This window comes from Podarcis bocagei (genome assembly GCF_964188305.1).
Source record: "Podarcis bocagei genome assembly, chromosome: 13".
NCBI lineage: Eukaryota > Metazoa > Chordata > Lepidosauria > Squamata > Lacertidae > Podarcis > Podarcis bocagei.
The window spans coordinates 13,692,492-13,809,753 of record NC_138138.1 but is presented as its reverse complement, the minus strand read 5'-3'; the positions used below and the strand labels follow the sequence as shown (position 1 = coordinate 13,809,753).

At 47.0% G+C, this 117,262-nt stretch overlaps 6 protein-coding genes across 9 annotated transcripts; 4 read left to right on the top strand and 2 right to left on the bottom strand.

The window, feature by feature from the left end:
- Positions 1–217: 217 nt before the first annotated feature.
- COA3 (cytochrome c oxidase assembly factor 3) lies at positions 218–4,004 on the bottom strand. Its single transcript, XM_081166997.1, has 2 exons — positions 3,672–4,004; positions 218–561 (listed from the first exon to the last, which is right to left on the bottom strand). Exons 1-2 carry the CDS (start codon positions 3,880–3,882, stop codon positions 458–460), a joined length of 315 nt encoding a protein of 104 aa, XP_081023123.1. The 5' UTR covers positions 3,883–4,004; the 3' UTR covers positions 218–457.
- A 48-nt stretch (positions 4,005–4,052) lies between these two features.
- On the top strand, positions 4,053–15,656 carry CNTD1 (cyclin N-terminal domain containing 1). The gene is made up of 8 exons (XM_081166804.1): positions 4,053–4,205; positions 6,502–6,683; positions 6,790–6,865; positions 7,899–8,055; positions 9,024–9,186; positions 9,871–10,015; positions 14,833–14,929; positions 15,099–15,656. Exons 2-8 carry the CDS (start codon positions 6,512–6,514, stop codon positions 15,192–15,194), a joined length of 906 nt encoding a protein of 301 aa, XP_081022930.1. The 5' UTR covers positions 4,053–4,205; positions 6,502–6,511; the 3' UTR covers positions 15,195–15,656.
- BECN1 (beclin 1) lies at positions 15,627–34,933 on the bottom strand. 3 transcript variants are annotated; one of them, XM_081166609.1, is made up of 12 exons: positions 34,654–34,932; positions 32,261–32,389; positions 30,626–30,693; positions 29,625–29,680; positions 25,911–26,001; positions 24,769–24,905; positions 22,762–22,956; positions 21,811–21,957; positions 19,010–19,159; positions 18,455–18,515; positions 17,436–17,556; positions 15,627–16,225 (listed from the first exon to the last, which is right to left on the bottom strand). In XM_081166609.1, the coding sequence occupies exons 2-12, from the start codon at positions 32,385–32,387 to the stop codon at positions 16,164–16,166; spliced, it is 1,215 nt and encodes a 404-aa protein (XP_081022735.1). In that variant the 5' UTR covers positions 32,388–32,389; positions 34,654–34,932; the 3' UTR covers positions 15,627–16,163. The 3 variants fall into 3 exon arrangements, 2 of the variants coding, with proteins under 2 accessions (XP_081022735.1, XP_081022734.1); XM_081166608.1 differs by having other exon boundaries at positions 17,436–17,578; positions 34,654–34,927; XR_014001284.1 differs by having other exon boundaries at positions 16,088–16,225; positions 17,436–17,594; positions 34,654–34,933.
- Positions 34,934–38,152: 3,219 nt separating this feature from the next.
- PSME3 (proteasome activator subunit 3) lies at positions 38,153–55,203 on the top strand. The gene is made up of 11 exons (XM_081166873.1): positions 38,153–38,373; positions 44,445–44,477; positions 44,787–44,849; positions 45,100–45,204; positions 45,865–45,913; positions 48,455–48,567; positions 51,385–51,453; positions 52,544–52,611; positions 52,751–52,805; positions 53,768–53,854; positions 54,972–55,203. The coding sequence occupies exons 1-11, from the start codon at positions 38,332–38,334 to the stop codon at positions 55,050–55,052; spliced, it is 765 nt and encodes a 254-aa protein (XP_081022999.1). The 5' UTR covers positions 38,153–38,331; the 3' UTR covers positions 55,053–55,203.
- A 19,915-nt stretch (positions 55,204–75,118) lies between these two features.
- Positions 75,119–101,923, top strand: LOC308571025 (amine oxidase [copper-containing] 3-like). 2 transcript variants are annotated; one of them, XM_081166258.1, is made up of 4 exons: positions 75,119–77,289; positions 90,116–90,401; positions 91,834–91,963; positions 100,163–101,923. In XM_081166258.1, exons 1-4 carry the CDS (start codon positions 75,516–75,518, stop codon positions 100,445–100,447), a joined length of 2,475 nt encoding a protein of 824 aa, XP_081022384.1. In that variant the 5' UTR covers positions 75,119–75,515; the 3' UTR covers positions 100,448–101,923. The 2 variants fall into 2 exon arrangements, with proteins under 2 accessions (XP_081022384.1, XP_081022385.1); XM_081166259.1 differs by lacking the exon at positions 75,119–77,289 and adding an exon at positions 86,360–88,577.
- A 976-nt stretch (positions 101,924–102,899) lies between these two features.
- On the top strand, positions 102,900–116,888 carry AOC3 (amine oxidase copper containing 3). The gene is made up of 4 exons (XM_081166326.1): positions 102,900–104,787; positions 110,455–110,740; positions 113,960–114,089; positions 116,479–116,888. The coding sequence occupies exons 1-4, from the start codon at positions 103,212–103,214 to the stop codon at positions 116,761–116,763; spliced, it is 2,277 nt and encodes a 758-aa protein (XP_081022452.1). The 5' UTR covers positions 102,900–103,211; the 3' UTR covers positions 116,764–116,888.
- The last annotated feature ends 374 nt before the right edge of the window (positions 116,889–117,262 follow it).

Sequence of the window (117,262 nt, the reverse complement as noted above, 5' to 3'; positions counted from 1 at the left end):
TTGGTGATTTGAAGACAGTGGTGCTTCGCAAGACGAAAAAACTCGCAAGACGAAAAAACTCACAGAACGAATTAATTTCGTCTTGCGAGGCACCACTGTACTTAACCCGAGGTACCACTGTACTCACCTATCAAATCTTTTAAACTGCGTATTTCATCCTATGTAACAGTACATAATCCTGTCTGTGCTACCCTGAAAAAAAGAAATAAGCAGCTGCTTATAAGCATAATCCACATAACAGATTTATTGTTCTTTCACATTAAATACAGTATCTGAAATTGTTAGGCTTTGACATATTACGCATGGCAAAGAGTTTATAAACAGATGAAGAAGCCAGTTCTCTATGAGCAGCAGGGGGGCTTCGATGCCCCAGCTCACTGTGCCAACGCATCCTCAGCTGGCAGCACAGATGGCATCCTGTCCCTGTGCTTCTTAAAGGGGAAGTACTCCGCCATCCTCATTCCGCTGAAGCCTTTGCTCTTCGGGCCTGCATGACTTCGGCATCGCGTTCCAGCTCATCCAAGAAGCGTTCTTGGGAGATGGAATGAATGGTGTAGGCATCTGTGCGCAGACAGCTCAGGAAAACAATTTACAAATTGGTTGACCACAAACTTGACATGAGCCAACAGTGTGACGCGGCAGCTAAAAAAGCCAATGCAATTCTGGGCTGCATCAATAGGAGTATAGCATCTAGATCAAGGGAAGTAATAGTGCCACTGTATTCTGCTCTGGTCAGACCTCACCTGGAGTACTGTGTCCAGTTCTGGGCACCACAGTTCAAGAAGGACACTGACAAACTGGAACGTGTCCAGAGGAGGGCAACCAAAATGGTCAAAGGCCTGGAAACGATGCCTTATGAGGAACGGCTAAGGGAGCTGGGCATGTTTAGCCTGGAGAAGAGGAGGTTAAGGGGTGATATGATAGCCATGTTCAAATATATAAAAGGATGTCACATAGAGGAGGGAGAAAGGTTGTTTTCTGCTGCTCCAGAGAAGCGGACACGGAGCAATGGATCCAAACTACAAGAAAGAAGATTCCACCTAAACATTAGGAAGAACTTCCTGACAGGAAGAGCTGTTCGACAGTGGAATTTGCTGCCAAGGAGTGTGGTGGAGTCTCCTACTTTGGAGGTCTTTAAGCAGAGGCTTGACAACCATATGTCAGGAGTGCTCTGATGGTGTTTCCTGTTTGGCAGGGGGTTGGACTCGATGGCCCTTGTGGTCTCTTCCAACTCTATGATTCTATGATTCTATGAAATACTGTTTGTGACAACCAGGTAAGTCGCTGCACACTGCCACCCTGCTCTTGGGACACTCAGCTCCCTTCCAGCCCTGAACCCGATACCAAGGGCGAGGAAAGAGAAAGGGCATTTGCCCTTCAACTGAGCCAAACCTTACAAGTCAGAAGACGTGCTTTCACAGCACAGGGCGGCGCTGGTCTCAATGAGGCAAGAACGGATCCAAAATGGTTGGAGCGAGTCACTTCCACTAGCACTAAAACTAGTCTCCTTTATGCAAACATGCTGGCAGGGAAAATGGGTTTGGGAGGGGGGGTCCCCCAAGATATTGAGGAAGAGAGGAGTTTTGCAGTATGCAGCAAAATCTGCTTCTGCTACCAAGAAGGTTGCCGGTGCATAAGGCAGCCTCGGCTGGAAGGAAGGCTGAAGGAAAGCATCAAATCAATCTTTACTATGGTCCAGAGACCCAACAAATCGTTACAAAGCAATGCACAATTCATACAGCCTACCTGCAGGTTAAACAAGCATTTTGTTCAAAAGATAGGGATCATTGGTTCTTGCAACCACCAATAAAAACTTTGCCACTGCTAATGTTCTAGCGTTTGTCCGGTCTTCCAATAGGAACCTGACATAGTGAGCCTCTGATTTTCCCAGGAAAGGTACCAGCAAGGGTGATATCACTTCAGCCCTGGCTTGCTCATATTTTGCACAGTGCAACAAAATATGTTTTATGGAATCGATGTCTTGAGCACACCCGAGCAGAGTCTGTCCTGATAGGGAACTACTCTCAACCTGCCAGAAGGAAAGCAAGCAACCTACACCTTGCTTGGGGGAGGTGGGAATTGGCCTACTAGGAGGAGGCATGGCCTTTCCAAAGTGCTCAGTCTCTTCCGCATCGGAAGCAATTGTGGAGGTTTGCACCAGGTTGGAAATTGGTGTCAGAAGTCAAGCTGCACACATGCACACCCCACATCAGAGGGTTCTCTGGGGCCAAATCGTCCTGCCTTCCAAATGAGTCTTTCAGCCCAAACACAGCCCCCTCAGATCTCAACCCTTCTCTGCCCCAAATAGATGGGGCAGGGTGGGGTGGTGAGAGCCACCCAGATTTCGAGGAAAGACCCTCACCTGGACCCAAGAGGGGGAAAGCAGGGCCAAATGTCTCCACCATGCCCTGTGTTCTCCCTTCTCCTCCCTACACTTTCTTCAACGGTATGATGATGATTTGTGTGAGTTCTGCATTGAACCCTGGGTGTACTGGTTTGTTTTATAGAATCAAAGAATTTTAGAGTCAGAAGGAACTCTTCTTTGCTTTTATTTTGTATTTTTATGCCGTGAATCACCCCGACCTCTTCGGATGAAGGGCGGTATACAAATTCAATACATAAATAAAGTAATTTGTGTGTTTTTTGTCTAAAAAGCCTTTTTAGGACATGTGCATAGCTAAGCAGGGTCCCGTATGGTTCCAAATTGGATAGGGGGTGGCTTGTTGAGATTCCTGCATCGCAGGGGCTTTGACTAAATAACCTTTGGGGGGTGTCCCATTCCATCTTTTCATTTTTATGATTCTGTAAAGCAAACTGATACACCCCCTATCAGGGATGTGGGTGGCGCTGTGGGTTAAACCACAGAGCCTAGGACCTGCCGATCAGAAGGTCGGCTGTTCGAATCCCCGTGACGGGCTGAGCTCCCGTTGCTCGGTCCCTGCTCCTGCCAACCTAGCAGTTCAAAAGCACATCAAAGTGCAAGTAGATAAATAGGTACCACTCTGGCGGGAAGGTAAACGGTGTTTCCGTGCGCTGCTCTGGTTCGCCAGAAGCGGCTTAGTCATGCTGGCCACATGACCCGGAAGCTGTACACCGGCTCCCTCGGCCAGTAAAGCAAGATGAGCACCGCAACCCCAGAGTCGGCCACAACTGGACCTAATGGTCAGCAGTCCCTTGACCTTTACCTTACACCCCCTATCATCGTCCAAGGCTCAACGCAGAACCCACACAAACTAACAACAACTTCTCCTTCAGGTTTGGCTGGGATGCTCCAAGCCAGGGGTCAGCAATTTTTTTCAGCAGAGGTCCACTGTCCCTCAGACCTTGTGGGGGGCCGGACTATATTTTGAATAAAAGAACAAATTCCTATGCCCCACAAATAACCCAACACAAAGATTCACAAAATGTTTAGGGGTGTGCGTCCCCCCCATAAAAAAAGGACTGGCAATAAATATCCCCTTTCACAGACTTCATTTAAAAGGTGCAATGAAGGCGCCAGGCGAGCGACTCCCCTTTTCTCTCTCTCCACTGGAACCCGCATCCAGACGGGCGGGATGAAAAGAGCGCACCTGAGCATGTGCAGAGTTGCTTCCCCCCCCCCCAGCCCCGCTCTGAAAACAGACTCGCAAGGCCGCCCACCCTCCGCTCCCCTTCCGTCCAGAGAGGGATACAAATTCCTACGACCACCGCGCCGATGCCGAGCGCCGTGAGGGCGTTGCGGGCCCTCAGGCCGCGCCGGGTCGCGTCCACCGCGGGGCTCGAGGCCAACCCGCCAGGGGCCCCGGCGCGGTGCAACTCCCACTGCCGCCGGACGCTCGAGGTTGGGCCGCGCGGGGGTCCCGCTCCTCCAGGCCCCGACGGAGACGGCGACGGCGACGACATCTTCCCCGCCCGCTCCGGATCAATGGGAAGGGCCTGCTGGGCGCGCCCTCACGGGGACGGCTGAGGCGGGGCGGCCATCTTTGTTGAGGGCCCACGGCGCGCCACAAGGAAAGCGGCGGCCATCTTAAGGGGGGAACTGAGCGGCGGTCCCGCTCCCGCCATCTTTGACGAGGGCGGGCGCGGGCTCTGGGCGGCTTTGGACACGCGTGTGCGCGCGTGTGTGTATTAGTGTGCGTGTCTGGGGACGGTTAATTTCGGAGGAGCAACTGTGTGGTGTTGCGGGGGGGGAACCTATTCCTGAGAAACGAAATAGGAGAGATTATGTATATAATTACATTAGTACAGTACTATATTATATTATTATTATTATTGTTGTTGTTGTTGTTGTTGTTGTTGTTGTTGTTGTTGTTGCATTTATATGCCACCTTTATCTTCCTAGGAAGCTCAAGGTGGCGTACATGGTTCTCCTCCTCCCCGTTTCATCCTCACAACAACCTTGAGGAGGAGGAGAAAAGGGGGATTATTGGCTTTTAATTTTTTTTTATTACTATATTTAGTGTGTGTGTGTGTGTGTGTGTGTGTGTGTGCATAGTGAATTTTATGTTGCAAACCACCCTGAGACTTCCGGGTATGGGGCAGTATACAAATTTAAGGAACAATAACATAATATTTATGTTATTTAATTTATTTATTTAATTTAAATTTAAGGAATAACAACATACATGTAATGGTTACAGATAGGTAGCCGTGTTGGTCTGCCATAGTCAAAATAAAAAAATTCCTTCCAGTAGCACCTTAAAGACCAACTAAGTTAGTTCTTGGTATGAGCTTGGTATGAGCTTTCGTGTGCATGTGTATCTGAAGAAGTGTGCATGCACACAAAAGCTCATACCAAGAACTAACTTAGTTGGTCTTTGAGGTGCTACTGGAAGGAATTTTTTTTTTATACATGTAATAGATTAGGCTAAGAGACGGTGACATGGGCATAGCCAGGGTCTTTGTTAGGGGTGGGGCATGCTTTTGTTGTGGGCCAGGCTTTTGTTAGAGGGGGCAGAACCTCAGGTTTTTATTGATTGGGGGCGATGGCTGCCCCTCTGTCCCCCCTGGTTACACCCATGAATGGTGACTGGCTCAAGGTCACCCAGTGAGTGTGGATTCGAACCCTTGTCTCCCAGGCCATAGTCCAACACTTAACACCTACGCCACATTGGGTCTCTGGAGATGGCAGCTGGGCAGCACGTGGCGGCAACCCCAACCCCCCCAGTCCTATATCTAGGTGTGTTCATTCAGAAGGGAGTCCCCAAGGGCCCATTGGCCTTTGGGGTGGTGGCTCAGTGGACTTGTGTCAGTAGGATTAAAACAGATCCTCTAGAATTGGCATTTTTTTTTTACGTAAGCCACCTTTCTCACACACACACTCGCACACCATCCGGTTCATTCATTGATTTTGTTGATTTTGTTAGTCGCTTTTGTCTTGCCTGAGGTAACCCAAAGCCTGTTTTGCAAACAGACAAAAAAAAAAAACAAACAAAGCAAAACCCTGCACGTAGATACATTAAAACCAAGAGGAAAGAAAACAAAATACATTACAAATGTCCCAATGTATTTTGTGGCTACAAATAGTTAAAGACCTGGTTATAGAGGAATGTTTTCGCTTAATGCCTAAATGCAGTGCTTTTTTTGGGGGGGGGGGAGGATGCATGAACTATAAAATGGTGATTTTCTTGAGTCAAAATGAGAGTACCCCTAACCTTTTTTTTAAAGAAAAAAAACACTGCCTAAAAGTATATAATACCTGAAGAGAGTATTCCACAAATTGGGGAGCCACCGCAAAAAGGCCCCGTTCTCATGCTGCCACCCTCCGGATCTTGTGTGGAGGGGTGGGCCATTAACCTGTTCAAGCAGGATATTCCTATGTTTGTGTCTTGGACCATGAGAGTGCTAGAAAGCAGGGTTTTTTATGGTTCAGTCAACAGAAGCATGTATTTTATGGCTAGGTGGTGGTGAAACTCCCAGATTATTCCCTTTCACCTCTTAGTTGCTTCACTTTCTGCTCTGCTACTCGGGTGCAGATCTGAGCGCTGAAAATCACATAGAGCTGAAAGAGGAAGTGGGGAAAGGCAGTTCTCTTCCAACTTCTTCCTTCAACTTTCCAGAGGAGAAACGCCACCAAAGTCAGCACCTGATGAAGGGAAACTGTGATGGGTGGGTCAGAGGTTTTGTGGGCATCAGGGGGAAGGCCGCCTGGGTTCCATTGTGCCCATAAGCACCACATTGGCAAACTTCAGCCAACATGCGTATAGCATTGGGTCCCACTGAACAGTGGGCCGTAACATCTGAGTAAATATGCATAGGGTTGTGTTTTTAGTGTGGAAGACAATTCAAGATTTCCTCTCCTGGTTTCATAGCAAAATGTAGCTGCTTGCCCTATATTGTTTTCAGTCCTAAGTATTTAACTAGTAGATTGCAACACGAAGTTCCAGAACCCTTCATTTCGAGAGAGGCAATAAAAAGGCATGGGCAGAGAAGGGAGAGGGGAAATACAACAATTCTAGAGAAAGGAAGGAAATTATACAAATTAAAATGGTGGGTGTTGAACTGCTCTTTCCTCCTTGACAGAACTCTTCCAATGGGCTCACCCACAAAGGTGGCGTCCAGGTACCATTCTTCGGAGCCTGTCTTTGGAGCAGTGGCCGGCGGAGTTCTCCAAGATGCTTTGCTCCACATGGCCAGGGAGAATGAGCAGTACCTGAGCAAGCTGTGCGAAGAGGCAGGTTGCTTTAAAGAGACACAGATCGTGGGTGAGAACTGAGCTTGGCAAATTCAGTAGGCTGACATGCCAAAAGACCCTGCAGCTATGATTCTGGGGATTCCCCACCTCTCACCCTTTATTTATTTTTTTGACAGAATTTGTGTTTCTTCTATCCGAAAAATGGAGCCTGACTGAATCTGCAAGATACCAAGCCATAGAAATATTTGAAAGGTAGTGATTTGTTCTGCCCACCTTGAGAGAAGATAACATTTTACATATTCTTCACCTTTGAGGTGTAGCTTTAGGGCAACCATGTTATCATCTCCGAGTGATAACTTGACCTTTACATGCTACCCTTATATATATATTTTTAAAAATGGCTACCACAGGTATTAATTTAGAGCAGGAGTGAGGAGCCTCAAGCCCAGGGTTCAAATACTCCCCCTTTTTTCTCAGGACTCTGCCCAAGGCTTTACACCCCTGCCCAGCCACACTCCTTTTGCCCAGGCTCTGTCTTGCAGCACAGCAAGGCCAAGCAGGCTGTACAGACTCTGCTTGCAAATAATAATGTAAGAAACACCTTCCATTAGTCATAAATGCAAGCGTTTAAGGGGAAGGCAATTGCAATATGTCACAACCTCCTTCCTCGGTGTGCTGCTGGCTAGTCGCATCAGGCCCACCAAGCCTCTGCACTTTTTTTTTCTGCTTGTAGTGACTGCCAAGGGGCCCATCCTGGTGGGCAAACACTTTCTGTTTAGAGGACGTGTTTGTGGGGCAATTCACCGCTCCTGGGACAGTAGAGCAAGAGTACAGTGGTACCTCTGGTTACATACTTAATTCATTCTGGAGGTCCGTTCTTAACCTGAAACTGTTCTTAACCTGAAGCACCACTTTAGCCAATGGGGCCTCCCACTGCCGCCACGCCGCCGGAGCACGATTTGTGTTCTCATCCTGAAGCAAAGTTCTTAATCCAAGGTACTATTTCTGGGTTACTGGAGTGTGTAACCTGAAGCGTATGTAACCCGAGGTACCACTGTAGAGGGCTTTTCACGCCACTTCACACATAGTCCGTCACTGCCAGGTATCTGCATCAAGCAAGCACCTTGCAGTTTCCCTTTCAGGACTCCTCAAGCTGCTTTAACTCCGTGACAGATCTAAGCAAGCACTTTTGATTCTAGGGTGTTGTAGAGAGCAAGGTTTACAGGTACTGCCAGCCTTGCTTCATCTTTGTATAACCATATTTTTTATCCTTGTACTTTCTTAGGTTCATGCTTACACTCATTAAAGAGGCTTCTCATCTCACCAGAGCAAAGGAGGAAGACAGCAAGTGGGTCTCAGTGAAACAGCAGATTGAGAGCACATATGTGCTGCGTCTGGTCTCTTGCATCCAACTTGCCAGCAAGCTCTCCTTCCATTATAGTGTAAGAAGATTCAAGAAGTGCCCTTACATATTTTGACATAATCTTTGCTCTCTTTATGCACCATCCCAGAGCCATTATCTGTGGGAGGGAATGTTAAGACCAGTATTTTTTATTTATTTTTTTGGAGCAATGTTACAGTAATGTCTGCCCAATAAATGAAAATGGGAGCTATTGCTTGCAAAGCCAGATGTACTCTGCAAGTAAAGGTAAAGGTGAAGGGACCCTTGACCATTAGGTCCAGTCGTGACCGACTCTGGGATTGCGGCGCTCATCTCGCTTTACTGGCTGAGGGAGCCGGCATACAGCTTCCGGGTCGTGGCCAGCATGACTAAGCCGCTTCTGGTGAACCAGAGCAGCACACGGAAACACCGTTTACCTTTCCGCTGGAGTGGTACCTATTTATCTACTTGCACTTTGACGTGCTTTTGAACTGCTAGGTTGGCAGGAGCAGGGACCGAACAACGGGAGCTCACCCTGGCGCGGGGATTCGAACCGCCGACCTTCTGATCGGCAAGTCCTAGGCTCTGTGGTTTAACCCACAGCGCCACCCGCGTCTGCAAGTAGCTATATTAAAAATGGCTAATAGCTATATAGCATTATGAGGTTTTCACAATTATCAACTTGTAGCTGAAGTGGGCGGGACACCTTTTATATTATTGGAAAAAAACAATATGAACAGAGGGGAAGGTTTTCTTTACATGTTTATAGAGAGTTGCATGTATTTTTAAAACATGGGGTCTTGTTTTAAGAACTGCAACCAAAGTTCTGCTCATAGAACAATCTCTCCTGCCTCCCCCGCCCCTCTGCAGCTCCCTTTGCAGCCCCTATAGCTTGAAATGTCAATTTAATGCAAAGTGTGTGTTGCAATAAATAGACAACAGAACTCCTTTAGCACCCGATCGTGGTAGACAGAAGCAAAACAAAGTTGGCATTTTGAGAGTAATGGTCACATTTCTGTCTTCGTACAGATAGTGAATAACAACGTGGTTCTGAGGTTTCTGAAGTCTTTGGGCTTCTCCTATACCACAGAAGAACTACTGGAATCTGAACTGGCCATTTTGAAGGCTCTGCATTTCCAAATCAATTTTCCAGCCCCTTTTGCTTATGTTGAAATGCTGCTGGAGGTTTTAGGTAAGGGTCAAGAACAAGACATAACATTGGGCAAGCTTTAGCTAAAGAGGTAAAAATAAGTCACAGCCCCCCTCGTCTTCTTTGAGCAGCAAGCACCTCAAGGGAACCCTTAACAGGGCATTTTTTCTGGTGTACAGAGCAGTGGAAGAATAAGGGTATGTCTCGAAATCTATTCGCTTTAGCTTCTTCTGGCATATTGGGCTCCTTGTTTCAGGGAAATGAATACTTGGATCAACTTGCAGTGTTCCCATTCTGCAGCAAGTCCCATTCTGAACATCTCTGCTTTAAAGGAGATTCTGTTAATCAGAAGGAGGGGAAAAGACAATTTTTTGCTGCAACAGAATAACTGTACCTTGTGAATTTGTTGCTAGATTTAGCCTGAACACACATTCAGTTTGTTCCCCTTGCTACCTTTCTCTTGTAAACTGTTCCAGAGAGAGCAGTACCTTTTTGGCTTTAGGTTTTTGGGGAAAGTGTACAAAAATTAAGGCGCTGAAACCAAGGCAACAAATCATACAATAGTTTGGCCACATAAGGAAGAAGGGTGTGGTGAACTAGAAGGGAGGTCCACTTATCTACCCTAAATTGCCCAAAGGGATAGTCAAGACATATGTTTGTAGATTCTGGTTCCAGACAGAAACCTAACTGCAGCTTCTGCTGCCTTCTGTTATTCCTCATGATTAGGGTACAATGGCTACATGCTGCCCACAAAACAGCTGCTTGAAATGTGCAGACATTTGCTGGCTTTAACGTACCTCTTGCGGAGCAGCGTTTATGACACCTTGCTGAAGACCTCGATTAAAAACTCCTCTCCGAATGAGCTCCAGCTGTAAGTTCTGGGAAGTGACAAGCTAGAAATGAATTCATTCTGGTAAGGGGGGAGCTTTTGTGGGGGGGGGGCAGAACCTCAGATTTTTATTGATGGGGGGGACAGCTGCCCCCCTTGGCTACACCAATGGCTGGTGACTGGCCCAAGGCACTTCCAGACTCCACTGTGTCTGTTGAAACAGCACAAAGAGCAGAGAGCGCTTTGGAGACCAAGAAAGTCTGAGTCACTTTTCCAGGCAACACACCTTAACAGAGGCCTGTTTGTAAGCAATGCACATGGGATGGAGCCTGACTTCACAAAATTTGGCAACAGCACAGCATGCACAGCTCTCGATGTCTATTGTAAGGTATCCTTTAAATACAGTGTGGGAATTAGCAGGGATGGGAAGGCTGGTATTTTCTAACCCAGGCTAAAAATGTCCTATTTGGATATGTTGCTGAAAGGAGACATAATTCAGCTGTAGACAGCGGATGAGCAATGTTCTATTCTTATAGCTCCAGAAGTAGAAAAAAGCCTTGTGAAAGTGCCACACATACAAACGGACGCACAAAGGTTAAAGGGAAACACAGAACACCACTCGGTTCAGCTGTGGCTTAAAAAAAAGGAAAAAATCTGCATCACCGTTAAGGGCAGCTTGCACAATAAAAAGTATCAATGTGGTTGAAATGGACCATCAGGCAATAGCAGCTAAAGCCCCAGCATTACACAAGTCCCTTAGAATGACTGGAGAATTGTATCATATTTTTTTACAGAAACCTTTCAAAAGAGTTATTCCAGAGCGAGTTTCAAACTACTTCATACAAGGAATTAGTCTGAAAACGGCATGTGATGGTCCTCTGTTGCAAGAGATACTGCACTCTGGATCTTTTATTGTCTCCCTTTATATTACAAAGGTGTATTTTTAGGGCCTTTTCTACATAATTGGTTCTAAAAATGTCTCGTTGGATATAAGTGTTTTTCCCCAACAGAAACACTTTTGTTGCAAGGATAATGCATTTTCATAGCACCTGTAACACATTATATTGTGGCCGAGAAAATACACCCACTCTGCTAGTGTGGTTTATGGGATGTGGCTATATAAGCGTTGTGAGCATCTACGACAAAGGTTTTCAACCTTTTTGAATCACGGCTCCCTTGGCCAACAACATTCTTTCTGCAGCACCCCTGTGGGGTTATGTCACCCCTTGCCTGCAGAGCTGCCACCCTCTCACCCTTTTTCGAACGCCCTCCCTTGTGGAGTGTTCCCTTAGCCTCCTCTCCTTGGGAGTCCTCTGGGCAGCCCCTGGTCTCTGAGCTGCCCCTGCTGCCCCGAAGAGAGGTGCCTCCTCACACTGCCCCACAGGGGCCTGGGACTTGTCTGCCCATTCTTAATAGCAAGGGCTGGCAGTCTAGCTGGCTGGGCTCCCTCACCCGCTTGCTTGCTTGCTTGCTTGCTTGCTTACTCCGAGGCCCCCTCAGCTCCTGGCACCCAGCACCCCTTGACCAGCCCCAGAGGCACCATTCACCTGTGGCGCTTACAGTGGTACCTTGGGTTACATACGTTTCAGGTTACAGACTCCGCTAACCCAGAAATAGTACCTCGGGTTAAGAACTTTGCTTCAGGATGAGAACAGAAATCGTGCTCGGCAGCAGCAGGAGGCCCCATTAGCTTAAGTGGTGCTTCAGGTTAAGAACAGACCTCCGGAACGAATTACCGTATTTTTCGCACCATAGGACGCACCGGACAATAGGACGCACTTTGTTTTAGAGGGGGGAGAACAAGGGAAAAAAAATTCCCCCTCTCTGCCCAGCGCCCCTTCAGTGAAGCGGCAGGAGGCGCTGCACAGAGAGGGAGAGAACTTTCCCCCTCTTGTTTTCCCGCTCTAAAACAAGGTGCCGTTTAAGGTGCGTTCAGGCGGCTACCTTGGAAGCCTGGAGAGCGAGAGGGGTCAGTGCGCACTGACCCCTCTCGCCTGCTTCAGGTTCCTTTCGACCTGCTCTTTTGGGCTGGCGGGGGGGGGAGCCCACCACCAGCCCCAAAGAGCAGGTCAGGGAGCAGCGGAAAGGCGCAGCGGAGAGGCTCCTGCCATAGCCGCGCGTCACCTCTCCAGCCAGGAGAGGGTCGCGGGGGGCTGCTTTAGCCCCACAAGTGCTCTCCCGGCTGGAGAGGTGACGCATGGCTATAGAGGCTCCTGCCATAGCCGCACGTCACCTCTCCAGCCGGGAGAGGGTCGCGGGGTGTTTCTTTAGCCCCGCGCGCGCTCTCCCAGCTGGAGAGGTGACGTGGAGCTGTAGAGGCTCCTGCCATAGCCGCGCATCACCTCCCCAGCCGGGAGAGCGCGCGCGGGGCTATGGCGTCTTCGCTCCATAGGACGCGCACACATTTCCCCTTCATTTTTGAAGAGGAAAAAGTGCATCCTATAGAGCGAAAAATATGGTAAGTGCTTAACCCGAGGTACCACTGTATAGCCAGGGCTGCTGCAAGAAACAACTGGAACGTGTCCAGAGGACGGCTGCTGCAAGAAACAACTGGACAAACTGGAACGTGTCCAGAGGACGGCAACCAAAATGGTCAAAGGCCTGGAAACGATGCCTTATGAGGAACGGCTAAGGGAGCTGGGCATGTTTAGCCTGGAGAAGAGGAGGTTAAGGGGTGATATGATAGCCATGTTCAAATATATAAAAGGATGTCATAAAGAGGGAGAAAGGTTGTTTTCTGCTGCTCCAGAGAAGCGGACACGGAGCAATGGATCCAAACTACAAGAAAGAAGATTCCACCTAAACATTAGGAAGAACTTCCTGACAGTAAGAGCTGTTCGACAGTGGAATTTGCTGCCAAGGAGTGTGGTGGAGTCTCCTACTTTGGAGGTCTTTAAGCAGAGGCTTGACAATCATATGTCAGGAGTGCTCTGATGGTGTTTCCTGCTTGGCAAGGGGTTGGACTCAATGGCCCTTGTGGTCTATTCCAACTCTATGATTCTATGAACTGTGCAAGCCTTTTGGAAGCAGAGATGTGAGAGGGCATCAGAGGAGGGAGGGAAGGATATAAGGACAGAGGCTAGTGTTGCCTATGGCACCCTGGACCATCATTCAAGTCACCCCAGGGTGACACAGCACACTGGTTGAAAACCACTGACCTAGGACATAAATGATACATCCTTCTCCTATACTGTTCCGTGACCTTTTGAAAAACTCCGTTTTAGACTTCTATAAGCACATCCCTGCTATACTACTCAAGCAAAAGACAACTCATGTACTCAGTTAACAAAAGAAATGTATGAAAAGCAATAGAAATTTGCCCTTTCTCTTCCCCCTGCCCTGCTTCCCCCCAGCCTTGCAGCATTGCCTACGCTGTCCTGATCTATTTACTTCTTAATATCTAAAAACAGATTCTCTCCCCCTCCTCCAACACTGGTGCCCTTATCTCCAGCGGCAGAGTGTCTGTGAACTCTTATATTTTTTTAGGAAGGAATGAAAACACCAAAGAGGTTTACTGTTCTCCCATTCTGTGCAGACAGGATGTGGTAATATTGCCACTGGCTCAGTCACATGCAAGGATACCATAAAGCGACTTCTTTGTGTGTGTTTTTAGCTTGTGGATAGCCACATATTCTCCTTTTTAGATGGCGGTAGCTCCCCCCCCCAAGGGACGCGGGTGGTGCTGTGGGTTAAACCACAGAGCCTAGGACTTGCCGATCAGAAGGTTGGCGGTTCGAATCCCCGCGACGGGGTGAGCTCCTGTTGCTTGGTCCCTGCTCCTGCCAACCTAGCAGTTCGAAAGCACGTCAAAGTGCAAGTAGATAAATAGGTACCGCTCCGGCAGGAAGGTAAACGGCATTTCCATGCGCTGCTCTGGTTCGCCAGAAGTGGCTTAGTCATGCTGGCCACATGACCCGGAAGCTGTTTGCGGACAAACGCTGGCTCCCTCGGCCAATAAAGCGAGATGAGTGCCACAACCCCCAAGTTGGTCACAACTGGACCTAATGGTCAGGGGTCCCTTTACCTTTACTAGCTCCCCCCCCCCCAAAAAAAAACCTCTGGTGCCGTGTTTCTTTGTAAGGAAATAACTCCTCCTTTTAGACTTTGGTGTGGAATTCTGACAATTCCCAACACCCTGGAACAGGGTGGTCTAACTTTTAATACCAAGTGGGCCACAAGGGTGCTTTGACAGAGAATCCATGAGCCACACACCACCTTGTCACACGGGGTAGGAGAGTGAGGCCAAAATTTTATACCCCTCACCAGCCCTCACGCTGCCTTCCCAAAGCTGGTCGAGATGCTGGGTTTGGGGAAGGAGGCAGAAGGACTCTAGGACTCTTGTCAAGAGCCCTCACACCTCCTTCCCAAAGCCCAGTGCCTCTGCGGGGAGGGGCGTCAAATGTTGCCAAGGGCCGCCAAAAAAAAGGTCTCAGGCTGGGGCTGGTGGAGTGGCAGTACAACGCAGCTTCTCCAGCCCAATGAGTCCTCCTACCACAGAGCCTAGGACTTGCCAATCAGAAGGTCGGTGGTTTGAATCCCCGCGATGGGGTGAGCTCCCGTTGCTTAGTCCCTGCTCCTGCCAACCTAGCAGTTCGAAAGCACGTCAAAGTGCAAGTAGATAAATAGGTACTGCTCCGGCGGGAAGGTAAACGGTGTTTCCGTGCGCTGCTCTGGTTCGCCAGAAGCGGCTTAGTCATGCTGGCCACATGACCCGGAAGCTGTATGTCGGCTCCCTTGGCCAATAAAGCGAGATGAGCGCTGCAACCCCAGAGTCAGCCACGACTTGACCTAATGATCAGGGGCCCCTTTACCTTTACCTATGCCACACCTTGTCTTACCTTGTTGCTTCAACTGGATAGGGCGAAGTTTCTGCCAGTGAAAGAAGATCTCATGCTATTGGCTGTCGGAGTCATTGGGGCAAGCACTTTCCTCCTGAATCCCGAGGGCTTGAATCAGGTACTTACACTTTTGTGGCTTAGCCACAAAACTACCACGGGGCTACAAGGTCTGGGAACGCAGGGGTCATGGAGTGGATTCCACTCTTTTCCATATACCCCTGACCCTTGCCAACTGCCTTGCCAGGTATCCATGCGCTGTCTTAACCTCGCCCTGTTTCTTTTGAAAGGTTACGGAATACCTCAGCGACACCACGGGCATCGGTCGGCAAGACATTATTGAGGCAGTCTACGCAATTCTGAAGCACAGCGTGGGCGACGACTAGTTTCTTCCACCTTCATCCCCTGTCCTCCAAACAGCATGCTGCCACACTTCATCTGGGGCTCTCAAAGAGATGGTGTGCTCCAAAGAAACAAGGCAACCAGTTATATTTAAATGTTAATGCTTACCTCACAGGTTTTTGTCCTGTTACTGTAACCTTTTGAGAAGGCCTAGGACAGGCACTTAAAGAGGACACTTAAAAGGGGCCTTAGGCCTACGACCATGGATGCCTTGCACAGTTACAACACTGGTGAAGAAGCATGACTCCTGAGGGCAGACACGGAGATGTGTGTGCTGCCGCAACAGGAGAAGAATGTTTCTTTTGAAGGCCTCCCTGGAAGGCAGACGTCTCAGTGTAAGTGGATGAACTCATTCACAAGGGAAGAAGAAACATTAAATGCATCTATGGCATCTCATGATAAATAAGGATGCTGTGTTCTTCCGGAATACAAACAGCTTTTATTTATTCTTGCATTTCCTAGGGCATCTTAGTGTAGCAACCAAACTGCAATTCTAATAACGTTATAGCTTAGTAGAGTCACTCCTCCAGTCTGAAAGCTGTTAAGAGCTCTTCAAGCAGGTCTCTTTTTACTGTTGTACATGAGTCCCCCCTAACTATCCAGGACCCAGTTCGCTTCTTTCCCCCAAAGCAGCAGCAGGCTGTGCCGCGACAGAAATCCAACCATGCTGTCGAGCTGTTTTGCTTCATATTACCCGACAATGACATTTTAAGACAAAAGTGCTTTGCAGTTTTTTGGTCTTGTAAGGTGATGATGTACTGGTATCACAGGCCAAGTCCTGTTTTGGGTATCTTTGAAACAAACTATAGACACATGACGGGATGGAGTCCTCCTCTCTTACAAGAGTCATTTGTTGTAGAACTGGGAAGAGACCCAGGCTAGACCCCACTTCAGGTTTGTCAGCATGAACTTGAGTGCTTTTGTCCACTGCTCCTCCGAGTTAAACTGAGTCTTTATGGAGTAAGACCCGCTGCTGCCACCTGTGTCTTCAATCTTGCCCTTCTCCACATCCATTCTGCAGTGGAGAAACACAGATTCTTGTCAGCTTCCAAAACTGAAACTCCAGGCAGCTGGCACCATCTTAAACCTCGAGTTTGTCAACAGAGCAAGCCCCCTGCTTTTCTGCAACACTGTTAATTTACTAATTGTAAAATGCACTGGTGATGTCAAGGCTCCTGCTGAGACAACAGCCCTGCCCTCCCCTTTTTTTACCACAGCACTTAAAACCTTCCTTTTTATTTCAAATAAAGGTCACCCAAGCAGGCTTGGCTAGAATGCAAAAGTGGGCAACGCAGCAGGACACCTGCCCTTGTCAATCTAAACAGAGATGCATTTGGTTTTAGAGGATTCCCACAGCCTGGTAGACAATACTCTAAGGATGTTGCAGGTGGTGAAAGTGGCTATGAGAACAAAGTGGGGAGCTCTAAAGCAAGGTTAAGTAGGCAGAATGGAGTATGGTTGCAGCATACAACAGTGGTTAGAAGACATTGCCCCTGCCATAACGCCTCTTTTTAACAACACAGGAACCCAGCTTCACAGGCCTTCATAAGTGAACAGCCATTGCAAGTTGATGAGACAAGACAAAAATGTTTTACTACTTCTATATTGCAAGCTGGTGTAGTCATAACTTGAGGCTGTGCAAAATTACTGGCTTGGCAAGTCCCAGAAAGGTTGTGAACAAAACAAGCAAAAGCCAAAACTAACCGAACAAAAAAATGCTCCAGGTGGGCTGCTGCTAGACTTTGCCCAGGTTGCCTTGCAAAAAATACGGTCAGCATCCTTTTAAGACCAAACAATAGCAATGGCTGCATTGAATACGCAAGGCCCTCCAGATATTTGTCAGACTACATTTCCCAGAATTCCTGACCATTGCCCATTACTGGCTGTGGAGCTGATGGGAGTTGGGAGCCCAGCAACACTGGGAGGGTCTCCATCCCCAAGCTAGGGCAACTCACAGCTCTGATGCCTCTAAATGTGGTGGCTCTGTTGTCCACCAACACATTCATGGACAATTGTTGCCACATTCCATTTTTAATGCCCTATGCCAAATGCTAATCACTAAACAGCCTGTGTCAGTGAAATCCTTAAGTTAATTGTGCTAGCATGAATGCATACATACATTCATTTGTCCCAGATCTCTCACTAGTCAGATTCAGTAGATAACTATTGTCAGAGAAACCCATGTCTTTCTATCCATTTTTCTGATGCAGTGATTTTTTTATTACCTGTAAGGCAAACAGAAGCGGGTCTCGCCCTTTTCCACTTCCTCTTTGAACTGTTGCACACAATCCAGGAATGCCACCATGGCATGGTCAAACTTGTTGTCCCAGAAAAACCGCAATCCTCCTGAACAGTAAAGGGGCAGCTCCTTGAAGACACAAACGCTTGCACCAGAAACAAAGGGAATTACTCTGCAGCTGCCCCAAGACCTTTAGGGGGTGGCTTTGTTTTTCCAGGAAATTGGGGGCACACCATCCTTGGTTCAATTGCACCATATACCCCACGGGACGGGGCGCTGTGGTCTAAACCACAGAGCCTCGGACTTGCCAATCAGAAGGTCGGTGGTTCAAATCCCTGCAACGGGGTGAGCTCCCATTGCTCGGTCCCTGCTCCTGCTAACCTACCGTAGCAGTTCGAAAGCACGTCAAAGTGCAAGTAGATAAATAGGTACCGCTCCAGCAGGAAGGTAAACGGCGTTTCCGTGTGCTGCTCTGGTTTTCCAGAAGCGGCTTAGTCATGCTGGCCACATGACCCGGAAGCTGTACGCCGGCTCCCTTGGCCAATAAAGCGAGATGAGCGCCGCAACCCCAGAGTCAGTCACGACTGGACCTAATGGTCAGGGGTCCCTTTACCTTTACCAACACAATAAACCAAACTAGTTACCTTTCCTCAAGCCCTTTGAATCTTCTCCATGTGATTTATTTTTAACGAAAACAAACTGCACTCGGAAAACCTATCAACCAAGTAATTTTGTGTGAAAATAGAATTTTGGCCCAATTTTCAACATCCACCTTATTGACTGCTAAACCACGGGATATAAAATTTGGAAACCTTGATTTTCAAATTCAGCACCATTTCCCCCTGTTAACGCCTTGTTTCCACCAATGCTCCCTGAAATGCTTTCGCTGGATTTCTAGAGGCCTCTGGGTTTCTGACCGGTGTATCCTGAGCCTTAACTGACAGGACACTCTAGAAGACCAAAACACTGATGTGCTTTAAGACTGTATGGAGCCCAACCTCTTACCTTGGATTTGTCTGTGAGAGACTCTAAATAAGAGTGGTTCCCATATGGGATAAGGCGGTACCTGCAAGGAAAAAAGGAAAGTTGCATTGAGAATCCTTTTGATTCCAAGGTGCGGTATTAATTATCTAAGTAACAGGTTTATTGGACGGGAACGTGGGTGGTGCTGTGGGTTAAACCACAGAGCCTAGGACTTGCCAATCAGAAGGTCAGCGGTTCGAATCCGCATGACGGGGTGAGCTCCCGTTGCTCGGTTCCAGCTCCTGCCCACCTAGCAGTTCGAAAGCATGAAGTGCAAGTAGATAAATAGGTACTGCTCTGGCGGGTAGGTAAACGGCATTTCCGTGCACTGCTCTGGTTTGCCAGAAGCGGCTGTACGCCGGCTCCCTTGGCCAATAAAGCGAGATGAGCGCCGCAACCCCAGAGTCGGTCACGACTGGACCTAATGGTCAGGGGTCCCTTTACCTTTAATAGGTTTATTAGACTGATTGCTCCTATAGGCTCAATGGCCAAGAAGAGTGTGGGGTACGGGGAGGATGCCAGTATTTCTGCTCCCACCTTTGAAAGGTCAGGCCCATCTTGTTGGCAAGGGCATGGAGAAGCAGCACAGTCTGCCCCCAGGCTGCGTTGATCTCATTCCACTCCACGGGGACACTTGGAAGCCGGCCGAGGCGGAAGTTGTTTATGGTGCCAAACTGTCCACTGTGCCTACAGGCAAGAGGGAGAGTTCATCAGTCAAGCCCTCGGAGGGCCAAGAAAAGGCTTAGTGCAGTGATGGCCAAACTTGGCCCTCCAGCTGTTTTGGGACTACAGTTCCCATCAATCCTGACCACTGGTCCTGTTAGCAAGGGATGGTGGGAGTTGTAGTCCCAAAACAGCTGGAGGGCCAAGTTTGGCCATCGCTGGCTTAGTGTGAGTGGTTATTTCCCAGGCAGCTTTTCAGGCGCACCCAGTTATCTAGGAACCCAGTAGAACCTAACCCCACCCCCCAAAACCAGGACCCTTAACATTGGTGGAACAGTCAATTCCACCTGCAGAATACTGTATTTTTCGCTCTATAAGACACACTTTTCCCCTCCTAAAATGTACGGGGAAATTTGTGTGCGTCTTATAGAGTGAATGCAGGCTGCGCAGCTATCCCAGAAGCCAGAAAAGCAAGAGGGATCGTTGCTTTCGCTGCGCAGCGATCCCTCTTGCTGTTCTGGCTTCTGGGATAGCCGCGCAAAGCCTCCTCAGGGCAGCTGGAGGAACGTTCCCCCTGCCCTGAAGAGGCTTTGCGCAGTGAAAACAGTGATCCCTCTTGCTGTTCTGGCTTCTCGGATTCAGAATATTTTTTTTCTTGTTTTCCTCCTGCAAAAACTAGGTGCGTCTTATGGTCTGGTGCGTCTTATAGAGCGAAAAATACGGTGCAGTGGTACCTTGGGTTACAGATTCTTAACCTGAGGTACCACTGTACTTAATTCGTTCCAGTGGTCCGTTCTTAACCTGAAACTGTTCTTAACCTGAAGCACCACTTTAGCTAATGGGGCCTCCCGCTGCTGCCGCACGATTTCTGTTCTCATCCTGAAGCAAAGTTCTGAACCCGAGGTACTATTTCTGGGTTAGCGGAGTCTGTAACCTGAAGCGTATGTAATTCGAGGTACCACTGTACTGGAGAAACTCTTCTTGGTTGGGCAAAATTAAGGTTACTGAATATTTTTTATGACACCAACGTCAAAGGACTGTATACACGATATTGGCAGCAGAAATAGTAACTGCTCCAAATACTGCACTGGGCACTTGGAACCACACACTCTGGAATATGGATATAATTGATAAAAATATGAATAATTTGAGATTCTGACAAGGACCACAACCTCCAGACACTTTTTACATTATTTGGAATTCTCTGATTATATATACAGTAGAACCATCATTTTCAAGATGAACTTCGTCACAAGCCTGGCAAATCTGGAACTAAATAAGGTTGTGGAATATTCTCCTCAGGGAGGTTCAGCTGGCAACTTACAATAATATAATAATAATTCATTATTTATACCCAACCATCTGGCTGGGTTTACCCAGCCAATCTGGGCAGCTCCCAACCGAATATTAAAAACACAATACAGCATTAAACAATAAAAAACTTCCCTAAACAGGGCTGCCTTCAGATGTCAACTTTATTATACAGCTTCAGACACCACGCAAAAATGTTCTTCTTTAACCAGGCCTTTGGCCGATTGACATCCGATGCCCTTTTAAAATGTGTCGGGGAGGGGGCGATTATTGGGTTTTTCTTGTTTTTATTTGTATTATGTATTCTGTGTTTTTATACTGTCGTTTTGTGTTGTGAACTGCCCCGAGACTGCAGATATAGGGCCGTATACAAGTTTAATTAATAATAACAACCACAGTGGTACCTCGGGTTACATACGCTTCAGGTTACATACGCTTCAGGTTACAGACTCCGCTAACCCAAAAATAGTACCTCGGGTTAAGAACTTTGCTTCAGGATGAGAACAGAAATCGTGCTCCGGCGGCGCGGTGGCAGAGGGAGGCCCTATTAGCTAAAGTGGTACCTCAGGTTAAGAACAGTTTCAGGTTAAGAACGGACCTCCGGAACGAATTAAGTACTTAACCCGAGGTACCACGGTACTACTACTTTTGATAATGCTGACAGTCTTTATTGGGGCCTTGTTGTTTTGACCCATATGCAACTGTACCCATTCTACGTGCCTATTCTAGCTTTGTTTTTCACCTCTTAATTTCCATCAGTTGTTGTATATTTTTATAATATATTGTTTCGATTTTATTTTTTATATATTTTATTTTGACAAAGTAACAATCGCAAACAAATAAGAATAAAAACGCGCACCCCGCCAACGGGACCGTTCCATTTTAACTATCCAACCTCCCAAAATTTCAACACTTCTTGCAATGGGCTTGAGCCCTTTCCATTTTAACACTGCGAATTCTACAGACTTTGCTATCACTGTCCTCTCCGTTTTATATACGTTTTATAAAATGAAATAAAAGAAAACTTTACCAAAAGTAAATAAATATATCCAGAAACAAAGAGTCCCCCGCCAAGCCTCTCTCATTCACTATAGCTATTGATATCTGCCAGCAGCAGCTGCTCAGAAAGCAAAAAAACCCACCAAAACAGACAGCCTGGTTAACTGCGACCAGGGATGGAAGCATCTGGCCCGGCATCTGCAAGGAGTTTTAAGACCTGTCGCGCTCTCTCTCTCTCTCTCTCTAACGCTAACCAGAAAACCTTCTGGATCTTGCATGGCCAAATAAGGCCTTCTCTCCCCACCCCAATTCTGCTACGGCTGCTCCCTCGCATTCCCCCAGTCTAACCAGCCTCCTGGCCTTACCAGATATGGAAGGTGGCGTTAAAGACGTTGGTTTTCTTCAGCTTGTCCAACTGCATCTGGGCATAGCGCATTTGATTATCCACACTTTTCAGTTCGTCATCCAGCTCCAGCTGTTGCCGCTTGAATTCGCTGTACTCTTTCTGGTACCTGCGGGGCGGGGGGGGGGCATTAGGGAGACAAGGTTACACTCACCTGTGAACCAGGACACAGCGCCCCTCCCCTAAATATGGTGCGAAATGAAATTGGACCGGCAGCATGCAGGAAAACAAGATCTCTGTTCTCAGGAGGGAGGGGAGAATAAGGTTTAATCGGAATGAGATGAGGTTAAAATAAGGTTACCAGATTTTTTCCAAAGAATCCGGGGACACTTTTTTTTTTGAAATGAGAAAAAAAATAATTTTAAAAAGTTTTTATTTTGTTTTTTAAAAAAAGAAGTGCCATATTTTTCGCCCCATAAGACGCACCTAGTTTTTAGAGGGGGAATGCAAGGAAAAAAATATTCTTTAAAGGGAGCGCTGAGCAGAGGCTGTATGCATCCCAGGCTCTGCTCAGCGCTCCCTTTCACGAGCCGCGTGGAGCGTGTGTGTGGCGCTTGCAGGCTTTTCCCCGAGGAGGAAGAAGGGCAGCCCGTCCTGGGGAAAATACCCCCAAGAGCTCCACACGTCTCTTTAAAGGGAGCGTGGCTCTTGCTGGCTTTTCCAGGAGGTGGGGGAAGGGACAGAGGGCAGCCCGTCAGTCCCCCCACCTCCCAGAAAAGCCCCGAAGACGGGCTGCCCTTCTTCCTCCTCGGGGAAAAGCCTGCAAGCGCCACACACACAGTCCACGCGGCTCGTGAAAGGGAGCGCTGAGCAGAGCCTTGGATGCATACAGCCTCTGCTCAGCGCTCCCTTTAAAGAAAAGGTTTAGCCAGGAAGAGGCAAGCCTTAACGGTTGCAAGAGATGAATACTTACTCAGCTTCCTCGTGATCCAGCCTCTCTGCCTCAGCCCTGACCTTCTCAAAGTCTTCAGCCATCGTTTTCCGCTTCTGCTCCACCCCTTCCAGCTCCTCAATCAGCCTCTCCTCCTCAAGAGCAAACTCCTTCAGCTCCAGCTGCAACTTCTCCTTATCGTCTTCGTTCATCTGTTCCAGGATTTCCAGGCATCTCCTGCAGACAACCCCAAAGCAGAAGCGATTTAGGGGGAGGCAAGGAACTAGGCAGAGAACGGCAGCACAGAGTTGAAGAAGGAAGAGGGAGGATAAGTCTGTGGGTTGGTCGAGTTGTGTGGTGTGAGAGTGAGAGGAATTGTTAGGTGGAGTCAGATAGATCATAGAATCATAGAGTTGGAAGAGACCACAAGGGCCATCGAGTCCAACCCCCTGCCAAGCAGGAAACACCACCAGAGCACTCCTGACATATGGTTGTCAAGCCTCTGCTTAAAGACCTCCAAAGAAGGAGACTCCACCACACTCCTTGGCAGCAAATTCCACTGTCAAACAGCTCTTACTGTCAGGAAGTTCTTCCTAATGTTTGGAATATGGTTGGAATAATCAGTTTAAAGTTGTTAGGAACGCACAGGACAGTTAAGGAACTAAGATTAAGAAACTGCCAAGAAAAATTAACTGAAACCATAAGCTTGTACATGCCTATAAAATAAACTTGATTATTTGTTACTGTTAACAACTGTCTGGACTCCGTGTATACCCATGCGAAACGGGTTGGTGGCAGCGAAGAAAGCAACCACAGTGGTGGCACAGGGTCAATAGACCGTCAAACGTCCAGGGACCCTGTGTGATCGCCACACTTTTGTGGACGTTTGACGGTCTATTGACCCTGTGCCACCACTGTGATTGCTTTCTTCGCTGCCACCAACCCGTTTCACACGGGTATACACGGAGTCCAGACAGTTGTTAACAGTAACAAATAATCAAGTTTATTTTATAGGCATGTACAAGCTTAAGGTGTCAGTTAATTTTTCTTAGCAGTTTCTTAATCTTAGTTCCTTAACTGTCCTGTGCGTTCCTAACAACTCCAAACTGATTATTCCAACCATCTATCTGACTCCACCTAACAATTCCTCTCACTCCCTCACAACACAACTTGACCAACCCACAGACTTATCCTCCCTCTTCCTTCTTCAACTCCCAGCTCCCACAAAACCAAGGCAGAAAGAGTTCCGTGTCGTTATCTCCACGGTCATCATGGATGTTTATCTGATTCCTTTTAAAAGGGAAGCCGAGACTCGCAAGGCAGGGCTGTGAAATGCACATACAGTGGTACCTTGGTTCTCGAACTTAATAGTAGTAGTAGTAATAATAATAATAATAATAATAATAATAATAATAATAATAATAATTTATTTATACCCCACCCATCTGGCTGAGTTTCCCCAGCCACTTTGGGCGGCTCCCACTTGAGTGTTAAAAACAATACAGCATTAAATATTAAAAGCTTCCCTAAACAGGGCTGCCTTCAGATGTCTTTTAAAGATAGGATAACTGCTTATTTCCTTCACATCTGATGGGAGGGCGTTCCACAGGGCAGGTGCCACTACCGAGAAGGCCCTCTGCCTGGTTCCCTGTAGCTCACTTCTCGCAATGAGGGAACCGCCAGAAGGCCCTCGGCGCTGGATCTCAGTGTCCGGGCTGAACGATGGGGGTGGAGATGCTCCTTCAGGTCCGTTCGACTCCCAAAACGGTTCCAAAACCAAGGCTCAGGTTCTGACTGGCTGCAGGAGCTTCCTGCACTCAATCGGAAGCCGCGTTGGACGTTCGGCTTCCAAAAAACGTTCGCAAACAAGAACGGTCACTTCCAGGTTTGTGGCGTTCAGGAGCCAAGTCACTTGGGAACCAAGGTACCACTGTACTGTCTCCTTCAGTGGAAATGACTTGGGGGAACAGAAGCAAAGTTTCTCCGCTGCAAGGAACATTGTATAGAGTGGCCGTCTTGCAGCATCCCTGAACTTTCATTCTCACTCACTTGTAGTTCTGACATTCATTCTCTGTGATGTTGAGCTGCGTGTCCAACTGGTCCAGAAGGGTATCAGTGCATTCTTCACAAAGAGGGTGATCCACATCTGTCTGACCAGACATGATGTCAAACAGGTCACCTGTAACCTGGAGCAGAGGAGATCACTTTTAACAAGAAAATGTGGGGAAGGGGGAACCCATCGAGCAAAGCTGGTATGTTGTGTTATATATACACACATGAGGGCAGTTCATAAAAAACATTTTTTTAAGAAATGCCTGCTCCAAAGGTCTTATCTTACTACACTATGGATTATATAGCTACATCTGAAATTTCATGCATATCGGTTAATATCTTGACCCCACTCCACTGAATTGAAATTTCAGCCTTCACGACATACGAAAATGGCCAAATAAGCAGCTGTTTTTGTGGAGGAGGGTCAGACACACAAGTATTTGGGCTACATTTGATTACATTTAGACTATGGCATTAATGAGAGAGAGACAGAGAGAGAGAGAGAGAGAGAGAGAGAGAGAGAGAGAGAGAGAGAGAAGCTGGTCACAAGACTAGGAGTAATATAACCTGGAGAGACCTAAAGCTAGAAATTGATGAAAAGCCACTTTATACTTTTTGACAAAAGAAGACGGTTGGGTCATGTACGGAAAAATGGCATCTCAGTTGAAAGCAATTTGAAAGAGATGAGTCTTTGAAGCCCATTTGGAAGCCAGGACCAATGGGGAGAAGCCATATACAGTGGTACCTCAGTTTAAGAACAGTCCGGTTTAAGAACGATTTGGTTTACAAACTCTGCAAAACCAGAAATAGTGTCTTGGTTTGAGAACTTTACCTCGGTTTAAGAACGGAATCTGAACGGTAGAAGGGCACCGGTGACGGGAGGCCTCATTAGGGAAAGCGCGCCTCGGTTTAAGAATGGTTTCGGTTTAAGAACGGACTTCCGGAACGGATTAAGTTTGTAAACCGAGGTACCACAGTATCTCTTGGGAGGAAGATTCGCAAACGAGGATCCACCGCAGCTTGGGCTTGGTAAAGAGAACTGAATTAGCGGTAGCTGAATTATGTACTTCGGTATGCCCAAATATCTCCAGGGTTTCCCTAAAGATGTATAGCACACACAAGGGTAAGGGACAACTTGCCTTGAGTCTTCTGCTGAGGTTTTCCATCGTGCCACCATCAGAGGCCTCCCCAATGAGAGTGAAGCTGTTGGCACTTTCTGTTGACATCATCCTGGAAGAAACAGGATGGTTTCGCTATGACGTGCATTTCCACAGATGTTTACCCAAAACTCAAAAGATGCTTAGTTACTCCAATTCACCCTTGAGCCCATGTTCCTCTGTAATTTTTAAACAAACAGGTCTTGCTTCTGTATTCAATGAGTGAGTGAATGCTGGAGAACGGTTTGCTCAACGTTTAAGCACATAACAATCTTTAGTTTGGGGCCTCAAACTATTAGAGAGAAGACTGTCCAATATATATTTTATCCCCCACCTCTCAACCCTGCAAGTCTTTGGGTCTGCCCAACCCCCAGGAATGCCTTGGGTTCAGTGTTTGAAACTCCCATTGTTCTGGACGCATTTTGCGACAGGAAATTTCATTAGCGCGAGCATTTTCTGAGCTCTGGGCACAGTACTGTGCTTAAGATTTCAGATTAAAACTGAAGAGTGGAAGGAAAGGAGGACCTTTTTCTGCCTCCCCACTTCCAGCTACTCTCTGAAGACTGGAGAAGGGACCCTCTTAAGAATATTAGGGGGGTGGGCAGGGGAAGGACTAGACCATGTGGAAAATGAACATAATATTTTAGCTGCGGTTCATTCATTTTCAGCTTTGTATTCTTGTTATTAAAAAAGCATGCTGTCGTTGCACCCATAATCTAGGTTTAAGCTGCCATTTTGCTCCTAGCTTTCATATCTCAGTTTCTAACACTGCTTGGGATCATCTTGAGGGAACTGCAGATTTCTGCCCCAAATCTGTCCATTAGGAGACTAGATTCAGGTAGTTAGCCGTGTTGGTCTGACGCAGTCGAAATAAATTAAAAAAACTGTCCAGTAGCACCTTAGAGACCAACTAAGATTGTTCTTAAAAAGCAGAGACATCACCTTGCCAACAAAGGTCCATATAGTTAAAGCCATGGTTTTCCCAGTAGTGATGTATGGAAGTGAGAGCTGGACCATAAAGAAGGCTGATCGCCAAAGAATTGATGCTTTTGAATTCTGGTGCTGGAGGAGACTCTTGAGAGTCCCATGGACTGCAAGAGGAGCAAACTTATCCATCCTTAAGGAAATCAGCCCTGGGTGCTCACTGGAAGGACAGATCCTGAAGCTGAGGCTCCAGTACTTTGGCCACCTCATGAGAAGAGAAGACTTCCTGGAAAAGACCCTGATGTTGGGAAAGATGGAGGGCACAAGGAGAAGGGACGACAGAGGACGAGATGGTTGGACAGTGTTCTCGAAGCTACAAACATGTGTTTGACCAAACTGCGGGAGGCAGTGGAAGACAGGAGTGCCTGGCGTGCTCTGGTCCATGGAGTCACGAAGAGTCGGACACGACTAAATGACTAAACAACAAGATTGTTCTAAGTATAAGCTTTCGTGTGCATGCACACGTCTTCAGATGCATACTTCTTGCATGCACACAAAAGCTTATACCCAGAACAATCTTAGTTGGTCTCTAAGGTGCTACTGGACAATTTTTAAATTTATTTATTTCATAAGGAGACTGTTTTCCTTCTCTATCAGTGTGCAGCTTGACCATTTTACACAAGCCTGGAGTAAATGCTTTGTAAGCAAGTTTGGCAGTGTACTTGCTCTCATCTTGTGGAAATCCATGGTCAGAACTTCATCCTTGGAAGGAGTTGATAGTAGGATGGAACTGGCTCACAGTATGAGCAGAGGGGGAAGCAACCAGACGCCAACGTGCTCTTTGAATCCTTCCAACCTTATAAGGTCAACTCAAGTTCCAGAGTTCCATCTCAGCTTATAACAGGGCAATTTGAGGCTGATAAAAGTATTGGAGCATACAGAGAGACAACTGAAAATGACGGCCAGTACAGTGGGCCCTCTGGAAATGAATTTAATTTATTCCGGGGGTCCGTGCACACCCTGAAAAATTTGTGCCCAAAGGCGCCCTTCTGCGCACGTGCACGGTGCGATTGAGCGCTTCTGCACATGCGGAGAAACCCAGAAGTATTCACTTCTGTGTTTGCCACGTTTGCAACCCAAGGATTACGTTATCTGAAGGTAACGTAACCCAAGGGTCCACTGTATTTAAGTGCAGGAGGGTAACAGGGACTGAAAAGCACTTTCCTTTCAAAAAGTGTTCAAAATTCACCAGGCACATTTTGCACCTGGCTATCGGCCACTCATGACCAAGTGAAGATGCATGAGCACCAGGATAGTGCCTGACATCTCCACCATCTGGGGATCATTCGATCTGGACTGTTTTCACACACTAATACCCCACCCTGCATAATTCTATCGGTTGTATTTTATCTGCACAATCAGAACGAATTTCTGGAACCAAAATGCGTTTTCTGTGCAGCCTGAGCAGGAGCAGTCACCATTAAGGAAAAGAGGTCAGAATAGGATCCACTGTCCCTGGATCAAGTGATTTTTCTTCTTTAAGTTCTCAAAGCTCTTAACCTAGCTCATGGTTGTCATCTGAACTAGCTAGGTGTTTAACTGAGGATCAATCACAGTCGGTCCATCACTTGAAAAATAAAGACTTCTTACCCCCAAATGGCAACTAGACATTCTGTTTTGGCGACTGCAACCTTGGTTGAAGGAGCCATTTGGTGCCTAGCTTATATATCTGAGTTTCTAACCCTGCTTTTAAAGCCTACAAGCAGGGCACGGAATCCAGGGCCCTGCGGGACTTGACATCTTTCCGCAGGGCCTGCAAGATAGAGCTGTTCCGCCTGGCCTTTGGTTTGGACTCAGTCTGACCCTTATGTTTCCCTCCCCTTATGGTTTTGATCTATGGGCTATTTTTAAAATGAGGCTGCATTTTAAATTGCATTTTAACCTGTATTTTAAATTGGTTTCCCCCCCCCCATCATGTTTTTATTGTAATTTTACTGGTGTTAGCCGCCCTGAGCCCGGCTGTGGCCAGGGAGGGCGGGGTATAAATAAAATTATTTATTATTATTATTATCCTGCTTCAGAGCTGTATGTGTATACAGTGGTGCCTCGCAAGACGAAATTAATCCGTTCCGCGAGTCTCTTCATCTTGCGGTTTTTTCGTCTTGCGAAGCACAGCTATTAGCGGCTTAGCAGTTATTAGCGGCTTAGCGGCTATTAACGGCTTAGCGGCTATTAACGACTTAGCGGCTTTAAGAAAAAGCAAGACGTTTCGTCTTGCGAAGCAAGCCCATAGGGAAATTCATCTTGCGGAACGACTAAAAAAACGGAAAACTCTTTCGTCTTGCGCGTTTTTTGTCTTGCGAGGTACCACTGCATACCGTATTTTTCGCTCTAAGACGCACCAGACCACAAGCTGCACCTAGTTTTTGGAGGAGGAAAACAAGAAAAAAAATATTCTGAATCTCAGAAGCCAGAACAGCAAGAGGGATCGCTGCGCAGTGAAAGCAGCAATCCCTCTTGCTGTTCTGGCTTCTGGGATAGCTGCGCAGCCTGCATTCGCTCCATAAGACACACACACATTTCCCCTTACTTTTTAGGAGGGACAAAGTGAGTCTTATAGAGCAAAAAATACGGTATACATATACACATGAGTACCCCAGAGGGTCTGAAAATGCAGTGGTCCCGACAAGGCTAGGCTGCTGCACTGTTGGGGCATTTGCAACCTCTGAAAGAGGGCATTTTCAGGGCGTGAACAGAACTCCTAGTCAATACCTGGCTGGGGGGATGAATCTTCGGGACACGCCATCCTGGCGGTTTTCGACAAATTCCTGAGAAAGAAAGTCAGCGTCAGTCCACACCCAACAGAGAGCATCATCCACATCATCCACATCTAGTGCCCACTAGAAAGCTAGTCAATATGCCCGTGGCACATTCTTCCAGCCACGGCCAGAAGCGCTGCAAGGTGCATGCATGAATCACACCAGCCCATCAACCGTTTTACTGGCATACCCACTTACATGATGTGGATGCATCACATGGCAAACTAAGAAGCAGGTGTGATAAATAAACATTTGCAACTTTATTTACAGAGTTCCAGTCAGAATTTGCAACAAGTGTTTTCCATAGTGTTTTCCCCTATTTCCCCTAACATAATGCCACAATGTATGGTTGCATATGTTTTGTTTAAACTAAAGCAAAAGCTCTGGAGAACTGATTTAGACCACTTGATACATTCCCTAGTTCATCTTGTGTTCTTAATCTTGCAAAAAAAAAACAAAAACCCCAACCCTCCCCTGCAATCTTTCCCTTTAACTGACTAAACTTTGTTCTTTATAACATTGTTGCTGCACAGGTATATTGAAGCTACTGCATGGAACTGTACTAAAAGCTGGTAGTCTTTTTAAATTAATAAAAATTGTGCTCTAATCATTGTAATGTGACTTTTGTGGTTATGTCAAATAAAGTTTGCCATGCCTGGTAAAAACAAACAAACAAACAAAAAATTTATTTATAGAGAACAAGAAATATAATTAGTGATAACAGAACATTGTGTATAAACAGCAGAATGTAACATTTGGTGTAATCAAGCAGAAATGATGATATTGAATGTTTGTTATGAGAAAAGAAAACGAATAAAAACTATTTTTTAAAGAAAGAAGAAGCAGGTCTGATAAGGGATGTTTCCTTCTTGGCAGATAATTTATTAGGAGCTGGTGGCAAACTGCATAGCTGCCTTAGCTTCTTTATAAGGGAGTCAGACCCAAATTCCTTACCTCTGTAAGTGCAGTCTCTTCCTCATGGGTGTCTCCAAGTTTTGCCGGCGCAGTAGTAAGTAGAGGAGCTAGACAGAAGACAAATGAAATAATTGCCGAGGGTAAACCTTTCCTAATGTGTGGGGCTCCTGTGTATGTGAGGCGTAATGAACCTCTGGCCCCCCAGATATTACTAAACTACAACTCCCCTCATTCCTGGCCACTGACCAAACTTGCTTGGGCTGATGGGAGTTGTAGTTCAGTAACTCCTGGAGGGCCAGGTATATGGGAACAAGCTGTAAGGGTTTAGAAGCAACAGAAGAGTACACTATACTAGAGATGGGGGGGAGAAATGGGGGGGAAACAGTGTTTTTCCCCATTTATCCCCATAGCCGTTTTTTTCTGGAAAAATTGAAGAAGAAAAAAGGTGTGTGGAATATTCAAACTATATCAAACTGTTTTTTCCCAATTTTTCTGGGGAAAAACAGCTTTGGGGGAAAAACAAGGGGGGGACTGACCCCCCCAATTTTTCCGGGTTTTTCCCAGGCCTTCCCATCTCTACACTACACATGCAGTTACTTCCATATTCTTGACAATGATAATAATATATATTTATAGTCCACTCTTCTACTAAAAATACCCAGAGCAGCAAACAAACAGTCATAACATGTGGAATAATAAATAAAAGTGCAGGTATAAAAAATATATAAAACCCAACAGCAAAATGCAGACAACCTTTAGAAGAAACAAAGCACAAAGCTAGCAACAGCAGGAGTAAAAAAATGTTCTGAATTAAAATGAGCAGGAATAAACCTAGATAGTATGCAGTAGAAGCCTAGGGAAACCAAAGCTGCTTCCATTTCTGGCAAAAGATTCACAAAGAGAAAGCCTGATGGACGCCAACTGGAAGAGTGATTCAGTAGTTGCAAGCCCTGAGTCCTGCATTCACCTGCCAAATCTCCCAAGACAGAACTAGTGGTGACAGGTTCTGCAGTCAGTGATAGGGATATTCCGGGGGAAAATCTTATGCAAAATAGTATTTGAAAAATCGGTTTGCATCAAAAAAAAAATTTGATGCCCTACGAGTGATTCAATTCAGCAAGTTTATTTTATTTGCATTTAGTAAGCCTGAACTAAGCTCGCCTTATACTGTAGTGTCCGAAAGAGAAAAATTTCTGCAGAGAAATAAAGCACTGGGAAATGCTGCGTTCCACATCAGTGCCTGCAGCTCAGGCACAGAAAGCATGCCTTAAAACAGGGGTCAGCAATTTTTTTCAGCAGGGGGCCGGTCCACTGTCCCTCAGACCTTGTGGGGGGCCAGACTATATTTTGGAGGGGGGGAATGAACGAATTCCTATGCCCCACACACAACCCAGAGATGCATTTTAAATAAAAGCACACATTCTACTCATGTAAAAACACCAGGCAAGCCCCACAAATAACCCTGAGGTGCATTTTAAATAAAAGCACACATTCTACTCATGTAAAAACACGCTGATTCCTGGACCATCCGCGGGGCAGATTGAGAAGGTGATTGGGCCAGATCCGGCCCCCGGGCCTTAGTTTGGCAACGCTTGCCTTAAAATAAAGCTCAGCCTGGTTGGCATCTGTGGCCTGTACTCCCCGCTGTCTTTCTTCGCAGGTTCCTTTTCTTACCTGTCAGTTCTTGGATGGTGACTTTATCAAGGACCTTGAAAGACGTGTCCAGTTTAAGGGGCTGGCTGCAGCGCTGGCAAACAAAACTGACCTGTGTGGTGCAGGCAGGTGACTTTGAACCATCCATTCCTGCGAGGAGAAAAATGATCTCAGATTATGCTTCCAGCACTGCCTAGGTGGGCACACATTTATAAACGAATACCTTATAGTTCAGGTGAGACATTTCAGGAGTAACCAGCTAAGGCACCAGTCAGGACTCTGAATAAGGTAGAGGCCCCAATATTAATCACTTTAAGCAGAGCTGGATTTAGGTTTGATGAGGCCCTAAGCTACTGAAGGTAAAGGTAAAGGGACCCCTGACTGTTAAGTCCAGTCGCGGGCGACTCTGGGGTTGCGGCGCTCATCTCGCTTTACTGGCCGAGGGAGCCGGTGTACAGCTTCCAGGCCATGTGGCCAGCATGACTAAACCGCTTCTGCAGAACCAGAGCAGCGCACGGAAATGCCATTTACCTTCCCGCCAGAGTGGTAATTATTCATCTATTTGCATGTCAACGTGCTTTCAAACTGCCAGGTTGGCAGGAGCTGGGACCGAACAACGTGAGCTCACCCCATCACAGGGATTTGAACCGCCGACCTTCTGATCGGCAAGTCCTAGGCTCAGTGGTTTAGACCACAGAGCTACCTGTCTACTGAAGGTAATGGGGCCCTTTATATGTCCAGATTGTTGTTTTTGTCCATGGAGTTTTCTTGGCAGGGATACTGGAGTAGCTTGCCAGTTCCTGCTCCCATGGACTGCAAGAAGATCAAACCTATCCATTCTGGAGGAAATCAGCCCTGAGTGCTCACTGGAAGGACAGATCCTGAAGCTGAGGTTCCAATACTTTGGCCACCTCATGAAAAGAGAAGACTCCCTGGAAAAGACCCTGATGTTGGGAAAGATGGAGGGCACAAGGAAAAGGGGACAACAGAGGACAAGATGGTTGGACAGTGTTCTCGAAGCTACCAGCATGAGTTTGACCAAACTGTCACTGATTTTTGTGTTGAATATATGCTATATGGTAATTTATGGACCTAACAGGTATCTAAAGCCATTTGCACATAACAAAATATGTATTTTATCAAAGTAATTGTTGAACTGAAATACAATTAAGAAGAAGTATCCAAGTTTTTTCCCCTTTAAATTTTTGGGGGGCCTCCAAGAGAGTGGGGCCCTAAGCCATAACTTGTTTAGCTTATACGTAAATCCGGCACTGACTTTAAGGAAACTGGAGTTGTCATCGTTTTAGCAGTTAAAACAAACTAAGCCAGACCAGTAAAGCTCCACTATTAACAGCCAAAAATGACAGGTTTACTACGCAATCCTAAACATAACAACAACAACCTTTTATTCAACCGTCAGTCAGAAAAAAGTACATTTGTCAATACACAGTTAAAAGCTCCAGGAAGATTTTAGAACTTAGCCAACACTAAAATGGGCTAAACAGATAGCCCCATATCAATACAATCAATTAAAGTCTTGCGATGCTTAAAAGCTAAAAAAAGAAATTTACTACTTATAAGTTCCACTCAATTTAGGGGAATCTACTCCCTGAACAAATATGCAGAGGAACAGAGCAGCAGTAAGTTGTGTTTACTATTCTCTCACAGACCAGGGTGTTGCTTAAGAGCGAAATATAGTGGAGTGGATTGGCTGTGGCCACAATTCACAGAATCGTAGAATTGTAGAGCTGAAAGGGACCCCGAGGGTCATCTAGCCCAACCCCCTGCAGTGCAGTTACTCGGGAGATAAGCCCTGTTGAATTCAATGGAGCGGTGCTGCCCTTATAATGCTACCAGCGGATCAGGAATGAATGCCCAGCCAGTTCCTAAATACCTGTGCTGGAATTAGGGCACTGCAGGAGATTCACCTGCATGGGGCGCTGAGCCAAATGGGGACAAAATATAACAACAACAACAAAACAATACTAATACCTTCTATATTTACACAGGTACCTAATGAGATCCTGGAAATTCTGGATGTATGGCAATCCTACTGGTTGCGTTTCTTATAATTGATTTCAGTGCTTTTATACTGTTTTCGTAGGTTACTTTGGGTCGTCTTCGTGAGGAAAGCAAAATAATAATAATAATAATAATAATAATAATAATAATAATAATAATAATAATGTGCCTCCTATATTTACACAGTTGCTCCATTAAAAAAGCAACTGTGCCGAAAGGAATTATGTCTTGTGAAACTATGGGACCAATTTCAGGTGCCCCTCAAGCGTGTTTCATAGGATTTCCAAGGCGCATTTAATTGTATTTCATTTTAAGGCATTTTTAATTATTTTTAGCGTTTAATTTTAAAGGAGCACCCTTCCCCGGGCAGCCGGTTGGCGAGCGATACTCACTTCCCTCGAGCAACGAGAATTGCTGGACCAGCCCCGCTTTCCTTGGACCTGGAGTCCCTTCTTCCTTTCTCTCTTTCTTTCTTTCTTTCCTTCCCTCCTTCTTTCTTTCCTTCCTTCTTTTCTGGCGCGGCTCGTCTTCCCACCCGAATCCCTTCGGATCAGGTCTTTGCAAAGAGCTTTCTCTTCCGGGGAAGGCGGAGGCCCCGCACCGACGTCACGGGGAGGATTGCAGGGCAAAAATAAATATATATATATAAGCCAGTAATTAAAAACCGCAAGCCCCGCCCCCTCCGTCGTCTCCACGGCAACCCCGGGGCTCGGGCGCCTCGGGCGCGCGCTTGCAGCCCTTGCAGCCCGCGGTGCTTTGCAGGGGGCCTTTGCGCGCGCCATGCGCCGCTCGCGCGCAATTCGAATTGCGCCTGAAGTTTGGTTCAAAAGACCAAACGTGGCCCGCTAGTTATTACCCGCTTCTTCCACCCCACGCATATCTATGTTGTGAATTTAGGAGGAAGGACGGTATACAAATTTAATAGGGAATAATAAGAATTGCAAATTTTGGGGGTGGGGGAAGAGAGCTGTGTTGCTGACAAAGAATGGTGTCTTGCCACAACCCTGCACTGTGGTCCACTTTTGCTCTTCCCATGTTTTAAGGCTGTGAAGCAATAACAAATAATGCAAATGATGATGATGATAATAATGATAATTCATTATTTATACCCTGCCCATCTGGCTGGGTTTCCCCAGCCACTCTGGGCATCTCCCAACCGAACATTAAAAACACAGTACATCATTAAACATTAAAAACCTCTCTAAGCAGGGTTGCCTTCAGATAATAATCTGATAATTATAATCTGATAATAATATTAATAATAATCTTATGGTAAAATGGAAAGCTCTATTTGACCACCCATTATGGGCAGATTTTGAAAAACTGGCTAGAGATGTCCACTTTTGAAGCTGCATTTAATGAAGAGGGGTTCATTTTTTCTCTAGCTGTCATTAAAAATATTTACCTGTTGTGGTTCATAGCAAACATAATCGGCGCTTTTATGAACTTCATAGCTCTAGGAGGTAGTGCCTGTGTTATGTATTCTGTTTTTATACTGTATATATACCTGTGATCTTCAGATGAAAGGTGGAATGTAAATTTAATGAATAATAATTTTGTGGTCATTAGGTCATTAGATATCATGGGAGGTTGAGCTACCCTATGCTTCCATATTTTGGGGAGTAAAACCAACTGACTATAATGGGGACTATAATGTGAGGCTGGCAAATCACTCTTTAATAAAGGCCACAAGAAGTGTCATCTTTTCAGTCTTTATTGGGGAAATACAGCAACAAATTCACAGAAAAAAATGCTCCAAGTAAATAAGTAAACAGCCCCTTTCTCTCTTTTTCTAATGAATTCATCCTAGCAATATATATGGATATGTGTGTGTGTGTCCTCCAAGGTTTAGGTGGGATTTTGCAGTCAAATTTGTGATTTGGGCTGCAAACCCCTTATTCAATCGCTTTTAACTTTTGTATGTTTTAAAGCAGGGCAGTAAATTTTTCTCCATTTTGCTGTTTTTATCTTTTTATAAACCAGTTTGAGGATTATTATTTTTTATTTTTACAATCAAGTGGTGTGCCATTTTTATGAAATAAATAAAATAGATTGTATGCCTTTCCATTACGATTCCCACCTAATGTCCCAACTCTGGGCAAATATATTTTAAGATCACTGAATGCAAGCTGTGGTTACATTTAGCAACCAGGGTAGCTGATCACACATCAATACAAAACACTGCGGTAGAAATTAACCACCCACACACTTTTTGCCGGTGGCCGTTTGGGTTTCCTAACCAAGCCAGTACAAGTGCACAATTGAACATGTGCAGGGGGCAAACGAGATCATCAAGGATCTGGAAACCCAGCCTTAGGAGGAACAATTGAAGGAGCTGGGTATGTTTATCCTTAATAAGAGGAGACTGAGAGGAGATGGGATTTGTTGTTGTTTAGTCGTTTAGTTGTGTCCGACTCTTCGTGACCCCCTGGACCAGAGCACGCCAGGCACTCCTGTCTTCCACTGCCTCCCGCAGTTTGTTCAAACTCATGCTGGTAGCTGCGAGAACACTGTCCCACCATCTCGTCCTCTGTCGTCCCCTTCTCCTTGTGCCCTCCATCTTTCCCAACATCAGGGTCTTTTCCAGGGAGTCTTCTCTTCTCATGAGGTGGCCAAAGTATTGGAGCCTCAGCTTCAGGATTTGTCCTTCCCATGAGCACTCAGGGCTGATTTCCTTCAGAATGGATAGGTTTGATCTTCTTGCAGTCCGTGGGACTCTCAAGAGTCTCCTCCAGCACCAGAATTCAAAGGGAGATGGGGTAGCCCTCTCCAAATATCTCAAGGGCTGTCCCATGGAGGATGGAGCAAGCTTGTTTTCTCCTCCTCTGGAGGGCAGGACTCGAATCAAGGGCTTCAAGCTCCAAAAAGGGAGATTCCGACTAAACATCAGGAAGAACTTTCTGGCAGTAAGAGCAGTTAAACAGTGGAAGACTCCCACAAGAGGTGGTGGACTCTTTCATTGGAGGTTTTTAAGCAGAGGTTAGACGGCCATCTGTTATGGATGCTTTAGCTGAATTCCTGCATTGCAGGACTGGATAACCCTAAGGGTCCCTTCCAATTCTACATTTCTAGGATTTTAAGCTGCCTAAAAATCAAGTGGGTGCATTTTTAAAATATATATATTACTGCATTCATTACAGGGAACCAGGCAGAGGGCCTTCTTGGTAGTGGCGCCCGCCCTGTGAAACACCCTCCCATCAGATGTCAAGGAAATAATCCGACTTTTAGAAGACATCTGAAGGCAGCCCTGTTTAGGGAAGTTTTTAATGTTTGAAGTTTTATTCTGTTTTCAATGTTCTGTTGAAAACTGCACAGAGTGGCTGGAGAAACCCAGCCAGGTGGGTGGGGTATAAATAAAAGATTATTATCAGCATCATTATTATCATTATTATAAAAATAAATAATTTAGCAGGTTGTAGTGGAGGGAGCAGTGACGGCCCTCCATCAGGCGACAGATGCCAAAGCAGGCTAGGGAGTGGTCACAGAAAGCTCTCCTGGTTCCAAGTACTCATGTTCAGCGGTGTTATTGGAGCAGGACTTCTGGGGCAGAAATGCAGGGTCCCCTAAAGGACCACCCAAAGATTATTATTATTATATTTTAACATTTTGATTTTATTATTATTATTATTATTATTATTATTATTATTATTATTATTATTATTATTATTATTATTATTATTATTACAGTATTAGCTTTTAATCACGCCGGAACCATTTATCGCGGGATCAGTTTCCCTGCGCGCTCATTCCCGTTTCTTGGTAACTCCTCTCAGGCTCCTCCCACGCCTCTCGGAAGCTGCTTGTCCAGCTCGTGCGTCAGTTACCCCGGATGAGGCGGGAGAGCGGAAGACAAAAGACACGAGCGGCGTGGGGGGCGGGGGAGCGAATCACGTGGGAAGCTGAAGGCGCGCGCGGCGGTTGGCGAAGCGGCGTCGGCGAGGCGTTATGCCGTCATTTCCGGCCGCGGCCAAGAAGCCGGTGGTGGTTTGCTCGGGTGGCGGCGGCGGCGCGTTCGCGGAACGAAAACGAGACGGACCCGGCTAGAGGGATAGCGGTTCCCCCGCCCTGCCATGGCCTCCCTGCTCAAGGTGGATCCGGAAGTTAAGATCAAGGTACGGAGGGAAGCGGGGCCTCGGAGGGGCGGGAAGGAGACGAGAGCGGCTAAGTTGCTTCGCGGGGCGTGCGTGCCCCGGAGCATGTGCAGAGCGCCGGCCTCCGGAAGGAGGCGGGAGAGGTTTTCCCCGGGGCGTTTCAGCCGCGGCTCCTCTCCGCTGACGGGGCGAGAGGGCCGGTTGCCATGGAGGGCTGAGGCCCTTCTGGCCCAGCGCCCTTGGGGGGGGGGCCTCTGCCCCGGGCCCGTCACCCCCCGCACCCCGCTTAGCCAAGACACAACGGGCCTGGCTCACCACCTCGCCATTTAAGGAGGGAGGCAGTAGGAACCCTTAGCCGCGTGCCTTAAGATTTTCGGATTGCATCCCTGCCTCTTGGGAAGTTGGCATGATCACACCGAGTCTTATTGCACGATTGCAAGGGAACCGGGTGTGGGTTAAACCACAGAGCCTAGGACTTGCCGATCAGAAGGTCGGCGGTTCGAATCCCTGCGACAGGGTGAGCTCCCGTTGCTCGGTCCCTGCTCCTGCCCACCTAGCAGTTTGAAAGCACACCAGTGCAAGTAGATAAATAGGTACCGCTCCGGCAGGAAGGTAAACGGCGTTTCCGTGCGCTGCTCTGGTTCGCCAGAAGCGGCTTAGTCATGCTGGCCACATGACCTGGAAGCTGTACACCGGCTCCCTCAGCCAATAATGCGAGATGAGCGCCGCAACCCCAGAAACAGCCACGACTGGACCTAATGGTCAGGGGTCCCTTTACCTTTAAGGTACCTGGGGGGGTCATCTAGGCCAGCCCCCCTGAAATGCAGGGATATTTCGCCCAACGTGGGCCTTGAACCCACGACCTTGGGATTAAGAGTGGCTGGGGAAACCCAGACAGATGGACAGGTATAAATAAATTATTACTTGTTGGGTCTCTGGACTTTAATAAAGGTTGATGATGATATCAAATTATTATTACAGTGGTACCTCAGGTTAAGAAATTAATTCGTTCCAGAGGTCCGTTCTTAACCTGAAACTGTTCTTAACCTGAAGCACCACTTTAGCTAATGGGCCTCCCGCTGCCACCGCGCCAACGGAGCACAATTTCTGTTCTCATCCTGAAGCAAAGTTCTTAACCCGAGGTACTACTTCTGGGTTAGCGGAGTCTGTAACCTGAAGCGTATGTAACCCGAGGTACCACTGTATTATTATCAGAGTCGTGTTCTACTTTTCTGCCCAAGCTGCTGATCCTTGGAACTACGCTGCCTCTGGCCACGGGGGATGCTCTCTGCTTGACTCTGACAGGCCAAGTGCACCTGCTGTTGCTACATCCTGCAATGGTGGCTTCTTTAGGCTGCTTGGATGTTACTGTTTTTGACCTGCCCTGCAGAGGGTGGGTTTATTCAGATCAAAGGGATTTGAGGAAAAAGTCTCCATTTAAGTCAAACTTCCAAGTTTATAGTAGCTTGTATATTTCCCAAGCAAGCAATGCATTCTGGCTGGTAAAGCACACCTGTTTGCATCTAAATTTATTATATCGTCCAGGAACGTGCTGTACACCTCAGATCATTCGCCCAATATGACTTTTGCCCTGGCTAGATTTTATCAGCCTAGAAGAGTAATTGCCAAATTAAGGATTTCCGTGTGAAGTTAAGGAATGATAAGCAAGGCTATGTTTTGGAAGCTCAGTACTGTACTCAGAACTGTGAGTTGGCATGTAGCAGCTGGTCAGAATAGATAGAAATTAGATGGTCGTGCCACTTGACAGCATGCTTATTCAACATTTGAACAATAATATATACAAATATATATACAGTGCATGACCTATTGTGCAATATTTATAATGTTTGACTTAAGAGGTCACATAGTGTTCCTCAGGATTCATTTTTCATGTATAATAATAAAAAATCAGGCTTTAGCTCAGATCCGTTTGATAGAGCATACTAGATCCAGTTTCATGGGTATTTTTAATGGTTATGTTCCACTTAGATTTCATTTGAACCCCAGCTATTTTTAACAGTTTTTTAAAAGAAAATATATTTTTTAAAAAAATTAAGAGCCATTTCTTGTCCTGAATTGAGAGCCTATCAATTTTCTCTATTTTTTTTTTTCTCTTTTACCCAGCCTTAAAGTTAAGTTTCAGACTGGTAGCATGTAGGAAATAGTTCAGGCTCCGTTGCATTTTATATGTGTATTACTATTCACCTGTCAATTTTCTGTTGCGGTAATGGGCTTTTTTTGCGCAAACTTTCTTGTAGTTTAAAGTGCAGACTTTCTTATAATCGGTCTGGATAGAAGTCTTGCGTGGTCCTTTTTTGCTTCTTTGCGTTTGGGAGAGCTTCCCATTTTAAAAATTAGTTTGCCCATTCACCTATTTTTAGGTAGCTGTTAAATTGTCTACTGCTTATTTTATTTAATGCATTTATACCTTGGTCTTCAGCTGACAATAAATCGTTCAGAGTAACTTGCAAAGATCAGGGAGGGAAAACAGGCCTTGCCTGCAGGCTTTCAACTTAAACACAACACAAGATTGGGAGGGGAGAAGGTAAAAAAGCAAAGTCACACTAGTTCTTAATTATAAAGCTCAGCAGCTTTTAATTCAACAGGTCATGGAGCTGGGTCTAAACATAATGGAGAAACTGCTGCTTCCTCCCCCTCTGACATCAGTGATGGCAGTTGGTAGTTAGAGCAGGATGGTGCTGAGGCAAAGCTGCGGCCCAGCATCATTTTTTGGAGGGGAGGGGTATCAAGAGTGCTGCCCCCTCTTCTTCTGGCGGCCTCAAGGATGGCAGCTGGATATTGAAAACAGTGCTTTCCAGGAAGAGGGCACCTGCACTCAGATGCATATTTGGAGGTGTGTCTGTTTTGCTTTCTGATCCTGCAAGTGATCATCATCCTCTGATCTCCTACATTGGATTGAAGTAAAAAGCCATCCATGCGAGGGGGGCAGGGATGGGAAATCTGTCTTTCCCTGGACCCTCTTGAGTCCCTTTGGCCCCCCCCCCCCGCACCTCCGGTATACTCTTAATATTGGAAATCAAGATCGTGTTGTGTATTATTTTTTAAAAGCAGGAGATGAAACAGAAGAAAATGGAGAAGCAAAACTGTTTCTCCCCTAGTCTTCACTTGATCTCTGTTATCACTAACAGATCATGGGCAAAAAAGAGTGTGGTAGAGTAGGAACATCTCTGCTAGACCCTATATTCTTGCACAAAAGTAGTAGAGGGTTTGGGGGGGATTTCTGCTCGCCGCCGCTACCATCCCAACCTACCTGAGCCAAGGGTGGCACACTTCGCTCTGCTGCCAGGGAATATTTGCATCAGCAGAGAAAAGTATGGTTGTCACATCCTTTTCCTAAAGAGGATGAAGAGTGACAAGTATGAGGGGAAGAGTTTTCCTGTTTAGGCAGACTCCTGAGAGGTCATTAGTAGGAGGGTTTTAGAATTGTGAGGAGGGAGAAAGGGGGAGCAACTCTTGCCCCATTTATCTCCTTCTAGCAAATAATCTATCAGTTTCACAGATTTTAAAATTTTCTCTTAATCATGAAAACCCAAATACACTGGTACCTTGGGTGACATATGCTTCAAGTTACATACGCTTCAGGTTACAGATTCCACTAACCCAGAAATATTACCTCAGGTTAAGAACTTTGCTTCAGGATGAGAACAGAAATCGTGCTACGGCGGCAGCAGGAGGCCCCATTAGCTAAAGTGGTGCTTCAGGTTAAGAACAGTTTCAGGTTAAGAACAGACCTCTGGAACGAATTAAGTACTTAACCCAAGGTACCACTGTACAAAGATCTTCAACTACAGAACGGTAAAACATTAAAGCAATTGTGAAACTAGCAAGAGTTAGTAGTAAAATCTTTACACCCAGTAGAGTGTTAAAACAGGATGCCTAACTTGCCCCAAAGCTGCCTTGAGTAAAAACACGTTCTTAACTTGTCCACTGAAAGACACGTGACGGGGAACAGTGAGTGCCGCAAAATTGGTGGCTCCAAGCAATCCTGAGAGCGAGGGCTGCTTTCTGTCTAAGTAACAGACCATGTGTAAATATGATGCAAGCCTTGCTATGCAAATATATGACTTTGCAACCCACATGTAGGAGGCAAAGTATTGCTTCCCATGACGCATTATGTGCTCTTCTTAAGTAAAAGGGATTGATATTCTTTGGAGAAAAAACAAAACTGTGCCACAGCCTTGAGGCTGAATCTATCCATTTCTGATAACATCCAGTGGACAGGGGGACCACTTCTACTTTGAGGCAGTGGTGGTGGTTGTTTTTAATGCATATTTGGTGTGCCATAGGTGAGGCCTAGATCCAGGGAAAGCATGTGTGTGGAGGAAAAATAACATTGGCTGACCCATATGCTAGCATAAAGAAGTAGGGTAGACTGCTATAATTTGGAGGCTGTTTTGAAGGGAACATAGGAGATGGCCCCCTCATCTGCTGTAACTTCTTATACTGACACATCAGCAAATCTAATGGTTGATCAGAGGTAGGGCTGAGCATTTGTCTGGTTTTCAACATTGTGATATATCACCAGCTAAACATCACAGTACAGTGGTACCCAGTTCTCAAACGTCTCCGTTGACGAACATTTCAGAACTTGGAACGCCTAAAACCTGGAAGTAAATGCTTCCATTTTCGAACATGCCTCAGAAGCATAGCTGTCAACTTTTCCCTTTTCTTGCGAGGAATCCTATTCGGAATAAGGGAATTTCCCTTTAAAAAAAGGGGAAAGTTGACAGCTGTGCTTGGAAGTTGAATGGCTTTCACTGTGTGTTTTTCAATTTTCTCAATGAAATTTGCAGGCCGCCCTTTGCACCTCGGTTTTCGAATGTTTCGGAACTCGAACCGTCTTCCGGAACAGATTATGTTTAAGAACCGAGGTACCGTTGTGTACCGATATATCACAATGTCTGAAATAAGGATGGAACAATGTAGGGTAATGTCCTGGCAACTGCCACAATTAGGGTTGCAGAACTGACACATTTTTACTTGATTTTAACATATTGTTACACCTGTACAGAGCAACAGGGGTGGCAGGAAACACGAGAGAAGAAAACTTCACAGTTTTCCCCATGTCACAATTTTTTACATAGCTCACGGACCAATCATGGTATATCGCAGTGTCAAATGTTAAGAAACCATTACCGCAATGTGGGTTTCAAACCAATTATTTATCGGCATCAGAGGGGTATGTGTAGAAGAGAGCTCCAGTACTGGCATAGCTTAATGGAGCCATCTTTGCAAGAATTAGCTATGTCAGTTGTTCAGGCATGAGACATATTCTGTAGGCACTGCGTATGTATAACTCAGATAAAAAAAAGGAAGGATGGAGAAGGCAGGTAATTTTAGCCACTGGCTGGAGATGGCAAGGCTGCGTTCTCTTGTGGGTAGTCTTGTGGGGGCTGCAGGGCGTGCTGAAAGTGGGGAAGACCGAAGGCATAGGCATGTCCCGTTCAAACAAATCCCGGCACGCCATCTAGCTGTGACAAGGACCAATGATCTGACTTAGTATGGCCAGCTTCATCTGTTTATATGCACATGGTCCAAAAAACACCCACTTGGGAACTTGCCGCTCTGGCCTTATGCGGTGACTGTTGGCAGCAATACTGCGCTGAGTTTGAAAGAGGAGCTAAAGAATGGGTTGGTGCAGGATAGGAAAAGAGATTGTGGAATCTCTAGTGGCAGCACCAAACTTCTAGATGGCCAGGGAGTAAAGATTTTTCCAACCCCGTAATCCCCAGAATCAGCGGGGTCTGTAAAAAACTTGGAGCACGGCTAAATAATTTCAGAAAAATGCTTTCAGGTGGTACATAACTTTTTGTGCCCTGGGTTGTTGATTCTAAGCAAATTCTGGACTCCTGAGTCCCACAGTGGGTTTGATCCCCATAGGGCCACCTGCATAATTCTGCATTGCAAGGGTTTCGACTAGATGACCCTCAGACATCATTCCCAACTCTACAGTTCTTTGATTCTATGAGAATATTGTGCTACTGTACAGAACACAGCTCTGTGTATGCTTGGGTCACTCTGTTTTACCCAGTTTGGACTCTGTTCTAAACTGCTTCTCTTCTCTCCTGTAGGTAGACTCTTTCAGGGAGCGGATCACAGGTGAAGTAAGTGTCGCGATTCCTTCCTGCCACCTGCCCTTAATGCTTAAGGGTCTGGATGTTTCTGTTGCTGGAACATCTTGCTGGAGACCCTTTGATGACTCTTAAGAGAACTTCAGCTAGTCAATTAGAAAGCTTGTCTGTAGCTCTGTTCTGGCCCCTGCAGTATCCAAGGCTCATCATGGCTTTTGCCTTTGGAAGGGGTTCTACTGGTTCATACAGAGGGTTAATTTGGGGTTAATTTCTGATCTGCCCATTTGCAGATAATCTCAGTATTAATTCATGCTTCACAGCTGGCTTTTCTTTGTCCTTCAGGCTGAGGATCTGGTGGCAAGTTTTTTCCCAAAGAAGCTTTTAGAACTCGATGCGTTCCTTAAGGTAAGAGTTGCAAGCCCCGTGCCTCTCACCTGGTTTTTCTTGTCCAGTGAGTGGCTCTTGACTATAGCAGACTGAATTATTATTATTATTATTATTATTATTATTATTATTATTATTATTTTATTATTATTTATTTTATACTGTCCTATACCTGGGGGGGTCTCAGGGCGGGTTTGGTGTTGGATTCAAGTTTGGCTGGTTCTGTTTGGGAATGTGTTAACATTATGCTTCGGCTATTCTCCTTTCCTAGGATCCCATTCTGAACATTCACGATCTCACCCAAATCCACTCAGATATGAACCTTCCTGTTCCAGACCCAATCCTGCTCACAAACAGTCATGATGGACTGGATGGGGTAAGGTGGTTCACTTTACCTGGGTTTAATATTTGAGACGTTGATCAAAACTGCATAATGCTCACATTTACTGAGAGGGTCTGGACAGAGAGAAAGCTGTCTGGGAACTAGAAGCAAAAGCAATAGTTGCTTGTGTCAGGACCCATGTCTTCCTCTCCATATTCTGTGTATGCAGAATAGAATTTCCTGCCCTTTTGGCATGAGTTAACCTCCTATAGAAGAATCAAAGAAAGCCATGCACATGACAAATTTCTCAAAAGTTGAAGTTTTATTTATAAATCGTCGGAATTTCAAGACAATTTAGGTACTTGTGTTTCATTTTCGCTTGTTTGACTGAGATGGCAAGTCAGGAACGTGATTCTTATACGTTCAATTAAACTTATTTAATTAGTTAAGGATGCAAATGGTATATACTTACACCAAATACACCTATTATTTTCTCTTCCTCTTTGCCTTCTTTGGGTCCTTTCTTTTTCCATACCCTCCTTTTGTAATTTCCTTTACCTATTTCTCTTTTTCTCCTACAGTTTTAGTTATTTGGATAAACACGCTTCTTTAGATTTTATGGTTTGATACAATACATCCCCCCCCCCATGAATAACTTTGTACATATTTGCTTTCTTTCTGTAAAAAATAATAACGTCCTCTTTGTTTTTTCAGCCCAATATGAAGAAGAGAAAGCTGGAAGACTGTGATGAAACCTTCCAGGGTGAGTTCCTAAACTTCCACTGCTAAATTCATGGCATCTGGTTGCTGTCAATGCTGGTTTGGGAGTTTGTGTTTGTCTTACGAAACTTGTCTAATTGAGTGAACACTCTGAGCATACGGGGTTGGGAAAATCCAGAAACCTTAAACTTTTATATTGGTGCCAAGGAATTAAAGTATTAATTCACTGATGTAATTGTGGCCTGCACCTTGACCATAAATTTGTCCCTGATGCAGCTGCTCAGTACACAATAGACTTCTAGGAATTTGAAATGATCCCTTGAAATACTCCAGCTTTTTGCAACTTTACTGCCAGATGGCTGGATCCTTATGTGGTTTCAATATTACAGTGGTACCTTTGGTTCTCAAAATTAATCTGTTCCGGAAGTCCATTCCAGAACCAAAGCATTCCAAAACTGAGGCACGCTTTCCCATAGAAAGTAATGCAAAACGCATTAATCCTTTCCAGACTTTTAAAAACAACCCCTAAAACAGCAATTTAACATGAATTTTACTATCTAATGAGACTATTGATCCATAAAATGAAAGCAATAATCAATATACTATACTATAAAATAAATAAGACAGTATTGTAGATGCTAAAAATTAAAATTATTATTTTTTCTTACCTGCACTGATGATAGTCATTGCTTTTATCCCTTTCTGCAGTCACACAATCAATCAATCAGTAGCTGAACTAGATTCCACACAGCCACAAAAACAAATTAACCGAAAAAGCCTCAAAAACAAAAACACAAAATAAATAGCAAAAACAAAAATGCCAGACTTAATCTGTTTGACTTCCGAAATGTTTGAAATCCCAGGCGCAGCTTCTGATTGTTGCAGGTGCCCCAGAAACGTTCAGCTTCTGAAAAACGTTTGAAAACTGGAACACTTACAGGTTTTTGGCATTTGAGAACTCAGGCGTTTGAGAACCATGACGTTTGAGAACCATGGTACCACTGTACTGCCAAGATGTTGTGCATAGTGTTCCCTGTATGGTTGAAATTCATTTGCAGTTAATTGGGAAAGCCACAGTTGCATTATTTGTGGCCTGGCTTACGCTGTCAGTCTTCTAATTCACAACATGAAGTTTCAAAGAACAGAAACGGAGCGTAGGGATCCCAGGTTTGAGAGTTCAAAGCCACTATTTTTGAAATTAACTAAAAAGAGAGTGCCCCCCCCCAATAAATCACTGGAATTCAATTCCTATGTCATTAAATGGTCAAAATCAATAATATCTATGCAGCACCTAATTTTAATAGCTATGTGGAAGAGGACATTTGAGCAGGTGCAACTTTTCAGATCCTGCTGTTCTGTGATGATAAATTCCGCCTGCTGAAATTCCCTACTGCACACCTTTTTAAAGATATATGGCTCCTGCAAAGGTTGTTACCTCCTATATTAATGTGGTGTTGTTGTTGGTGTGTGGGTTTTTTTTAAAAAAAATTATTATTATTTTACAAATATAAATTTGTAACATTCCAAACACATATGCATATATAGAGATAACTCTGAATCTTGAGATTCCCCCCCCATCCCCTCCATGGGTCCTATTGTCAACATTTACAACTGCATATTATTCCATATTCTATATTTTAAATCAATCCACATTATCCATAGTATTTGTTACATTACAAGTGGGATTCAAATCCTGCCAGTGTTTCCATCTGCTTGCAGTGGTCTCTTAGATAAATTATATTTTTCCCCATTCTTTTTTAAAGTTTTTGTCCTGAGTTAATGTGTTTGGTTCATGAGTTAATGCGTTTAAAACGCTTGCATAATAATAATAATAATAATAATAATAATAATAATAATAATAATAATTTTTATTTATACCCCGCCCTCCCCAGCCAAGGCCGGGCTCAGGGCAGCTAACAAGCAGTAATAAAAACGAGCTGAATGAATGCTACTTAAAAACAAGATTAAAATACAACATTAAAATATTGAAACATTAAAATGTTAAAATGCAGCCTCATCACAGGAGGAGAAGCAAAAGGAAAGTGGGGGAGGGAATCAAATTGGCTCCAAGCCAAAGGCCAGGCGGAACAACTCTGTCTTACAGGCCCTGCGGAAAGAAATCAGATCCCGCAGGGCCCTGGTCTCATGAGACAGAGCGTTCCACCAGGCCGGAGCCAGTGTTGAAAAGGCCCTGGCTCTGGTTGAAGCTAATCTGACTTCCTTAGGGCCAGGGACCACTAGGGTGTTGCTATTTATGGACCTTGGAAGTAGGAATAGACTCTGCCTACTGTGCCTGCATAAAACCCCACGGGTATCCTGGAACATAGGAAGTTGCCTTACACTGAGCCAGACCATTGGTCCATCTTGCTCAATATTGCCTACACTGACTGGCAGCAGCTCTCCAGGGTTTCAGACAGGCATCTCTCCCAGCCCTACCTGGAGAGGCCAGGGGTTGAACCGGCAAAGCTGTTGCTCTGCCACCGAGCTTATGGCCCTTCCTGACCTGCTGAGCGGCAAGCACATACATGCGCACCCATGCTCACACTCCATGGAATAAGTGGCAAATCTTTTCTCGTGGCACCAGGTACCAAAGTCTTTGTCATGCCTAATGGGATGCTGAAGAGCAACCAGCAGTTGGTGGACATCATTGAGAAGGTGAAACCCGAGATCCGGCTGCTCATTGAGAAATGCAACACGGTGAGTGCTGGGCTCCGACGCTTTTCAGATCCGTTTCCTGTAGTGGTGCTCCGAAGAGCAGGGATAAAATCAGTGCTATTCATTACTTATTTATTTTTTGAAAAGTTTTTATTATGAAAACAATTCAACATTAATACACACATATTGCGAATATACAAACATACATTTCATACGGCCCTTAAAAATGTTTATTAGAATAAACAAGTTCTGTTTGAAATACTACATAAGATGGATAACTGTGTGTAATAGAAAAAGAAGCCTGAAATTAGGTTAAAGGTGTGTGAAAGCAAGTAATAGAAGTGGAAAGAAATTGCAATCGAGTAGATTGGAAGTCGAACACAAAGGTGGGGTGAGGGGTGGTGGATGGTGATGGGAAAAGGAATTATCTGTGGGACTGAGTGTAGGTATGTTTGAACATTTTTAAGGAATGTATGAAATGTATGCTTGTATATTCGCAATATGTGTGTATTAAGGTTGAATTATTTTAATAATAAAAACTTTTCTAAAAAACCCAAAAACTAATAGCACTGAACAGCAGGGATAAAATCAAATGTGCTTTCTTCCAGTTAGCTCCTCAGAGAGAACGAGGTGGCTAATCGTGCGTATCAACAAGGATGGGGGGGTCGCAGATCTGGCCTCTGCTGGCATGTTACTGTGGCAAATCTTGTATGAAGTTTGCTGAGGTGCCTAGACTTCAGATGACAAACTGGTGCCTTGTGTGACTGAATCCTTCTCTGAATCCCAGCATGGTGTAGTGGTTAAGAGCGGTGGACTTGTAATCTGGTGAACAGGGTTTGATTCCCCACTCCTCCACATGCAGCTGCTGGGTGAGCTTCTCTGAAGTCTCTCAGCCTCACTCACCTCACAGAGTGTCTGTTGTGGGGGAGGAAGGGAAAGGAGATTGTTAGCCACTTTGAGACTCCTTAAGGCAGCGGTTCTCAACCTGTGGGTCCCCAGATGTTGTTGGACTACAACTCCCATCATTCCCTGAACTCTGGCCTTGCAAGCTAGGGGTGGTGGGAGTTGTAGTTCAACAACATCTGGGGACCCACAGGTTGAGAAAGGCTGCCGTAAGGGGAGTGAAAGGCGGGATATCAAGTCCAAACTCTTCTACTTCATACCAGCATATATTTTTATTTTATGATTTAAAAGCATTTCATAGACCACTTTTTTTCTTTCTTTAAAAAAAACCTTAAAAGTATTCAAAAACACTGTAAAAACAGTGAACAGCATTATAACAAATGAAAAGCAGAAATAACAGGGTAAGATGTTACGGATCAAGGAAAGACCAGGCAGAAAGATATATCTTTGCATGGCCTGGATAGCTCAGTTGGTTAGAGATTGGGACTGATAACGCCAAGGTTGCAGGTTCGATCCTCATATGGCACAGCTTTGCTGGGGGTTGGACTAAATGATCCATAGGGTCCCTTCCAGCTCTACAGTTTTATGATTCTAAGACGTCTGAATCAATTCATAGACCATGCTTTACATATGATAAAAGGAAGTGCATTCCACCGTGCAGTGGAAATGGCAGAAAATGCCCTTTTTCAGGTTGCTGTCCTGAGACAGTCTGCAGAATGTGATGCCACTTCAAATTTTTGCCTAGAGCTAGGTGATCTTACAGTTCTATACAGGAGCAAGCGGTCTTTCAGGTAACCTGGTCCTAAGTTGTTTAGCTGTTCTATATGTTGGTAACAAGATTTTGGACGTGGTCTGGTAGCCAGCTGGAGCCAGTGCCGTTCCATCAGCCCAGGTGTAATATGGACACATTGAGGTGTTCCACTTAGCAATTTAGCCACAGCCTTCTTGGCCATGGAAATCTAGCATATCGGGGAGAAAGTTAGCTTAGAGCTCTCTCTGTCTCTGTGATCTGTTGGTTTTCTGTGCATGGGAATGTTTCGTTTGTATGGAGGAGCGTTCAGTCATGTGACAACACCCCCTTCTGTAGTCTGAAGAGGTGCCCCCTATGAGGCGTTCTCAAAGTAAAGGAAGGATTGAACTCTGATTAATAAGAATACACACAGAGGCTTGAACCAGCAATACTCTGGGAAGGGTGCATATAATAATCTCTGCCTGCCTCTCCACCCCTCGGCCCAGGTCGTTTTATTCACACAAAAACTTTTACAGAGTGTTCGTAAGAACCAATCAGATTTCTTCTGAGCATTTCAACAAACCCCACATGGGGACAAAGTTAAACTACAAACACTAGTTAAGCATGCATACTTTGGGTAAACAATCAATACACATGATAAGAAGGATGGCCAGGAGGACAGCGATCATTATCACCTTACGAGAGACCTGTTTCCTAGTCCTGAGATTAACATATCAGAAAAGCTACATCAAAGAAACTTGCTCACTATCTTTATGGCCCAGGATGCATGCCTGGCAAAGCAACTGGGCTGTGTACGTGACTGGTCAAGAAAGAGAAATGGAACAGGGATGCAGAGGTGTGGATTGATCAAGAATCATATCAAAATAGTTTAAACCCAGTCAACGCAATGCTTTCATTGCTGACACAGATGGCTTACTCTATATTTGTTCTAATTCCTCATAGCAATCCCGCCTGATCACTAGACCCTAGGTTTGGGTGTACCATCTCAGTGAAAACTTGGACCAGTGTTGTCTTTGATTGCAGGAGACTAGATTTCAAATCCTTGTTTGGTTTTGGAGTTTTAATTGTTCTGCAGCAAATCTCTCTGTCTGTCTCAGCCTGAGCTGCCTGACACAGATGCTGCATATAGAACAGTCTGCCAGCTGTTTTCAGTGTATACAGCAAAGCAGTGGCACCTATTTAATATGACATATTCTGCCCGGCAGGTCAAAATGTGGGTGCAGCTGCTGATTCCCAGGATAGAGGACGGCAACAACTTTGGCGTTTCTATTCAGGTAGGTCAGCAGTTGGGGGGCGGGGGCAGAATCCTGAGGAACTGTCCCTTTCTGGGGTGGCGAGCGCAATCAGGATTTCAGGAACCAAAATGCTTTTTCTGAGCAGGAGCAGTCACCATTAAGAAAAAGCGGTAGGAAAAGGGCATTATATATTTGGATTGCCTCTGGATCAAGTCACTTTTCTTTAAGTTCTCAGTAAGCTAGCTCAAGGTTGTCATCTGAACTAGCAGTCACAGCCACAGTTTAGCACTCACAGTCAGTCCATCATTTGAAAAATAAGACTTTCGAGCCATCTTACCCAAAAATGGCAACTAGACAACAGGTAGGCAAACTAAGGCCCGGGGGCCGGATCCGGCCCAATCGCTTTCTAAATCTGGCCCGCAGACGATCCAGGAATCAGCGTGTTTTTACATGAGTAGAATTTGTCCTTTTACAGTGGTACCTCGGGTTAAGAACTTAATTCGTTCCAGAGGTCCGTTCTTAACCTGAAACTGTTCTTAACCTGAAGCACCACTTTAGTTAATGGGGGCTGCCGCTGCGCCGCCGGAGCACGATTTCTGTTCTCAGCCTGAAGCAAAGTTCTTAACCCGAGGTACTATTTCTGGGTTAGTGGAGTCTGTAACCTGAAGCGTCTAACCCAAAGCGTATGTAACCCAAAGCATCTGTAACCTGAAGCGTATGTAACCCATGGTACCACTGTATTTAAAATGTATCTCTGGGTTATTTGTGGGGCATAGGAATTTGTTCATTTTTCTCTTCAAAATATATTCCGGCCCCCCACAAGGTCTGAGGGACAGTGGACCTGGCCCCTGCTAGAAAAGTTTGCTGACCCCTGAACTAGACAATTCCGATTTGGTGACTGTAACCTTGGTTTAAGGAGCCATTTGGCACCTAGCTTATGTATCTGAGTTTCTAACATTTTTGGCCAAGGCTGCTTGGGTGGCTCTTTCTGCCTTGCTGGGGCTCAGGTCTCCAGTTCATGGCAGAGACTCATCGGCATGACCTGTTAAGATATTGGTTGGCTACGTCCAGGTATAAGTGCACCTGAAAATTCCCTCAAATGTTTCTTTGTTGGCTCCTTCCTTTGCAGGAAGAGACTGTGGCGGAGCTTCGAACTGTGGAGAGTGAAGCAGCTTCATATTTGGACCAGATCTCTAGGTGGGTGCCTTTTCACGGCTTGGCGCAGGGTGCCTACAAAGGCTGGCTTTTGTTCCAGAGGGGTCTGTCCCTCTCTAGTGTATGCTGTTTGGGCACCCCCTTGCCAACCGTTGAACCACCTCTCTTGCTTCCTTTTCAGATACTACATCACACGGGCAAAGCTGGTTTCTAAAATAGCTAAATATCCCCATGTGGTAAGTGCAGGTATTAAGGTGACAACTGAGTTTCTCGTTACGAACTTTTAATAATAGCATTAGAGAAGTGGCTAAAAGGCTTCCTGACTGAACCCTTGGGGAATATTGTTGTCATGAGGGTCTGCTTCAAATAAATAATAATAATAATAATAATAATAATAATAATAATAATAATAATATTTTATTTATATCCTGCCCTCCCCAGCGAAAGCCGGGCTCAGGGCGGCTAATAACAATCAAATAATCAAACATTCTAAAAACATTTCATTATAAAAATTAATTAAAATCAAATTAATGGCAACCATTAAGCAAAATTCTGTGCAGGTTGCCAGAGGAGGGAGTCAGGCTGCGCCCTGACCAAAGGCCTGGTGGAACAGCTCTGTCTTGCAGGCCCTGCGGAAAGATGTCAGGTCCCGCAGGGCCCTAGTCTCTTGTGACAGAGCGTTCCACCAGATCGGAGCCACAGCCGAAAAAGCCCTGGCTCTAGTTGAGGCCAGCCTAACCTCTCTGAGGCCTGGGACCTTCAGGTTGGCTTTATTTGCAGACCGTCGGTTCCTCTGTGGGGCATACCAGGAGAGGCGGTCCCGTAGGTACGAGGATCCTAGGCCGTATAGGGCTTTAAAGGTTAAAACCAGCACCTTAAACCTGATCCTGTACTCCGCCGGGAGCCAGTGCAGCTGGTATAGGACCGGATGAATGTGATCTCGCAGCGAAGACCCTGGAGCACATCGGTCTCGGCTTCTGTTTCTGTGGGTTTTGCATAGGCCTGTTGTCTCTTCCGACCAGTTCTTGATTGTCAACATCCTTTTGGGTTGGGGTTGGAGTCTAGGTATACTGATGGTAGTGACTGAGAAGACCCCGAGACAATGGCAGCTTTGCAGGTGACTCTCGGCTGGGAGATGGAATGAGGCAGCAAGTCCACTTAGTGCAAAGCAATTCTGGCTAAATAACTGTCTCTGTAGGAGGATTACCGTCGCACGGTGACTGAGATGGATGAGAAGGAATACATCAGCCTGCGGCTCATCATTTCGGAGCTCAGAAATCAATATGTAAGTCCAGTCTTGAAGGCGATTCATAACACCTCCTTGTGCACAAACCCTATTAAGGTGCTTGAGGGGGCAGGGGCCCGTAACAGTTGAGTCAGTTTTGCAGAGGGCTGGTCTCTCAACCAGTTATTAATTGCCGAGGCCTCTTAGGGTAGATGGGACGCAGGTGGCGCTGTGGGTTAAACCACAGAGCCTAGGACTTGCTGATCAGAAGGTCGGTGGTTCAAATCTCCGCGATGGGGTGAGCTCCCGTTGTTCGGTCCCTGCTCCTGCCAACCTAGCAGTTCGAAAGCACGTCAAAGTGCAAGTAGATAAATACCGTATTTTTCACTGTATAGGATGCACCCGACCATAGGACGCACCTAGTTTTTAGAGGAGGAAAACAAGAAAAAAGTATTCTGAATCAAATGTTGTATAAACTACTGTATTTAATAAACAACCGGTATATCAGAATCATATTACAACCATGTAAAGTGAACAGCAGTCAACAATGGCATTAAGAACCATCATCACTGTCATTAACAAATGAAGAGAGACTTTAAGGTTTGAGTGCTCTTCTAGTCTTCTGTGAACCCCAAGAACTCATCACTGCTAGAGTCAGAATTTATGAAGCTCAGTTGCTCACAATCACTGACATGACTTTCTTCGCTGTCTTCATGTAAAATACCATCTTCATTTCCATCCAAAGCATTGCTAATGCCACATTTTTTCCTCTCAGTCCTCTTCCTCCCCTCTCTCAGCGAGCAACCTGCCCGCTGCTCGCAAACATTCCCTTTACTTGAATTACAGTCAAGAAACAGCTGAGCAGAGCCTCTCTGTCTTTAAAGAGCAGCACCAAGCAAGTGTGTCTGCGGCTCTTGCTGGCTTTTCTTGTTTTCTTCCTCTAAAAACTAGGTGCATCTTATGGTCGGGTGCGTCTTATAGAACGAAAAATACGGTGATTGCCAAGGCCTCTTAGGGTGGGCCCCTTCTTCCTGGAGTATGTGGTGTGGCATCACTTGTCTAGGCAATAGCGAGCTCTGCCTTTTTTGCCTGGGGGGGGTGTGTGCAAAAAATTCGTTTGCAAGCCAGATCCTCCCTGAGCCAAGAAGAAACCAACTCCTGTCTCCTCTCCCGCTAGGTGACTCTCCACGACATGATCCTAAAGAACATTGAGAAGATCAAGCGACCCCGGAGCAGCAACGCCGAGACCCTCTACTGAGCTGTCGACAATCTGAACTCATGAACTGTTCAGTAGGCTCAAGGCAGCCCTTTTGCCTCAGTTTATGTGACTATCAAGATGGGGAATCTGGCTGGAAACAGTCCTCACCACACTTTTAGTTAAAAAAAAAAAATCTAAAGAAACTCTCCTAGCTCTTTCTGGTTGGTTTTTATTTGGGTCTCGGGATTTGCCTCCCACCCACCCCCATCTCTTGACATCCGAAAGGTATGGGGCAGAGCTTCTCTTCCTGCGTGGGTGGGAACAGGATAGCGGCCAATCTGCTCCAGGCAACCATCCCTGTGCCAGCAGTCCTGAACGACCCTGTTCTGTAGCAGCCGGGAGGAACCCTTCCCTTCTAGGTAGCGTATCTTTGAACTGGTCGAGAGCAGCGTCAAGTTCTGCTGGACCAGTTCAGTCCTCCCATTGAAAAATGCATTTGGGGGAATCGAGTGCCCTTTTCATCTCACATGGCTGTCCATGCCCACTGTCCAATCATGCAGATTCTGATGCCACTGTGTTGAGTTTTCCCTTCCTGCCCCCCCTCCCCCTGTTGATTCGTTGTTCTTAATCTACAGTAATCTATTCCGGATTACGTACTGCACTTAAGCAGCTCTCCTCTCGATACAGCACTCCTTTTGCCTGGCAGGTAAACCCAGTGGAACCCTTGAGTGCAGTGGCCGTTCTCTGGATTTCGGGCTGGGGCAGCGCTGCATAGACAGTTGGCCCTGCAGAATCGGCTTGCCTAATAGTGGCACGGCCGAGCGAGTGCTGAAGGACCGGAGACTTTCCCTGTCTTCGTTCTTCTTCTCTCCCACCCGGATATAACAAGCCTAGCGGTTGTATCCACCCGGATATAACAAGCCTAGCGGTTGTAGGGGCCCTTTCTGACCTTCAAGAAACCCCAGGAAAGCGTGTCTAGGTTTTGGCCCTTTGCTGCGTGAATGAATCCCACTGGGATTCTTTGGTTTTGCTCTTTTCTAGTCTTCAAGCAAGCAGGTAGGGGGCACCAACTAATAGGAGTGCTTCAGTTTCCCTTGAGATCTACTCTTAGTCTTTATATTCCTCTTGTGCCGTAGTATTGTGAGTGGTGTTAGATATGTAAAAACAGTGGCAGCGTGAATGCCGTTTATCGGCCCCTCTCCCTTCCCTTGGTTGCTCTTTTTATTTTTAAAGAAATCTCTGCCAGCCTCCTAAGAGCACAGGAAGCGCATCTTCCCTGTGCCCTTTGCAGATGCCTTTGTTATTGTCATTTGTAGCTGGGCAAACCTTAGTCTTCCCTGGAGTGCAGACTCTTGCGACAGCTGCCGTTGTAGCTGCGTCCCGAGAGTAGTCCTCTCCTGCGTTTCTTTGTATCGGCTGCTTTGTTGGATTGTTCATATTTCCTTGCCACATTGAACGTATGTACAACTTTTACTATGTTGACAAATTAAAAGTAATAGGTACTTTGAATTCATCCTCGGCAGTCACCGTGTGTACGAGCAACCGGGGTCACTGCGTGATGCTCAGTTGGTCTTGCGCCCCATCTGGCCTCCGCCTGTTTGGACTTTGTTCGGTAGCAGCAATCTGTCATGATGTTGAGTTGAAATTGAATATTCACTCTCACGTTCTCCTCTAGAAATATGGGATATTGGTGGGCTAAGGAGCCCTAAGGGGCATTGGTTAAGGCCCCAGCTTCTGCTCCTGTCAGTATTAGTACTTAGTACTACATCACCAAGTTTATCTTTGCTGCTCCTGTCGCTGAAATCTGCTCATTGTGACGTTCTGCTTAGGGCACCTATTGTAGCATCGACCCGTGGTCCAGCTGGCTTCAAGGCTGAACTAACATTAACTACCGTATTTTTCGCTCTATAACACGCACCTGGCCATAACACGCACATCGTTTTTAGAGGAGGAAAACAAGGGAAAAAATATTCTGAATGAAACAGTGGACGTATCATTTTTGTGCTTCATGCTGTGGCCACAGACATGTGATCTGATGGTGAATTTGGGGTGACCCAATGCAAAAATCCTGAGAATCCCTGTGGATCCATGCTTTGTAACCACGTTTTTGCACCATTGCAGCCCCAGGCAACAGTGGGTGCGTGATTTTTTTGGGGGGGCAGGCTGTAGCCATGGACATGCTATGTGCTCTGATGGTGAATTTTAGCTGACCCAATGCAAAGATCCTGAGGATCCATGTGGACCCATACTTTTTAACCACGTTTTTGCACCATTGCAGCCCCAGGCAACAGTGGGTGCGTGATTTTTTTGGGGGGGGGACAGGCTGTAGCCATGGACATGCTATGTGCTCTGATGGTGAATTTTGGCTGACCCAATGCAAAGATCCTGAGGATCCATGTGGATCCATGCTTTGTAACCACGTTTTTGCACCATTGCAGCCCCAGGCAACAGTGGGTGCGTGATTTTTTTGGGGGGGGGGACAGGCTGTAGCCATGGACATGCTATGTGCTCTGATGGTGAATTTTGGCTGACCCAATGCAAAGATCCTGAGGATCCATGTGGATCCATGCTCTGTAACCACGTTTTTGCACCATTGCAGCCCCAGGCAACAGTGGGTGCGTGATTTTTTTGGGGGGGGGACAGGCTGTAGCCATGGACATGCTATGTGCTCTGATGGTGAATTTTGGCTGACCCAATGCAAAGATCCTGAGGATCCATGTGGATCCATGCTTTGTAACCACGTTTTTGCACCATTGCAGCCCCAGGCAACAATGGGTGTGTGATTTTGGGGGGGCAGGCTGTAGCCATGGACATGCTGTGTGCTCTGATGGTGAATTTGGGGTGACCCAATGCAAAGATCCTGAGGATCCATGTGGATCCATGCTTTGTAACCACATTTTAAGTGGGGAGGGAAGGAAAAACACAGAAGGCTAAGAATGCAGGAGAGGGCTATAACGTGAGGAAAGGAAGGCAAAAGTTTCCCCCCACCCACCCACCCAAGCCAGCCAGCGTGCGCGCTCTCTCTCTCTCTCTCTCTCTCTCTCTCTCTCTCTCTCTCCCCCTCTCCCTCTCCCTCCCACCAGCATGACAGAAGAAAGCATTTTAACTGCATTAAGAACTATTTAGCAGCGAAACCTAAGCTTTGCCATCCCTTAAGAGGTACAGACACTGTAATCTTCCAGATCGCATGAATTTACAGGCAAAACACTGTTTAAGGATTTCATCCTTTTAAATGGAAGAAAGCATATTTGAATGCTGTGTGTCTCCAAAAACAAAAAGCAGGAAGTCAAACCTGTAATCTCTCTTCCCTTCACAAACATTGTTCCCTCCGGAGCAGGGAGAGGATAGAACAAAGGACGCTCTGCTTTTCCTCTCTTCTTGCCTGGAGGGGAGGGGCTTTCCCTGCTCTTTGTTCCGTTTGAGCAAACACAGTAACGAAACAGAGCAGGGTGGGCAGTAAGACCCTGAGGCAGAATGCAGGAAAGCCACAGCTTCCTCTCTCACGGAGCTCCCTTCTCCCTGAAGCGCGGTTTGATTTTTGCCTCATTTTTCGGCTCCAGGGACCACACATTCGCTGCATAACACGCACAGACATTTCCCCTTCCTTTTTAGGAGAAAAAATCTGCGTGTTATAGAGCGAAAAATACGGTAGTTCAAGGTGAGTCGTGGGTTGATCTCTGCTCAGAGTGGCCGCCTGTACTTTTGCAAAGTGTCAGATACGCTACGGGTGTTGCAGAGCTGTGCACCTCTGAATTGCCTATCAGATTCTGTGGAAAGCAGTGTGTCCCCATAATATCAATCCCTTCAGTTGTTGCCCGTTTGCCCAGAGGGTTCGAATCGTGCCTTTTTGGGCGTTTGCTCTGCCCCTGCAGCTTGAGAGCTGACGTTCTGCTCGGATATCTGGGAGCCAGAGTTCTAGGCCATGAATTGCTATATTCACCCTGATGTAACAACATAGCTTCCTACCTTGTGGGAGAAATCGGACTGAGTTCTTATTATGAAAGTTTTCCTTTGTGCTGAGTATTCTGCAGTACTTCCTCCTCTGTATTAGCCCTCTGCCCAGACAAGCAAGAGAGCTTAGATAGAAGGTGTTTGCGCCTTGTGTGTGTCATGTAGACTGCCCTAGTGGGTTCACTATTTTTGTGCAGTGTTGCAAATGTGTGTGCCTCCAAAACCCCTTGGAAGCGCACCATCCAGTGTATTTACTGCACTGTGAACTCTGGAGTTTGCATAATTAACTCTCTCTTTTTTAAAAACAAAATCACCTCCTTATCTGTGTCCACAGTTCGCCATCTTCTTAGACCTCCCTGATCAATAAGAGACCTGGCACAAGATGACAAAATGAGTACAGCGGCACATATTGCCGTGAGATCCACATTCCATTGTGGCTACCCGAGGTTCCAGCTGGGATGAGGTGGTTTGAGTAAAGGGTAAGGATCAATCAGGGGACTGTGTCAGTCATGGGCCTCGGCTGCACAGGAACAATCTCAGTACAGTGGTACCTCGGGTTAAGAACTTAATTTGTTCCGGAGGTCTGTTCTTTACCTGAAACTGTTCTTAACCTGAAGCACCACTTTAGCTAATGGGGCCTCCCACGCCGCCGGAGCACGATTTCTGTTCTCATCCTGAAGCAAAGTTCTTGCCAAGCAAGCCTTGACCTCAGGTTGACCCCTAACAGGCAGGCTGGAGGTCATGTGTCCGTACCCAATGCCTTTCCAAAGACCATTACATCTGTCATCAATAAAGTTGTGGCCTGATTTCGCCCAATTAAAAAAAAAAAATGAAGCAAAGTTCTTAACCCAAGGTACTATTTCTGGGTTAGCGGAGTCTGTAACCTGAAGCGTATGTAACCCGAGGTACCACTGTACCTGTGCTTGAAGCTGCTGTTCTGTAACAGGAACATAACTTTGTGCTGCCCTGGAAGTGAAGCGAATACCCAACTCACCCCTGAGAGTTGCAGGCCTGAGAGTGCCTCCTACTTGTCAAGGGACCGGCTGCTGATGATGGTGATGATCGTTCCACTATGTAGGAGAGCATGAAGTCCAAATATTCCAGATCTATAAGAAGAGAGATGCTCTGGATGGCGGGGGGGGACGGGACCCTTGTTAAACAAGTCAATATACTTGAAATAATACCATATAAAAAAGCAAGCGTAGTGGCGTCAGCAGCAGCAACCAAATCTTCCTGAATCTGCTGCTGTGTGAAAACCACTCAGTACAAACATTCAGCTTTTCCATGGCCCTTTTGTCTTGGTCGGCCTCTGTTGCTTTTGAAAGGAGGATTCGCTTCTGAGGTACCATACTGAAACTGAGAAGCATCATTCCTGCTTTGTTTCTTTGAACGTAATGAAGGGGAAGGGAAATGGCGAATAACAAAGAGGGCTGGAGGCTGGGGTCTTGTCATGGAGGTGTGTTTCATGAATGGCGCTCTCAACCAGGGATGGGAACCTCTGTGGACTTCAGATGATGCTCAGTTCAGATTCCCCTCAGCCCCAGCCATCATCGCCAGTGGTCAGAGATGGTGGGATTTGTAGTCCCCAGCAGCATGCGAAAAGTCACATGCTCCTTATTCCTGCTGCAAACCTTTCCTGGACCTAAGGAAACTGGAGACCTAGGATTATCGTTCTAGGTAACTGATTGCGTCTGAGAGCAAAAACCAGTTGGGCTTTACTGATGACACCCAAAGTGATTGTGGCCAGTTTGCAAGTGGAAGAATGGCAGGTCATCAAAGACAACAAGGCCTTGTTCTAGTCCATGGTGGCTTATGCTACAATGGATCTGTTAATCTTCAAGGTGCCGCAAAGTTCTGTTTTGCAGCAAGAGACTTAACACAGCTACAGATATACGTATATGCTCATCCGTTATACATCAGCTGCCTTTGGTAAGAAAGTAACTTGCTTTTCTCTGTAAGCAAGGGTAAGGCACGGTTAATGGTCACACTGATGGTTGCGATTGAATGGAAACTCAAAACTCGGGTTTGAATTTGGATGGCTGCAAAACTATTGAGTGCATAATTCAGATTACCAACCCCCTGTTCCTTCAGATGGGACCATCAAGTTGCATTTAGTTGACCTGTACAATGGCATGGTTTGTATTCTCCAAATCATTGTTTTTACATGTGAGCCAGGGAAGCCAAACGTTCAGGTCTGCTGCGTAGGATCTTTGCTGAAAAACCACAGCATTAAGTCCCTTTGTGACTTTTTTGTTCGAAATTCCTGCCTGCAGTTCTCCTGGAATTCTTAGAACTGTAAAGTTGGTTTTTCAACTTTTTTGCCTTATTGTCAAAGGATCTACCAACAAGTAGATCTGCTGGTGAGATTACACATTAACAGGCACACAATGTGGTGACAGGCCTTTTCTCAGTACCAGATCAAAAGGCAGGTTGAATTCCATCCTGGCACTTTTGCAGCAGAAAATAATGTGGTTTGGCTTGGCTTTTTCAAGTATGTATTTCACAAACCAAGTGTTTTATTTTTAACATGGCCAACATTAAAGTCAGTTTGTTTGATTTAGGGTTAACCTAAGTTCGCGATCAATGCTCAGATAATTTGGGTACTGCTACCATAGTTTCCCACTAATGTCCCGAAAAAAGAATTACAAGCAAGTAAACAATGCAATGCACTGTGGGTTAAACCACAGAGCCGGGGACTTGCTGATCAGAAGGTTGGTGGTTCAAATCCCCGCGATGGGGTGAGCTCCCGTTGCTTGGTCCCTGCTCCTGCCAACCTAGCAGTTTGAAAGCACATCAAAGTGCAAGTAGATAAATAGGTACCGCTCCGGCGGGAAGGTAAACGGCGTTTCCGTGCGCTTCTCTGGTTCGCCAGAAGTGGCTTAGTCATGCTGGCCACATGACCAGGAAGCTGTATGCCGGCTCCCTCGGCCAATAAAGCGAAATGAGCGCCGCAACCCCAGAGTTGGCCACGACTGGACCTAATGGTCAGGAGTCCCTTTACCTTTTACGTTAAACAATGCAATAATAAATCTTAGCTATCCTTGCTTGCTACTCCCTATTCCTCACCTAGTCTTCACTTCCTGAGAGCTTCTTTTCCTTAACATGCCAGGCTCTTCCTAAAGCTTTGCCTAGGTTACTATCTGCTCCCTCTCTAACAAATTCATATTCTGCATAGCAGAAACTCAGTATTTATACAGATGTCCTGTTTCACATAAACTTGGCACACAGCAGTGCTTCCAGTACTTTGATGGCATTCCTCCCTGGTAGGATGTTGTATTCTGTTTTGTTTTGGCTTCCCTGCCCATCTTCCCTGTCATTTGTTATATAGTAATCTTCATCTTCCTTACCAAGAAGTTCCTTGATGACCTTTTTGATACCAGAATTTGTATTTAAAAGAGTATGGACAACTTCCCTTCTTCCCCATGTTCACAAAGAGTAGGTCTCTTGGCTCACCATAAACACTTTGGCATTGTTTTCTATCTGCCTGTAGTGTGGTGTTTTTAGCTTCATCTTGCCATCCATTTCCTTGAAGTCTGGTAACCCGGTGCGAATGTTTTTGTTGCTGTTGAAGCATGACCAGTTGGTAGCGTATGATGTGGCTCCATAACTGGAAAAAACCTTGTACCTTTCTGTTTCCTTTTAACTGTGGAGGCACATAGAGATGCTTTGAGTGCACTGTGTACTTTTTCACACACAAATTAATTAGGAGAATTTGACATAAAAGTTTGAAATCGATAGTCTTACCTGAATTATTTTATTTAAGCACATTTGCATGCAGTTGCAAGTTTGGCCTAAATTCTGCATCTTCCAGAGAAAGCTCTGAAGGAGTGCTCATTCTTGTCTCTCTTCTCCCCTTTGTCTACTAAGATTTTCCTGTCTATGTGCCTGTACAGTTTCAAGCCTATTTTTGGCCTATTTAAGCAAGGAGCAGGGACGCGGCTGGCGCTGTGGGTTAAACCACAGAGCCTAGGACTTGCCAATCAGAAGGTCGGTGGTTCGAATCCCCGCGACGGGGTGAGCTCCCGTTGTTCGGTCCCTGCTTCTGCCAACCTAGCAGTTTGAAAGCACGTCAAAGTGCAAGTAGATAAATAGGTACCGCTCCGGCGGGAAGGTAAACGTCGCTTCCATACGCTGCTCTGGTTCGCCAGAAGCGGCTTAGTCATGCTGGCCACATGACCTGGAAAAACTGTCTGCGGACAATAGATATATTGCCCAGCTCTAGTGGTCAGGCTATAGCATCCTAAGAAAGGGACAAGAAAGCTGCATAGGATGCCCCCCCATCAATCTACAGGCCCCCTCCCAGTTTGCTTTCCGTTTTTAGGTTTTTCCTGCAGCCACAGATACAGTGGTGCCCCGCAAGACGAATGCCTCGCAAGACGGAAAACCCGCTAGACGAAAGGGTTTTCCGTTTCGGAGGTGCTTCGCAAAACGAATTTCCTATGGGCTTGCTTCGCAAGACGAAAATGTCTTGCGAGTTCCTGCAGGGTTTTTTTCCTCCCCCCCCCCTTTTCCCCAAGCCGCTAAGCCGCTTATCAGCTGATCCTAAGCCGCTTAACAGCTGATCCGCTAAGCCGCTTATCAGCTGATCCGCTAAGCCGCTTATCAGCTAAGCCGCTAAACCGCTTATCAGCTGATCTGCTAAGCCGCTAATAGCGCTAAGCTGCTAAGCCGCTAATGGGCTTGCTTCGCAAGATGAAAAAACCGCAAGACGAAGAGACTCGCGGAACGGATTCTTTTCGTCTTGCAAGGCACCACTGTAATAGAAAATTGTGAATCTGCAGAACCTCACTATGCTAGAATGCTGAATTCCACATCGACAAAATGACGCTGCGCAGTTAAAGCTCAGTAGGTGCTGGAAGGAATGACTTCAGGTCGTGTAACGCATGGTCTGCCCTCTTCAAAGTCTGCTAAGTTCTCGTGCTGCTGACCAGAAAGCTGAGCAAACGGAGCTTGCTTCGTGCTTAGCCGTGTTCAGTCAGCAATCTGGCACATCGCATGAGGCTGCCTTCACCTTTTCAACTGGTGTAGAATGAAGCTTTCTGTTTACAGATGGGCACGCCGAGAGCATGAAACACCGCCAGTTTGGGTCTCAATACAGGGCTGCTTCTAACATTCTAGGTTCTGGTTTCAGTTTACGCTCCGCATCCCATACAGACCAGGGGACTGATACCTTCTCAGTACAGTGATACCCCGGGTTAAGTACTTAATTCGTTCCGGAGGTCCGTTCTTAACCTGAAACTGTTCTTAAGCTGAAGCACCGCTTTAGCTAATGGGGCCTTCCACTGCCGCAGTATGATTTCTGTTCTCATCCTGAAGCAGAGTTTTTAACCCAAGGTACTATTTCTGGGTTAGCGGAGTCTGTAACCTGAAACGTATGTAACCTGAAGCGTATGGAACCCGAGGTACAACTGTATGTGCCCCATCACAGTCTGTCAGTGGAGAAAAAGCAGTCTCTCAGGGAGTCCTCTGTACAGCTTGGGGACGCGGGTGGCACTGTGGTCTAAACCACTGAGCCTCTTGGGCTTGCTGATCAGAAGGTCGGCGGTTCGAATCCCCGCAACAAGCTGAGCTCCCGTTGCTCTGTCCCAACTCCTGCCAACCTAGCAGTTTGAAAGCACACCAGTGCAAGTAGATAAATAGGTACCGCTGCGGCAGGAAGGTAAAAGGCGTTTCCATGCACTCTGGCTTCTGTCATGGTGTTCCATTACACCAGAAGCAGCTTAGTCATGCTGGCCACATGACCTGGAAAGCTGTCTGTGGACAAACGCCGGCTCCCTTGGCCTGAAAGCGAGATGAGCACCACAACCCCGCCTTTGACTGGACTTCAAATCTACACGATGGTGTGAGCTCCCATTGCTCTGTTCCAGCTTCTGCCAACCTAACAGTTCAAAAGCACGCCAGTGCAAGTAGATAAATAAGGACAGCTGCGGCAGGAAGATAAATGGCGTTTCCGTGCGTTCTGGCTTCCATCATGGTGTTCCATTGCACCAGAAGCGGTTTAGTCCTGCTGGCCACATGACCCAGAAAGCTGTCTGTGGACAAACACCGGCTCACTTGGCCTGAAAGCGAGATGAGCGCTGCAACGCCATAATTGCCTTTCACTGGACTTAACCATCCAGGGGTCCTTTTTACAGCTTGGGGACAAGAGTTTCACATGGTAGCGGCTCCTTAGCTGTGGCTGTAAGACAAGGAAGGGGAAACGCGATCCTGGGGCACTCCAGATCTCTGCATCTTGGCCTCAGGCCTCTCCCCCCACCAAGCTATATTCCTCACCATCCCTGCTTCACCCTCTCCTTGAAGGTGCTTTTGGTCTGACTGGAACACATCCTTGAACTCTTAATACTTGTTTGCCTCTCTAGAGCAGTGTTTCCCAACCACTGTTCCGCGGCACACTAGTGTGCCGCGAGATGTTGCCTGGTGTGCCGCGAGATTTTGCCTGGAGGGAGGCGGGCGAGTCAGGCGGCGAGAGGCGGGGCGGCGGCGACGAGGAGAGGCCGCCCAGCGCGGGGCTCTCGCTGTCTGCCTGCCTGGCTGCCTGCGAGCTCGGCGGGCAGCGCCTCCGTCTGCAGCGCCCGCCTCGCGGCTCTCATTCCCTGCCCCTGCCAAAGCTCACCCAGCCAAGCCGCGCTCTCCTTCCTGCCTCGCTTTGCTGCCTCCTCCCCCCCCCACCCCCAAAGCTTGGAGGTTCCCCGGCAAGGGGGAGGGAAAAAAATTGAAACTTACACTTTCGTGCGTCCCTCCCGGTGTGACGCTGCGCGCTGACGTCACGGGGTTGTAATGGTGGTGTGCCTCGAGATTTTTTTCATCAAACAAGTGTGCCTTTGCCCAAAAAAGGTTGGGAAACACTGCTCTAGAGAGGGCTTTGTGGTTACGTGTAGAACGTAGCTAGCTGTACAATTGCAAAATTTTAATTACCGGTATTTACTCTGCCTGCTTTTGCCCGTTGCTGGCATGTGGCCCTGGGAAGGTTGCACAGAAAGGAGTATGGCCCTCAGGGTGAAAAAGGCACACCACCCCCGGTGCTCTTAAGTGACCTAGTAAAGCCTCCACCAAAATTACCCTGTTTGGGAGGGGAAAGTGTTGAAATTTTCTAGCGTCTTGTTATTGAAACAAATACTGTGGTACCTCAGGTTAAAAACTTAATTCGTTCTGGAGGTCTGTTCTTAACCTGAAGCACCACGTTAGCTAATGGGGCCTCCCACTGCCGCCGTGCCGCCGGAGCACGATTTCTGTTCTCATCCTGAAGCAAAGTTCTTAACCCAAGGTACTATTTCTGGGTTAGCGGAGTCTGTAACCTGAAGCGTCTGCAACCCAAGATACCACTGTATACGTAAGCGCGTCTGTTAATGATTAAATGTTACCTCCCTCAAGACTTTAGGGCAGAGGGTTTCCCAAACTTGGGTCTCTGGCTGTTTTTGGGACTACAATTCCCATCATCCCTGACCACTGGTCCTGCTAGCTAGGGGTGATGGGAGTTGTAGTCCAAAAACAGCCAGAGTCCCAAGTTTGGGAAGCCCTGCTTTAGGGATCGGGGTGGTTTGAATCTGCTAGTAATGAAAAGACCCGATGATGCCTTTCCCCAGTATTATTGCTGCTTCTGTTATTACATTGCACCTGTATCCCTCCTAAATGGTCCTCCTTCCCACCAACCCTGTGAGGTTGTTTAGGCTAAGAGGCCATAGATGGGGCTCCGATGCAGGTACGTTCCAGAGAAAAATAAAATTTATGTTTCCAGCTTTGATGATATTGTTGTTGTTGTTGTTGTTGTTGTTGTTTATTTAACAACAACAAAACAACAACAAAAATTTAAAAAAATTAATATTCATTTATACATACATACATACATACCCTGCCAATCTGGCTGAGTTTCCCCAGCCACTCTGGGCAGCTCCCAACAGAACATTAAAAATACGATAAAACATCAAATATTAAAAACTTCCCTATACAGGGCTGCCTTCAGACGTCTTCTAAAAGTCAGATAGTTGTTTATTTCCTTGACATCTGATGGGAGGGCGTTCCACAGGGTGGGCGCCACTACCAAGAAGGCCCTCTGCCTGGTTCCCTGTAACTTGGCTTCTCACAGTGAGGGAACCGCCAGAAGGCCCTTGGAGCTGGACTTCAGTGTCCGGGCTGAACGATGGGGGTGGAGAAGCTCCTTCAGGTATACTGGACTGAGGCCATTTAGGGCTTTAAAGGTCAGCACCAACACTGTGAATTGTGCTTGGAAATGTACTGGGAGCCAATGTAGGTCTTTCAAGACCGATGTTATGTGGTCTTGGCAGCCGCCCCCAGTCACCAATCTAGCTGCCGCATTCTGGATTAGTTGTAGTTTCCGGGTCACCTTCAAAGGTAGCCCCACGTAGAGCGCATTGCAGTAATCCATGCGGAAGATAACAAGAGCATACACCACTCTGGCCAGACAGTCTGCAGGCAGGTAGGGTCTCAGCCTGTGTACCAGGTGGAGCTGGTAGACAGCCGCCCTGGACACAATTGATTGTTGACTGGTTGGGATCGGAGGACTTTGACCTGTAGGATTTAAATTACCTTGTTCATGAGCCGCCTTTTGGCAGACCTTGGTTGGCTTTGGAAAGAGGATTAGATGAGTTTGTGGAAGATCAGGCTATCAGTGACTTGGAGACACAATGGCTGTGTTCTACCTTCACTATTGGAGGCAAGGCTGCCTTGGGGTGGCAGTTGCAGGGGAGCTCGAGTGCACTTGCGCCCTTTGGTCTGATCCATTGGGTCTGATCCATTGTCACCAGTTGGGCCCTTTGGTCTGATGCATCGGGAAAAGCAGTAGGCTGCTGCCATAGTGCAGTTGAGTCACCTTCAGTTGAGTCACTGCTGCACATGGTAACAGGAGAAGGGATGGAGGCAACGTAGGAGGGCTTTTGTTGTAAACAAAAATCGCCCTTTTCCCTTATGGGGTATCCAAGAACCCATATAGAGTCCTTACATAGGTTCCCTATTGGTAGGAGAAAATAACAGAGGCCAACCAGAGAATATTGAGAAGCAAAGCAGCTAGTAAGCCTGATCTTTATTGATCTGTTGCAACAGGGTGCTCCCCTCACCCGAAGGAGAGAGGAGGAACCCAGAAAAATGGTGCGCAAGGCCTTATATGGACTTTTGAAATTGCCACCCTGTAGGTCAAGACCACCCCCAGAAACATCATACATATGTCACAGAAGGGGTGTAACCTAAGACCACCCCTCAGATACATCATATCTACATCAAAAAAAGGCGGCCTAAAACAGAAATTTTAATGTTCTTTTTCTCCTGTCTGGCAGGTTACTTGATTGGATTGCCTGGGGAGCCTGGCCAGTCTTTTGTAATGATAAATACTTAGTTCCTGGGCCAGGTCACAGGCTCACACCCTATTCATATCTTAAATGTGTCCTTAAGGCAGGATTTGTGAGGAAAGAGACAATGGGGAGGTTTCCCACTTTGACCTTGCAGAGAAAACATTTGCTCAGTTTAGGAATCAAAATGGTTCCAGGTCGGTCTTCCTGTGCTGATCTACGTACGTGCTTGGTTGGTACACTTATGAACATTACCATATATCTGAGACCATAAAATTCCTATCACAATATCTAACCTGTTCCCCATGTCCCGCAATGCAGCAATGCAGGGGAGTGGCGCAACCTCAATTAACCATCTGCTGCTGCGGAAAAGAAACCCCTGCAAACTGTTCCATAGTATTGAACCAAGAACCACGAAAGAAAAGGCAGGTGCAAGAAAATGACCATTAGCAAGGAGGGAGAAAGAGAGAGGCTTAATTGTACTAGCCAAAGGCCATGACCAAACCATACACACACTATCAAAGGAATAAATATCTATATATATCTATATAAAATCTGTATTTGGCAGGAGAAATGGCACTTCAGAAGGAAATCTGTAAACTCCGACATTTTAGCTACCGTATTTTTCGCTCTATAAGACGCATCAGACCACAAGATGCACCTAGTTTTTGGAGGAGGAAAACAATAAAAAAAAATATTCTGAATCTCAGAAGCCAGAACAGCAGGAGGGATCACTGCACAGTGAAAGCAGCAATCCCTCTTGCTGTTCTGGCTTCTATGATAGCTGTGCAGCCTACATTCACTCCATAAGACACACACACATTTCCCCTTACTTTATAGGTGAGTCTTATATAGCAAAAAATACGGTATTTCTTTTTCTTTTTTTCTTCAATTTTTTAAAAATTAATTTTCACAAAATTATAAACAAACAAAACACACACACACACACACAAACATAAATCTTAACCTTATTAAAATTACACTTATTAACATTGTTAAGTGACTTCCTCGCTTCCCCTTGGTTGAATTTCCATGCATATCCTTATAATGGCTTTCCAAATCCTAATTCTTATATACTTAATTTAGTCCATTAACATCCTTATATCTTTTCAATTCAAAATTGTACAGGTTAAACATCACTTAACTTATATAAGTTCCTAAGCCAATCTGTTACCTGGAAGCTGTTTCCAATTAGTTTAACTTAACAAATTTAGCTAAATAATCGTTGAATTTTGTCCATTCTTCCTGATACTCCTCCTCCTTCTGGTCGCGGACACTTCCGGTTAGATCAGCCAGCTCCGAAAAATCCATCATCTTCATCTGCCATTCTTCCACCGTTTGTAATTCTTGGGTTTTCCACTTTTTAGCTAATAAAATTCAAGCAGCAGTTGTAGCATACAAAATTAATTTAACATCTTTCGTGGGCAATTCCAAACCTGTTATTCCAAGAAGAAAGGCCTCTTTATAAATGTATATTTCAACATTTTTTTCAGTTCATTATAAATCTTTTCCCAGAAGTCTTTCACCTTGGGGCAGGTGCACCACGTGATAAAAAGTTCCTTCCTTTTCTTTACATTATTTTAGCTATTTCTTAACCAATTTTCCAGGTATATATGAGCCAGGGAATAAAGCTCACCAGACACATTCCCCGTGCCAGATTTCGGACAGTTGGGGAGAATCATTTCTGATTTTCAAAAGAACATAATGTTCAAGATTTATAACAGGGCTCTTTTTACATATTCCACCTTAAGTAGAGAGGCGTTCCCATGCCTGTATAATTTTAATTTGAAGAACCTAAGCCCTTAAGGCACTTACACTTTAAAGAAATTCAATCCATGGAAATACATGCAAAACTTTGAAATTTGTGCGCCTTATTTCTGATGTATAGGGCGTAGCACAGCTCGGTACATTTTCTGGTAACTTAGGGAGAACGTCAACACTCAGCTACCTTTGCATAAGCCTCAAAACCAAAAGAGCTAGGTGAGGGGAAGAGATCATGAGTGTGGATTAATGCGATAAGCCATGTGAACACCCCAAGCATAAAAGATTGAGCCTTTGATGAATTACGTGAAGAACTGGCTAACAAAGTAAAATAATTTTCTGGAGCCAGCACCCTAAGAGGCGGAAAAGACTTGCGCTCGTTTTTGCATTATACTACTAATGAAAAAACAGCATCCAAGACTAAATGTTACGTTCCTTTATATATGTTTTATATCTTTTTGCCCTGGTAGTTCACATTTTCTGTGTGCAAAAGAAGTCAGAAGAAGCTCATTTCTGAGCATAATTCAAAGTGCTGGTGCTGACCTTTGAAGCCCTAATCGGCCTCGGCCCAGTATATCTGAAGGATCATCTCCACCTCCATCATTCAGCCCGGACACGGAGGTCCAGCTCCGAGGGCCTTCTGGCAGTTCCTTCACTGCGAGAAGTGAGGTTACAGGGAAGCAGGCAGAGGGCCTTCTTGGTAGTGGCACCTGGCCTGTGGAACGCCCTCCCATCAGATGTCAAGGAAATAAACAACTCCCTGACTTTTAGAAGACACCCGAAGGCAGCCCTGTTTAGGGAAGTTTTTAATGTTTGATGTTTTATCGTGTTTTTAATATTCTGTTGGGAGCTGCCCAGAGTGGCTGGGGAAACCCAGCCAGGTGGGCAGGCTACAAATAATAAATTATTATTATTATTATTATTATTATTATTATTATTATTATTATTATTATTATTATTATTAAAACAAATAATTTAGCATGTTGTAGTGGAGGGAGCAGTGACGGCCCTCCATCAGGCGACAGATGCCAAAGCAGGCTAGGGAGTGGTCACACAAAAGACTTCTGGGGCAGAAATCCAGGGTCCCGAAAGGACCATTCAAAGAGCACCTCCACTGCAGTAATGTAAATTCTTAAGTTGTGAGTCTGCCAGATGAGTCTGAACAGATGTGATTGTATCGTAGGATTTGGCTGCAGAGAACGAATGTTCACGGTGTGTTCTGAGTAGAGGCTGGAAGCGTGTAAAATATGTGTAACAGCTGGTTTTCTATATAAGGTGGTGCTTATATAACCATTATGGAGTTGCACAGCAGTTTCCAGGAAGTCTTCAAACTGTAATACCCACCCAATGATATGGGCAAAGAATATTGGTGGTATTGAGAATCTACTAGACACAAAGATATGAAACAATCTGTTATCGCTTACTGTTCCTAGAGAAAACAGGGACATAGATGGCGCTGTGGTCTAAACCACTGAGCCTCTTGGGGTTGCCAATCGGAAGTTCAGCGGTTCAAATCCACACAATGGTGTGAGCTCCCATTGCTGTGTCCCAGCTTCTGCCAACCTAGCAGTTCGTAAGCACACCAGTGCAAGTAGATAAATAGGTACTGCTGCGGCGGGAAGATAAACAGCGTTTCTGTGCGCTCTGGTTTCTGTCATGGTGTCCCATTGCACCAGAAGTGGTTTAGTCCTGCTGGCCACATGACCCAGAAACCTCTCTGTGGACAAACACCAGCTCCCTCGGCCTGAAAGCGAGATGAGCTCCACAACCCCACAGTTGCCTTTGACTGGACCTAACCATCCAGGGGTCCTTTACCTTTACCCTAGAAGAAACAGTTCAGATGTTTCATAAATGGATTTTACAACCCCTCTTAGACAATGGCACTTCTCTCTCAGAGATCTTAGGTAGTAGGCATGTATTTGCTTGCAGACAGTCCCCCAACTAAAATAAGTTACTCACCAGCATCAACAGGCTATATAACCAGAGGTAATGGGCACTGGGACTGCGCCTTGGAGACCCAGATGCCAACTCTGTCCTTATGCCTACCCTAGCAGCACTATTACAGGCCCTGAAACGATCCACAGCATCAACGGTTCATTCAGCTGCTCACAACTTCCAACATGATTGATGCCTTCTGCCAGCAGTGCCCTCCTGCAGTCTACAGTGGTGCCCCACAAGACGAATGCCTCGCAAGACGGAAAACTCGCTAGACGAAAGGGTTTTCCATTTTGGAGGTGCTTCGCAAAACGAATTTCCTATCGGCTTGCTTCGCAAAACGACAATGTCTTGCAAGTTCCTGCTGGTTTTTTTCCCTTCCCCCCCTTTTTCTGAGCCGCTAAGCCGCTTATCAGCTGATCCGATCAGCAGATAAGCCGCTAAAAGCCGCTAATAGCGCTAAGCCGCTAAGCCGCTAATCCGTCAATGGGCTTGCTTCGCAAGACGAAAAAACCGCTAGACGAAAAGAATCACAGAACAGATTCTTTTCATCTTGCGAGGCACCACTGTACATAAGCAGGCCAGTCTCTTTACAAGAGAGTAAGTAAAGGTAAAGGGACCCCTGACCATTAGGTCCAGTCGTGGCTGACTCTGGGGTTGCGGCGCTCATCTCACTTTATCGGCCAAGGGAGCCGACGTGTAGTTTCCAGGTCATGTGGCGAGCATGGCTAAGCCGCTTCTGGCGAACCAGAGCAGTGCACGGAAACGCCATTTACCTTCCCGCCGAAGCGGTTTATTTATCTACTTGCATTTTGACGTGCTTTGGAACTGCTAGGTTGGCAGGAGCTGGGACCGAGCAACGGGAGCTCACCCCGTCAAGGGGATTCGAATCGCCAACCTTCTGATCGGCAAGCCCTAGACTCTGTGGTTTAACCCACAGCGCCACCCGCGTCCCGTTACAAGAGAGTAAATGGGCACAAATTGGACAGAAATTGTAATACAGTTATACCTTGGGTTAGACGCTTCAGGTTGCGTTTTTTCGGATTGTGGACTGCCGAAACCTGGAAGTACTGGAACGGGTTACTTCTGGGTTTCGGCGGTCGCGCATGCACTAAATCGCGCTTTGCACATGCGCAGACGCACTGAATTGCAACATGCGCTGCTGCGCTGCTGCAGGTTGTGGACACTGCAGGTTGCGAACGTGCATCCTGCATGGATCACATTCGCAATCCGAGCGTCCACTGTATTGGGCAGGCGGTGGGTGAACATTTAAACCTTCAAGGATCTCAAGAGTGGCTGTCGCTGGAGCAAAGGATCCTCAGAGGGAGAGTGAAATATGAAACTGGTGAATGAACAATGCATCAAAAGGTTCAATGCTAGCACCTTTGGATTGAATTAAGACGAGGATCCTGGCCAGGATGCCAGAATCCGAACTTAAAAATGGAAAGTGTAATGCCGGTGGTCAACAAAAGAGGTTTAAAGACTCTCTCAAGGCAAATCTAAAAAACGTAGTATAAACACCAACAACTGGGAAACACTGGCCTGCGAGCGCCCCAATTGGAGAACAGGCTTTGCCAAAGGTGTTGTGGGCTTTGAAGACACTCGAACTCGAGATGAAAGGGACAAATGTGCTAAGAGGAAGGCACACTTGGCAAACCCTCACCGTGATCAACTCCTGCCCAGAGATCTATGTCCCCACTGTGGAAGGACGTGTGGATCCAGAATTGGCCTCCACAGTCATGGACTCACTGTTAAGACAGTGTTCATGGAAGACAATCTTACTTGGCTACAAGTGATCGCTAAAGGAGTTAATCAAAAACTGTTTTATGAACCACCACTGTTAATTATGCAATTATCACAGTCTCCTTTCTGACCTCACTGTTTATAGCCACCACCATGCGTTACTCATAATAACGCTTCATGCCTCTGTGATGAAGCGGGCAGTGGTCCACAGACTCTTACGCCATCCTAAATGGGCTAGTCTTTCAGGTGCCACACGACTCCTGGTTGTTACAATTGCCTGACTGAACCACTTAACAGAATTTATTGGGAAGAGGAGTGGCAGCGGTCAAGGATGGAACAGGGGCACATGGGGCCATCTGTTGCGGATGACGGCCGGCCTCTGGAAGGAGACAGAAAGGGCACATTCACGGCAGGAGCAAGCCTTCAGGAAACCAACATTGGGAACAGGCTGGAAGCGGGCATGGAAATTCCCACACAGAGCTTCTCCTGGCTGGGCGTGTTTATGTTTTTCTTTCCTCAGCCAGGCCAGGCACACAGAGAGGCGCAAACTGTTTGGAGCCTCTTTGCTGTTGCAGCTTCAAATTCCAGTTTAGGGGCACTTAGGGTTCCCTCTTTTTTCCTAGAAATGCTGGTAAAAGAAGTGGGATGCTCCACACATGGGGGAAATTCTACCAACCAAAAGCCACTCCGATTCCTGTGGCTTTCATCCTGAGGAAAAGGATGAAGCCCTGTGAAATATACTCAGAGTCAAGAGTGGATTTCATGCTCTTTATTCACCTCATAGTGGTGAGGAGGAATGGGAGTTCCCCCAGAATGTCTGCTTTTTATACATTATTTACACAATGGGCCCCACGTGATTGGCTAATTCCGGGATTCACCTGTAGGCCAATCAGGTTGCGGATTCCCTTCCACCTGGAGCTGGATTGGGTGGCTCCTGTGGACCAATCAGACTGCTGCATTATGGACCCTATTGTTTTTGGACCAATCAGACTGCTGCATTCTGAATCCTATTGTTCTAGGACCAATCAGACTGCTGCCTTTTGGATCCTATTCAGCTCAGTACATAACACTATGGGAATGCAGGTGTGTGGCTATGTGTGCACACTTAGGCCTCAAGAAGGTCGAGAGAGGTCCCTCGCCATGATGATGCTTGCTGCTCACTCCTTTTCTCCTTTTGTAAAGCAGGACACCCCTTCTCCTCATGATCTGATATTCCTTGTGGAATGCAGAGAGGGACAGGGACCTTGCATTCCTTGCATGCGTGTTTGCTTGGCAGAAATAGACCCTTTTTTTTTAATGGATCAAGATGCATCGGGTTTTTTATTCTAGCCTGGTGCATATTATAGCATCTTGCAAGGAACGGCCCAATCAAGGGCATGCTTTATTATTGTGTTTGTGACGGTGTTTCTGTTTTTAAACCTCAGTTTTATATTTGCATTAGCGGGGTTTTTAGGCTGCTGTCCTAAACCCACTCACTTGGGGGGGAATAAGGCCTATTAAACGTTCTGGGACTCTTTCGTAAGCTTGGGCTCGGGTCATGCCATTACCTGCCTTGGATCTCGTAAATGAGTGAGAGGCAGGATGTCAGTGTTTTGATGAGCAAACACACTTGCACTCGGAGCATTAAGAGGCTACATTGGGAAGGAAGAGGGGGGCAGCTGCTTAGTGTACAAAACATGGCGAACCTGCCAGACCTGCAAGTATCTGATGACCCCGGCTTTGCAGACTCCCCAGGAAGCTGGCTGGACTCGACGAGCAGCCAGGAGTGAGTGGCGTGTGATTTGTCTAGTGAGTCACCGTCTGCTGTGAATCCCTGGGATACCTCTGCCTCTGGATGAGCATCTCTGCAAGAGAAGTTGAAACCCGGGGCCATCTGCCTCGTGCTGACCCTCTGCAAGCCCCTCCCTCTGTCTCTGCCTCACCTCTGTCTCCACGCTCTGTTAATCCAGCTGGTCAGAGTTCAAAGGAGCTGCTTGGAGCTGAGACCGCCACTGCCGGGCTCCATCGATGCTTTGCAGCTTCCACGGCTGCTGCAGAGATGAACGGCAAAGCTCTTCTCTTCATGCTCCTCTTGGCCTTGGTTGTGATTTTTGCCTTGGTTTGCGTCTTGTTGACCAGAGGCGAAAATGCCACCTGGTGCGGTTACCAGTCGCAGAGCTTCCCAGAGCTTCTTCACAGCGACTGCAGCCAGGTGTTTGCAGATCTGTCGCAGGAGGAAATGGCCCGTGTGGCGCTGTACCTGAAGTCCAACCTTGGGGCGAGCTTGGAAGATGCTTCGCAGGCAAGACCCTCAGACAACTGCATTTATTCCATTGACGTGCAGTTGCCACCCAAAGCGGAGTCCCTCGCGTTCCTGGATCACGGAGGAATCCGCCCTCCTAGGCAGGCGCTGGCTGTGGTGTATTTTGGAAACCAGCCCGTTCCAAACATTACCGAGTATGTGGTGGGACCTCTCCCAGAGCCGACCTATCACCGGGATGTGACGGTGCAGAAATATGGAGGGCCGCTGCCTTATTATCGCAGGCCCCCGCTGGATGCCGAATACAAGCAGATGGCCCGCTTTCTGCATGGGGTGGCGTTCCCCACAGCTCCGAGTTTCATGCAGCAGGTCTTGGACTACGACGGGAGCAACCTCGCCGCCATGACCACCTCTCCGCGGGGTCTGAAGTCCGGAGATCGCTCAACTTGGCTCGTCCTGTTCCAGAACGTCACTGGCTACTTCTTACACCCAGTTGGGCTGGAGGTGCTTCTGGATCACAGCAGCCTGGACCTCTCCCTCTGGGCCGTGAAGAAAGTGTTTTACGGCGGCCGGTATTTCCGGGACTTGGCAGAGCTGGAGAGAGAATTTGCTGAGGGACGTCTGCAAGTGGAGAAGGTGCAGAAGGTCCCGGCTGAAGGAGGTTTTGCTTCGTTGAAGCCTAAGGCTTCCCCCGCCGGGCCGGGCCCTGTGAATTACGAGCCTCAGGGGCCACGTTACAGCGTGAGGCGCAACCAAGTCCTTTCCTCCTTCTGGAGTTTCGCCTTCAGGATGGACGTGAGCAGGGGACCACGTCTCTTTGACATCCGGTTCAAAGGCCAAAGGGTCGCCTACGAGCTCAGTGTGCAGGACACCATGTCGGTCTACGGGTCCAACAGCCCTGGGGGGATGTCGATCCGCTACATGGACGGGAGCTTTGGCATTGGGAGGCTCACCTTCCCCTTGGTTCGAGGTGTCGACTGTCCTTATTCCGCGACCTACCTTGACGTCCGCTCCCTAGCTCAAGCGGAAAGGCCCCTGGTCACCCGCGACGCCCTGTGTGTGTTTGAGCAGGACCTGGGCGCTCCGCTCCGGCGCCATTACTCCCACCTCCGTTCCGTCTTCTATGGGGGGCTGCCTGCCACCGCGCTGGTCTTCCGCTCGGTTTCGAGCATAGGCAACTACGACTACATCTGGGATTTCGTCTTCCACACCAACGGGGCCATTGAAAGCAAAGTCCGAGCCTCCGGTTATATCAGCTCATCTTTCCTCTACGGCGACGGGCTAGATTATGGGAACCGGGTTGGGGACCACACTCTGGGGAACATCCACACCCACTTCGTCGGCTACAAGGTGGACCTGGACGTTGGTGGTAAGTGTGTGCATTTTTTCACCTTCACACTCCTGGAGCAGTCTCTGTGTCTTGCTGCAATGTCCCGTTCTTGCTGTGGGATAGTTCTTGGTCTATGATGGAGGCTCGAATGGATCACCCTGGGATAGCTCAGCCGGTAGAGCATCAGACTCTTAATCTCAGAGTTGTGGGTTCAAAGCCCACATTGGGCAAAAGATCCCTGCATTGAGGGGGTTGGACTAGATGTCCCTTGGGGTCCCTTCCAACTCCTACTGCCGTTTGCACCTAGTAGGAGAAGACCAAGACTGCTACTCAAAAGGAGAGCACTGACCAAGCAATTCAGCCTCCCTCTCTTAATTTTAGTCTTAATACAGTGGTACCTTGGGTTACATACACTTCAGGTAACATACGCTTCAGGTTACAGACTCCACTAACCTAGAAATAGTACCTCGGGTTAAAAACTTTGCTTCAGGATGAGAACAGAAATCGTGCTCCGGCGGTGCGGCAGCAGCAGGAGGCCCCATTAGCTAAAGTGGTGCTTCAGGTTAAGAACAGTTTCAGGTTAAGAACAGACCTCCGGAACAAATTAAGTACATAACCAGAGGTACCACTGTATTAGTTTTCCTTGGGCTTGCCTGTCAGTGGACTCTCTGTCCTTTCCGACAAATGCATCAATGAACCACGGAGAACTCAATAATGTCTCTGTCCCTTGCAGTGAATCTGCCAGGAGTGGGGATGCAGGGTGGAGGGGAAAGTCATCGGTATATTTTCCTGTTCTGCCAAGATACTGGCTCGTGTATATACTAGAAAGATTGTCCAAAGTCCTCGCCCCAACCCAACTTCCAGAGTTGGCCTCTTGGTGTTTATTTTGCGAGGCTAAGATAATAGACCCGGTGGCCTGTGCTATTGAACTATCAGCTGTGCTGCAGATCAGTTGCCCAGGGGCACAGCTCTCCCGTCTTCTGAAGCAGGCTTCCTTATCATCTCTCCCTTATGGATGAAGGACGTGAACACTGCAGGTGTTGTTGCTTTGTAGGCAGTGCCACCTAGTGACTAGTGAACCAGGGTTCCTGTTGCAGATTTACAAATGAATGGATTCCTTTTGAGGCAGGAGATACACTTCCAAGCATAGCTGTCAACCGTCTCTTATTTGGCGGGAAAGTCCCTTATCCTAGTGCTGTGTCCTGCTGCTGTCCCTTATTGATGATGTCCCTTAAATTTCCCGGGTTTCAAAGGAAGCAGCTCCTCTCCCTCCCTCCCTGCCGGCCAGGGAGGAGGGAGGCTCCAACTGGGTTGCTTGGCTGCGTTGCTCACCCAATAAGGAGTCTAAGAACGACTGGGGGGTGGAGCTTGCATGCCTTGTGCCAATCAAATCGGCCGCATTGCCTGGGGACTCGCCTTTGCTCAGCGCTTCCCAGCGGAGAGGTGACGGTGGTTTCCCTTGCTGCATCCCCTTTGCCGGGTTGCTGTGTTGTGGGAACCACCACTTGAGGCTTCGTTTGGCTGCTGGCTGGGCTTTCTGCCTTTGGCTCGGAGGGGCTCAGAAGTTGAACATACCTGTGCTCTGAAAATCCCTTATTTTGGCTGCTGATCCCTTATTTTTGAGGCTGCTGATCCCTTATTTTCAAATCTGTAAGTTGACAGCTATGCTTCCAAGTGGCCTTGATGACTTGCTTCGGCCTCCTCAGAAGTAAGCCCTATTGAATGCAAAGGGATTGGGTCCCATACAAATGTGGTCCTCCCTGCCTATGCTCCTTGCTCACTTGCACTTGCCCCAAGGCCAGGCGCGGGCCTGGGGAGAGTCAGTGCTTAGAAATCCCTGGTAGTGATGGGGCAGGGAAAGGCCTCAGCCGAAAGCCAGAAGGCAGGAATAGGATGGCAGTGGTGTTCTTCCTGGGTGGCTGCTTGCTGCTGCCTGGAGCGCCCTCTTTTCAGCTGCCCAGTTCCTTGCCCTGCTGGGCCACTGTCCTCAGCACCTTCAGGAATGAAGAGCACTGGGCTCAGGGCCATAAGCGCCACAAATGAGTGAGCTGGGGCTGGAAGAAGGCAGCAGCAGAAAGAGGTTGAGGCGGAGAGGGATGGGGTTTGTGTTACGGGTACCACTGAGGAGCTGGGGCATGAAAAGCAGAGAGGATCCAAGACAAATGAATAAACGTTTTATGCCAAACACACCTTACAGGGGAAAGCATTGTGGTATTGCATCAGAAAACCTTTTCGCGTTACTCCCAGTTAGGAGAAAAGCGATTTTTGCTCTAGGATATCTTATGTGATGGGACGCGGGTGGCGCTGTGGGTTAATCCACAGAGCCTAGGACTTGCCGATCAGAAGGTCGGCACTTCAAATCCCTGCAACGGGGTGAGCACCCGTTGCTCAGTCCCTGCTCTTGCTAACCTAGCAGTTCGAAAGCACGCCAGTGCAAGTAGATAAATAGGTACCACTCTGGCAGGAAGGTAAACGGAGTTTCTGTGCGCTGTTCTGGTTCGCCAGAAGCGACTTAGTCATGCTGGCCACATGACCCGGAAGCTGTACGCCGGCTCTCTCGGCCAATAAAGCGAGATGAACGCTGCAACCCTAGAGTCGACCACGACTGGACCTAATGGTCAGGGGTCCCTTTACCTATCTTATGTGAACACTGCAGCAGAGATGTCAATGTGGTTCATCCCTGGAAAAGGGAGGCCAAAAGCTGATTTTTGAGGCGGCGAGGATAGGTCCTAGGTTTCCCTGGCAGTGTGTCTGCAAAGCAAAAAGCATGGGGACTTCATGAAAAGTCAAGCAGAGCTCAGCTGAAGGGTAAAGGATTGCGGGGAACATGCAGTGATCGTTCCAAATGAATTCAGAATGAGCTATAGGCTTGAGATAAAGACCAGATGTGTATGGAGTCCAGTGATGCTGTGAGCAGGACATCCTGTACTTAAAGGATAAACGGATTCCTTTGCAGCTTTTCCTGGAAAATTTCCAGCAGTGGACATCAAACCATCTCCACAATCAACTTGTTTTCAGTGCAGAAGCGTTCGTAAGAATGAAGGTGTTTTTCCTCCCAAGTGTTCAACTTAAGCCTAATTTCCAGTACTTCGTAACATTATATTTTAACTTGTCCATATAGTAGAAGGCAGTTCAGTGAATCTGGTCCCCCTCCTTGCCCCCATTTTTCCTGTGATACCTTTGCAGAATGTGTGTGAAGCAGCCAGGATTTGCACTACAGTGGTACCTCGGGTTAAGTACTTAACTCGTTCCGGAGGTTCGTTCTTAACCTGAAACTTTTCTTAACCTGAAGTACCACTTTAGCTAATGGGGCCTCCCGCTGCCGCCGCACCTCCAGAGCCCGATTTCTGTTCTCATCCTGAAGCAAAGTTCTTAACCCGAGGTACTATTTCTGGGTTAGCGGAGTCTGTAACCTGAAGCGTATGTAACCCGAGGTACCACTGTACTTGAAGCCTCTCTGCAAAGGTATCTAAGGATTTGGAATTTAGTCGTGCCAGTCAGATGTCGCCCAGCTCCATTTATCATTTCCATCCCAGTTAGGTGAGGCTCTGGAAGCGCAGAACCAGTATTTGGAATCAGTAATGGGCTGCTGGTCAAGAAACAAACGCAATCCTGATAGGTGCTGTAGTTAGATACAGGCTCAGAGATAATAATTTTCAGCCTGCTCTAGACGTGGTTGCCATCCCACTCAAGCTGAGATCATACCCTCCAACATTTCTCTGATGAAAACAGGGCATTCTGTTCTACGTCAGGAAGTGTCTCCTGCCTTTGATCTTGGCGCACACATGCGCATCATATGCACACATACATTGGTCGCTTTGAGCCAGTTACAACCTCTCCACCAAGCCAACCTCACAGGGTTGTTGTAAAGGAAAAAAATGTGTGAGGGAAGGGAATGTGTGCAGCACCTTCCACAGATTAATGGAATGGAGGGAAAGTTAACTGTACGATGCCTTGAGACCCTGTCAGGGGAAAAGGCGGGAATAATAATAATAATAATAATAATAATAATAATAATAATAATAATAACTAGGAATGATCAGGAACATACCAGAGAGTAAATCCTATTGAACTTAGTGGGACTTAAAAGGTAAAGGTACCCCTGACCGTTTAGGTCCAGTTGTGGACGACTCTGGGGTTGCGGCGCACATCTCGCTCTATAGGCCGAGGGAGCCGACGTTTGTCCACAGACAGCTTCTGGGCTATGTGGCCAACATGATAAAGCCACTTCTGGCGAAACCAGAGCAGCGCACGGAAACGCCGTTTACCTTCCCGCCGGAGCGGTACCTATTTATCTACTTGCACTTTTTGGTGTGCTTTCGAACTGCTAGGTTGGCAGGAGCAGGGACCGAGCAACGGGAGCTCACCCCGTCGCAGGGATTTGAACCACCGACCTTCTGATCGGCAAGCCCTAGTCTCTGTGATTTAGACCACAGCGCCACCCGCGTCCCATTAGTGGGACTTAGTTCTGAGTAAAAATAATTAGGATTGCAGTGCAAGGCTGTAGTTTACACCTTACCTGGGAGTAAGCGCCACAGAATACAGTGAGACTTACTCCTGAGCAGACAGTGTAAGGCTCCTTCTATAATAAAGGAATAAAGACTCCCTGTGTTTCCCAAGAAATGACTGGCTGCTGAAACATTCCAGTTGAAGAATTCAAAGTGGATTGTTGATCTTTTCCTTCAGAGTTATAGGAAGGACTTCACATGTCACTGTTTCCTTCATTTGGGGCAGGGATTTTATTTTCAGTGCGAACAGGACTTGCATTTTGCACCACTTTAAATTGCTCTCTGAGGGAAAAAAGGAAAACTGGGACATTCCGGGATCAAATCAAAAATCAAGGCGGCTTCTGTAATTCCGGGGCTGTCCCTGGAAAATCGGGGCGCTTGGAGGGTCTGTATTGGTGACCCCATAGATGTGGTTCATGGATGAACATCGTTCAGCCGCTAATATCTTGTACCACCAATATTTTCCAACCCGCAATTGCCGGAAATTGCAGATCAATGGGTAGGTCCACTCATAGACCTCAACCAGGTTGGGTCAGGGGAGTGTTTTTACGATGTTTTGAGTTCAAAAAAGGCCTCACATTGCAGCTGGGAGCATCATGAGGCTCTTTGACTGCAGTCTCCCAGCCAGCCGCCCCTCCTCAAAGGCGACATGTTGACATCTAGGCCCCACCAAGCTGGGGCTAGACTCTGGAGGATATATTGTTTTGTTCTTGTCCAGGGCAGGGGAGTTTGGGAGGGGGGGAACCTTGTACCATTGCTCTAGGAATGAGGTAAGGTTCCCAAATTGCAGCCTTCCTGCTGGTTGTTTCCTGGAAAGCTGCCCTGAGGACAAAAGGCCCTGAGAGGTGCTGAGGGCTCCTCGCTCAGGAAATAACAGGCTACGTCAATTCTAAGGAGAAGCCTTTGAGCTTTCATTGGCTGGGAACACCCACACCAAACGCACGCCTGACGCATCCGGGAAACCAGGGCCGGCCCAGTCATTAGGCGGTGTGAGGAAACCGCCTCAGGTGGCAGAAGTCCCTGAGGCAGCTTCCTTGCATGCGCTGGCATCGGTGCTGATTTAGGGCGAGATCTCCCAAAAATTGGCTCCCGTGACGGCACCCTTTATCCTTGTGCTGGCCTGGTGTTTTTCAAACTTTTCATGCTTTAAATAGTTGACCTCCACTCAACCCACCACAGCACAAACTCCTTTGAAATCTTCCTCTCCCAGCGTGAGGTGGGCCTGCTGCGCTTTGAGAAAAGGAAAGCCAAGAACCTCTTAAAAAAAACCAAAGAAAAAACTAGTCCTTCAGTCTGTTGGATCCTTGCCTTAATTGTATTTCCATGTTTTGCAGCTCATTCCGCTTTTTCATCTAGAGCTGGCTTTAACTATGATCACAGATCTCTGAATCGTTTCCAGTTTTGTTCGCCGGCTCCTTACATTGTGGTGCCTCAAATCTGAACACAATAGCTATTGCTCAGCTGAAGTGTTCAGAAACCGTGGGTGCTTGTACCTCCCCATCCTCAAATTCCCAGTTTCTAACTGTCTTTTTTGTGTGTATGTATGTTTTTTTTTAAAATATATTAACTAATTTCCCCCCAGAGGTTCCTCTCTTGGACCCATTGTTAGACTTTGATGTATTTTGCTGTCTTGAACTGAATGAGGCCTGTCTTCTGTCTCAGGGCTGACAGCCAAATGTGGTTCTCAGGACCTCTTTATTCAGCTATTACATACCCTCCAACATTTAAGGAAGGGCTCCTGCTTTTTCCATTCAAAATGTTTCCTGCATCGACCTTAATTTATGCCTTGATCCATGCTGCAAATCTAGGTCCCTGAACATGTTTCAACACTGAAGACCAGCATGGCTGACTCACTTAAACCAGCTGTCAGTAATTCAGGTTATCTACTGGTCTGTGCACAGGTCCAGCTTTAACTCCTGCAGTTTTTCTTCCACTGGTCCCCAGAGTGTGAACAAGCCGAAAACGAACACCTCTACCTCTGAGTCTGGACTTCCAAAATAGACTGTGCTTTCCCAAGCTGCAACTGCTGCTGTGAATTCGCCTCCTGCCCAGTGGCATAGTGTGGGTTGCCAGGGCTGCGGGAGGGAAACAGACAGAGTACACATGCTCATTCAACTGCCTAACAGCGTCCATGTTCACCCAGGAGAGATTGTAGCTGCAGAGATAAGAAAATAAGAGTCATTCCGTTGTCTGGAGAGATAGCTTCCTTCTTTTTTTGTTGGGACTTCTTGTGATTTCCAGTTCTTAGCTAACAAAATTCTTGCCGCAGTTGTGGCATACAAAAACAATTTAACATCTTTCTTGGGCAATTCCAAACCTATTATTCCAAGAAGAAAGGCCTCTGGTTTCTTAATAAATGTATATTTCAACATTTTTTTCAATTCATTATAAATCTTCTCCCAGAAGTCTTTCACCTTGGGTCATGTCCACCACATATGATAGAAAGTACCCTCCTTTTCTTTACATTTCCAACGTAAATTATCACTGTTATGGTAAATCTTTGCTAATTTTACAGGAGTCAAATACCATCTATACATCATCTTCATAGTATTTTCTTTTAACACCGTACATGCAGTGAACTTGACCCTTTTGAGAGATCACTTCCTGGCTCGCATGGAGAAAGCATTTTCAACAGAGGCAGCACCAGGTGTTGTGCCAGTTTTGCACCCCTAACAATTTTGCACCCGGGGCAACTACCCCTATGCCCCACCACCACCACGCTACATCACTGCCCCTGCCCCTTAACCTTTCCCATTTCATACTGTTGCCCCACACACCTAGACACATAAAGCATCACGACTCTGCAAGTAACTGCAAAATTCCTAGTGCTCCATTCAGGGCAGGGCTTTGGAGCAGAAGTCCAGATTCCAACTCAACAGAATGAGTTTGGCTTACCACATTCTGAAGCCGTATGTATTACCATCTCAAGAGGAGGGTTCCTGGAAGACCATTGCATCCAGAACCTAAAATTGCCTGACTGCAACGCCAAAAACTTCCCAGTCCCAGCCTAAAAGCTGTTCATCCATCTTGTTGACCTCCCTAGGCACTTTGCAACTTGACTCCTGGGTTTACTTCTTCAACCCATAGCAGTTGCTGACCAGCACATCTGTCATCTACATCCCCCCAGGCTTATCTCAAGCTTTTCCGCAAAGGGCAGCTGCAGTTCGGTTGAACTTTCTTGGTGTCCTGCACGGCATGGCTGCCTGTCACCTGGTAATGTGTTGTTCTGATTTTGTTAGGAGGGCTACTGCTATTTTCTGGGGCTCTGTTCAGTCACGTCAGCAAATCCATTTCACCCAAAGGGGAACAAAACAGGCAAGTTGTTCAAAGGAAGAAGAAGAAGAATTTGGATTTGATATCCCACTTTATCACTACCCTAAGTCTCAATAGGGATGCGGGTGGCGCTGTAGGTTAAACCACAAAGTCTAGGACTTGCCAATTAGAAGGTCAGCGGTTTGAATCCCCGTGACGGGGTGAGCTCCCGTTGCTCAGTCCCTTCTCCTGCCAACCTAGCAGTTCGAAAGCATGTCAAAGTGCAAGTAGATAAATAGGTACCACTCTGGCGGGAAGGTAAACGGCATTTCCGTGTGCTGCTCTGGTTTGCCAGAAGCGTCTTAGTCATGCTGGCCACATGACCTGGAAGCTGTACGCTTGCTCCCTTGGCCAATAAAGTGAGATGAGAGCCGCAACCCCAGAGTCGGTCACGACTGGACCTAATGGTCAGGGGTCCCTTTACCTTTATCTTTACATTAACTTTACCCATTCCGTTGTCCATGTTCCTGCCATTCTCATTTCCCCCTCTTTATGAGCTACTTACGTTATGACACCATGCCAACATATTTTCATTTGTGTACTTTTGTTAACCCGCATGCTCATTTGCAGACAGACATCCCCCCTCAGGAATAGCAGTATACAGCACCAATAGGAAATGTTGGGTTTGTAAAAAGGGACAAGTTTCTCCCCCTTCTTTCCCCCTAAGTGTAAGTTAGTTGTAAAGGTAAAAAGGTAAAGGACCCCTGTACAGTTCAGTCAAAGGCGACTACGGGGTTGCGGCGCTCATCTCGCTTTCAGGCCGAGGGAGCTGGCGTTTGTCCACAGACAGCTTTCTGGGTCATTTGGCCAGCATGACTAAACCGCTTCTGGCGCAACGGGACACCATGATGGAAGCAGAGCGCCTTGGAATGCCGTTTACCTTCCCGCCACAGTGGTACCTATTTATCCACTTGCACTGGCGTGCTTTCGACCTGCTAGGTTGGCAGGATCTGGGACAGAGCAACGGGAGCTCACCCTGTTGTGGGATTCGAACTGCCGACATTCCAATTGGCAAGCCCAAGAGGCTCAGTGGTTTAGACCACAACGCCACCCGCATCCTAGTTGTGTTGTGACACAATACCGCTATATTTTCATTTTTACGCATATGTAAGTTTTGATGTTCAGGCTGAGATTGCTGGGCTAATCTATCCCTTATGTCCACACAAAACCCCACAGGAATGGCAGGGTCTTGACACCAAGAGGAAGAATGTAGAGGACACATTTCAGCACATTGCCAAGGTGCTCTTGCACTAACCACCCCAAATTTTTAGCGGGCACAAATCATATTAAAAGTGCAGTCATGTTTAACTGCCCCCAATAGCATCGTGCACGCAATTCATGACATCTGGAAGGAGCCTTGGGTTCAAATTCCAGGTGGAATTTCATTCTTCGCTGCTCTCCTCTCCTTTTTAATAACTGAACGAGACACAGAAACACACATACACCCCCTCCCTGCTGCTGAAGCGAAGGCTGGTTTCCAAGAGTATGAAAATCAAGCCCATTAATACGTCTGGGTGGGAAGAAATAAGGACCTCTGAACCAGAATAACCAACATAACAGTCAGTTCTGGGAACTCCCCATAATGGGAGTGACAAGGTGATCGGCCATGCTCTCTATGAAGGCACCCTCAGGCCAGTGGAACAGTGGCAGACTGACTGCCACAGAGAGTCCCCAGATGTCTCACTCTCTGGTGTTCAGATCTCCGACTGCGTAATAGAGCTACTCTGTGATGAACCAGCTGTTCTGATAGGGTGGTCCTTGTTTTCTTGTTACTCACGTACTTCAGGCCTCTTCCTTTTGGCCTCTACCTAATCATCTAGCATTTCCTGGATTGAATCATTTTCCCAGCTGCGTTGACCCAGCAGCCAAATGAGCGGTCACTGGGACGGACTTGGTGAGAGCAACCGGACGGGGCTTTGAAGCATTCCTTTGCCGCGATGAGCCCGAAAGCCCTGCTTGTTCTCCTGCTGCTCGCTCTGGTTACCATTTTTGCCTTGGTGTGCGTCTTGCTGACCAGGAAGGAGACCCTTGTTCACTGTCCTGCAGGGTCTCAGGATTCCCTGAACGGAAAGCACAGTGACCAGAGCCTGGTATTTGCTGACCTGTCCACAGAAGAGATGGCTGTGGTGCTGAAGTATCTGCAGTCTCACCTGGGGCTACCCTTGGTGGATGCTTATCACGCCAACTCTTCTGATAATTGTGTTTACTACTTGGATGTGGAGGTGCCCCGCAAGGAGCAGGTGCTGAAATTCCTTGATCATGGAGGGACAAAGCCTGTTCGTCAGGCACTGGCTGTGGTGTACTTTGGAAACCAGGCAGAACCAAACATCACAGAGTACGTGGTGGGCCCGCTCCCGGCGCCAACATATCATCGGGATGTGACGGCGGAGAAATATAGAGGCAAGTTATCTTACCACGGCCGAACTGTGATGGGGAACGAATACGAACAAATTGGGAAATTCCTACTGGGAGGAAAGCTGCTTGAGGCTGCCACTTTCTTCAAACAGGTGTTTGGTCACAACGGGAGCGACTTTGCAGCCCTCACCTCAGCCCCTCGGGGGTTCCAGTCTGGAGATCGCGCCACCTGGTTTACCCTGTTCCAGAACATCAAGGGCTTCTTCCTGCATCCGGTGGGATTTGAGCTGTTGCTAAACCACAGCAGCCTCAACATCTCTCACTGGAGTGTGCCAAAAGTGTTTTATAACGGTCAGTATTATGATGGTTTGCAGGAGCTGGAAAAGGAATTCAAAGCGAATCGCGTGAAAGTGGCCAAAGTCAAGAGAGTCTCCTCCGACGGGGGGTTTGCTTCGATCGACCGCAGGGTCCCCTCTCTGGGATCTGGTCCTTTGCACTACGAGCCCTGCGGACCACGCTATAGCGTAAGGAACAACCAGGTCATTTCCCCATCCTGGAGTTTTGCCTTCAGGATGGACGTGAACAGAGGACCCAGTGTCTACGACGTCCGATTTAAGGGCCAAAGGATTGTCTACCAACTCAGTGTGCAGGACGCCATGTCTGTCTACGGTTCCAACTGCCCTGGTGGGATGTCCACCCGATATATGGATGTCAATTTTGCCATGGGGAGGTATACTTATTCCCTCGTCCGCGGAGTTGATTGCCCTTACTCTGCCACTTACCTTGACACCGCTTATTTAATTGAGACTGTGACTCCAGAGGTGCAGAAGAACTCCATCTGCGTTTTTGAGCAGAATGTGGAGGCCCCCCTCCGGAGACATTACTCCAACCTTCAGTCTCTCTATTACGGGGGGTTGCCTGCCTCTGCGCTGGTCTTTCGTTCTGTATCTACTATGGGGAACTATGACTACGTCTGGGACTTCATTTTCCATCCAAACGGTGCTATTGAAAGCAAAGTCAGAGCCAGTGGGTATATAACTTCATCTTTCCTCTATGGTGATGGGCTGGACTATGGCAACAGAGTGGCAGAGCACACACTTGGAACAATCCACACTCATTTCATCAACTACAAAGTGGACTTGGATGTGGGAGGTAAGGTCTACTTTGATCACGGCACTTTTGCTCTGTCTTCTGCCCTTGTTGGCAGCTCTACTTCTCACCACTGGGTGCTTTCTCACTCTTCCCACCCCACAACCCAGGGGTGCCAGGCGGCCGCAATTTCCACCCTGGGTCGGGTTTGTTGCAACAAAGCACTGTTTCCATTCTGCTGCAGTTCAGCTTCCGCTGAAACCTTAGCTATTCATCTTGCTATCTGCTATGGCCAAAACACATGCAGTTAATTAAGTAATTAATTGCACAGTTAATCTCAATGCATTGAGGGAAATGTCAAAACCATGCAGGAAATAACCACTTGTGTAATATCTGCAGGCTGGGGGGAAAAATAATGATAGTAAATGCCACTTGTATTTGCTTGCACAGTTTCCATTACTGACCTCGGACAAACATGCAGATTGGGTTAATTTCTGTTCCCCTTTCTGATGGAATTTGCTGACATTCCTACTAGATCTCTGTGAACTGAGTGGCAAAGTTTCTGCCAGGAGAGGGCACCATTGGAGCAACCACATCTATATACTGCTTCATTGCCCTTTGTGATAGGAACAACCTCTGTCTGGATTTCCCGAATCCATCTAAAATATTGTTTTTGACTGTGTTTCCATGGGACTCTTGGGTTTGATTAGCACCTTGCAGGGGTTCAAGGGCATTTTACAAGCTCCCACTCATGCTCTCTTGTTCCAGTCACTCACCCTCCCTCACTGTAAAGCTTAGATTTTAAGTCTGCAGTTATTCTAGTTATTTTTTCTCTCTCTTGCTGAGCTTGTAATCCATACCTGATGACAAATCCAACACATTAGGCTTGTCTCTCCACTGTTTCTGCAAGCCTATCATAATAATAAACAATGATTTTATTATTTAAACCCTTCCCATCTGGCTGGGCAGCTTCCAGCACATTTTTTTTTAAAAAAAGATGTCAAACATTAAAAACTTCCTGAGACAGGGCTGCCTTCAGATGTCTTCTAAAAGTTGTGTGGTTCTTTACCTCCTTGACATCTGATGAGAGGGCATTCCACAGGGAGGGTGCCACTACCGAGAAGGCCCTCTCTGCCTAGTTCCCTGTAGCTTCATGTCTCACAGTGAGGGAACCCCCAGAAGGCCCTCAGAGCTGGATCTCAACTATGAGCGTGGAAATGCTCCTTCAGATATACAGGGCGAAGCCTGTTTAGAGCTTTAAAGGTGAGCACCAACACTTTGAATTGTCCTTTGAAATGTATTGGGAGCCAGTGATCCTTTAGGATCGGTGTTATATGGTCCTGGCAGTTGCTCTCGGTCGCCAGTCTAGCTGCTATATTCTGGATTAGTTGTAGTTTCCGAGTCACCTTCCAAGGTAGCCCCACGTAGAGCACATTGCAGTAGACCAAGTGGGAGATAACCAGAGCATGCACCACTCTGGCCAGACAGTCTGCGGGCAGGTAGGGTCTCAGCCGAATGGCTCCACCAGTATTGACATATACAAAGGATCTTGAGAATATAATTTTTCACTACCGTTCTACCCTCGCCACCCCTCTTTCTAGGTGTTCAGAATTCCTTGGTAGCCAACGACATGACTTTTGAAAAAGTGAAGGTCCCTTGGAGCCCAGAACACGAGATCAATCGGATGAAACTGGTGAAGAAAGTCTTAGATACGGAAGACAAGGCTGCCTTTCGCTTACACGACGACATGCCAAGATACATCTATTTTGCATCAGAAAGCAAGAACAAATGGGGCCATAATCGTGGCTATCGGATCCAGCCCATCAGCTTTTTTGGGGACCACCTTCCAGAGACGGATCCAATGGAGAGAGCTATCAGTTGGGGAAGGTAGTGATTGCGTCTTATGTGACATCACAGTCCCATCATCCAGTAATTCTCTTCCTCTCTTTTCCCCTTGGTTCCTCCATCTTTTCTCAAACCACAGAAAGTCCAACTTTTTCTGGAATGGCATCACAATCTCCACAAATGTAGATGCCTTTAGCACTATTCTTTTGTTGTTTTAGGGATGCGGGTGGCGCTGTGGGTTAAACCACAGAGCCTAGGACTTGCCGACCAGAAGGTCAGCGGTTCGAATCCCCGCGACGGGGTGAGCTCCCATTTCTCGGTCCCTGCTTCTGCCAATCTAACAGTTCGAAAGCACGTCAGAGTGCAAGTAGATAAATAGGTACCGCTCTGGTGGGAAGGTAAATGGCGTTTCTGTGCGCTGCTCTGGTTTGCCAGAAGTGGCTTAGTCATGCTGGCCACATGACCCGGAGGTTGTACGCCGGCTCCCTCAGCCAATAAAGCAAGATGAGTGCCGCAACCCCAGAGTTGGCCACGACTGGACCTAATGGTCAGGGGTCCCTTTACCTTTACTTTTGTTGTTTTAGGGCTTTGACATGGGCAATGACATAGCTCGGAAAATAAGCCTATCGTAGCTCAGCACACATTTTTTATTTCCTTTGCAACTTGTGTCATTTTATGACATTTTCTTGTCACTGTCATCAACCATGTTGCTAAAAGGATGCTGACCAGAAATATATTTTAGATAGACAGGCAGACAGGCAGGCTTTATAACACCATTAAGGCATTGTAGAAGAATCTACAGTGGCAACTCAGTTTTCGAATGTAATCCGTTCTGGAAGACCATTCGAGTTCCGAAACGTTCAAAAACCGAAAACTCAGTACAGAAGCCTCAAAACGGAAAACTCAATGCGGAGTTTCATGTTCAACTTCCAAGGCACATTCAAAAACCAAAGCATTTAGTTCCAGGTTTATGGCATTCGAAAACCAAAATGTTTGTCACCGGAGATGTTCAAAAACTGAGGTACCACTGTATATATTTCATTTAAAAACGTGTTTGCTGGGGAAGTGTTTAGCACTAATTAAAATTCTGATTTATTTATTTATTTATTTTTTAAATTAGGATCATAAATTGGCACCCAGCCACACAAAGGCTGTAGTGGTTGCAAGTTTCAAATGGCCCACTCGCAGCACACAAAACCCCTGATAGTGTGGGAAATCAATTGCATTTCTGCTTTGGAAGAGCAGTAAGGAGCCGCCTCACCTGTCGGCAAGCATCCCATGTCCCAATTTCAGGAGAGCATCCATTATCTTGTCAGCTGCGGTCAGCCACGAGCAAAGACAAAGCGCCATAGCATGATGCTGGGCCTCATCTGTAGGAAAATGGGGATACCGTTCAGCTTCCGCGATGCTTCATTTTGTTTTCTGTTGTTGCTGCTGCTGCTGCTGCTTTTTTCGTTGCTACTCTGCTTCTCAGGTATAAGCTGGCTGTCACCAAACGCAAGGAGGAAGAACCGTATAGCACCAGCATCTATAACCAGAATGACCCCTGGACACCTTCAGTGGCCTTTGCTGACTTCATAGACAACGAGACGATTGTCAACAAGGTGAGTTAACACTCTCTGCCGAAGCTTCTGGTAATCTGTACAGCCTCCATGGAATTGGGCAGGATGTGGACTCAAACCAGAAACTAGATGCTCGACAACTCTATTACACGCCTGTTTCTCTTATCATATGACCCTTCGTTGCTATTAGCTTGTCAAACAGGATATAAAGGGAAATAGGTTTCAGTGCATCTTTCACACGTCTTCGAAGTGGAAACACACATTTGAAGGATATCGGGGGGGTTTCTGAACCTTTTTTTCCTAGTTCACATAGACGGAGGGATTGGAGGCAGTATTTGCAGGAGAGAATCAACAGCTGGTATGCTTGAACCTACCCTACTGCAAACCACTGAGTCCCTTGGGCTTGCCGATCGGAAGGTCGGCGGTTCGAATCCCATGACAGGGTGAGCTCCCGTTGCTCTGTCCCAGATCCTGCCCAACTTAGCAGGTCGAAAGCATGCCAGTGCAAGTGGATAAATAGGTACCACTGCAGCGGGAAGATAGATGGCATTTCCGTGCGCTCTGGTTTCCGTCACGGTGTCCCGTTGCGCCAGAAGCGGCTTAGTCATGCTGGCAACATGACCCGGAAAGCTGTCTGTGGACAAACGCCAGCTCCCTCAGCCTGAAAGTGAGATGAGCGCCGCAACCCCAGAGTCGCTTTTGACTGCACTTAACTGTCCAGGGGTCCTTTACCTTTTTACCTTTACCTTACTGCAAGTACCTCCCAATATATTAGCTGGATTTTCTCCCTTTTCTGATTCCAAGACTGGGTAAAATAATTGACTGGTGGAGAACTGGTGTTCTCAGAAGAGTTAACGACTCCCCATGCTGCCTGCTAATGAATACCTCATTGCTTCCTCATTAAAACTCCATCAGCAAATGCAGAATTAGAAATCGCCATAAGGCTTTTTGTCTTGTGTGGAATGCACAAAATTGTGAGTCGGAGCAATGTTTTCCATGTGTCGCTCACTTCCTCCTAAGCACAGTTGACATCTCTTAGGAAAGAAATGATTAATGTGCGGTTAATAATAATGTTTTTGGTGTGTCGTCTTGATGTTAATGTTCATTGAACTCTCACATAAATGGAAGAACAGGCAGCTTGACCGTTCTCTGTGGGATTTGAGGCGTGAGCCCAGCCAAATCAACCCAACAGCTGAATGTTCTAGAATTCTTGGCCTGGAATTCTCAGATGCTTTTCTGTCAAAGGAAATGACTGTAAACAGCAAGCACTTTCCCTCCTGTGGTTGTTCTTGCATTTTGAAAGCTGCCCGGAAAGACGGGAGAACGGATTTGCTGGCTGTGTAGCCCAAATCCATTTAACTCACCAAATTTCTTGGCGCTGGTAAGGGCGTACCCTCCAACATTTATCCGATGAAAATAGAGACATCCTAGAAAATAGAGACAAGGGACACGGGTGGCGCTGTGGGTTAAACCACAGAGCCTAGGACTTGCCGATCAGAAGGTCGGCGGTTTGAATCCCCATGACGGGGTGAGCTCCCATTGCTCGGTCCCTGCTCCTGCCAACCTAGCAGTTCGAAAGCATGTCAAAGTGCAAGTAGATAAATAGGTACCACTCCGGCAGGAAGGTAAACGGCGTTTTTGTGCACTGCTCTGGTTCACCAGAAGCGGCTTTGTCATGCTGGCCACATGACCCAGAAGCTGTACGCTGGCTCCCTCGGCCAATAAAGCGAGATGAGCGCCGCAACCCACGACTGGACCTAATGGTCAGGGGTCTCTTCACCTTTTTATTCAACAACAGCAACAACAAATTTATTATTTCTACCCCGCCCACTTAACTGTGTTGCCCCAGCCACTCTGAGCGGCTTCCAACATTCATAAAAACACAACAAAAGGTTAACCATAAAAAAACTTCCCTATATGTACAGGGCTGCCTCCAGATGTCTTCTAAAGGTTGCTTAGTTACTTATTTCCTGGGCTCGGGGGTCACATAACGCCAACATTTTTCCTATGAAAACAGGGGCGTCCTAAGGAATAGCAGGACATTCTGTGATCAAATCAGAAACCAAGATGGCTTCTGTAAATCTGGGGCTTTCCCTGGAAAATAGAGACCCTTGGAGGCTCTGTCATGTGTCCGTGGCCCTTCAATCCAGCGGTGATGTGGGGCAGAGTCAGAGGCTGCAGGGGCTCCCAATACGTTTCCGAGTACGTTTCCGAGCACAATTCCAAGTGTTGGTGCAGACCTTTAAAGCCCTAAACGGCCTTGGTCCAGTATATCTGAAGGAGCGTCTCCACCCACACCATTCAGCCCGGACACTGAGGTCCAGCGCCGAGGGCCTTCTGGCAGTTCCCTCGTTGCGAGAAGCCAAGTTACAGGGAACCAGGCAGAGGGCCTTCTCGGTAGTGGCACCCGCCCTATGGAACGCCCTCCCACCAGATGTCAAAGAGAACAACAACTACCAGGCTTTTAGAAGACATCTAAAGGCAGCCCTGTTTCGGGAAGCTTTTAATGTTTGAGGCATTATTGTATTTTAATATTCTTTTGGAAGCCGCCCAGAGTGGCTGGGGATGCCCAGCCAGATGGGCGGGGTATAAATAATAAATTATTATTATTATAGGGAGACCATTGCATCTGAGGGTGATGGACAGGGATCTCCATAGGGGAAGCTCCTAGACAGAGAAGCCTGTTAGGAGCCACCAGTACCTATAGATTCTGTGTTTTCTAAATTGTGATTTTTTGTTGTGAACCACCCTGAGGTCTATGTGTACAGGGCGGTATACCAGTTTTGTGGGTTGTAACCAGTGGCGTAGCGTGGGGGGTGCAAGGGGGGCAAGCCGCACCGGGCGCAACATCTGGGGGGGCGCGCTCGCTGCCTCCGGAGTCGCCGAAGAGCCTCGGGCGCAGGCTGTAGCAGAGCTGACGAGCTGTGCGCGCGTCCGGGCTGAAGGCGCCCGGCAGGCAGCGGCTCTCAGCGCTTGCCGCGGAGGACGCACCAGGCAGCCCCTCCTCACAGCCCCGCCTCCTCCGCTGCTGCTGCAGCTGCTGGGCCGTTGCATTTTTCTCGCCTCTCTGCCCCCCTCCTCCTCCGGGCAAGCGGCGTCGTTTGGGCGGCAGCGCCAGCGGCAACTCGCAGGTTAGGGGTTAGGGGGGGCGCAAATTACGTGCCTTGCCCCGGGTTAGGGGGCGCAAATTACTTGCGTTGCCCCGGGTGCTGACAACTCATGCTACGCCGCTGGTTGTAACATCACAGAAAGCAGTCAAATACAACATTTCCTGTTTGCCCAGAGTAGACACACAGGGGATGTTGCTCCAGCCAGGAGGACTTCCTGTGACACCTGGTCTGGAGCGTCCTCCCCCAGCGTATGACCAGGTCAATGGGCGTGACCCTGGCAGACCCCATAAAAGGGCTGGTTATCTTTCTATGGACCCTTCTCTTGATGCTGCTCTCTCGATGTTCTTTTGCTGTCTGCTGGCTCTCAGCCAGCAGCACATGGGCTCCATCCCAATATGGGATGAATCCCCACTCTCTTCTGTAACTAGAAGCTAAAGCCTGCCTTCAGGATCATACTGTGAACTGAATGTAAGTACAGTGGTACCTCGGGTTAAGTACTTAATTCGTTCCGGAGGTCCGTTCTTAACCTGAAACTGTTCTTAACCTGAAGCACCGCTTTAGCTAATGGGGCCTCCTGCTGCTGCCGTGCCGCCGGAGCACGATTTCTGTTCTCATCCTGAAGCAAAGTTCTTAACCCGAGGTACTATTTCTGGGTTAGCGGAGTCTGTAACCTGAAGCGTATGTAACCCGAGGTTCCACTGTAAACTTCTTATTACTGGATTGGCCCAAATATAAGCCACACACTCCCCCCCCCCAAATTCCGACCATGAAAAGTAAAGTGTGGCTTAAATTCACAACCGTACCAAAATTGGCATTTACAATATCGCTTCTTCTACAATTGCCATTTACGGGTGTGAGTGCCTGCAGAATTTTAAGGGAGCGGCTTATATTCGGGTATTGTCTTTTTCCCCTTGAATTTTAAAGGTGCGGCTTATTTTCAGGAGCAGCTTATATACGAGCCAATATGGTACTTTTAAAAGAAGACTGTTATGCCTTGATTCTTTTTAAGAGGGAACAAAAGGGAGTTACCAGGAACAAATCCAATCTGGACAAGCCAGAGTGGATTGCTTAACTCAAGAGATTCTACCAACTAGCTTCCTGCAATATACAGGTAATGTGCTCTGCTACCAGCTCACTAGCATGAACGAGGAAGTATAATATTTACCGTATTTTTCACACATAAGACGCACCTAGTTTTTAGAGGAGGAAAACAAGGAAAAAATATTCTGAATGAAACAGTGGATGCATGATTTTTGTGGTTCATGCTGTGGCCACAGACATGTGATCTGATGGTGAATTTGGGGTGACCCAATGCAAAAATCCTGAGGATCCATGTGGATCCGCGCTTTGTAACCACATTTTTGCACCATTGCGGCCCCACGCAGCAGTGGGTGCCTGGTTTTTTTGGTGCAGGCTGTAGCCATGGACATGCTATGTGATCTGATGGTGAATTTGGGGTGACCCAATGTAAAAATCCTGAGGATCCATGGGCTTTTACCTCCCTCCTCCTAGGGAGCCTCCGCTAGCCTCCCTTATCTCTCTTCTGATCCTACTGATCAGCTGTTTCCTTTCAACACTCCCTTCCCTCTTGTTTGCCTTAGTGTCTTTTCCTTAGCTGGAGCAGGTTTTTTTGCTCCTCCTTTTCTTCTAATTTCTCTCCTTATTGCTTTAGTCTTCCTGTTTCCCCTCTTTGCAAGTTTGCTGTCTTCACCTCCCTGCTCCCAGGCAGCCTCCTTTATCTCTAGCATCCCTTATCTCTCTCCCCGATCTGCAAACGATCAGCGGCTTTGTTTCAACACCCCCTTCCCTCTTTCAAAAAAAAAGAAATAAAAGCATGATCTGCTTTTTGCGTCTGGGCAATTTGGCTCCAGGGACCTCGCATTCGTTCCATAAGATGCACAGACATTTCCTGTTACTTTTTAGGAAGAAAAAAGTGTGTCTTATGGAGTGAAAGATATGGTAATCAATATATCCTCTCCTACCATCCACAACAGGGGGCACGGGTGGCGCTGTGGGTTAAACCACAGAGCCTAGGGCTTGCCGATCAGAAGGTCGGCGGTTTGAATCCCCACGACGGGGTGAGCTCCCGTTGCTTGGTCCCTGCTCCTGCCAATCTAGCAGTTCGAAAGCACATCAAAGTGCAAGTAGATAAATAGGTACCACTATGGTGGGAAGGTAAACGGCGTTTCCGTGCACTGCTCTGGTTCGCCAGAAGCGGCTTAGTCATGCTGGTCACATGACCCGGAAGCTGTACGCCAGCTCCCTCGGGCAGTAAAGCGAGATGAGCGCCGCAACCCCAGAGTCGGCCACGACTGGACCTAATGGTCAGGGGTCCCTTTACCTTTTACCTTACCATCCACAACAAATTTTAACAACAACAACAACAGAGGCAGGATCTGGACCCTCATGGGCACCGTCTCCTGAAGCCTCTGACTGCCCCTCGGGGCAGGGAGCACACCAGGAGGGAGGCTATGGGATAAAGGGCAACTGTACGTCTTCAGGTCAGAGACCTTTAGGGCTCTGGGAATTTGTATGCAAGAGATAAAGGAAGTGAGCCAAGAGGAAGCTCTCTGGCTCGCGCCTCAGTTTAAATGGGGCCCGGCCATGCCCCCCAGCCAGCGGATTGGCTGGCAGACGAATGACACAGCTGGGAACCTCCGGGGGACGCGGGACTTCGTCCCCGCCCCCGGAGGGGAGTGGGTGGCCATGTGGTCCACCGCAACTCCTCCCCACTGGGAAGTGGGATTTCTCACGGCGGTTTCTGTGTTTTGAGATCTTCCCAATAGGCATCTTGTGACATTTCCTTCCAGATTTTGTCCATCTTTCAGCAATCTCGTCCCATCTTTGGCTTCCTGAGTTGAAAGTATTTGATTCCGCAAGCTTAACTTGGTCAGTTTGGCTTGTGCCTTGAGCCTTCAATTAAATTATGGCGTGAGGGAGACCAACGCCTGCTTCTACAACGGGACTTTCATACCACACATGCCCCGAACCATCCCTGAATCTCTTCCAGACAGTTGGGAGAACAAATTTTTTCGGGCAAGCAGAGGGGAGATAATGTTCTGTTGCCCATGGAAAAATCATTGTGTCAGTGAAATGTTCTTCTTAGGCTCTGCATCGAATTCCTCCCTTTTGTGTTTATTTACAAACCTACACGTTGAGCAGATTATTGTGGGAGTAGAAGCAGGCAAGCAGCCACCACAAAATCCCAGTTCATCCCTCACGAAATAGAAGCCATTTGTCAAAAGCTGCTTTCACAAATTGGCTCCAGACATAGAGTCTACCCCACTCCCAGGTTACGGGTGCACATCAGACAGTTGGAGCAAAGAATTTTCCAGCTTTTGCTAATTGCTCATTGATCCACATCAGCTATTTTGCATCCACCACCAGTCTGCCCCCAAACCTCAGAGAGCTGTCTTTGAACCCATGAACGCATGTTGAAAAATGGCTTCCTTTGAGTTTCAACATAGACTGTAAACACTCTTACAGCATTTTAACAGCCAGAGCTCTCCCTACCAAAGAATCCTAGGAACTGTAGTTTGCTAAGGATTCTGGGAATTGTAGTTCTGTGAGGGGTAAGCTACAGTTCCCAGCATTCTTTGGGGGAAGCCATTGCAGTGGGAGTGGCATAAATATGCCCTCAGCTGTATCAACATTTTGGAGGTCCCAGGTCGCAAGGTGGTTAGATTGGTCTCAACTAGGGCCAGGGCCTTTTCAGTACTGGCCCCAACTTGGTGGAATGCTCTGTCACAAGAGACTAGGGCCCTGCGGGACTTAACATCTTTCCGCAGGGCCTGCAAGACAGAGCTGTTCCGCCTGGCCTTTGGTTTGGACTCAGTCTGACCCTTATGTTTCCCTCCCCTTATGGTTTTGATCTATTGGCTACTTTTAAAATGAGGCTGCATTTTAAATGGCATTTTAACCTGTATTTTAAATTGGTTTTTTCCCTATTATGTTTTTACGGTAATTTTACTGGTGTTAGCTGCCCTGAGCCTGGCTCTGTCTGGGGAAGGTGGGGTATAAATAAAATTTACTATTATTTATTACAGTGGTACCTCGGGATAAGTACTTAATTCGTTACAGAGGTCCATTCTTAACCTGAAACTGTTCTTAACCTGAAGCACCACTTTAGCTAATGGGGCCTCCTGCTGCTGCCGCGCCGCCAGAGCACGATTTCTGTTCTCATCCTGAAGCAAAGTTCTTAACCCGAGGTACTATTTCTAGGTTGGCGGAGTCTGTAACCTGAAGCGTATGTAACCTGAAGGGTATGTAACTCGAGGTAAAGGTAAAGGGACCCCTGACCATTAGGTCAAGTCGTGGCCGACTCTGGGGTTGCGGCACTCATCTCGCTTTACTGGCTGAGGGAGCCGGCGTACAGTTTCCGGGCCAGCATGACTGAGCTGCTTCTTAGGTTGGCAGGAGCAGGGAACAAGCAATGGGAGCTCACCCCGTCGCAGGGATTCGAACCACCGACCTTCTGATCGGCAAGCCCTAGGCTCTGTGGTTTAACCCACAGCGCTGCCTGAGGTACCACTGTATTATTATTATCAAGTACAGTGGTACCTCGCAAGATGAATGCCTCGCAAGACAAAAAACTTGCTAGACGAAAGGTTTTTTCATCCGCGATTTGCCTCACAAGACGAATTTCCCTATGGGCTTGCTTCGCAAGACGAAAACGTCTTGCGACTTTGTTAAACCGTTTAAACCGTGCTTCGCAAGACGAAAAATTCGCTAGATGGCAAAACTTGCGGAACGAATTAATTTCGTCTTGTGAGGCACCACTGTATAGTGGTGCCCCCAAGACGAATGCCGCGCAAGACGGAAAACTCGCTAGACGAAAGAGTTTTCCGTTTTGGAGGTGCTTCGCAAAACGAATCTCCTATGGGCTTGCTTCGCAAGACGACAATGTCTTGCGAGTTCCTGCTGGTTTTTTTTCCTTCCCGCCCCCTTTTTCTAAGCCGCTAAACCGCTTATCAGCTGATCCAATCAGCAGATAAGCCGCTAAAAGCCACTAAAAGCTGCTAATAGCGCTAATCCGCTAATCCGTCAATGGATTATGTGTGACCTCCCTGCATCACTGCTCCACCCTTTCCTCTTACCAGATGTCATGAGCCAATGTTTTTTCCCTCCCCAGGACCTGGTTGCCTGGATTACCACGGGCTTCTTGCACATACCACATGCAGAGGATGTCCCCAACACGGTGACACTTGGAAATGCAGTTGGCTTCCTCCTGAGGCCCTACAACTATTTTGATGACGATCCCTCCATCTACTCCCCGGATGGTGTTTTCTTCACCAGCGAACAGGACCCGACTTCCTGTGACGTCAACCACCTTGCATGCCTGCCGAAAACAGCGGCATGCTTACCCAACCTCCCGCCTTTCACTTACGAGGGCTTCCAAAACCTGACAAGGCTCTGAGAAGCTCTTGACTTTGGGTGGGAGGTTGGCAGAGGGATCCATGTGGACAGCTCAGCGTGAAATTAGTATGTAACCAGGGCAGTTCCTCCTAAGCAATTATCTCCCTGTCTATTGTCTTTCAACCCAAATCTTAAACCTTGCTTGCGTGTATTGGACAAGTTTCGACAAATTATATTTGCACTCCCAGACACATTGCTCAACTGAAATTTACCCTTTTCACCGGTCACCTAAACGCTCGTGTATCTTTTTCCTTCCAGAGATCTCAATAAGCGTAATTACCTCCTGGACTGGCTGACTTTTAACAGCAAATCTCCCTCCAAAAGGAACTCCGTAGGCTGCAATTCCAGAAACTGGAGTGGCGATTTTTAACAAAGAAGTCTTAGCACTTTCACCAAACTTTCACTTTCAGTTACACTGATGTAAATCAGGGGTGGGTTTGCTGTGAAGATATGCTTATTTGCTTTCTTACTAGCAATCTGGGATTCCCGTGAATCAAAAGGTAGTCAAAGACCCAGTATTTCGGGAGAAATTGGCCTATATCCTTTAACCATGATATGAACCTGACTTCATGTCATGACTTTACAGATTGCTTTACAGTATTCTTTCACAGTTGCTATTCTCTCCCATCCAGCCCAGAGGATTTAGGTGAGACGCCATCTTTAAGATAAAATAAAAGAATTAAGAGCTCAAGTCTTCTGTAATTTCAGTAATATTTTCCTTTGTTAAAAAAAATATGAAATTGAGAGAGGGTGTGTGTGGAAGGGTTTTTTTTTAAAAAAAATATTGTTTCAGTGAGTTGGGTAATCAGCACTATTGACAGCCAGCTTTTTCTATAACTTGCAAAAACCTCTCTTTTTAGCTCAACCCAAGTGGTGGGGGGGAGGGAGAAGGCATAACCTCAAAATAATGTTGCCATGCACAGGAAACTTTAATGCAAGGTGTAAAATATCCAGTGTGTTTCAGCCAGAGTCATGCTGCTGCTGCTGCGATGCTCCAAAAAAATGCCTCATTTCCCCCTGAAGGTGTAACCTGAAACACAACAAGCATTTTAAACCTTGCGTTAAAGTTTCCTATTCACCGTTTTGAGGTTCTACCTCCTTTTTTGATCACTTGCAGTTTAGTGCTATTTTTTCTAGAAAAAGAGGTAGCAGAACTCACCAGGAATGGCTCCCCCTCTTTCTCTTAGAACGGCAATGGCACCCACCATAGAGTCCCAGCTGAAAAAAAGCCCTGCTTGCAGTTGCAAATTCCTTAAGTGGAACCATAGCTGTGCCCTCATGGTAAAATGGCTTCCTGAGGGTGAGGGGTGTTTCTGTGTTCATGTTTTTGCTTGATTTGATGAAGCCCAGCCACTGGTATGTTTTGACCCCTCAGCAGGGTAAGGTGAAGGTTCTTGGCAAGACACTGTGAACTAGGAAAAAACTAAACTGTACATCTCTCTGAGCAAATTAACAAATAAACAAACAACGAGCCGCACTCTTAAGCTTCCTTTGTCCATAGTACTGTGTTGGGGGCGGGGGGTGAACGTGGCTCCAAGTCTTGGGGAGCTCAAGGTTGCTATTTATTTAATCGTTTGTTCATTCGTTCAGAAGATGCATACCACTTAACATTTTTGGCAATAAAATGAAATCCCCAAGTGGTTTGCAGGAGTTATAAAAGCAAAACACAGATAGGTCAGAATACAATAAATACATTTCAAGTCCAGAATTTAAAACAAGCCCACAATTGAATTTCAGTAGCTAAAGTTTAGCTGGTCCTCAAGAGGGTCTGTAGAGGGGGACAGGCCTAAGAAAGTCTTGTTCCTTCAGGTTTGGCTTTTCTAAATTTCAGAATCGTGTGCCTTATTTTTGGTGCTGTTTGCTTTCTGCAAGTCACCAAAGATGTATCATGTTTTAGGCAGGCAAGTATCCAAGGCTGTGTGAATTAGACCTAAGGTGGCAGCTGGAAAAGTAGACTGGGTGTGTTACAGATTCCAGGTTTGCAATGTCCCAAATCACCAGCACACATTTGGAACAGATCCTAAGAAGCCGTTTCATTTCCCACTGAGTAACAGGAAAGTGCTTTCAGGTACATTATATTACCCTGTTTCCTTCATTGTAGCCCCATTTTGAAGTGTGTTGCTCTTGCTCAGAAACCCAGTGGGGTTTTTTTTAATCAAGGAACTGAGAGTTACATAGACAACCCACCACGATGGCGCAGCTAGCTCAACAGTAAACTGAACACATATTCTTACGGGGTGAGGGCCAAGCTAAATCTGTGCTTCTGGGGCTGGACCAGGGCAGTGGGGGACGGGCAATGTGAACATGGTGGAAATATGCTTTTGAGCGGTCTGAGAAAAGGGCAGAAAAGGGTTTCTGCCGTGAGCAGGCATCATTACTTTCTCGGCTTGGGAGGGATCGGGTTACAGCATTTGGACAGAAACCTCCTCCAACCTCCTCCTCTCCGAGGGTCTCTGCTAAATCTGGGTGTTCTGCCTCTCTGGGGTCTTGCCTAGCGCTTGGCGTTCTCTCCAAAGACCTCTTAGTCCATCATCCTGGGCCAAGGGCAGCTTGGGTTTATGGTGGATACATAGCTGGGCAGAGAGAGCGCAAGCCTGCCTTTTATAGTCGCTGATGAGCCTCCATGCATTCCTAACTCTGAACCCTCCTCTAATTCTGAGCAGAGCAGCAGCTTTCTTCCCTCCCTCCCTCCTTCCCTCCCAAACCGTTTCCTGCAAGGAAATAGCAGCTGGGGTTGCTGAGTGCTGCCTTTCGCAGACACCGGCATGAACATGAAAGCCGTGGTTGTTCTCCTGGTATTGGCTCTGGCTACCATTTTTGCTTTAGTTTGTGTCTTGATGACCAGAAAGGAAAAAGTTGTTAGGTGTGGCGTCTCAGGGCTCCAGAATTCTCCTGAAGGCACCAACCGAGATTCGAGCGAGATCTTTGCTGACCTGTCAGCCGCTGAGATGGCCCAAGTGGTGAAATACCTCAAGGAGAATCTTGGCGTCCGCCTGGAAGATGCATCTGTGGCAAAGCCCTCCGATAACTGCATTTACTACCTGGATACACACTTCCCCTCTAAAGAAGGGGCTCTGGGCTTCCTGGACCATGGAAGGGCTCGGCCCCACCGGGAGGCCTTGGCTGTGGTGTACTTTGGGAACCAGCCAGATCCAAATGTCACCGAATTCGTAGTAGGCCCTCTTCCAAACCCAACGGGCCACCGTGACATCACGCTGAAGAAATTTGGCAGGAAGGTGCCGTATCACAGCAGGCCGGTGACGGTGAAGGAGTACAAAGATATTGACACCTTCATTTTCCAGGAGCTCGAGGTGGCCAACAACTTCCTCAGAGAATGTTGTGAGTATAATAGGAATAACCTGGCTACTCTGACCACAGCTCCCCGAGGGTTTGAATCTGGCGACCGAGCCACCTGGTTTGTCCTGTTCCACAATGTCAATGGCAGCGGGTACTACATCCACCCCATTGGCTTGGAGGTGTTGGTGGACCACCGGAGCCTGAACATCTCCGAGTGGAAGGTGAAGAAAGTGTTCTACAACGGCCAGTATTATGAGAATATGGCCCACCTGGAGAAGGAGTTTAGAGATGGGCGTGTGAAGGAGGTCAGAGTGAAGGCAGCCCACCTGAAGAATGATTTTACTTCCAGGAAGCCTTCAGAATCTTCTCCTCATCCAGGCCCTTTGCAATTTGAGCCCCTCGGGATGCGCTACACCGTAGCCGGCAGCCATGTTGTCTACCGCTCTTGGAGCTTTGCCTTTGGGATGAACGTGAACACAGGGCCACGCCTCTTCAACATCAGATTTGGCGAGGAAAGGATTGTCTACGAGTTGAGTCTGCAAGAAGCTCTTGCTACTTATGGCTCCAACTGCCCCGGGGGAATGGTGACTAGGTACATGGACGGGACCCTTGGCATTGGGAAATTTTCTTACGAATTGGTTCGGGGAGTGGACTGCCCCTATACGGCCACCTACGTGGACCGCCACTACTTGATAGACTCTGACACCCCGAGACTGAACAAGAACTCTTTCTGCATCTTTGAGCATGACATGGGCGTGCCTCTCCGGCGACATTTTTCTGACATGGGCTCTTTCTATTACGGGGGGTTGAACAACTACGCTTTGGTCTTGAGGGCCATCTCCACTCTCATCAACTACGACTATGTCTGGGATTTTGTGTTCTACCAAAATGGTGCTATAGAAGTCAAGGTCCATGCCACGGGATACATCAGCACATCGTTCCTCACGGAAGGTGGCACTGCCTTTGGAAACAGGGTCGGGGAGCACACACTGGGGACCATGCACAACCATCTCATGAACTACAAAGTCGACTTGGATGTTGGAGGTAGGTGCCCCCTACTTCCCAAAACGTTATGTTCTGCCACCCTAACTATGGAAACCGTAGCTGAATACTGAGAGGTGTTGCAGTTGGGGGTCCCCTGCCACCGGGCGTCTCACAACAAATCTAACTTCCCCCCAGGAATCTCACATTCTGCATTTCAAGTAATGTAAGGATTTGTGTGACTGTTTAAAAATTCCTTTTCCTATTCAGTCTATTTATAGGGTTTGACGTACCAGAGCTAGACCAGTGGGTTATAAAAGGGACACTGTGTGAACCTTCCCTTATTTAGCACTCAGAAAACTAAACATTTTTTTTTTTGCTAGAACTTGGAAAAGGGCATGTTGTTTTTTCTAACAATTTCCTAACAATTAGGCATGTTTGCTTCTTTTTTTTTGCCACAACAGACGGGTAAGAGTCTTGTGAGACATTTGTGATGTATTTGTATTTTGTTTATTCTGGCTTAAATTATGAGTCAGGGATGCTCCTTTAGGACCCTTGGTGATGTCACTGGAAGTATGATGAGGTCTGATTGGGGCAGGGATTGGAAGAAGGAGAGTGGGTGGGATCAGGGGGGTAGGAAGGGGGGCAGTGGGGGTGGACCGCCCTGGGTGCCCTCACTGAGGGGGTGACATTTGGCTCGTCACCTGCCTGCAACTCCTAAGCCTACCCCGAGCCGTCGGGGTAAGGGGGAGCTGCGCCGCTTTGCCAGCGACATTCCCCCCTTCCCCTTTTGTTTTGGCAGCTTGGGGTAGGCTTGGGAGTCACGGGTGGGCAGCACGCCAAATCTCCGCCATGGGCGGCTTGCTCTGCCCCTGGCTGCAGGGTGCGTGCACCGCTCTGGGCACCCGAGCAGCTATCCTGCGCCTGGGGGGGGGCATCCTCTGCACCACGCCCTCCTCGGGAGCGCACCCGCCCTGGGCAGCGTGGGCATATGCTCCACCGCTGGGTGGGACCAAGGGGAAGAGTGGCAAAGGTTAAAATCTAAGCCAGAGAAGAACTTTTAGGGCTGCAATACCCACCTTGTACAGTAAGCAATGCAAATCTCCAAGCTTTGTGATGCTAAGCCAAGGATTGTGAAACTTGGATCTATCACAAGGTGAGGGAGAGAGAATAAAGGATCAGCACCCTTGGGAAGGTCAGCCACAATTTCTGGCATAATGCTGTTCCCAAACTTGAATGTGCTGTTTAGGGTCCCCTTATTGGATACTTGGGAGCTGTGATGTCTGACATAAGGAGATAATTCTGTTATTAACAGAAGTGTGCAATCTGGGACGCGGATGGCGCTGTGAGCTAAACCACAGAGCCTAGGACTTGCTGATCAGAAGGCCAGCAATTTGAATCCCTGTGACAGGGTGAGCTCCCATTGCTTGGTCCCTGTTCCTGCCAACCTAGCAGTTTGAAAGCATGTCAAAGTGCAAGTAGATAAATAGGTACTGCTCCAGCGGGAAGGTAAATGGCATTTCCATGCTCTGGTTCACCAGAAGTGGTTTAGTCATGCTGGCCACATTACCTGGAAGCTGTATGCCAGCTCCCTTGGCCAGTAAAGCGAGATGAGTGCCGCAACCCCAGAGTCGGTCACGACTGGACCTAATGGTCAGGGGTCCCTTTACCTTTTACAATCCGAAGCAACAAATAGTCAGTAAAATGCAATCCATCACCTCGAGGCAGATTAAGAAAATTGATGGCATGTGTTTCGGGAACACTGGTAACATTCGGCTGACACACTGTCCCTTGTCTGGTTTTGTTCCCGTTTCCACCACTGCTCCCCCTGCTTGCCTCAATGTGCCATAAGCAGAGATCAGGAGCCAGAAAAATGTAATCCAGAACGGTGCAGGTAGGGCAGAAGCTCAACAAGGCTTGAGCGAGGGAGCACATGTTGCAGGGAAAGTAACGGGACTCAGAGAAATGAAATAACGGAACCTCTGACAGTACTAGCAAAGAGCAGAAGCGAACCAGAGATTTGGGCCAAGAGGAAGTAGCAGCTTGTAAATTATATGAGCAGGAGATTGTCCTGTTTCATAAAACAGCGCTTAGGGCTTTACAGATGCATTGCAGAGAAAGAGATGTCGGTGAAGAAGAGTTCTTTAAATGGTTATGTTGGAACGGGGAAACTTTTCACATTCCCTCAGGGGCAAACTTCCAGAAGCTGTCACGTTAGGGGTGGGCGGTGCAATAAGCAAAAGTGGGTGGGACCATGAATGCGCACGGTAAGACTGAAGTCCAGCCACAAAGGAGTCAGAGGTTTCCGCATCCCACTCACCCCCATCTCCTCCTCTCTTCTCCATCAGGATAAGCAAGAGGCACATTCCTGCCACAGAAAAGGGCTTGGGGGATAGTGTGAGAGCAGAGCCAGTGAGAAGAGTGGCCTAGAGAAAGGGTGTGTGGCCTTGATGGTGGGTGTGGCCTGGGAAGAATATCGAGGGTCGAATAGAGAAGCCCTGCCCCTCTGGGTTGTATGATCGGGATTAACTTCCACAGCAGCAGGAAACTATTGACAAGGTTGGGAATGTCTTACCACTTGCTTGTAATCTCACCCCATTCCTCTTTGCATGTGGAAATGGGGAGATGCCGTTGTCTGGAGTCTTCGTTTGCTCAAACTCTGGTCCAATAAGGAATGTGGGGACAGCAGAAGATCACGGGCTTTGTGTACACAGAGCTCCTTTTTGGGCTCCTCAGGCTGGGAAAAACTTTTGTTGGAGTTCCCCAGAGAGCTGCATGCCAGACACCAATCCTGAACAAGACGGTGTGGGGTGTAATCCACTGGGAGCAGTCAAATACAACATTCCTTGTTTTGCTAGAGTGGACATGCAAGGGAATGTTTGGTCCAGCCAGTCGAAACTTCCTGTTCCTCCTGGCCTGGAGCATCCTTCCTTGCATGTGACTAAAAGGTGGGCGTGGCCTTACCTGACCTAACAAAAGGTCCAGTCACCAGTGGCGTAGCGTGGGTTGTCAGCACCCGGGGCAAGGCAAGTAATTTGCGCCCCCTAACCCGTGGATTTGCGCCCCCTAACCCTAACCCCCAGATGTTGCGCCCGGTGCGGCCGGCCCCCCCTGCACCCCCCACCCCTACGCCACTGCCAGTCACATAGCTACCTCTCTCTTTTTGACCTTCCTGCATCACCTGGACTGGACTGCTGCCTGCCATAGCAGTCCCCATGTCATCTCCCATAGGGGGTAAACCTGTCTGTACATGCTTGTAACTTTAAGTCTAAAGCCTGCCTTCAGGGATCACACTGTGCTCTGCCTGATCGTAAGTAAAACTACATTTTGTTCCTTATGAATAAGCCTGTGGTGTCTTTATTCTTTTAGGAGGGATTCAAAGGGGACCTTACCGGGAACACACAATTCAATCTGAGCTAGATTTAATTGTATAAGAGTAAAAGGCTCAGACAAGTCAGGAACTTGTTTTCCTGCAGCGTAAGAAGGGGAATGCGCTCTGCTAAGAGAAGAAACTTGCTGGCACAAGTTAGGAAGGATATTATTAAACGATACATCCTCTCCTGCCATCCTCAACATTCCCACAGATGGACCAGGCAGAGTCCTCTGTTACTCCACCTTTAGATAAATGGCAAGGAGCTAGTCTTGTAACGTCATCTGTAAAAGAAAAGGCAGTGACGCCATTGCAATATAGTTGCTGTAGTGTGTTTCTGTATATAAAAGGCGGAGTGATACACTTTCTCCTAGAAGAGAGGGAAAGCTATGGTGAACCACTGAAAAATGCTCAGATCTGGAAAATCTGGTCTCTTGTTTTCAAGCCTCCTGTTGGCTCATTGTGCAATTTAGGCCAACTCAGGGCTTATCCACACTCACCCTTTGACCTGCTCTTTCCTGTTCTGATTAAGCTTTAAAGAGTGGGTTTTCATGGGGAAAGCTCTGGAGCAAAAAAAGGGGGGGCATTCAGATATGGTACTGTAAAGCTCTGACTGTGCCTTGAAAGTGTGGAAGAAAGTGTGGATAAGTCCCCCATCTCCTCTTTTTCTGTCTCTCTGTCTCTCCCAAACCCTTGGTTCCCCATCTGTGTACAAGGAATAAGACCTACTCTGCTGATAAAATATGCACTGATTCATCATTTCATGCGGTGGCTGTAAGGAAACCAAATTAGGAAGTCCACAAAGAAATGCAAGCAAACGATAAGAACAGTTCCCACAATGGAAGTTAGGGAGGAGGGAGTTTCATAGCTGCTGATGAGCCCAGGGAAGCTCCCTTCCCGTTAGTATTTGCCAAGAAGAAGAAGAGTTTGGATTTGATATCCCGCTTTATCACTACCCGAAGAAGTCTCAAAGTGGCTAACATTCTCCTTTCCCTTCTTCCCCCACAACAAACACTCTGTGAGTGGGGCTGAGAGACTTCAGAGAAGTGTGCCTAGCCCAAGGTCACTCAGCAGCTGCATGTGGAGGAGCGGGGAAGCGAACCCGGTTCACCAGATTACGAGACCACCGCTCTTAACCACTACACCACACTGGCTCTCAAGGTGCCAAGCTGTTCTTGGCTGGTCTTAAAAGTTTGCAATGAAACATAAGACAGATTGCCTCTGAGACGACCCTGTTAGTAGACCACCATTATCCCCATCGGGCAGGCGAATAACTGATGCTGAGAGAGATGGGGACTTGTGTAATCCTACACGATGGGAGATAATTTGAGCCCACGCCACCCAAATACAAGGTGGAAGTTTCCTCCACAGGCCCAAGCTGGTGTTCAGAGGTGCCATCTTGCGCCCAAGATTGTGAGGGGCTGGCATGGGTTGCACACATGTGAGCTTGCATTGTCAGGAGGAAGCCAAGTCCCCAGCCCTGCAAGGCTACCTCTCTCTCACCCTCAGGAGGAGCCAGCCATTGAATTGCACCACATTCGCCCTTCTCCACCCCTTCAGCATTGAGGAGGCCCAGTCCCCTGCCAACTAATATTGAGGGGGCCAAAGACCCCTCCGCCCCTAGGAGTTGGTGCGCCTGTTATCCCAGTGGCTGCAAGAATCACAAAATTGTAGCGTCGGAAGGGATCGTGAGAGTAATCTAGTCCAAACCGCTGCAATGCAGGAATCTTTTGCCCAAAGTGGTGCTTGAAGCTATGGCGCTGAGGTTAACTCTCTCTCTCTCTCTCTCTTTCTCTCTGCTTTTCAAGTTTAAACATTTCACTAATTTTACAATCATTTTGACTTGCCTTCCTTCCCCCTCTTTCTGCAGTTCCTTAAATTTATCTTTAATATCTTCCGCCTATTCAAATTAACTTAATTTCCTCATTTGTCCATCTTCTTTCAATATAAACTCTTCTGAAACTGCAGGTTATTACAAGAATCCTTCCAATGTTCTTATCTGTTTACAGTTTGTCTGTAAATAATCAATAAACCATTTCCATTCTTTTATAAAAAGTTTGTTATCTTGATTTCTTATTCTCCAGGTAAGTTTCGCCATTTCTGCATATTCCATAAGTTTTTGAATCCGTTCTTCCTTTGCTGGGATTTCTTCTTCTTCTTTCCATTTTGGGGCGAGTAACATTCTTGCCGCTGCAGTTGCATACACGAATAAGTTTCTGTACAGTTCAGGTAGTTCTGTCCCTATAATTCCCAGACGAGATGAACAGTCTCGTGCTCTACTAACAATCTTGCTTTGGTGAGGGTTTGTCTCTAGGGACTGAAATGGGAAATCCTTCTCTCTTATTCTCTGCTTTCGTCAGGGATCAAGAACTCCCTGGTGGCTCTTGATATGGCGTTTGAGTCCGTGGCGGCCCCTTGGAGCCCAGAGCACCAGATCCAACGGCCCGTTCTCACAACCCGGACCTTGGACAAGGAAGAAGACGCTGCCTTTCCGCTGGACGGCAAAGTCCCCCGGTACCTGCACTTTGCCACCAGCCGGGAAAACCAGTGGAACCATCAGCGAAGTTACCGCATCCAGATCACCAGCTTCGCTGGAGAACACTTACCTGAAGCTAGCACCATGGAGAGGTCCATTAGCTGGGGCAGGTAGGCAACAAGAACCATGGTCTTTTTCTTTTTTTCTTAATATTATTTATACTTTTCAGGTACAGTGGTACCTCCAGTTGTTCCGGAGACCCAGCTGTATCCCAAAGTTTTCCCAATCGGAGAGACCGCTTCTGCACGCGTGCGGGGCAGTAGAGCGCTTCTGCGCATGCGCAGAAGGGGTCTGCCGCTTCAACGCATGTGCGCACAGCAAAAAACCGGAAATATACTTCCAGGTTTGCCGCTTACGTATTCCAAAGTTTACGTAACTGGAGGGATATGTAAGCGGAGGTACGACTGTATATACATTTCACCAATTTTACAATCATTTTGACGTTTTTAAACTTGACTTCCTTCCCCCTCTTTCTGCAGTTCCTTAAGTTTATTTTTAATATCTTCTGCCTATCCAATTTAACTTAACTTACTCATTTATTTATCTTATATATATATGTATAAACTCTTATGTATCTGCAGGTTATTACAATAACCCTGCCAATGTTTTTATCTGTTTACAATTTATATATAAATATTCCGTAAACCGTTTCCATTCTTTTATAAAAAGTTTGTTATCTTGATTTCTTATTCTTCTGGTAATTTACGCTATTTCTGCATATTCCGTAAGTTTTTGTATCCGTTCTTCCTTTGCTGGGACTACTTCTTTCCATTTTTGGGTGAGTAACATTCTAGCCGCTATAGTTGCATACATGAATAAGTTTCTATACAATTTAGGCAGTTCTATCCCTATAATTCCCAAGAGAAAGGCTTTTGGGTTGTTGCTTTTTACAAACGTTACTTTAAACATCCTTTTCATTTCATTGTCTATCATTTCCCAGTAAGCCTTAACCTTAACAAGACCACCACATATGTTACAAAGAACCTTCTTCCTCTTTACTTTTCCAACACTTATTTGATTTAGTTTTATACATTTTTGCCAGTCTACTCAGGGTTAGATACCATCGATAAATCATTTTAATATAATTTTCTCTTAAACCGTAACATGCTGGAAATTTTATATCCCTATTCTACCGTTGTTCCCATGCTTCCATGTCTATATTATGACCAACATCTATTGCCCCAAACAGCAAACCATGTCCTGTTTGTCTTTCAGATAAATGCCATCCTGTTTAATTTTTTAAAATATTGATTTTTCTTAAATTTTCAAAGCTTTAAACAAATTTATCATTCACTGATATTTTTCGTGTTGACTTCCCACCCTTCCTGCACTGATTTTTTCCCCCTTATCCTTGATTGCTGCATAATAAAGGTAAAGGTAAAGGGACCCCTGTCTGGTAAAGGTCCAGTCATGACCGACTCTGGGGTTGCGGCACTCATCTTGCTTTATTGGCCGAGGCAGCCGGCGTACAGCTTCCGGGTCATGTGGCCAGCGTGGCTAAGCCGCTTCTGGCGAACCAGAGCAGCGCACGGAAACGCTGTTTACCTTCCCGCTGGAGTGGTACCTATTTATCTACTTGCACTTTGACATGCTTTCGAACTGCTAGGTGGGCAGGAGCAGGGACCGAGCAACGGGAGCTCACCCCGTCGCGGGGATTCGAACTGCCGACCTTCTGATCGGCAAGCCCTAGGCTCTGTGCTTTAACCCACAGCGCCACCCGCGTCCCTGCATAATACTTGTTTCTAAATCCCCCCTAACTCCAGCTTATCATTCATGTTTTGCTCCCCCTCGCTCATAACTCAGAATCCTGCTTGCGATTTCATATCGCTAAAATACTTTGACAGATAGTCCAAAAAAAAAAAAAAAAAAAGGCCTCTACTTTTCCATAAGCAGTTCATCATTTTGATCTCTTGGTTTTACGGTCGATATTGCCATTTCAGCATAGTGCGTTGATTTTTATAAGCCACTCTTCTTTGGTTGGAATCTCTTCTTCTTCCATTTCTGTGCATATAAAAGCTCCAGCTGTCGTCGTTGCATGCATAAAAAGATAAGTCAGCTTCTTTGGATCCTCCGTCCCAATTATCCCTAGCAAAAAAGGCTTAGGGGTTTTTTTTTGGGGGGGGGATCACCAATTTAAACATCTTTTTGAATTCATTATCCACCCTGTTTCATTTTGAGGGTCGTTCCTGGGTCAATTCAGTGCTGCTAAAGGGGACGTGGGTGGCGCTGTGGGTAAAACCTCAGTGCCTAGGACTTGCCGATCGCATGGTTGGCGGTTCGAATCCCTGCGGCGGGGTGCGCTCCCGTCGTTCGGTCCCAGCGCCTGCCAACCTAGCAGTTCGAAAGCACCCCCGGGTGCAAGTAGATAAATAGGGACCGCTTACCAGCGGGAAGGTAAACAGCGTTTCCGTGTGCTGCGCTGGCTCGCCAGATGCAGCTTGTCACGCTGGCCACGTGGCCCGGAAGTGTCTGCGGACAGCGCTGGCTCCCGGCCTATAGAGTGAGATGAGCGCACAACCCTAGAGTCTGGCAAGACTGGCCCATACGGGCAGGGGTACCTTTACCTTTAATGCAGCAAAAACCGTTTGGGAGGCAGCAGTTATGAGTCACTGGTCTCTGCAGCCACAGCAGGCACTGTGATTCCCCAGCAGTTTGAGTTCAACCCTGGAAGTGCACCCCTGGAGGGCTGTAGCTCAGAGATAGATAAATATACTTTATTCGCATTAGCCAACGGCCATAGCAACATAAAACAAGCAATATATACAATTGAAAAGACAACAGCAGTTAAAAGGACAGTCAAATGACCAAGATTATTGTTGAGATAGTGGCCCTTAATCTCATTGCACCCTCGATAAACCTAGCAACCTTTGCTGTTGTCTGATCATTTTGATCTGATAAAAGAAAGAACAATGTGGCCGCAGATGGGGTGGTAAGTAAGAGTGGAGTGATGATCTCATTCCTCAGATCTTTATAAAGGGGGCTGCTTCTATCTGCGGTTTTTAGAGATGCCCTGGAAGGGCTCTGGTGGGGCACGGCCATGGATGGCTGTAGCTCAGTGGTGGAGCATCTGCTTTGGGTACGGAATGCTCCCCTCGGGCTGGGAATGTCCGCTGTCTGAAACCTTTGAGCGCTGAGCGCAGACAATACTGATCTAGACAGGCCAGTGGTGTGACTCACTATATGGCAGTTGGGCTGGGTGGTAGCCATCTTGCCACGGACTATCATATTCTAAGTAGAAGATGGCACTGCTAGGAATAAAGACAAAGAACTTGCCTCTTGCCTCTGCTTTCATCCTCTCAACCATTTCCCCCATTATCCGCATCCTTCAGGTACAAGGTGGCTGTTACCAAGAGGAAAGAGGAGGAGCTGATCAGCACGTGCATTTATAATCAGAATGATCCTTGGGATCCACTGGTGGTCTTTGCTGATTTCATAGACAATGAGACCATCGTCAACGAGGTGAGTGCTGCGATCCTAGAATTGCACAAGGGATCGTGAGAATCATTTGGACCAGTGTTTCCTCAAACTTGGGCCCCCAACTGTTGTTGTACTACAACTCCCATCACCCCTAACTTGCAAGAGTCAGGGATGATGGGAATTGTAGTCCAACAACAGCTGGGGACCCAAGTTTGAGGAAACACTGATCTGGCCCAACTCCCTGCAGTGGAGGAATCTTTCACCCAACATGACCCTAAGATCAAGAGTCTCGTGGTCTACCGACTAAGCTATCCTGAATTGTTGCTTCCTGAGGAAGAGGGACAGAGGTCTGTTAGAGATGGAGAAAGCCTTAAAGGAGGAAGGGTAAAGGAGATGTACCAGTAATAATGATAATGGTCTAAATGTTGTGAGTCTGGCATACCCAAAGAACATATGGCCTTAGATCTAGGTGATGCTCTGCCTAGGATACTATTACCGTATTTTTCGCTCTATAAGACGTACCAGACCACAAGACGCACCTAGTTTTTGGAGGAGGAAAACAAGAAAAAATATATTCTGAATCTCAGAAGCCAGAACAGCAAGAGGGATCACTGTGCAGCGAAAGCAGCAATCCCTCTTGTTGTTCTGGCTTCAGCGATAGCTGTGCAGCCTGCATTCGCTCCATAAGTCGCACACACATTTCCCCTTACTTTTTAGGAGGGAAAAAGTGAGTCATAGAGCAAAAATACGGTATGTTGCAGGGTTATTTACAAGGAGCTAAGCCTCTTTGGTGGGGACTTCATTCCTGTGGAACTTCTTGCCTAAGGGGGCTTTCAGACAGTACAGGAGAGGCATGAAGAGGGCAGAGCAAAAGCAGCCACACCGGCATAGTCTCAGATTGGTTGGGGAAAACTCTGGCGAGGAGGAGACTTAGGCAGCTATAGGAAGGTGGGGACCTTCAGACTCTGCAAGACCTTGTTGCTGTGCTCATTAGGCCTGGCACTTGTGAGCCGATTCTGTTTCCTCTAAGAGTTAAGTTCACTTACCTGGTGTGATTTATTGCTGGCTTGCTCCTGACCCCTGAGTTCAGTTATGCTTCTGATAGATAAATGACCCACAATTTGGCCACAGACCATCTAGGATGGTTGAGCATCATCTATATCAGGGATGGCGAACCCAGATTTTGCATAACTCCAGCTCCTATGATTCCCGACCTCTGGCCATACTACCTGGGGCTGATAGGAACCCGGCAACTTCTGCAGGGCCACCGAGTCTCCATCTCTGATCTACATGCAGCCTGTTCTCGACTGGCCCACCCAACTACAGGGGTTACAAATCCTGTTTCAACACACTGAGAACTGGGAAAATTGAAATTGGAAAAAAATTGAAATACTTTATTGTCACTTGTACAACTTCTATACAGTGAGATTACACGAGCACCCGCCACTCAGCTCTCTTAGTCTTAATTCCCCTCGTTTACTGACACACACCCACCAAACCTGAAAGTCAGTTGCCCGGTTGTTATCTTTTCATTCAGCAGCCTAACAGCCCACGGATAGAAGCTGTTCTTTACCCTGTTGGCGTGACTAATCCTGCTTCTATATTTTCTGCCTGAGGGCAGGAGATCAAGAAAGTGTCAGCCAGGGTGTGAATCATCCCTGAGAATTTTCCTCACTCTGAGGCAACGTTCTTCCGCTATTTCATCCAGCAGATTCACGAGACAGCCCATAATATCTTGTGCTGTATTCACCACCCTCTGTAGGCACTTCTTATCAGTTGACGTCAAACCAGTGTACCACACCGTGATGCAGTATGAAAGGACACTTTCTATTGTTGACCGGTAGAAGGAGATCATCAAATGTTGATTGATTCTTTCGCAATATTCTGAGGAGATGGAGTCTCTGTTGGGCTTTCTTAACCACCTGGGTTGTATTTATTTTCCAAGTAAGATCTTCACTGAGATAAACTCCTAGGAATTTAAAGGAAGAGACTCTCTCCACACAGCCCTCCCCAATGTACAGTGGGGCTAGTTCTCCTCTCTTCCTCCGAAAGTCCAACACTATCTCCTTTGTCTTGCTGATATTAAGGTGCAAGTTGTTCCCTAGGCACCATGTATATATTTTTTGGACCTCCCCTCTATACGCTGATTCGTCTCCACCTGTTATTAAACCCATTATGGTGGTGTCATCTGCAAACTTAATAATTGCCATGGACGGGTCAGATGATACACAATTGTATGTATACAATGAATACAGGTAGGGACTTAGCCCTGTGGTGTGCCAGTGCTGATTTTTAAGGAATTAGATGTTGCATGTCCAGTCCTCACTGAAAAGAATTGAAGTTCTCTTCCATGACCATATTAGTGAGGAAAACGTCTTCCACTCGTGACAAACAGGCCTGTTGTTGTGTTTCCTGCCGCTCTTCCCCCCAGGACCTTGTGGCTTGGATCTCCACTGGCTTCTTTCATGTGCCGCACGCTGAGGACATCCCCAACACCGTGACGGTCGGCAATGGGGTGGGCTTCATCCTTCGGCCTTACAACTTCTTCAACGACGATCCCTCCAGCAGGTCCCCGGATGGCGTCTACTTCACATTGGACCAAGATGCTAGCCAATGCGACATTAACCCAGTCGCTTGCTTGCCCGAGAGAGCTTCATGCTCCCCCAACCTACCTCCGTTCACCTTCAGTGGCTTCCAGAACTTTACAAGTCCTTGACACGAAGAAAGACTCTGCATTCCCCTCCCCGCCCCATCTCAGTTTGCCCAAACATGCCTGTTTCAGCTGAATAACGACACTGTGGAGCCCTAGCAACGTCTGACTTGAATACTGCCTGCTCTCCATATTCCATATTCCTTCCATCCAGTGGCGTAGCGTGGGGGGTGCAGGGGGGGCCGGCCGCACCAGGCGCAACATCTGGGGGTTAGGGTTAGGGGGCGCAAATCCATGGGTTAGGGGGCGCAAATTACTTGCCTTGCCCCGGGTGCTGACAACCCACGCTACGCCACTGCTTCCATCTACTCCTTCGCTTGTTGCAGCCTTGCCAGTGTTATCAGTGTTGGGGAGGATTTTTCCTCTTAGGCCATGGGTGGAGAACCTGGTTTCCTCCAGGCGCTGCTAGACTACAACTCCCATCATCCACGCTCACAGGGGCTGATGGGAATCGGAGTCCAGCAACCTGGCAGATGAGAGACGAGACAGGCTGCAGGATCACTCT

Bases quoted from the DNA above. Each gene is read 5' to 3' on its own strand.
- COA3 (XM_081166997.1), bottom strand. From the start codon at position 3,882: ATGTCGTCGCCGTCGCCGTCTCCGTCGGGGCCTGGAGGAGCGGGACCC. The intron at 562-3,671 runs GTATCCCTCTCT...GTCTGCGCACAG, and splicing joins CGCGGTGGTCGTAGGAATTT to ATGCCTACACCATTCATTCC.
- CNTD1 (XM_081166804.1), top strand. From the start codon at position 6,512: ATGGGCTCACCCACAAAGGTGGCGTCCAGGTACCATTCTTCGGAGCCT. The intron at 9,187-9,870 runs GTAAGGGTCAAG...CCTCATGATTAG, and splicing joins AATGCTGCTGGAGGTTTTAG to GGTACAATGGCTACATGCTG. The intron at 14,930-15,098 runs GTACTTACACTT...TTCTTTTGAAAG, and splicing joins ATCCCGAGGGCTTGAATCAG to GTTACGGAATACCTCAGCGA.
- BECN1 (XM_081166608.1), bottom strand. From the start codon at position 32,387: ATGGATGGTTCAAAGTCACCTGCCTGCACCACACAGGTCAGTTTTGTT. The intron at 29,681-30,625 runs GTAAGGAATTTG...TTTCTTTCTCAG, and splicing joins AAGAGACTGCACTTACAGAG to GAATTTGTCGAAAACCGCCA. The intron at 16,226-17,435 runs GTAATAAAAAAA...TCTCCACTGCAG, and splicing joins CGCTTCTGTTTGCCTTACAG to AATGGATGTGGAGAAGGGCA.
- PSME3 (XM_081166873.1), top strand. From the start codon at position 38,332: ATGGCCTCCCTGCTCAAGGTGGATCCGGAAGTTAAGATCAAG. The intron at 38,374-44,444 runs GTACGGAGGGAA...TCTCTCCTGTAG, and splicing joins ATCCGGAAGTTAAGATCAAG to GTAGACTCTTTCAGGGAGCG. The intron at 53,855-54,971 runs GTAAGTCCAGTC...CTCTCCCGCTAG, and splicing joins CGGAGCTCAGAAATCAATAT to GTGACTCTCCACGACATGAT.
- LOC308571025 (XM_081166258.1), top strand. From the start codon at position 75,516: ATGAGCATCTCTGCAAGAGAAGTTGAAACCCGGGGCCATCTGCCTCGT. The intron at 77,290-90,115 runs GTAAGTGTGTGC...CCCTCTTTCTAG, and splicing joins GGTGGACCTGGACGTTGGTG to GTGTTCAGAATTCCTTGGTA. The intron at 90,402-91,833 runs GTAGTGATTGCG...TCTGCTTCTCAG, and splicing joins AGAGCTATCAGTTGGGGAAG to GTATAAGCTGGCTGTCACCA.
- AOC3 (XM_081166326.1), top strand. From the start codon at position 103,212: ATGAACATGAAAGCCGTGGTTGTTCTCCTGGTATTGGCTCTGGCTACC. The intron at 104,788-110,454 runs GTAGGTGCCCCC...TGCTTTCGTCAG, and splicing joins AGTCGACTTGGATGTTGGAG to GGATCAAGAACTCCCTGGTG. The intron at 110,741-113,959 runs GTAGGCAACAAG...CGCATCCTTCAG, and splicing joins AGGTCCATTAGCTGGGGCAG to GTACAAGGTGGCTGTTACCA.